This window comes from Neoarius graeffei, chromosome 13 (assembly GCF_027579695.1).
Source record: "Neoarius graeffei isolate fNeoGra1 chromosome 13, fNeoGra1.pri, whole genome shotgun sequence".
Taxonomy (NCBI): Eukaryota; Metazoa; Chordata; class Actinopteri; order Siluriformes; family Ariidae; genus Neoarius; species Neoarius graeffei.
This window is the reverse complement of record NC_083581.1, coordinates 32584931-32729109: the sequence shown is the minus strand read 5'-3', so window position 1 is coordinate 32729109 and position 144179 is coordinate 32584931. Positions and strand designations below refer to the sequence as shown.

General features: G+C 41.4%; 4 protein-coding genes across 14 annotated transcripts; 2 read left to right on the top strand and 2 right to left on the bottom strand.

Moving 5' to 3' along the window:
* Positions 1-22944: 22944 nt before the first annotated feature.
* nfe2 (nuclear factor, erythroid 2) lies at positions 22945-29153 on the top strand. Of its 6 annotated transcripts, none has more exons than XM_060937562.1 (5): positions 22945-23183; positions 26236-26314; positions 26520-26672; positions 27256-28440; positions 28525-29153. In XM_060937562.1, the coding sequence occupies exons 2-4, from the start codon at positions 26267-26269 to the stop codon at positions 28438-28440; spliced, it is 1386 nt and encodes a 461-aa protein (XP_060793545.1). In that variant the 5' UTR covers positions 22945-23183; positions 26236-26266; the 3' UTR covers positions 28525-29153. The 6 variants fall into 6 exon arrangements, with proteins under 6 accessions (XP_060793545.1, XP_060793542.1, XP_060793540.1 ...); XM_060937559.1 differs by adding an exon at positions 25047-25103 and having other exon boundaries at positions 27256-29153; XM_060937557.1 differs by having other exon boundaries at positions 27256-29153.
* Positions 28683-35917, bottom strand: LOC132896610 (heterogeneous nuclear ribonucleoproteins A1 homolog). 3 transcript variants are annotated; one of them, XR_009656109.1, is made up of 12 exons: positions 35808-35917; positions 35205-35324; positions 31953-32099; positions 31642-31852; positions 31460-31552; positions 31292-31378; positions 30970-31035; positions 30436-30630; positions 30173-30328; positions 30021-30099; positions 28852-28920; positions 28683-28760 (listed from the first exon to the last, which is right to left on the bottom strand). XR_009656109.1 is itself a non-coding variant. In XM_060937563.1 (11 exons), the coding sequence occupies exons 1-10, from the start codon at positions 35817-35819 to the stop codon at positions 30032-30034; spliced, it is 1155 nt and encodes a 384-aa protein (XP_060793546.1). In that variant the 5' UTR covers positions 35820-35917; the 3' UTR covers positions 29598-29887; positions 30021-30031. The 3 variants fall into 3 exon arrangements, 2 of the variants coding, with proteins under 2 accessions (XP_060793546.1, XP_060793547.1); XM_060937563.1 differs by lacking the exons at positions 28683-28760; positions 28852-28920 and adding an exon at positions 29598-29887; XM_060937564.1 differs by lacking the exons at positions 28683-28760; positions 28852-28920 and adding an exon at positions 29598-29887 and having other exon boundaries at positions 30439-30630.
* A 10906-nt stretch (positions 35918-46823) lies between these two features.
* Positions 46824-52887, bottom strand: LOC132896607 (heterogeneous nuclear ribonucleoprotein A1-like). 4 transcript variants are annotated; one of them, XR_009656107.1, is made up of 12 exons: positions 52795-52887; positions 51768-51887; positions 49724-49870; positions 49416-49626; positions 49199-49291; positions 49033-49113; positions 48789-48848; positions 48492-48662; positions 48272-48415; positions 48103-48187; positions 46985-47934; positions 46824-46904 (listed from the first exon to the last, which is right to left on the bottom strand). XR_009656107.1 is itself a non-coding variant. In XM_060937556.1 (11 exons), the coding sequence occupies exons 1-10, from the start codon at positions 52804-52806 to the stop codon at positions 48096-48098; spliced, it is 1131 nt and encodes a 376-aa protein (XP_060793539.1). In that variant the 5' UTR covers positions 52807-52887; the 3' UTR covers positions 46824-47934; positions 48084-48095. The 4 variants fall into 4 exon arrangements, 3 of the variants coding, with proteins under 3 accessions (XP_060793539.1, XP_060793537.1, XP_060793538.1); XM_060937556.1 differs by having other exon boundaries at positions 46824-47934; positions 48084-48187; XM_060937554.1 differs by having other exon boundaries at positions 46824-47934.
* A 565-nt stretch (positions 52888-53452) lies between these two features.
* cbx5 (chromobox homolog 5 (HP1 alpha homolog, Drosophila)) lies at positions 53453-73294 on the top strand. Its single transcript, XM_060937553.1, has 6 exons — positions 53453-53561; positions 55168-55245; positions 58195-58403; positions 58542-58761; positions 58948-59048; positions 70753-73294. Exons 3-6 carry the CDS (start codon positions 58264-58266, stop codon positions 70892-70894), a joined length of 603 nt encoding a protein of 200 aa, XP_060793536.1. The 5' UTR covers positions 53453-53561; positions 55168-55245; positions 58195-58263; the 3' UTR covers positions 70895-73294.
* Positions 73295-144179: the final 70885 nt, after the last annotated feature.

The window sequence follows — 144179 nt, the reverse complement described above, 5'->3', positions numbered from 1 at the left end:
AGAGTTCTGTGCAAGCCATTTGAGTTCTTCCACACCGATCTTGGCAAACCTTGATGGACATCAAGGATGTGCACAGGGGCGTTGAAAAAGTTTAGGCTTCTATAGTTCCAGTGAAGGGAAATCTTAATGCTACAGCATTCTAGACAACTGTTTGGGGAAGAACCACATACGGTCAGGTGTCCATATACTTTTGGCCACATAGTGTACCATATTATGTTACACTCACTGGCCACTTTATCAGGAATACCCATCCACCTGCTGTCAGTTGTATGCAGTTCTCTAATCAGCCAATCCCTTGATTTTATGCACAATGCATACAATTATGCAGATACAAATCAAGAGCCTCAGTTAATGTTCACTTCAAACATCAGAATGGGAAAAATTGTGGTCTCTTTTTTATTTTTTACTTTCACTGTGGCATGGGTGTTGGTTTGAGCTAGATGGACTGGTTTGAGTATTTCAGAAACTGCTGATCTCCTGGGGTTTTTACACACAACATTCTAGAGTTTACACGGAATGGTGCGAAAAACAAAAAACACCAAGTGAGCAACAGTTCTGTGGATGGAAACAAACGCCTTGTTGATAAGAGAGGTCAGAGGAAAATGGACAGATTGGTTCAAGCTGCCAGGAAGGATATAGTAACTCATCGCAACTCTTTACAACCGTGGTGAGCAGAAAAGCATCTCAGCATGCAACAGCAGAAAACCACACTGGGTTCCACTCCTGCAGCCAAGAACAGGAATCTTCGAATCAACAACAAGTTCCTATTAAAGTGGCCGGTGAGTGTATATTATATAAGTGACAACAGCAAATAACATTCATAGATAGATAGATACAGGGTTCTAACTAGACCAAAATATCAGCGCAGTGGCCCCAGTCATAATGGCCGGGAGTTTAGGGGCCGCCTACGGTCCCCGAAAGCTCATGGGTTCTACATGATTGGAGATGCATTCTAGTACATTTCCTGGCATTTGCAGGCCTCCCTGAAAGTAACTCTTTTTTGGTAATATTAATGAGATTTTTTTTTTTTTTTTGCCAAACGTTGTTGTGATTGTTTTTGATGGAGTATTTATTATTATTAATATTCAACTATATTAGTGACATATTTCTGGAATAAGAATAAAACAGCCAGTTGATGTTTACCAAGTGTCAGCTTTATTTTCAGCTTCAGCCATTCAGTTACAATACATGACTATCAAGATGTAACTCGTATTATACTGTGTATGTACTGTATGTCCAAATATAGAACATTCATATGGCAGCGTTCCGTTGCCGCCGCATGGGGATAACAAGAGAAAATTAAGCAAAAGACCATATTTACAAGATTGACAAGTTTTTTTATTAGTGAAGCAGCAACTTTTACAGGTGTATCGGCAATATTGTGGGCGTGAGGAAACAGTGCATATCGGCCCAATATGCTGAAAAGGCCTAGTTAGAACCCTGAGATAGATAGATAGATAGATAGATAGATAGATAGATAGATAGATAGATAGATAGATAGATAGATATAACACATGGCATTACAGATACCAAATATTAACAAGACACACCCACACATCTCCAAGTCAATCCATAACACTGAATGTAACTAGAAATGGATAAAAAGTATGACGTCATCTCATTATCTCTAGCCGCTTTATCCTTCTACAGGGTCGCAGGCAAGCTGGAGCCTATCCCAGCTGACTATGGGCAAAAGGCGGGGTACACCCTGGACAAGTCGCCAGGTCATCACAGGGCTGACACATAGACACAGACAACCATTCACACTCACATTCACACCTACGGTCAATTTAGAGTCACCAGTTAACCTAACCTGCATGTCTTTGGACTGTGGGGAAAACCGGAGCACCCGGAGGAAACCCACGCGGACAACATGCAAACTCCGCACAGAAAGGCCCTCGCCAGCCACAGGGCTCGAACCCGGACCTTCTTGCTGTGAGGCGACAGCGCTAACCACTACACCACCGTGCCGCCGAAGCATGACGTGTCTTCAGTAACTCTATATCACACCACCACAATGCTGATTAATTTACAATAATTGGGCGTTGTGTTTTATTTCTTACGTTTTATATTAATATAAATAGCAACACCAATACGCATAACGGAATTACAACAAATAAACATAAATGTAAATGTAACTGAATGTTCATTGTAGGCCACAATCTTGAAATAGCTCTTTAACCAGCTAAACTCATCTCTTGTGTCTATGAGTCAATGAAACACTTTTCTAATTTTGGATCATCATTAAGCGATTTGTGTTGTTGTTGTTGTTGTTTTTTTTAACAATGACTCACAGGCCTCAATGGCAGGGGTTCTGTCCAGATTACACACAATCCCATGAGTTTTTCTCCTGTTTTAATGTAACACATCCTCCTACAGGCAGCCATCATAATCGGGCTGGTCACCTCTTCTGGGAAGCACCACTGTGAAAACCAATCTCCAAAGGGATTTTCCCTGCATGCATTTCACATCTATTTACTACTCCAGCTCCACTGACATCAGAGGTCTTTCACGCCATGCTCAGCCCTTTTGGTTACAAACACTACACTCAAGCTCTGTTTCCAGACCTGTGGTGGGTTATTTGTCATATTAAGCAATCCCTGTTGAATTAGTCTCAGGCTCGCTTTTTCCACATTTAAAAGAATCATACAGTAAAGGGGTTGAAGGAGCTGCATTTCCTATGCTATATCGCTCTCTTTAACTTTGTGTTAAATAGGTCTTTGTGTAGATATTCTTCATCAAAACCTACTGGCAGCAGTCGAGTGGCTCCAGAATGTTTCGCAATATAACATTGGGTTTTCACAAGTTTACCGCAAAGCGCCTTTCGAAATAATCCTTTGTGTTGTAGAGAAAATAATATGACTTGCCATGATGTGTATAGTGAAAAGACAAACTATTCCTCATTAAAGATCCAAAGGTCAAAAGCCAAAATGGTTGATTGTTGTTTTGTTGTTGCGACTTGGTGTCTCGATGCACGTTTATTCAAAATGGTGACCTCTGGAATAAACAGACCTCAGGTTGGAATAAATTGCATTTGTGACTCAGAGATTTCTAATTGTACCTTGGTTCGTAAATGTCAAAAATAAGAAATAAAACACTTTGGGAAGTGCCGTTATAGGAAAATGATCAACAATGGTGTAGTGAGATGTGATACAAGATAAAGTGAAGTTACTACTGTATTACTACCCCAAAGGTGATTTCTCCCCCCCATAACAGAAATTTTATACCAGAGCAATTTTCCAACATTAACATTTTTTAGTCTCATCTCATCTCATCTCATTATCTCTAGCCGCTTTATCCTGTTCTACAGGGTCGCAGGCAAGCTGGAGCCTATCCCAGCTGACTACGGGCGAAAGGCGGGGTACACCCTGGACAAGTCGCCAGGTCATCACAGGGCCGACACATAGACACAGACAACCATTCACACTCACATTCACACCTACGCTCAATTTAGAGTCACCAGTTAACCTAACCTGCATGTCTTTGGACTGTGGGGGAAACCGGAGCACCCGGAGGAAACCCACGCGGACACGGGGAGAACATGCAAACTCCGCACAGAAAGGCCCTCGCCGGCCACGGGGCTCGAACCCGGACCTTCTTGCTGTGAGGCGACAGCGCTAACCACTACACCACCGTGCCGCCCACATTTTTTAGTAATTAAACAATTACATGTTTTATCTCTTTAGCATTACGTTTAATGTTGTCAAACATCAACAAGTTAGTTCCTGTTAATGCTTACGTTATAGCAGTTATAAACTATTGCTCCATCATCAGCCTGTCTTTTCTTCCCTCTCTTGAAGACCACAAACCCGTCCATCCTGAAGATTTTCCCATACCCTACTGCTTTACCTCTCTTCTTCTTCTTCTTAGGGCTCGCTACAGTGAATAATGTCCCTCCATCTCCTCCTGTCCTCTGTATCTTTTTCTGGAGCACCATCTGTCCTCAAGCCCTCCTTCACCACATCTGTAAATCTCATCTTTGCTCTTCCTCTTTTCCTTCTACCTGCCAACTCCATCTCCAGCATTCCTTTCCCAATAAACCCCGGATCTCTCCTCTGTACATGTCCAAACCATCTCAGTCTCGCTTCTCTCACTTTGTCTCCAAGCCGTCCTGCATGTGCTGTCCCTCTAATATTCTCATTTCTAATCCTGTCCAACTTTGTCACTCCTAATGAAAATCTCAGTATCTTCAGCTCCGCTACCTCCAGTTCAGCCTCCTCTCTTTTTGTCAGTGCCACTGTCTCCAAACCGTACAACATCGCTGCTCTTACTACTGTCTTGTACACGTTCCCTTTCACTTTTCACTCTTGCTGGTGATCTTCTGTCACAAATCCCTCCTGACATCCTCCTCTCCTCCATCCATTCCAACTCTATTGCTTTAGCTTTGACTGCTACAAAGCCATGACACTGGAGACTCCTTTCTCCAATGCTACGTAAAGATCTCACAGAAAAACGCACCATATCAACAACCACCATTTCTAACCCATTTATGTGGATTGTCCCTGTGAGTTTTTACTACAGAAACGATATTAGATCGAGCACATTAATAATAAACCTGTGATTTACGTTGGAAATGGAACTACTTCTGGTAACACCTTCTGATCAATGCGATTCAAGAATTAAACAGTGCTGTGGTGTGGTGTAGTGCAGTGTTTCTCAGCCACTGGGAATTTTTTTCCAAGTTGAAGATAATTTTTTACTCATAGTAGGGTACAATTGCTGGGTTGCATCCGACGTCACATCTGCCTAATTAAGCTATAGTCACACTACAGCTCGCGATGCTTTGCGATGGGTTATCAATGAAAATGAGGCATTTTGGTGGCGATGCATGGCGATATACATGTAAGCTAAAAGCTGTGGTCACACAGTAGGTGAACACTGTCACTCCTGAGCCTAGTGCAGCTCGAGCAGCCACACATGCTCATTGAACGCGTTGTGTGCACGCTTGGGACCCAGTCATTATGGGAAACACCTGCTCCTGATTTGAGTACAATCAGCATGCACAGATACCGAAGCATTATCACTGTCGTGTTTGTTTCTAGCCATGTTTATAACACTGTTTAAATACTACTTTCTGTTTTTCTTTGGTAAATACCACGCCTGCTAATAAACACTCTTCCTACACTTAGAGCCATCTACCACCGTCTATCTTATAGCATCCTGATCCCCAGATCTTTAACCCACCAGCCACATATAAAAAGTTATACGCCTCCATGCTCTTCCAGGTTTTCATCTGCATGTCTGTGTAGAATGATGTCTGCAGCACCGGATAGTTTGAGATGTCGGGGAACTCAACGGATGGACAATTTTCCGACTCGTAGGAAAAATCCTTCATTGATAACGTGTAAGGATCTAATCCCATTGAGTGGTTTTAATAACTTGCTCATTTACTGGACACAAAAATGGCAATAAGTTCTTGTGTTAATGGACCAGACTCCACTTTTGGATCATTAATCCCTTTGGCCCTGCATGCATGGTTTTATGTTGGCTTCTGGCACATCCGTACAGTTTTAAATACAAAACCTACAATTAAAAACAGTTATTGCATTTATTTAATTCCTGGGCTCCCATCTGTAACAGGAAGTGATGCCACATCCCATTAATACATGTTACAATAGATTGTTACATTCTAATAGAATACAGTGGTGCTTGAAAGTTTGTGAACCCTTTAGAATTTTCTATATTTCTGCATAAATATGACCTAAAACATCATCAGATTTTCACACGAGTCCTAAAAGTAGATAAAGAGAATCCAGTTAAACAAATGAGACAAAAATATTATACTTGGTCATTTATTTATTGAGGAAAATGATCCAATATTACATATCTGTGAGTGGCAAAAGTATGTGAACCTTTGCTTTCAGTATCTGGTGTGACCCCCTTGTGCAGCAATAACTGCAACTAAACGTTTCCAGTAACTGTTGATCAGTCCTGCACACCAGCTTGGAGGAATTTTATCCCATTCCTCCATACAGAACAGCTTCAACTCTGGGATGTTGGTGGGTTTCCTCACATGAACTGCTCGCTTCAGGTCCTTCCACAACATTTCCATTGGATTTAGGACTTTGACTTGGCCATTCCAAAACATTAACTTTATTCTTCTTTAACCATTCTTTGGTAGAACGACTTGTGTGCTTAGGGTCGTTGTCTTGCTGCATGACTCACCTTCTCTTGAGATTCAGTTCATGGACAGATGTCCTGACATTTTCCTTTAGAATTCGCTGGTATAATTCAGAATTCATTGTTCCATCAATGATGGCAAGCCGTCCTAGCCCAGATGCAGCAAAACAGGCCCAAACCATGATATTACCACCACCATGTTTCACAGATGGGATAAGGTTCTTATGCTGGAATGCAGTGTTTTCCTTTCTCCAAACATAACACTTATCATTTAAACCAGAAAGTTCTATTTTGGTCTCATCCATCTACAAAACATTTTTCCAATAGCCTTGTGGCTTGTCCACATGATCTTTAGCAAACTGCAGACAAGCAGCAATGTTCTTTTTGGAGAGCAGTGGCTTTCTCCTTGCAACCCTGCCATGCACACCATTGTTGTTCAGTGTTCTCCTGATGGTGGGCTCGTGAACATGAACATTAGCCAATGTGGGAGAGGCCTTCAGTTGCTTAGAAGTTACCCTGGAGTCCTTTGTGACCTCGCCGACTATTACACGCCTTGCTCTTGGAGTGATCTTTGTTGGTCGACCACTCCTGGGGAGGGTAACAATGGTCTTGAATTTCCTCCATTTGTACACAATCTGTCTGACTGTGGATTGGTGGAGTTCAAACTCTTTAGAGATGGTTTTGTAATTTTTTCCAGCCTGATGAGCATCAACAACACTTTTTCTGAGGTCCTCAGAAATCTCCTTTGTTTGTGTCATGATACACTTCCACAAACATGTGTTGTGAAGATCAGACTTTGATAGATCCCTGTTCTTTGAATAAAACAGGGTGCCCACTCACACCTGATTGTCATCCCATTGATTGAAAACAACTGACTCTAATTTCACCTTCAAATTCACTGCTAATCCTAGAGGTTCACATACTTTTGCCACTCACGGATATGTAATATTGGATCATTTTCCTCACTAAATAAATGACCAAGTGTAATATTTTTGTCTCATTTGTTTAACTGGGTTCTCTTTATCTACTTTTAGGACTTGTGTGAAAATCTGATGATGTTTTAGGTCATATTTATGCAGAAATATAGAAAATTCTAAAGGGTTCACAAACTTTCAAGCACCACTGTAGATGAGGCAAAATAATCAGGGATCTTTTTTAATGGGCCCCGACTCGTTACAAGTATGAATAGGTGGGCCTCGAAGCAGAAACGGCTGAGAACCTCGTGTAGTGTAATGTTCAGTATCACTTCATGGCATGACCTATATGATGTTCATGAGTAATTAGTGACGCAGTGACACACTTCTGTTTCTGCAGCACAAAAGATTCAGAATGAAACAGTCACAGCAAGTTAAAGTGCACGCTGTCAGTTTCAGTTTGAAGTCACATATTGTTACTTATTAATGTTTTGTTCGAACGTTAAGGTGTTTTGTATGTTCAGCTTTATAATGTAGAAAAGAATAAAACAAAGTATTTAGATTCCAAAACATGTTTCTTTAAGATACTGGCTTTAGGTTGTTGCATGTGAGTCTGTCAATGTGGTGGCATTTAATGAATGATGTCTAAAATCTTGATGAATCAGTTGCATAATTTATGTAATATTAAGGCTATTCTGACCAATGGATGGCACAGGGGGTGCAGTGGTTAACACTGCCACCTCAAAGCAAGAACGTTCTGGGTTCAAACATTGCAGTTGAGTGAGGCCTTTCTGTGTGGAGGTTGCATGTCCTCCTCGGGCCTCTGTGGGTTTCCTCTGGTTGCTCTGGTTTCCTCCCAAATTCCAAAAATGCGTGAATTTGGTCAGCTGGCTACTCGAAATTTCCCATAGGTGTGAATGTGAGTGTAAATGGTTGTTGATCTCTGTGTTAACCCTGAAATAGATTGGCGACCTGCCCAGTGTGTATCTTGCCTGAGCTCAGCTGGGATTGACTCCAGCTTCCCTCGCAACCCTGATGGAGAAGCAGTATAGATACTGGATGGATGGATGGATCATATGACCAATAAAGAAGACGAAGAACTTTATTCATCACACGTACACTTGTGAAATTCCTCTCTGCATCTAACCCATCGGAAGCAGTGAACACACACATGAGCAGCAAGCACACACACATACCCAGAGCAGTGGGCAGCTATGCTACAGCGCCCGGGGAGCAGTTGGGGTGGGTGGGTGCCTTGCTCAAGGGCAACTCAGCCCAAGGCCGCCCCATGTTAACTTAACCTGCATGCCTTTGGACTGTCGAGGAAACCAGAGCACCCAGAGGAAACCCACGCAGACACGGGGTGAACATGCAAACTCCACACAGAAAGGCCCTCTCGGCCACTGGGCTTGAACCCAGAACCTTCTTGCTGTGAGGTGACAGTGCTAATCACTACACCACTGTGCCACCTAAAAAGAATAGATTTTTACATATGGCATGACTTTTAAAGTTAATTTTATGTTATAATATTCTTCTTCTAATAATGCATCTCATATAGTTTGCTTATACTTTTGGTCTAGGTTTTGTATTTCTGGGCCTGTACAGTGGGGCAAAAAAGTATTTAGTCAGTCACCAATTGTGCAAGTTCTCCCCCTTAAAAAGATGAGAGAGGCCTGTAATTTTCATCATAGGTATACCTCAACTATGAGAGACAAAATGAGAAAAAAAATCCAGAAAATCACATTGTCTGATTTTTAAAGAATTTATTTGCAAATTATGGTGGAAAATAAGTATTTGGTCAATAACAAAAGTTCATCTCAATACTTTGTTATATACCCTTTGTTGGTAATGACAGAGGTCAAACGTTTTCTGTAAGTCTTCACAAGGTTTTCACACACTGTTGCTGGTATTTTGGCCCATTCCTCCATGAAGATCTCCTCTAGAGCAGTGATGTTTTGGGGCTGTCGCTGGGCAACACGGACTTTCAACTCCCTCCAAAGATTTTCTATGGGGTTGAGATCTGGAGACTGGCTAGGCCACTCCAGGACCTTGAAATGCTTCTTACGAAGCCACTCCTTCGTTGCCCGGGTGGTGTGTTTGGGATCACTGTCATGCTGAAAGACGCAGCCACATTTCATCTTCAATGCCCTTGCTGATGGAAGGAGGTTTTCACTCAAAATCTCACGATGCATGGCCCCATTCATTCTTTCCTGTACACGGATCAGTCGTCCTGGTTCCTTTGCAGAAAAACAGCCCCAAAGCATGATGTTTCCACCCCCATGCTTCACAGTAGGTATGGTGTTCTTTGGATGCAACTCAGCATTCTTTCTCCTCCAAACACGACAAGTTGAGTTTTTACCAAAAAGTTCTATTTTGGTTTCATCTGACCATATGACATTCTCCCAATCCTCTTCTGGATCATCCAAATGCTCTCTAGCAAACTTCAGACAGGCCTGGACATGTACTGGCTTAAGCAGGGGGACACGTCTGGCACTGCAGGATTTGAGTCCCTGATGGCGTAGTATGTTACTGATGGTAGCCTTTGTTACTTTAGTCCCAGCTCTCTGCAGGTCATTCACTAGGTCCCCCCATGTGGTTCTGGGATTTTTGCTCACCGTTCTTGTGATCATTTTGACCCCACGGGGTGAGATCTTGCGTGGAACCCCAGATCGAGGGAGATTATCAGTGGTCTTGTATGTCTTCCATTTTCTAATAATTGCTCCCACAGTTGATTTCTTCACACCAAGCTGCTTACCTATTGCTGATTCAGTCTTCCCAGCCTGGTGCAGGTCTACAATTTTGTTTCTGGTGTCCTTTGACAACTCTTTGGTCTTGGCCATAGTGGAGTTTGGAGTGTGACTGTTTGAGGTTGTGGACAGGTGTCTTTTATACTGATAACGAGTTCAAACAGGTGCCATTAATCCAGGTAATGAGTGGAGGACAGAGGAGCCTCTTAAAGAAGAAGTTACAGGTCTGTGAGAGCCAGAAATCTTGCTTGTTTGTAGGTGACCAAATACTTATTTTACCAAGGAATTTACCAATTAATTCATTAAAAATCCTACAATGTGATTTCCTGGATTCTTTCCCCCCATTCTGTCTCTCATAGTTGAAGTGTACCTATGATGAAAATTACAGGCCTCTCTCATCTTTTTAAGTGGGAGAACTTGCACAATTGGTGGCTGACTAAATACTTTTTTGCCCCACTTTATATGTGATTAACAACAACAACAACCAAAAATACAAATGGATTTGCTACTGGATTTGTTTTTACCATTTAAACAAAGTACATGATTTGTTGATTTAAAAAAAAAGAAATCTATTAATTTTATGTGATGGACTGTTTTCATTACTATGCACTAACTTGTTGATTATATTGTTGATGATGTAACTGAAACCATCCACCTTTGTTCACTTTATTGTAAACTCACAAACTGTAATGTTAATTCTTTGTTTAAATCTTCTTTTTTTTTTTACGAAACTCTCTTGGTTAACAAACAAACAAACAAACAAACAAACAAACAAACAAACAAACAAACAAACAAAAAAAACGGCAGCAGATACCACTGGACTTCTCAGAAACCTGCAGTTAAGTGGAATACATTTTCAGAAGAATGTTTCTTTTTGTAAAAATGTTGAACCTGCTAAGCCAAAGGAGGAACCTGTACCCACAGACTTATTGCATACAGTAACGATGTCTCAATAAGACCCAAGACAAAATGAACTGATAGTCAAAGACCTTTCGAAATGGCTCATCTTTATCTCTTCATGCACACCACTGCGTGTCCAGTGAGACTTCTTCATACTTTGGTGACGAATAAAAGTTGTGATGGTGAAGGAACTTGGCCTGTTTATGTATCTGTGCGTGTGGTAGCAAAGGCAGAGAAGACAGAGGAAAGGGGGATGTTGGTTGGCGGAAGCTCTGTCGAGTGCTGATAAGAGCTTTACTAGGTGTTCAAGCTAACTGCTGTGGTTTCTGGCTTGAGAAGGGGGAGAGAAGAACTGCCCATAATATCACTCGGCCATGACGTCCATCCAGGCACACACTGTTGCACAATGATGTACACAACTGTACTCACGCTGTACACAATGGTGTACAGCATGTACTCAAACCCAAAGATGGAAAGCAACATTGTAAAACTACTATTCCTGTGCTTACAGCTGTTTTTTTTTAAGTATCTGTCATTTACTTGGGCTTTTCTTTCACCTAATAATTTTCTTTTAAAAGAAAAAAAAAAACCTTTTAATTTTCTATGTCAGGTGACCTCATCTAATGGACCATAGCCTTGAACCAACGAGGTTTCTCTAAAAGATCCTTTGCTATGTCTTATACAATCACATGCATCTATGAAAGTTATTTAGCTGAAGGCAGCTCATCAGACCAGAGGCTAGCTACAGGGTTAGTGAGATCTGACAGTCCGAAAGCAGTGAGTTTCATATGGCTTAAAGGAGATACGCAGAACCTTTATTTTTAAATACATTTCTGAGTGGATAGTATCTCCATCCTTGACTCTTGTATGCTGCATAAATGGGAATAAAAAAATATATATTTTTGAGAGTTAAAATCGACCGCAAAGTTGGCATTCGAGCTGCCCCGCTGAGCCAGCCAGGCCTGATTGCGTGACGTCACATCGGTAACCGGTTTTAAGGCCGAGGCCTTTGACAGCTATAGACCAAAGTCATATAAATAAAAATTTATGGTGAAAGTATACCGACTTGCTCAACTAAGACTGATTTGACTTCATTGATTGTGAGTTGGCTCTCATTAAAACAGGATAGGCATTATAACTTGTGCAACATACATGTACATGCATGCATTTTCACTGATAAAACGTAAAAGGCTAATTAAATAATCAGATGAACTGAGACAATCACATTCTGAAGCAAATTGAATAATCTTATACCAGTAACTTAAACACACAATACAAGTTACATGTATTAATCTAAATGCAGGTAAACAACGGGTGTTGTTGTTTTTGTTGTTTTGTATCCAAATGAGAGTTGCATCTTACCCGTCTGCATTCTCGCTTCTTGAAGGCCGATCTTGTGGCTGATTGTTTTGAAACAATCTGACTTTCTGTTGTTCGTTCAGTTCTCCGTTCATTCGCTTCTTCCATGTAAGGGTGAGATATTGCTGCTGAGGCAAGCATATCCAGTGGAGGAATCAAACGGCTGCTCCACTCATTCTCTATTTTCTCCATACTGAGTACTCCGCCATTACTGCTCGGCTCAGGCAATTACTAAAACCCGGGATGGGACGGGACGTCACCGGTTTTAGCAACAACCACGGGGAGGTCACTGCCCAAGCGATAATATGTCACGTCCCGTTCCATCCCGGGTTTTAGCAACAACCCTTGGCTCACACTCCAGGAGAACTGGTGCAACTGAACTTACTTTCCTTTTCTTGTAGTTTTCTTTTCCTTTAATTGTTGGTACTGCACCCTCTTTCAATACGGGCTTATAGCCAATGCTCCTCAACAGATCAGAGGTCTCGTACGAGTCTTCAGTAAAATGTGCAGAGCAAAGGAGAGACCACTTTGTAGGCATCCAATGTGCCTGTGAACTTCTCGCAAAACACATCCAAATCTTTGCAGTTTGAACATTCTTGGCCCATGAATGCAACGTAAATCCACCTTCTGTCATGTTGCTGCACCGGCCAGCAACACATCTATGTGGCATGGCGATAAATTAGCTCAAAATGGAGGATCAGAGTTGCAGTCAGCTCTGTGTTTTAGTACAGCGGAAATGGCGATGAGACATCACAGATGTCAAGGTCATTCACTCAGACCACTACCTATATGAATCATTTTAATCATAAAATTACGATATTAGACTTAGTGTTAACGCTTAAAACTATTCCTATGCCATTCTTGAGATCTCAAGGCATTTATAAACAGAAGTGAGGCCATGGTTCTGCGTATCTGCTTTAACTGTTCAGAGGCCATAATGAGCAAAACAAAAAAAGCCCAACAAATTCAAATTGTCTTATTTTACCATTATAAATAAATCATAATGATTAAGTATTAAGGGAGACACGGTGGTGCAGTGGTTCTGGGTTCAAACCTTGCAGCCAACCAGGGCCTTTCTGTGTAGAGTTTGCATGTTCTCCTCATGCCTGTGTGGGTTTCCTCCCACAGTCCAAAGACATGCAGATTAGGTCAATTGGCTACTTTAAATTACCCATAGGTGTGAATGTGAGTGTGATGGATGTACGTCTCTGTGTTAGCCCAATGACAGACGGGCAACTCTCACCCAAAGTCAGCTGGAATTGGCTTCAGGTGACCCTGATGGATATGCAATATAGATAATGGATGGATGGTTAAGGATTAAAGCTCTTTGTTCACATTCAGGCCAAGTTTACATTAGACCGTATCTGTCTCATTTTCTTCGCGGATGCACTGTCCGTTTACATTAAAACGCCTGGAAACGCCGGGAAACGGGAATCCGCCAGGGTCCACGTATTCAATCCAGATCGGTGCTGTGTAAACATTGAGATACGCGGATACGCTGTGCTGAGCTCTAGCTGGCGTCGTCATTGGACAACGTCACTGTGACATCCACCTTCCTGATTCGTTGGCGTTGGTCATGTGACGCGACTGCTGAAAAACGGCGCGGACTTCCGCCTTGTATCACCTTTCATTAAAGAGTATAAAAATATGAAAATACTGCAAATACTGATGCAAATACTGCCCATTGTGTAGTTATGATTGTCTTTAGGCTTGCCATCCTTCCACTTGCAAGTGGTAAGTGACGCGCATGCCCAAAATGCACTGAGATCACACACACAGCGGCTCAGTCCCAAATCACTGCTCGTGCGCTCCACTCGCGCGCTCTGTGAGCTGCGCAGGGCCGGAGTGCGCACCCTCCAGAGGGCACTCGCTGTTCAGGGCGGAGTGATTTGGAGCGCAGGATGCCTGCGGAGCCGAGCATATCCGTGTATTGGCGTTGCTGTGTGCACGCAAATCGTGTATTGGCATTGCTGTGTGCACGCTAATCATTTTAAAAACGTTAATCTGATGATCCGCTGATACGGTCTAATGTAAACCCCACCTCAGTCATGTTAGGCCCTGTCCACACGGCAACGGATTCAGGTGACTCCGATGCAATTGTTTATCGTTTCGGCCTGGTGTCCACACGGCACCGGCGTTTTGGGTGCCCCAAAACGCAATCGTTTGAGAACGGGTTCCAGAGTGGAAAGATCTGGCAACGTTGCCGTTGCGAAGTCGTCTGGATGAGTTGAACGGATTTGTTTACGATGATGTCACAACCACATGACTGTGAGTGCTTCACGCCGGGTAGAAGTGTAACGAACTCGATGCGAGTTGTCAACAAATCCTATAACTTGGTTCATGAAACGCGCTTACAAAATATTTTCACTGTGAATATTTATTGTGTAATGGTGCAAAGTGAGAGAGAGAGAGAGAGAGAGAGAGAGAGAGAGAATAGCCCTTAGGGCAGAGTCAATCCCGCCAGCAAAAATAGGGGAAAAAAGGAGTGATCTCACCTCTTCAGATGTTGGTTTAAGTCCTACAATATATTCCTTAAAAAGGGCGTAGAAGAACAAATTAATCCATCAACGTGTAGCATTCAATTTATTCCGGACCATTAAAGACGCCGCCTTCCACGTAGAATCATACGTCATCCTCGCCGCCATATTGGATGGGTCAAAGCGGAGAATAAAGATGCCTCATTCATGTGCTGCGTTTAACTGTACCAACAGGTTTACCGTCCAAACGAGATCACATGGGATTACCTTTCACAGGTGAGACTGGAAAAATACTTTTCATTGTATTTGGTCATTATAATGTAATTTTACGAACAGATTTTTCTGACTTTGTGGCTAATATGAAGTCTCGTGCATAATAGTTTATGCGCATGCGTCCTTACTACTTCTATTGTTCTGGTGTCTCCGAAGGGACCGTCTTACAGCGCCCCTAGAGGTGTGGCATGTGTATTGCATCGTTTTCAGCAAGCGTTGCGTTGCCATATGGACCTGATATTTTACTGATCGTTGCCCATTTGGACGCGATATTTTTTTAAATAACATCTCGTTGCCGTTGTCGTGTGGATGTAGCCTTAGTTTCTTATCTGGACTTTTGTAAGCAAGGAATTTTATGTAACAAGACATCCACTAATTTTAGCTGAATACCCCTGCACTGGACTTCACAAAATTCTAGCCATGTTGTCCATCCATCCATTATCTGTAGCTGCTTATCCTGTCCTACAGGGTCACAGGCAAGCTGGAGCCTATCCCAGCTGACTATGGGCAAGAGGTGGGGTACACCCTGGACAAGTCGCCAGGTCATCACAGGGCTGACACATAGAGACAAACAACCATTCACACCTATGGTCAATTTAGAGCCACCAATTAGCCTAACCTGCATGCCGCTGGACTGTGGGGGAAACCGGAGCACCCGGAGGAAACCCACGTGGACAGAGAGCATGCAAACTACACACAGAAAGGCCCTCGTCGGCTGCTGGGCTTGAACCCAGGACCTTCTTGCTGTGAGGCAACAGTGCTAACCACTACACCACCGTGCCGCCCAGCCATGTTGTCAGTTTGCTAATAAGGTAAAGGAACATAGTCGATCTTGCATTGATTTGTGCAGCTTTCTAGATGCTCGAGGGCATTCGTGATGCACCTAGCAGTAAAAGTTGGGAATTGGGAATTAACCAAGTGCGAATAGAAGTTAGGGTGCCTCACAGCAAGAATGTCCTGGGTTTGAGCCCTGTGGCCAATGGGGGCCTTTCTGAGTGGAGTTTGCGTGTTCTCCCCATATCTACATGGTGCTCCGGTTTCAACCACAGTCCAAAGACATGCGGTTAGGTTAACTGGCTACTCTAAATTGTCCATTGATCAAGCTTGGAGAGGGATGTACTCTCCAAATGGCATCAGTGGTGCCCTTGCTGGCTATGGGATGAAGAAGAATGCTGCTTTATGAACATTTTCAGTACAAGAAGGACAGTGGACAGGACGGTTAATGACAGGGTTGCCAAATTGGGCTAGATTAAAGACAAGATCTAATTTCACAGCAAATAATCAGAATTTAATCGAATACCTTTCTGTAAGCCAAGGTCAAGCATAAGAGCAGAGTGAATGAGTCCATGATTTACAAAACAGCTTCTATTGTAAAATACATTGCAACGTTTGGGAGAGGAAAGGGGGATTTTGCGGAAAAGGATAATATGTGGATAACATCCACACATTCGAAATGTGTGCACACCATAGTGATCTTGTTTCCCAAGCAAAGGCTTAGATTGAGAAATATAAAAGTGTGTCCCCTTTCCGATGCCCAGTTTTTAGTTTCAGGTCCTTTGTGTGGTTTTTGCGATGTAGTCAGGCTTAAACCTGGCAAACGCACCTGAACAAAGGTGCTATTAATTTTTTTTTTTTAAATACTCCAAATAAGCTGCTGGACTTTCTGCTGGATTTACTGTATGTTGTCAATTGCTGTATAACTGCATATTATGGAGTTACTCAAAAAATTCACTGGATAGTAACCTCGAGCATAAGTCAAGTGTGATTGCTTTTCGACTTAATTTTGTTTGAGGCTATGCTGTTATTATTAATGATGTCTTGCCCCACCAAAAATATGTCGTCATGAGCTGATGTTATTCTTGCTTCCTTGTTGGAAAGGGCACTAATTTACCGTCAGTAACGATAATGTGATTTGAGGAATGATTTATTTTGTGTATCTTTCATGTGCTTTTACTTTCATACTTTCATAAAGCAAATTTATGATTTTATTCTTTCCGATTTTGAACTTGAGAACCTATACTTCATCTGTTACCAGAGTAAATACTGAAATGAGTCATTGCACATGGTTTGGTATTTAGTACAGTAAAGCACCTCTGCTCAAACCTAAACTGTACAAAGGAATGGAATCACCGTAAACACATACAGTACACACAACTCAGGCACACTTTTCCGTTAGTAATAAAGTATCGTAAGAATAAAAAGGCAAGCCATGAAATATGGGAGATTGAATGGTGGTGGAAACGTCTTCGTATTACGCGTATTATCTTACACTCTGAATTATTATTATTGCCTAGGAAATAAATGAAATAAACTTGAACACACATGCACATATTTTCCATTTTTCCCAGCAGAAGGCTAGGATGAACTTTCCCAACATGACCACAAACCAAGGAAACAAATGCTCTCATTGTAATTAGCTCCGAAGGTTTTTTCCATGCATTCGAAAAAGCAGCACGTTCGATCACATCTATTTGTGAAATTCTGTCTCAGGCCGCACATATTTAGGTGCACACAACACCATTACACAACGTACATAAAATGTGGGATTGTTAATACGATTTGCATGGAGGGATGAGGAATAGTTTGGCGGGGTCACTGTGAGGGTGTGTGAATTCCCGTGGTCAGTGTTGGGTCGTGCAATGCAAAGGATAAGAGAAGTAAGCGAAGCATGAGGCCACAGGGGTGCAGCAGGAAATGGTCATTCATGGAGGAGAATATAAACATATGTATGGTATACTATGTAAGTTCTAATATAGTATAATGTAGATGAGTAAAACGAGAGGGAAAAAAAACACAACAAAAACACCACACGAGGCAGGATACCCCGTGACCTAAAGTAAGCCAGAGTGGGTGTTTAGCTTGGAATGAGCTGGATCCCAAACCACTGTGGTTGCTATAATAGCGAGCTGGCTTCATGTGTGTATTTGTAGGTGGGTGAATAGGGTGGGTGGGTGCTAGGAATCGAGCCTCGGGAAGTCCCATCTCTCTGATTACTGGCAGGCACGCTCTCCTGTGAACGATGTCAGCCACCTACATCCATCACTGCGGCGTGTTAAGGCCACAATAAGAGATTTGTAAAAGCTATTTCAGTCTCGGATTTATGGTATCGAATTTACACACTCCCACCAATTCTCGAAGCTTATACATTTTAGAAACCTCATTTTCCAAAATAGGACAGAATTTATTTACAAACAGTGAAACATACAATTTGCCCTTGATTTTTTTTTTAAATTTGTTTTGTCAAATGACTAGTTCTTGTATCTTGATATTGTCCTATGACAGGGTTGGAAAACAACAAACGACTATAAATGTACTCTCATTACTTTACTGAAAGACATGGCTTAGTTATTTTTTAGTATTTCTAAACCTGATTGAATTTTGTAAAATGTTCAGCTGTACTACATTTCTTTTCGATCACTCTGACAGAGGAAAAAAAAGAATAATAATGCATTCAGTTACAGTAGTTTCATGATGAAAGTATAAACTTCAGGTGCCACATGCTTAACAGCAGTGTCTGAGACGGTGGAGACAGATGAGCGGCCCCGGTCCAATTTATCAAGTGTCCATCCATTATCTAGACCACTTATCCATCAGGATCGCAGGGGAAACTGGAGCCGGTCTCAGCTGATTTCGGGTGAGAGGTGGAGTACTTCCTGGGCAAGTCGCTAATCTATCGCAGAGACAAACATCCATTCACACTCACACCTATGGGCAATTTAGAGTCGCCATTTGACCTAATCTGGATGGAAGAAGAAACACATGCAGGAGACAGGGAGAAACTCCTCACAGAAAGGCCCCAGTTCGAACCCAGAACCTTCTTGCTATGAGGCGACAGTGTTAACCATCTTCACCGTCCTGATCGAAATGCTTCAGAGTTAACAGGATGAAAATGATCAGCTAATGGCGTGAGCCAAAATCTGTAGAGATGTCAGAATCACGCAGCTCGACATCCAACTTGTGGAAATGTTTATAGATTAGCTAGCTTAGTCAGGTAGACAAGCTAGCCAGATATATATATATATATATATATATATATATATATATATATATATATATATATATAATCTCATCATCTGTAGCCGCTTTATCCTGTTCTACAGGGTCGCAGGCAAGCTGGAGCCTATCCCAGCTGACTACGGGCGAAAGGCGGGGTACACCCTGGACAAGTCGCCAGGTCATCACAGGGCTGACACATAGACACAGACAACCATTCACACTCACATTCACACCTACGGTCAATTTAGAGTCACCAGTTAACCATGTCTTTGCATGTCTTTGGACTGTGGGGGAAACCGGAGCACCCGGAGGAAACCCACGCGGACACAGGGAGAACATGCAAACTCCGCACAGAAAGGCCCTCGCCGGCCACGGGGCTCGAACCTGGATCTTCTTGCTGTGAGGCAACAGCGCTAACCACTACACCACCGTGCCGAAATATATATATATTTTTTAATTTGTTTTTTGATAGTATGAAAGCTGTGTATTAAACGTACATGTTACATGTCAGTGTTATTTAGCAAAGTGCTGCTCCAGCGTACAGGTAACAGTATGATAGATAGCTAACAACGTAGCTTGGTGCATGAGCTAGCCAGCTAACAAACCTAGCAAGCCACTGAGCATTTAGCTAGCATGCTAAGGCTAGCTTTCTTTATATACAGTATTTTTGATAATGGAGGTGGTGTTGGCTGCAGCACAACTTGAACATCAGAACAGAAAATAATTTGTAGAGTACAAAGATTTACTCTTACTTGAGTAATTTTTCCTCATCGTTACTTTTAAATCTACTGTCTATGAATGATCAGGTTCGGTACATCTTTAGCTCATGGATAACACTAATGTGTTGCTACCACACACACTTTTTTTTTTTGGACAGATCTTGCTACAACAAGTTTCTCTCCACAAATCACATGATCAGCTAAAGTCTACAGTATACACAATTGTTTGCACTGGTTCCTTTCATTCAATACTGTCTTGCCCTGTACATTGTGTGCAATGTATACAAAATATACAGAGGAATGTCAGTAACACCCATTTGACGACTTTCAGAGGATATACAGCTCCTCGTATAGTTACTCAGTGTTTCCAACATAAATATAGTTACTCCTGTAGCTCGAATCATTCATTTATTTTGCATATATGTTCCAGAACATTAAATGTATCGATAAATGAATAAAAACAAAAGTTGTACTCATCAGGAAATTGCTGAGGTGTAAGCGGAATAAAAGACTCAATGCTGTCATGTGCTGTTATAGGAGTATAATCAACTTAGAAGTGGAAGCAACACAACACCTCCTCATCATTGATCATTTTCCTATAATAGCACACCCCTGTGATGTTTTATTCCTCACTTCATGACATGTCCTGTACAACACTCATGACTAATTAGAGAGCGAAACTCTTCTGCTCCTGCAGCATTCAGGACTCAAAATGAAACGATGACATTAAAGTGAGTTAAAGCTGCCAGTTTCGGATTGAACTCATGTACTGCGGTCTAGTAATGTTATTTAACAATTGTTCACCGAAGGTGATGTGAGTAATAACCGAGATGAAGTATTATTCACCGAGCCTGAGGCGGATAATTGTTTTAATATAAACACAAAGGTGATTATTTTTTAAAAATTCTATTAAAAATCTTCAAACTTTATTTCAAACTTCAAAAGCGGCATGTGCAGACTCGTCACTTACGCTGAGTCACATAAAATACTTTGTTTTGAAATCGATAAAATAAATCACAGTTCCACTTTAACTTTGAATAGTTTCAGACCAAACTTCCTAGCATCTTTAGTGCTTTTCGGAACAGCATTTTCTTTCATCATTTGTAATTCTTCCTCGCTTACAGTGACGCAGTGATTGGCCGCCATTTTGCTGAGTCGCCCGAGGTGATTATTGAGAAATAGTCCGAATCTCTCTTCCAACATGCAATTTTCTGTAATCACCTGTGTGTTTATACTAATATTTAAATAATATTGGCTGGCTTTTTTTCATGGTATATCAGATATATTCCATTTAGCTGAATGGAATATATCTGATATACCATGAAAAAAAGCCAACCATTATCTCATCTCATCATCTCTAGCCGCTTTATCCTTCTACAGGGTCGCAGGCAAGCTGGAGCCTATCCCAGCTGACTACGGGCGAAAGGCGGGGTACACCCTGGACAAGTCGCCAGGTCATCACAGGGCTGACACATAGACACAGACAACCATTCACACTCACATTCACACCTACGGTCAATTTAGAGTCACCAGTTAACCTAACCTGCATGTCTTTGGACTGTGGGGGAAACCGGAGCACCCGGAGGAAACCCACGCGGACACGGGAAGAACATGCAAACTCCACACAGAAGGGCCCTCGCTGGCCCCGGGGCTCGAACCCAGGACCTTCTTGCTGTGAGGCGACAGCGCTAACCACTACACCACCGTGCCGCCCGCCAACCATTATTATTATACATACACACTCTTTTCCAGTTTTTCAATGTCCATTGGTATGTTTTTCTCTTGTAAATATGCGTGAAGAATATCTAATGAAGTTTTGGTAGCCTTTCAGGTGTTCGACCTGTCTTTTTCTTTCCCGGCAAACAAGCAGCAGAAAACTCTCTCATTGGATATTCACATCAGCTCCAACATATGATGTCATGTTGTCTTGACAACCATGCAATATCGTAAACCATATTCAATGCTCATTCTCCATCGGGTAGAGTGATGTAATGCAAGTAGGATAAGTGATATGCTAACAATATCGCATGCTATCGAACCAAATGAATGAAACCTGCTAGAAGGGAATAGAACACGTTTTTATTCCATCGAAAAAGTGTCCTGTGTGTATCATAATAATAATTATTATTAACATTCATCTTGCTGAACTAAAATCTCCGATTGTAGATTTTGCCAAGTTACGTACTACTGATGCCCCTTTTTCAAAGAACGTCCTACTCTTCGATAGTATATTTAAGGTCTTAATTATATCAATATTAATATCACGGGCCTGCTGTGAACTTGGACAGAGTTCCTGTTCCGAGCTTAGCAGTCTCTAATGGCAGTGCAATGTTAGCTGAAGGAACAAACCGATTGGCTGCTGCCTCCCTTACCCTATTTAAGTTCCACTTCAGCTACATGAGCAGTCTTTGGCATAAACAGACACCTTTGTGTGTAGCTAATGATTGCGGATGGCAGCACACCTGAATGCTCTTAAGTGGTGTAATACAGCTGTCTCTGTCCACAGTGTTATTGAGAGGTCTGTAACACGATAAGGCAAACGGCTCAGTGGCACTGGTCAAATGAAATTTAGCCTTTTGGGATGAACCAACGCGAATGGCAAATCTCGAATCTCAGTTTGCATCCTAATCTTCCAAGCTGTGATTATTTTATGGCGAAACAATTAGTTCAAGCTTGCGTACTTGGCACTGTGAGAAGAGGCCAAGGACTCAGACGGCCACTAGCTATGTAAAGACATGCTCTCGGTCCCTCCACCTCCACTTTCTTTCCCTTCGTGGCTGCCAGATATAGGAACAATGTGGCCTTTCTTACCTGTCAGAGGTGTACATTCCATCCGTACTAAACCAAGTCAGAAAGCTGCCCCTCCACCCCATCTCTCTCTCCTTCTCCCTTTCCCTCCACTTCCACCTCCACGCCATCTTACCCCTTCTTCACACAGGTCCTCACAGCAGCACCAGATTTAGTTCCAGGTGCTTCAGCATGTGTTCTCTGTTCCCTAACCACATCCCCTCTTGGTGGTGGCTTGGTGGCTTTTCTTCACAGAATTACTTTAGGTAAGCTTCCTTTTTGATCCCCCTCCATCTCCTCTCACCTCACCTCAAAGCACTGTATATCTAAATAGTTGATCATGTATCAATTAATTAATCACCATCATGAGGGTTTCGATGCCCCAGAGTGTTTAGTTTGGGGAGGGAAACGGGAAAGTAGGGTGACAGGGTGTCTAGCGATGGACTCTCGCATTTGTGACATAACTGTTTGTGGTTGTTTTGTGGGAAACATAAATTCAGGAGGTCAAAGTGTGAGAGTTGCACTAAGGACATAGAGAGGGCAAAACTGTGTGGGAGCTTTACAGGAAAGCTGCTTACATCACCCACAGACCCATCCCATTTATGCAAGTAACAGCCAAAGCAGAAGAGAGAGAAAGAGAGTGAGAGTGAAACACACACACAGAAAGATAGAGATAGACAGGCAGACAGACAGACAGACAGAGGTCGCTCATATGTACTGCTGAACTTCAGAGCTATCAGTTATAAAATGAATAGCAAACAATTAACGACTGATTTGTGAAGCTCTGAACTTCGGCTGAACTTCAGGTTCAACATTTTGGCTCGCAGGATAATATGATAGCTCGAGATATTTCACCTGAACTCATGGGTCCAAAGAAATGCTACTACTAAGGTATGTTACATCTCCACTCCGGTTTATATGATGTGCATACAGAAGCCATGTTCTGTAGTGATGTCTGTGTTTTCATGAACTCTTAAACATTTTTTAAACCAACTGCTTTTTAAAAAAGTATTTCAAGCATGTATTATTGCTTTAAATCACCCTGCAAATAGACATGTTCATGCTCACGTTCAAGTTGATGTGCTTATGCCATGCTGTATGTTTTACTTTGTCTGTGGTTTTTGTATTTGATTAATAACGAGACACATTTCTGGAACTAGACTTTGTTTTATGTCGCTTTCTAGAAACAAAACTTAACAGTAAGGCAGTTTTTGACAAAGTGAAAATTATGGGATATGTGCTATGAGCACAGTTAGTGCCTACGACTACTGGAAAATATTTACAATGGAGACATCCATCTTATAAACTATATAATTTATTCAAAATGTGTACGATTAAATAAAGTTGATGTTGATAGAGTATGAGTGACACTTTGTTACTACCGAACTCCCTCGTCTGTGCTTGTTGTTGAGACTTTTAGACATTTATTAGCAGTTTGTAGAGTTCAGTATGAGCTCGTGTGTGTGTGTGTGTGTGTGTGTGAGAGAGAGAGAGAGATCAGGATATCTTATGTGATGTTGAAACAGGCTCTGTGACAGATGTACCACCAAACTCTGGCGAAGCTGTCAAAGGAAACGCTACAGACAAAGTGCTAAATGCAGGATGTAACACTTTCAGTATTACTATATTCAGCATAAGGGGGGGAGAAAGGTCTTTGCTGCATTTTGATCTCACACCATCAGATGTGACCCGTAACAGTTCTACAGTTACAGTATTACATCCTGTGTAACGTTACAAATTCTGACTCAATGTCTGACAAAAAACAATGCAAAGATCTTCTGGACTCGGAGATATAATATGATGAAAATTTCCCGTCAGCGTGCTTTTTAATAATTTTCCTGCAACTCTGTGGTTAGGCCCCATGCTCAGGCCCCGTGCTCGTGTTTCTCTATAGCAGCCTGGTTCCCAAAAGATTGTCTTATCAGGTTTTGACATTACGCCTCAAAAGCTCAGCTGATAGGACGAATACAGCCCAACGGAACTCTGCACGCTTTGACATTTAGAGAAATTTCCTACATTTGCATATAGTGTGTCTTTCTATTTGTCTCACGTCCCCTGTTGAGACAACATATTGACTATTTGTCCCTTATGGTTTTTCCTTAGAAAATGTTTCAAACGCTTTTTAAATACTCTTCAAAATTGCTGCACATGATCAGAGTCAGAAAACATACAGAGGGAAACTACTTTTCCTTTAATTCACTAAATTTGAGCCGAATCCTCTTTGCAAAAATTCTGAAGCGACCATTAAAGACTAATAAAAGCCAAACTAACTGAACAGACCTTCCATATGGAATCAATTCAAGCAGCAGGTTAAATTAAACAATTTATAAAGAATGACCAGCGTACGTATATATTAAAAACAAAACTGCTCATATCTATTTCATGATGTGTTCCATGGAATCAGATGATTTTTTTTTTTTTAAACTAAATGCTAGTAAGATATAGTGAGGAAAATCCCCATTACTGTTTCCCAGCACAGAGAAACGGTCATAAAACAGTTAACGGCAGCACGTAATCCACCGAGACACTGAGGGAAAAAAGGGTTAATCTACAACCCTAAAGGTTTTTTGGGATTAGTTCTGAGGAGGAAATGTTAAACGTTTGAAACAGAACCATTTAAGAAGTGAAGAAACCTTAATTACTGAAGTAAAACGTAAGCTTAAGTGCTCTTATTGCAAGGCACAGTCTGTATAAAGTTATTCATTGTTGTTTTTGCTGCACATTTTAAGCCTTTTTTTATTTCTGTTTGCACAGTTCAAGAACTTGCAATTAAGAACTTCACTGCAAGAATTACACACTGTCGGACTTCGTGTATGTGACGAATAAAGAACTTGCATCTAAAACTGAGAACATCGTGTGTTTTAAGGAGTTCAAGAAAATATCAAGTCTGCTCGTATTCTGAAAAAGGTTCAATATAAAAGTTGTTCCTCTGAAAGATGTCGAACCCTGCATTCGACTTTGTCCAGATCATTGAAAGGTCTTTTCTTTTACTGTAATAATGTATGAGAAGTGTAATTTATGGGTTGCTTCGTGAAGATCACATAGAACATATGCAGCACTGTAAACATTATATTTGTAATTACTCAATTTCCTAGAAAAAGTAACTAAAATCAACCATGAAAAGTTTTGATGAGCTTCAGTTTCCTTGGATCCTAAAGCTGACTGGGAAAACAGATCACTTTTAGGTATTACTTTGTGACCACTGGACTGAATATCACACTGCATGTACGCAGCAAAGTATAAATAATGTCGCATTCACGTTTTGTTGGACGTGCTACGAATGCTCAGGTACACACACTGCACAAAGAAAGATGTGTGAAAAATAAAACATGGAAATTACTTTAGGTACCGGGTAAATATACTAGTACCAGGCAAAAGTTTGTACACCCCTACTCATTCTGAATGAGGTTTTTCTGTATTTTCTACATTGCAGAACAATACTGAAGACATCAAAATCTATGAAATAACATCTGAAACATGTATGGAATTAGGTGGTAACAAAAAAAAAAAAAAAAAGGTTGGATACTTTAGATTTACCTTTATGACTCTTTACACACTATTGTTCATCATCTTACCCAGCTTCATGAGGTCGTCACCTGAAATGCTTTTCAATTAACAGGTGTCTCGTCAAAAGTTAAATTAGTACAATTTCTTGCCTTCTTAATGCATTTGAGATCAAACGGTAAACATACAGTAAATAGTCCTATTCCATAACCGCAGGAATCCAAATATCAATTAAAGAAAAATGACATTAAAGACACGAAGGGACCTTTAATTAAAATAAATAAATAATACACAGAAAAACTTTTGAATAGGAAAGTGTTCAACCGGTGTTTGACTGGTATTCTAGATTTTAACAATAAACTATGTAGTACATTTATTACATCTTTGTAATACTGTTTTGCACACAATTGACCCGTTATATGCTGGTTATGTATTCCAGAGGACGAGACTGCAGCTGGGGCCTTTCCTGAATGTGTTCAACCATAAATCGTGCTCTTCCTTTTAGTTTCAGTTGTGAGGTGAGTCATTATAATAATTAAAATAATCAGCATGTTAAATCCCACTCACTGTTCAATCTAAAGGATGTAACAGGTCATACAGGCATGAACCGGTGAAATATATTCAGAAAAGGTTTTTTTTTTTTAAATTAACCCGCTAATAAGAATCTTGGTGTGTTGATGTTTAAATGCTGATTTTTTTTTTTTTTTAAATGTCTGTCCTTAGGGACCAGTAAACTCTAAAAGACTTCATGGGGGAGTGTCAATGTCTAGCACTCACAGATTCAGTGCGAGTGGCAGGGTCTGGGCCAATTATTCTCATCAACAATCAGAGATGGACTGGACCTGGCACGAACTAATGGCAATCACAGAACTGCAGGTCAGTCTGAGGCATTGAGTTTCTGTTTGGGGTTTCATTGGTTTGTTAGAAAGGTCAGGGAAAGAAAGAGTCGAGGGACTGTCCACATCTACCAAAATTACCATTTTGTATCAGTTCCTGATTTTTTTTGTTGTTTAAATGAGATTTAAGAAGTATTCTATCTTAATGAAAAATCAAACCCTGTAACATTTAGCTAAAGCTGAATTCCTCCTAAATGCAGCGATTCCGTTAAGATGTGCAACAATAGGCCAATTGAGTGACGCAAGGATAAAGACCGATAGAACGAGGGTGAGTGCAGTAGGGTGCCAGCAGCCCCCTGCACAGCACAATGGCCATCTGTTTCTATCTGAAACCTGAGCAAACCTAAGCGAGCCCTGCATAAGCTACGGGTGGCACATTCATGCAGGTGGGCTGATGTGATCTGTAACCTGCAGGCGACTTCTGAAAAGGCCCAAGCAGTCTAAACTGTTCCTGCTGTATTCCACAACAACTTTGATATACAAACAAACATAAGATGTGATGAAAGTCATGCAAAGCAGGTGAAAATGCCAGAGCAATTAAAATTTTCATTGTTGTGTTGTAGGAATTTGAAGTACCCAATGAGAATCCATTTGAAGCTGGTCCATATATCTCCATGGAGCAAATGGTGCATTATGGAAGTTGTGGGATGAACCTGGCAGAACCGAACCCACCCACCTGTCAGGCAAGCCCTGCTGCTGCTTTTGAAGCTGGGTATGCTGATGCAATATCCCCATACCAACGTTTGAACCCAAACATGGAGATGCACTATGGACATGGTGGGTGCCAGGCTACCAGATTACCACCAAATGCACCACCCTTTCAACAATCACTCATGAGCCTCTTGGATCCCATGAACACCAATCAGGGACAGGGGAAAAACTGCAACGGGCACCCAGACGATCTCGAGTCGGACTCTGGTCTTTCTTTGGGCTCAAGCCCACCACTTACCTCACCCGAGAACGAAGGCCATGGGGCGCTTACATATTTACCCCGAGACGGCTATACGGATGGTGACGTAGACTGCATTGGAAACCCAGGTCACATGAGACCAAACATGAATGCGCCTGTGGATTATTCACACACATTTGGCACCTACTCTGGACATTCATACTTCCCAGTTGCACCAAACCAACAACATGCCCAGCAGCACATGCCTCATTCACACCAGCATATAAGCGTCATGAAACAGCAGCTTCTTCCTGCGACTCTGCATGACTCGCATGCAAGCGCACCAAGAGCAGTCTCCTTCCAGTCACCACACCCCAAAATAAAAGAGGCTGGGGTCTCTGGTCCGCTCACCAGGGACGAACGGAGAGCAGTTGCACTCCAAATCCCTTTTCCGCTTGAAAAGATAGTCAACCTGCCGGTAGATGACTTCAACGAGCTACTAAGCAGGCATGCGCTAAGCGATGCCCAGCTCACACTTGTGCGCGACATCCGCCGCCGTGGCAAGAACAAGGTAGCGGCACAGAACTGCCGGAAGAGGAAGCTAGAAAACATCGTGCACCTGGAGCATGAGCTGGATCAGCTGAGAGCCCGCAGGGAACACCTAGCACAAGAGAGGCTAGAGTTCCAACAAAATCTCGCCATGCTGAAGTGTCGTCTCTCTGAGCTTTACGCTAAAGTATTCTCCCAGTTACGGGATGAGGAAGGACACCCGTATTCTCTGGAGGACTATTCGCTCCAACAAAGCAATGATGGTAACCTTTACCTTCTGCAACGAAACGACTCATTGGATGGGGAATGAGTGAGTGTCTTACAGAATTAAGTATATGGTTAAAAACTGGATGGGCCAAAATCATTAAAATATTCTATTTAAAAAAAAAAAAAGTTTTTACAGGTCACTGATCCAGCCAAGACGATCATCCTCAGGGCCACATCCAAAGACAACACAGCATGCTGGCTACTTTCCTGAACAAAAATAAAAGTGGTTCATCTTTCATGATACCATGTACATAGAATTAAGCATTAACTCACAGGCATCATGCGTCATCACTTAAAAAGCTTTATTTACAAAGTAAAAACATGGATGTAAAGAGAGATCATCTCCACCACATCTCTTTGGTCCTAAAACAAAGAGAAAAGAAAGAAAAAAAACCTTAGCATGTACTGAATTACATCTCAAGCATCACAATGGAGGGAAAAAACAAACAATTACCTTCACAGTGCCTGAAGAAAACAGGCAAAAATCATCCATTCAGGATCAGAAATGCTTTGCATCAAATTCCTAGAAAGCAGACCACAAAATTTGCCAATCAGTACACAAGACAAGAACACTGCATGCATTAAACTGAAGGGACAGAATCGAGTTACACTGTTAAGCAATGTACGTTTGTACCAGTTCATTGGTCTCTGTAGTTACTTTCCTTTTTTTTTTTTTTTAAATTAGGACACTGAATGCAAAGTTCAGAATACTGTACTGCATCTACAATGAATAAAATGAGTTGTGTCCAGTGGTAATTGAGAAGTCTGTTCTTACCTACTGGTGGCAATATAGCCATTCTGTTGCTCTCTCCTAGTCTTTCAGAGACGACCTGTACTCAAACGTTCCCTGATTCTTCTCATGGTGAAGGTCTTCCTACTCCTCTCTCAGCTTGCCTCCACGGCTAGTCATGGCAGTCATACAAACTAACCTGCTTCGTCTTTGCCAGTCTAACCAGCAGGTGGCCGATATTTGTTCTACAGGTAGCTCGGCAGAGATGTTGCATTTCAACACTGCTGCAAAGCATTTCCCTTTTTAAATAGTCTGCAAGTTTCCCTTGCCTGGACTGTGTGTCAGAAGACTTCTGGCATTAAAGCACAAGCACCGCTTGAGATGTATAGCCAGCAAAGTCGACTCCACAACGCTATGCCTGACTATACAGCTCAAGCCCCCAATAATCCCCAGTGACTACAACAATACACTTAAACTGGATGTTGCTTTATTTCTTGATTTTGTTGGTGTTACACATAATTAGGATCCTGGATTAAAAGTAACTCTACACAAAGCTTCATATGGAATGCATCCCATAAAGAAAAAAAAAAAATTTATAAAAAAAACCTGACATCACAAATCGTACATAAAAACCAAAAGTCCCTCTCATGACAGCACTACTGTACATCTCCTCTGAACGGCTGAGCAGATCTAGGGAGTAAACCTGCCGCTGCCCTGTCATTCCACTTGCTCTCCTGTCTCCTCTCCTAAGTACTGAGCCCTGTTGAATATGAACAACAGCGTTAAGCTACACACTGCCTCTTAGGCTTTGACAGATTTTTGTACAGTAGAACACACACTACCTAATGGACATCTCAATATACAGTTACAATTGTGAAAACACCGATACAAACCTTAAAAGGACTTAATAGCGTCGACCACCAGAGCCTCCGCCATAGCCTCCACCTCCTCCTGAGCTACCTCCATAGCCACCTGAGGAACACAAAAAGGTTAATATTGAATTCTGAAGAAATTTTTTTCGTACGAAACTTCATGCGAGACTCACCACCATATGGGCCGCTATTCCTGCCGCCGCCGCCGCCTCCACCAAAGTTTCCTTTCATGGGGCCAAAACTTGACTGCTGGTGGCTGTAGTTTCCAAAATCATTGTAGCTGCCGCCGCTGCTGCTGCCGCCTCCTCCTCCTCCTCCTCCGAAGTTGCCTGCACACAAAACAAGAATTCGCAAAAAAGCAAACGGAACTGAATCAGAACTTCCTAATCACGTTATTAAAAAGAGCCCTGAATAACGACAGCGTTAAGCAGCTCACCACCTCCAAAGTTTCCACTGCTGTTATAGTTATCGTAGCTGTTTCCACCTCCGCCGTATCCGCTGCCACCGCCATATCCACCACTGCCGCCGCTGCCGTAGCCTCCACCGCTGCTACCACCATAGCCTGGTCCTCCACCCCCATATCCTCCACCACGGTTGCCTCCATAGCCAGGACCTCCACCACCATAACCACCTGTGGAACACAGCTTGGTTAGCATTCCAGATCGCCACAAAATATACTGTATATTTCATGATCGATAAAAGCAAAATTATGCTAAGTAACTAATAAAAATATTTATTTTTTCCACAAGGGGAACAGCATTCTGCATGAACCTTTATCAGTTTCAGAGATTATTCAGCTCAACCTGCAAGGTCAATACAATTTCTAGAAAGCTTAAGATTTGACCCCTCTTGTACAAGTCTGGAAATTATTAGAGTTCTGAGCTGCAGCTGACCAACGGCTGCAAAGATGCCCAAACTCGTGTGTGCACACACCAAACTGATCAAGGGAACAAAATGGACAGTCACATACCATCTCCTCCAAATCCATTATTGTAGCCATCTCCACCTCCATATCCTCCACTGCCACCTCTGCCTCCTGATCACACAGTTAAAGCATTAGGACTGGTCTAAATTGGGATTTTAGCTCATTACCAACACAGTACTAATGCACAAATATTGTCATCGGTTTCCCCAACATATCCAAGTAAAGCTGACCGGTTGGTTTGCTCAGGCTATGTATGGTCACGCACGTCACTTTAAAACACAAAGATTAACAAGACCATCACATTTTACCACTGAGCACCAAAATCAGCCAAAAGCTCTGGGTGTAGCTCTGTAGACGTTACATGTACCTCTGAATCCGTCTCTGTATCCATCTCTGCCTCCTCCAAAGTCACTCCCGCCTCCATATCGACCGCCAAAGTTTCCACCTCCACGCCCTATATATACAGCCACACAAGACACAGTTTCCTTAATTCAAATAAATGACTTACAAGAAGCAGCCAGAGACCAAATCTTACCCCTCATGTTCATCGATGAATTCTGCATCTCTTGTTTAGACAGCGCCTTTCTCACTTCTGAATTATGGCCGTTTATCGTGTGGTACTTTTGAACTAGCAAGAAAAAAACAGCAGCATATCAAGTCAAAGTCTCAGCAGCTGCTCAGATTTGCAACAAACCAGCATTTACATGAGACACTTACTAACGATACGATCCACAGCATCATGATCATCAAAAGTAACAAACGCAAAGCCTCTTTTGTTGCCAGTCTTATGATCGACCATTATTTCAATCGCTTCGATCTTCCCAAATTCCTGGAAATATTCCCGTAGATGGCCCTCTTCTGTATCTTCCTTAATGCCACCCACAAAGATCTTTTTCACTGTAGTGTGTGCAAAAGGTCTGTTGGAATCCTGGAGCACAAAAGCATTTAGAGAAATGGATCAGATCCTAATATAAACAAACACACACTGGTTTTAGCTATACAAGGAAAAAAAAAAAAAAAGTCAGCACCTCTCTAGACACGGCACGTTTGGGCTCGACGAGACGGCCGTCCACTTTGTGAGGACGTGCCTTCATGGCAGCGTCGACTTCATCCACACAGGAGTATGTGACGAAACCAAAGCCCCTGGAGCGCTTGGAGTTCGGGTCTCTCATAACCTTGACAGGAGAAACACACAATGAACACACAGACTCTCATTGAACTTCACTGAAGCTTAAAGCTAGACGGCCTTTCGATTTCACAAAATCGGTGAAACTTTGTTTCCTCTAAAATTTGGTCACTGGGATGTGTATTTCTATAATATCTCAAAATATCAGACCATTCTGTGGCTGGAAAGTTATTTAATTTGAGTGGACTCCCGAGCAAATAACGTGCATGAAATCCCTTGTTTTGTGCAGTCAAGCAGACAGAGGAAGTCCATGTGCGCATACGCAAGCTTATCTTTTGGGTTTTATGATAGCTTGCATCCAGTGTTCTATTACTGTGTGACAGGAACTGATGTGGGTGGAGCACAGAAGCATGGCAGGAGAGAGTTGATGTTACACCCAAACACACTACTGAGCTTTTCAGCTTTTTTCCCCCCTTTCCTTTCACTCACAAACACACACGCATTATGGTTGGGGAGAGAGCCCCTTTTCTCTGCTCTCTCTCCTTTTATGCTCCATCCCTGTAACAAACAAAATAATTGACAGCAGGTGGAATGATGGCACGGTGGTGTAGTGGTTAGCACGGTCGCCTGACAGCAAGAAGGTTCTGGGTTCGAACCCAGCAGCCGGCAAGGGCCTTTCTGTGTGGAGTTTGCATGTTCTCCCCGTGTCTGCATGGGTGGGTTTCCCCCACAATCCAAAGACATGCAGGTTAGATTAATACAAGAGCGAGGCACCTGACTCCCAGCTGCTCCCCGAGCGCTGTTAGCATGGCTGCCCACTGCTCTGGGTATGTGTGCGCGCTCATTGCTCCCGTGTGTGTTTTCACTGTTTCAGATGGGTTAAATGCAGAGAGGAAATTTCACAAGTGTGTGATGAATAAAGCTGTGCTTTCTTTCTTTTCTTACCTTCCCCGACCTCCATTCACAGACTGCTGCTTGGCCACGCTGCCACCTACAGGTTTACCTTGACAGTTCCATCATTCTGTCACTAAAACAGCTGATCACACCAAGGTGCTTGCTGACCACCGATACTTATTAGTTTGGTCCTGCATTTTCTTTCTTCGTATATAAAAACATAACTGCTTTTCTTCTCACTTTCCGTTACTGTAGTCGGTCTTTCAAGTCCTCCATTGGTTTCAAATTTGTATCCCACAATGCCTTGTGCGAACGAGGAAAGCCCAATACGTGATGGAGGAGGTAGTATTTTGAATTGAGTCATGATGAAGCAAGAAAAAATGGCAGCGAATTTAGGATCACGTGGCCCTAAATTCATTAATTGTTCTTTTTATTAAAAAAATAACACAATTGGAAGTCTAAGATTTGAATTCAGTAGCTTTTGGTCCACTAAACAAATATTTGAGTGTCGGGGAAAGTTATTTTTATGACCTACACTTAAAATCTAGCCTGGCAAGCCAGACTAAATGTGAATATTTAGTCTGGCCTCGATCCGTAGACATTTCCAAAGGGGGTAGGAGGAACAAACCGCTGTCTTTCAAACTGTCTCTGTGCGTATAGGCCAACACTCTGACCAATCAGCGCAACGGTGACTGTGACATAGTCAGAGCGACAGAAAGCAGTGGGGGAGGCCTTGAAATAATTAATTTTTCAAAATGCGTATTAATTAATAAACAGGTTCTAGATATTAAGAAGTTTGGAGATAATGACCACAAGTTTGGAGTCTGTACCACATACACTTTTTTTTTTCCAAGTGTTTTTCAAGGGTTTGCTTAAACTGTTTTTGAGAGTTTTTATTTAGTGGCGTTTGGTGAAATAATTTCCTTTAATTTAAAATAACGGGAAAATAAACAATCAAAAAGTAATGTTTCAAAGCTGTTTATTAATTCTTCGTACTGCACAAACTAGCCCCATCCTTTTGGCTATGAGCGGAGCCAGCTGGTAGATCAGACTTTTACCATAGCCGGTCGGCAAAACAGCGAAAACGTCCTTCTTGAAAAGGAATGAGCGGAGAGCCTCTTCCTGCTCATGTTTCAACGAAAACTCCAAGTCTAAAGTGGTGTTTACATTAGACCGTATCCGTCTCGGATGCACTGTCCGTGCACATTAAAACGCTGGGAAACGACTCCACAGGCGGAACAACTTGAATCCGCCAGGGCCCACGTATTCAACCCAGTTCGTATCTGATCCGGTGCTGTGTAAACATTGAGGAACGAGGAAACGCAGTGCTGAGCTCTAGCGGACATCGTCATTGGACAACGTCACTGACATCCACCTTCCTGATTCGCTGGCGTTGGGATCACACACACAGCGGCTCAGTCCCGAATCACTGCTCGTGCGCCCTGTGAGCTGCGCAGGGCCGGAGTGCGCACCCTCCAGAGGGCACTCGCTGTTCAGGGCGGAGTGATTTGGAGCGCAGGAGGAAGCGCTGAGCCGCACTGAGGTTTATTTACACATTTCAACTTATTTACCTCCTTCAGGCGCTTAAACTCAGTGAGAACATGAACATCACAGCCAGGTGTGTTTATCTGCTGGAGAAGGTGTTCGCTTGCCATCCTTCCACTTGCAAGTGGTGAGTGACTTGCGCATGCCCGATATGCACTGGGATCATGTAACGTGCCGTCTAATTAGTCATGTGATTAGCGTATCCGTGTATTGGCGCTGCTGTGTGCACGCGAATCGTTTTAAAAACGTTAATCTGATGATCCGCTGATACGGTCTAATATAAACACCACCTAATTCTTCTAAAACTGATTCCAAAGCGGAGTCAAACGCGCGCTGTTCACTAGCCTGTAGCCATCTTTCCTGCTGTGCTTTCTCCAGCGTGGCGCAGCTTTGTCGTCACTCCTGCAAAAGCCCGCCCAAAGAATCCAAACAAAAAACCTTGCGTTGTGATTGGCGGGCACGATTTGATGCCCGGGGTGTTTTTGTTTATATGGTGCGAGGCTAGACCGACTCGCTAGGCAAAAATATTTTTGGCCGCTAGGCGGGTGGGTCTAGTTTACTAGGCTACTTAAAATCTAAAAGGCAGTCTAGCTTTAAAAGAAACATGATCACAAGTGCAAAGTGTAAACAACAAATAATTATTTAAAAAATTAAAAAATAATGCACATTAGTTCAAAACAAACAAACAAACAAAAAAAACCACGTGGAGACTCACCACACAGTCGGTTAACGTGCCCCATTGCTCAAAGTAAGAGCGCAGACTGTCGTCTGTAGTCTCGAAGCTCAGGCCTCCGATGAACAACTTCCGGAGTTGCTCCGGTTCTCGTGGCTGTTCCTGAAAAGCACATCCGGAGTTAAATTTTTCATTTTAACGAACCTATAACATTAGTAAATCGCTGATAAAGTCAGTCAGGTTTCAAGTGTCTCTTTAAGGTGCGTGCAGACACAGAGGTGGAAAAAAAAAAAAAAAAGCCCACCCAACATGGTCGCCATGATGGCTAACACATGCTAACAAAAGACCACACCAAAAACACAAATACAGCCAGAAATACTCCACAGCTAAAGTTTCACTATATATAAGAGTTAAATACAATAAAGTTACATTTTAAATAAAAGTTAAATTTCCCTTTTCTGTCTTTATGTACGCACTAATAAACAAACACAAAATGGCCGCGGTGTAGGCCGCTAGCGAGCACTAAGCTAAACAGAAAACACCGCATAACCAAACCGCAGGATTAAAATAACACCCGTATACAGTCATATTAAACATAAATTTACCTATATAAAAGTATTAACTCGATACATATATTTTTTTTACCTCTTTCGGCATACTGCGTTTCTTCCCTGACTGCTTGGCGCCACACACACAAGCCGCCGAAAACGTAAAAAAAAAAAAGGAAAAGAAACTATTACTTCCTGCGACCGTTCTTCAAATCAGACACACAGGACCCACCCACTGTCGTCTGCGATTGGCTCTCGATTGTGCTCATGCAACATTTGATTGGTTGATATTCCCATCAGAGGTTCAGGATCAGAAGGGTCTATGTAATGCAACCAAACGCAACACCGCCCCCAAATCCGTTTGTAACAGTGCAGTCAGAGGGCTTATCTGATAGACAATTGGTTTATTTCAAACTCATTTTTGTAGTTTAATTCGCCCCCAAATAATGTTGCATTATGATGGTAATATCTAATAAGATAAGTGGGCGGCGCGATCACAGTAAGAAGGTTCTGGTTTCGAACCCAGCCTTTGTGGGTGGAGTCTGCATGGGTTTCCTCCAGTTACCCCACAGTTATAGAGGTTTTCGACCCACGTGACCGTTGCCAGGTCAACAAGTAGATGGCGCCATTTTGGCGGTCACAACAATGGTGACTCCCGCTAGCCCAACATGTCAGAGATTTGTCAAAAAATATGTATTTTCCCTTTTCACAGCATGCATTGTTTGAATGGTTGCCATGACAACATATGCAAAGATTTCCAACAACATTTTGTGGCAAAAAATTCCATAACAGTCTACTTCAACGTGATACCAAATAAAAGTAAATTCATTGTAGTTAGAAAAATAGTGTCCAGGTTGAGAGAGAGTTACATTAAAAATATAGAAAAATGCATAATAATTAATATGTCTAGTATCGAATTCTAGTTTTGTCCATTGCATATTCACATCTAAAAAGTACAACCCACCCAACAACATGGCTCTGCCTCGCCTGAGGGCACCGTGTATGTTAAACCTAGACTACACGTAAGCCGCCCAAACACTAGTAAGAAGCCCGGTGCCAGGTAGCCCCATTGATGAGGCCGAGCGGTCCCCGTCTCACGTACCACGGATGTATAAAGATAAAACCATCATAGCCTGACTAGTGGGGCTAGGTGCCAGGTAGCCTGAACACCGCCTAACAGGGCTTACGTGTAGGCTAGGTGCTAGGCTACATGTATAATTTGACATTTATCTCGTATACGATATCTTTAAACTTTTGGAAAAGTTACCTGAGACAAAATGTTCGCCACACAAACGCGTGTGTTCGGTGGGCTGCCAATTCTCTCGCCTGATCGCCGCGATCCACTTTCGTGACGCTGTCGATCGGCCGGGAACCTATGGAACGTTAATCCAGGTTTATCCCCTCTTCTGTTGTGGCAGCTAACTGCACAACACCTATCAGGCATTCTACGATAAAAGTAAGTGATGAAGAAGATGGATATTACAAGCGTTGTTTGCTGATAAGCGTGGCTTTGTTTGACCTCCAAAATGCCTGCGTAATCAGTATCACTTGACCCTATGACGTCAGGTCGAAAACCTCTATAGCCAGGTCCGGATATTCAGAATTCTGTAACCCTGTAGGCATTTTTGGGGAAAAGTTGTTATACAGCATTTTTAGAAAATTCAATGTCTTCTAAATACAAATCCACCATATAACATTGAAATCAGGTCCCCAGTTTTTTGTAATTCTTGGTTAAAAATAGATGTCGTCTTCCCAGGCTGGAAATTAATGGCAGATAGGCTAAAATTTTTAAACTTTTATATATCACCATAAAACTTTACCAGTTTCTTGCTTACATTAGTACAAACACTTTTTGTATTGCAAGTTGTCTGAAATGTTATGTTTACATATGCAAATGAGGCCTGACATACTGGAATATTAGGCGCATAATCCAAAACTGATGAAGATCAAGTGAAACTTAAAAACTAGTGTATAATTTTGTTGATACAAACCATAAACATGTCCTATGTTGGGCGGCACGGTGGTGTAGTGGTGTAGTGCACTGTCGCCTCACAGCAAGAAGGTCCGGGTTCGAGCCCCGTGGCCGGCGAGGGCCTTTCTGTGTGGAGTTTGCATGTTCTCCCCGTGTCTGCGTGGGTTTCCTCCGGGTGCTCCGGTTTCCCCCACAGTCCAAAGACATGCAGGTTAGGTTAACTGGTGACTCTAAATTGACCGTAGGTGTGAATGTGAGTGTGAATGGTTGTCTGTGTCTATGTGTCAGCCCTGTGATGACTTGGTGACTTGTCCAGGGTGTACCCCGCCTTTCGCCCGTAGTCAGCTGGGATAGGCTCCAGCTTGCCTGCGACCCTGTAGAAGGATAAAGCGGCTAGAGATAATGAGATGTCCTATGTTGTTTTGTTAAATTTGAACATTGTTTTTTTCATGATTTAATTAAGAAATATTAAATTGGGGTGAGCCTGATCAATTTAAAAGTGGGACGAATTAAACAAATACATTTCCTTGCGATCAATGGACTTCTGTTAAATGGCATTTTTTGAGTATATGCTTGCAAAACTGACCATCCCCAGGACATCTGGTGTCTTAATGTCATTCCAATCAAACATTATTCATGAAAATTGTTTTTTGAGCCCTTGAAGTAAATTTTATGGGCTGTCGATTTTTTGTAAGCACATGTTCAGATTGATGTTTTATGCAAACATAATATAACCAAATGAAAAGGGACAATGCAGATGAAGATGCTTTACTTGCAGTCTTGCAGAGGTTTGGTCTTTTCTCTGCCATCCTGTCCCAGACACTGCAGAACATTGCAAACAAAGATGTAGTCACGCTGGAGATTGAAAAAGAGCTGTTGACTGTGCCACAGAATGGGCAAAGTCAATTAGATGTATTTGTAGAGGAGAGGCTATTGCCATCTAAAAGGAGAAGAGTCACTTTCAGGGACAAATTGAAAAAGAACAAATATTTGACTTTTGCTTCTCTGTTTGAAGTTGAACGGTCAGACCCAAAAACTGGGAAGGCAAAAACAATCAAAGCAGACAGAAACATTCTGCAGCAGCTCATTTCTGCATATGATGCAGGGCGGCCAGTCAATCTGAACAGTATTATGGCACATGAACTATTTGTTGTACCCTTATCTTTGGCAGAGGTAAATGGACAACTTCGTTCAGGTTCAAAGGCCGTATTCGCTAAGATCTTAACTGCTGGTGTTGTATGTCCTGATCACCTTGATGACAAAGACCTAGAAGAGGAGCCCATGCTCATAATTGATGGTCAAGCTCTGGTCATTGCCATTGCTAAGCCACAAGGAGCAAAGACATTTGGGGACCTTGCTGATGTCTTTGTAGAGGCTGTAATCGTTTGAGTAGGGTGCGCACATCCAAAAACTCTTTGCAGGTGCCAGACAAAAATGTCAGACAATAAAAGAAAATAGGTCTGCACACTGCTGGATACGCTCCAAAAAATAAACTTTATTTAATTAAAACAAGCAACGTTTCGATCACCCTGGATCTTCATCAGGCATATGGGTAACAGGAAGAGGCTGTGGCCTATATCACATGACCCTGCTCTACACCCGCCCAGGCAAGGCACCCAAAGGTGCCAATCAATTAGACAGACAGGTGTCTTAACCTGTACCAGTCATACAAAAGGCAAAACCAAAAAACATTTGCAAGTTTGAAAGATTAAAAATATGTGAATATAGTACACCAACATATAAAATACATATCACGTGAAAATCAATTACAAAAAAGGTTTTAAATCAAAATACATATTCATTCCCTTAGGTGCAATGGTGTTCAAGGTATATATATAAAAAGCCTCGCGTCTTAAAAGGAGATTATCAACATCACCCCCACGTCTAGGTGTAGCAACATGTTCAATGCCAATATATTGAAGGGTTGCGAGATTGTGCTTAAACGTGTTAAAATGGACAGCTACAGGGTTCTTCTCATCATTCAACCGTATGTTGCTTCTATGCTCTGCGATGCGCGTTTTTAGACACCTTGTTGTTTGGAAAACAACGCGCATCTCCTTTTAAGACGCGAGGCTTTTTATATATATACCTTGAACACCATTGCACCTAAGGGAATGAATATGTATTTTGATTTAAAACCTTTTTTGTAATTGATTTTCACGTGATATGTATTTTATATGTTGGTGTACTATATTCACATATTTTTAATCTTTCAAACTTGCAAATGTTTTTTGGTTTTGCCTTTTGTATGACTGGTACAGGTTAAGACACCTGTCTGTCTAATTGATTGGCACCTTTGGGTGCCTTGCCTGGGCGGGTGTAGAGCAGGGTCATGTGATATAGGCCACAGCCTCTTCCTGTTACCCATATGCCTGATGAAGATCCAGGGTGATCGAAACGTTGCTTGTTTTAATTAAATAAAGTTTATTTTTTGGAGCGTATCCAGCAGTGTGCAGACCTGTTTTCTTTTATTTGTAGAGGCTGTACTCAAAAGCGGAGCAAAATTCCAATGGATTGATGTATTGTTTGATCGCTACCAAACACAATCAAAACTGGAACACGGAAGCGCCGCGGAAGAGGCTTGGTGGCAATCTGAAGACCTGTTGAAAGCACAGATTTGCCTCTTCCTGTAAAGTGGGAAAACTTCATTGCTCATCAGGACAACAAGGCTGACCTTGCTCGATTCCTGTCGCAACAGCTGATTCTGAGAGCACCAGTCAACAAAACCATAGTGACAGCAGGTGGCTTTAGTGATGAAGAGGGTGTCGAAGCGTCCAATGCAACACTGAACACCAACTGCATGGAAGCTAAGCATGAGAAAGCAGACACCAGAATTGTTCTCCACTGCATAACAAGCAAGGCATCAACCATTGTTGTTTCAGCAACAGACACTGACATCTTGATCCTACTGATTGTCCACTTCCACATGATGCCATGCAAAAAGCTCTGGATGAAAGCAGGTACACCAAAGGAAAGAAAATACTTCCCAATTCACGCTATTGTGAAACAACTGAAGATGGAACCACAGGTTCTGAAGCTGCTTCCAGCTTTCCATGCACTGACTGGAAGTGATTCAACTTCATACATTGCAGGGTACACAAAAAAGTCATGTTGGGATGTGTTTGTGCAGCACCATCGTCTCTTAAAGGGACTTGGTGAAGGTCCAGAGCTTAGTGAACACACCATTCAGAATGTAGAACAGTTTGTCTGCAAACTGTATGGTGCAATGGATGCTGACCACATCAATGATGTCAGAGCAAGCATGCTTGTAAGGGGCATGACAATAGAAAGGCTGCCACCAACTAGAGATGCACTGTACTTCCATATTCAGCGTTCTCACTTTCAAGCTTTAGTCTGGAACCAAGCTAACTTGCAGAAGCCACTTCTCCCATCCCCTGAGACCATGGGGTGGAAAATAGAGGAAAACTTGCTTGTTCCTCAGCTCATGTCACTGCCACCAGTTCCAGAGGTTTGTGAGGAGTTCATCTCCTGTGCCTGCTCCACGGGATGCAAGACACGCCGATGTGGATGCAAGCCTAACCCATGTACTGCATCTTGCAAATGCAGAATGTCAAATAGTACTTGCATGAATCAATAGCTTTTGTTATGTCAGTAGGTGACACTACAGTGTCTTCTTTTTGTTTATTGTTGAAAACTATCCAAGGGCTGGATTAGATTGAATAGGCCAATAGGCTATGTTTACATTCAAATGTTCACGTTTATAATATTACTGTTCTTCTCATGCACATAGTTTTCATGGATATAGGTTTTCATTATCAACATGTTTGAAGACCTGTGGATGTATAGTTTAGTTTTATTGAGCAATGGTTAAACTACAGTAAATGCATTATAAAGTTTTGCCAGCCATGTTTATTTTATTTTTATTTATTTTTGCTTTTTTTGTTTTTTTTGCCCCCCCAGCAAAAAAAAAAACATCAGGGTAGTACATAAAGCTACTGCCATCTTGACCATTTGAGTCTCAGTTCATGTACTTATCAATTTGGTGCAAATCCGTCCACCCATTTAAAAGTTATCGCACAAGCAAAAAATCGGCCATATTGACAGTCGGCCATCTTGATAGCGTTGGCCTTCAAAATTTAATCAGTTAATGTACCTATTATAGAGTGTTAACACACAAGATTTGATGCAAATCCGTCAACCCGTTCCAAAGTTATTGCACAAACAAAAAGTCAGCCATCTTGAAAGAGTTGGTCTCCAAAATTTTGTCAGTTCATGTATCTATTACAGAGTATTAGCACACAAGATTTGGTGCAAATCCATCCATCCATTCCAAAGTTATTGAGCAAACACGAAATACACCGGCGGCCATGTTTGTTTTGTCGTTTACGGCTAAACCGTAACTTTTAGAGAATGTTATACAGCAGAAATGGATTCAGCACCCAAAAATCATATAGAAACAACACTTGAATTACTTTTCCTCAAAAATGCCTACGCCTTCTTATTTAAAGCCCTTTTTCAATTTGGGGACCTGACCATTAGATTAAAGTGCATATTCTGGACCAGTGTCTCATCTCATCATCTCTAGCCGCTTTATCCTGTTCTACAGGGTTGCAGGCAAGCTGGAGCCTATCCCAGCTGACTACGGGTGAAAGGCGGGGTACACCCTGGACAAGTCGCCAGGTCATCACAGGGCTGACACATAGACACAGACAACCATTCACACTCACATTCACACCTACGGTCAATTTAGAGTCACCAGTTAACCTAACCTGCATGTCTTTGGACTGTGGGGGAAACCGGAGCACCCGGAGGAAACCCACGCGAACACGGGGAGAACATGCAAACTCCGCACAGAAAGGCCCTCGCTGGCCCCGGGGCTCGAACCCAGACCTTCTTGCTGTGAGGCAACAGCGCTAACCATTACACCACCATGCCGCCCCTGGACCAATGTTTTTTTTTTTATATGAAAGTATGTCCCTTTACACACCCATCCAGAAAGGTAATCTTGCACAAGGCCATCTGTCCACAGCAGAAAAAAATAAAATAAAATAAAATGCATCTGGAAAAATCCCAAGGGAGTCTGGAGCCAGATTTGTGATGTCACCTGCGGAAGCGCCAGCAGGCTGCGCGAGCTTGCATGGTTTCAGTGCACAGCCTGTGTACACCAAGTTTAGCAGCTAGCGATTTTGCATTGAAATATGGAATTGTCACCTGAGCGCAATGTTACTTCACCTTTGGATGAAGAATATAATGAGATGTCAGAATTATTTCTTACCCTGGCAACTTGTGAATTGCCGATTTTCTTGGTCTTTTTCTCGGCTCTGCTTTGGTCCTCGGCTTCCGGGTGCCTCGCACGAAGCGCTCCCATTTCTCTCTCATTGTCCGGTCTTTTGGGAAACGATGAGTGCTAATCCCATCAAGATTGGTGCTGCTACACCCTCCTACGATACATCTGTTAACCATTTTAATAATTACGTGATAACGTTGAAGAAATTTGCAGAAAACCACCAGGTCGTTTTCTCATAAACAAACCAGCGCTGACGTAGGATTCAGAAGGAGGTGTCCTGCACGTGACGTCACGAAAATCAATGTTTGCCGTGAAAGCCAAACGCCAAGTTTTTTCAGAGGCGGACCATCTCACATTCTCATCTCATTATCTCTAGCCGCTTTATCCTTCTACAGGGTCACAGGCAAGCTGGAGCCTATCCCAGCTGACTACGGGCGAAAGGCGGGGTACACCCTGGACAAGTCGCCAGGTCATCACAGGGCTGACACATAGACACAGACAACCATTCACACTCACATTCACACCTACGGTCAATTTAGAGTCACCAGTTAACCTAACCTGCATGTCTTTGGACTGTGGGGGAAACCGGAGCACCCGGAGGAAACCCACGCGGACACGGGGAGAACATGCAAACTCCACACAGAAAGGCCCTCGCCGGCCATGGGGCTCGAACCCGGACCTTCTTGCTGTGAGGCGACAGCGCTAACCACTACACCACCTTGCCGAGAGGCAGACCAAATGGCTTGATTTCAACTGAATTTCTCTGGTATTGCGCAAGGTAAAAAAAAATTGCACAAAATATAAAATGAGAGAGATATTTGATCAAAGTTTAATATAAAATAGAATTACATTGATCTTGCTCCTGAATTTACCCATGATATGCACTTTAACTGGCCTGAAGGTTGGGCTGAAGCACCCTTGAGCAAGGCATCTATCCCCCCCCACGGCTCCCTGGGTGCTGTAGCATAGCTGCCCACTGCTCTGGGCGTGTGTATGCGTGTGTGGATACACTCATTGCTTCAGATGGGTTAAATGCAGAGGAGGAATTTCACTGCTTGAATTTGTGTGTAATTAGAAAAGCACTCGGAGAGCGCAGACCTCCTCCAAGAATCCTTAAAAAAAAAAATCCGGGATCCAGAAGGTGATCCGGATCACCGCCAAAATTTAACAGATTGTTACTTGTGCCCAGTCACACCTCTGGAAAAAATTTCAGAGCAATCCGTTCATTACTTTTTCTGTAATGTTAACAGACAAACCAACAAACAAACCAACTCTACCGAAAACATAAACCTCCTTGGCGGAGGTAATAAATAAAGGTTTTTTTCTTTCAATTAATGGGGGAATCTGTCCCAGCTAACAACTACAGCTATTTTCTCTAAATCAGTCAGTCAAGGAGATCACTCACCAGAAATTATTAAATCATAGATTGTGACAAGACAAGGATTTTTTTTTTTAAGTGTTATCTGCAAAATTGCTGTGTTGCATTAAAGGAACCACTGGTGCTCAAAGATTAGATCTACTGCTATTACTATCAAGTGTTGCTATGTTTAACATTCTACAGAGACACATGCTTAGGTGTAGGAGAGTTTATTGAAACATTCTGAACAATTCCCATTTTCAAACACCCTTAAAGTGCCATTCCACCATTGGATGTATTTTTTTGGCATAAAATACAATATATTTTATGACATGACTAGACAGAGAAATCTTTTAGCTTCAAAATATATCAAACAATTTTTTGACAACGACAAGTATATTAATTTTGCGACCAAAGTCACCTACCCTTTTAATTTCTGTGCGGTAGTGAAACGTGATGTCATCGGCAGGTTCCCCTTCTTGTGTACCACGTCACGTGTGACGTGGCACAGATTATCAGCAATGGAGGATAGAACGCGATTGTCAGCTTCGGAAAAGAGGCGAAGGAAAATAGCAAGTGATGCCCAAAGGAGACGGTCGATGGTGAATATCGGCACAGCAATCGACAAGTGGAAATCGCGTTCTATCCGCCATTGCTGATAATCTGTGCCACGTCACACGTGACGTGGTACACAAGAAGGGGAACCTGCCGATGACATCACGTTTCACTACCACGTGGAAATTAAAAGGGTAGGTGACTTTGGTCGCAAAATTAATATACTTGTCGTTGTCAAAAAAATTATGTTTGATATATCATTTTGAAGCTAAAAGATTTCTCTGTCTAGTCATGTCATAAAATATATTGTATTTTATGCCAAAGAATACATCCAATGGTGGAATGGCACTTTAAAATAAGAGTGCTCAGAGAGCACAAAACTTCCTTTCATGGACTCCATATGCAGCACTGTCGGAAAAGAGCAGAGGGACTCCTCAGAGACTCACTCCACCCAGCTCATTCTCTGCTCAGACACAAACACCGCACGTACCTGAGAGACAGCATCATCACTCAGAACACCGTTCAACAGCTTCTTCCCTGCCAGTCAGACTGATGGCAAAACAAAACTATTGAATAAGTGTAACAATAACCCATTACTACCTCACTTCACTTGTCATGCAATATATTATCTGTGAAACAGGGCTATGTATCATATACCCTCTGATAAATGTGCAATATTTCCATATAACTTCCCCCTCTTTTCATAATCCAGGAACAGTACTCAGGACTAGCCTTTTATTTTATTACTGTTAACATTCGCCCTCGCCTTTTGTTTAGTACTTGTATTTAAAATTTTGTACAATATTACCACCTTTTTGTATAGTGCTTTATGTTTATTAGTGTTATATTTCCTAACGTATTGTTTCTATATATCTTATTATATTTCCTAAACTGTTGACAGAGCCCTGCACAAAAACTCCAATGTGTTTGAACTGTTGGTTTATGCACAAATGGCAAATAAAAAACTTGACCAATAACCCCTCACCGACAACTACACCATTACTCTGGTAAAACATGACTGAATTGAATGAAATTGCAATATGCATATTACTGACAAAGAATCCTGTCAAGTTTCATGAAATTACCCCCCAAATTGTGAGAGGAGTCGATTTCAGGAGGTGAGCACCCTTCCTCGGACGGACATTGCCATGACATAATCCTCCTTCAGGCCTATTGACTAGCAGGGATAATAATTTGTGAAGGAAGTTGACTTCAGAAAGCAAGCACACCTTGATGAAATTGCCAGTTAGTTAATAATTAAGGGCATAACTCTGATAAAAATTGCCCAAATTAAACAAATTTCTATATGCGCATAACTGGTCATATAACAAAGCCTTTTACCAAGTTTGGTGAAATTCCTCCACAAATTGTGAGAGGAGTTGATTTCAGAAGAACATACAGCCTCGTGAAATTGTCAGTTATTTCATCAAGGGTCAAAACTCTGGTAAAATTTTCACAAATGAAATAAAATTTCAGTATGTGTATTACAGTCATATAACAAGGCCTTTTGCCAAGCTTCAAGAAATTCGTCCAAAAATTGAGACGAGTTGACTTCAGAAGGAAAAACTCGTGAAAATTGTCAAATTATAATTGTTAATCAAGGGCTGTAACTCTGGTAAAATGCAACCAAGTTGAATGAAGTTACAATAAGCGCATTACTGACAAAGAATCCTGCCAAGTTTCATAAAATTCCTCCAAAAGCTGTGAGAGAGGTTGATTTCAGAAGGTGAGCACCTTTCCCGGGATGGACATCGCCACGACATAATCCCCCTTTGGGCCAGCAAGGGATTAAAAACCTCAAATGGCAAAGCATGTGTGATGATATAAGCTCTTTGGAATGGTCACTACATCTGGAGTCCAATTTGTTCCAAGCAAACAGACCAAGAGAATCATTTATACCCGGGGCTCTGTTTGCTTTTATGCAATCTACAGTACAATGCAAATTACCAAAAAAAAAAAAAAAACCCACACAAGTCACACGTTACAAAAGAATAAAAACTTTATTTAAAAGGAGTAAAAACAATTTCTTAAAAAACACCCCCACCTCAACAGGCCTTTGGTCCTACAACAGATAAGACAGGTGAACATTTTTTTTTTTAAAGAGCATTTCAAGCATCAACAGAGCAAAAATAAGTGTATTACCTTCAGACTGCCTGCAGAAAGACAGGCAAATATCTCAATTCTGAATCACAAGTCTCCATTCATATTCCTAAAACAAAAAGAGGCAAAGACCAAAAGCAGACAGTTAGCAGAAGTAAAGCCTTACACGTACTCGCTTCTTGGTTATATATTAAAATAAATCAAGAAACCAGGCTACATTAAGTGTATTACTCATTCCAGGTCAAACAAACTACATTGTCATAAGTACAGAAAAGTGACCGCAAAGTTCAGAATACAGTCATGTACTGCATCTACAATGAATAAAATGAGTTGTGTCCAGTGGTAATTGAGAAGTCTGTTCTTACCTACTGGTGGCAATATAGCCATTCTGTTGCTCTCTCCTAGTCTCTCAGAGACGACCTGTACTCAAACGCTCCCTGATTCTTCTCATGGTGAAGGTCTTCCTACTCCTTTCTCAGCTTGCCTCCATGGCTAGTCATGGCAGTCATACAAACTAACCTGCTTCGTCTTTGCCAGTCTAACTAGCAGGTGGCCGATATTTGTTCTACAGATGGTTTCCGAGAACATTACCCTTAATTTCTGCATTACTTTTCACTGTCTGGGCGAGACAAAAATCCAACCATGATACCCAGTGATGCCCCCCAATAATCCCCAGTGACCAAAAGAACAGCTTTTTTTTTAAAAACTGGAAGTCACTTTATTTCAATTTGATTTCTTGAAATTACACAATTAGAATAGCGGAATAAAGTACTTCTACAAAACCTCATGGAATGAATCCCAATACAGAAAATAAAAGTACATTTAAAAAACAAAAACAAAAAACCTAGACATCACAACCATGCAGAAAAAGTCCTGTTTGTGACAGCACTACTGTACATCTCCTCTGAACGGCTGAGCAGATCTAGGGAGTAAACCTGCCGCTGCCCTGTCAGCCCTCTCGCTCTCCTGTCTCCTCTCCTAAGTACTGAGCCCTGTTGAATACGAACAACATCATTAAGCTACACACTGCCTCTTAAACCTCCACAGATTTTTGTAATATCAAACAAGGTTTAGTGCGCTTTAAGACTAACTAATTAGGACTACAACGGGGGAGGGTTTGATTCCTCCCTAAGATACAAACCTTAAAAAGGACTTAATACCGTCTGCCTCCAGAGTTTCCACCATATCCTCCACCAGAACCTCCGCCATAGCCCCCACTGCCTCCTGAGCTACCACCATATCCACCTGAGGGAAAACAAGATTAGGTTTAAGGTTGAAATCGCTGGGAAATTAATTAATTTCACGGATGCAGTGGAGTACAACACGCACCACCATATGGGCCGCTATTCCTACTGCTGCCTCCAAAGTTTCCTTTCATGGGGCCAAAACTTGACTGCTGGTTGTTGTAGTTTCCAAAGTCGCTGTAGTTGCTGTTACCACCACCACCACCACCACCTCCTCCTCCAAAGTTACCTATGCACAGGACAAGAATTTATAACCAGGGAAAAAGAGGCCTTCCAAATACCACCAAGACTAAATGAAAACTCACCACCAAAGCTTCCACTGCCATGGTTATAGTTGTCATAACCACTGCCGCCACCACTGCTGCCACCGTATCCTCCTCCACCATATCCTCCACCACCACCATTTCCATAACCTTGTCCACCTCCACCATATCCTCCACCACGGTTGCCTCCGTAGCCACCACTGCCATAGCCACCTGCGTCACAGTTAGGTCACATTATACAGGTCGTCAACAAGTTGGCCTTTTAGTCCTTTCCTTTACATTCAAAACATAAAAGGCTTAAACGAGTGAAGTGGTCCAGTGAAGAAAAAGGTCACATACCATCACCTCCGAAGCCATTGTTGTAGCCATCTCCACCTCCATATCCTTCACCTCTACCCCCTAATTACAAACAGTAAACAGCATTTTAAATAGCTTGCATCATACACTAGTTCCTCCACACACTACACCAAGTCACATTTGGCCCCAGGGTGACAACCAAAGATGCACATTTGCATCCAGGCAGCTATAAACCCACCCACATTTTGTGATTGACCCCAAGAGAACACAAAGTTGTGATGGCTACCTCTGAACCCATCTCTGAATCCATCTCTGCCGCCTCCGAAGTCATTGCCACCATAACGCCCAAAGTTTCCACCTCCACGTCCTACACACACAAAATTTTTTTTTACTTAACGCAAAAAGAACATGGCTCATGTGCTTACAAGACATGGCGCACAGCAACATCTTACCCCTCATGTTCATTGATGAATTCTGCATCTCTTGTTTAGACACCGCTTTCCTCACTTCTGAATTATGGCCATTTATTGTGTGGTACTTTTGAACTAGAACGCACATGGAAACAAAAATGCACATTAATCCAGTCCTCACTTTGCAGTCTCTCAACAAACTAGTGTTTTTTGATTTTATTAAAAAAAAAAAAAAAAAAACCCACAAACAAACACTTACTGACAATACGATCCACAGCATCATGATCATCAAAAGTAACAAATGCAAAGCCTCTTTTGTTGCCAGTCTTACGATCGGTCATTATTTCAATCGCTTCGATCGCCCCGAATTCCTGGAAATATTCCCGTAGATGGCCCTCTTCTGTATCTTCCTTAATGCCACCCACAAAGATCTTTTTTACTGTAGTGTGTGCAAAAGGTTTGTTGGAATCCTGGGATGCAAGAGTAGTAGACATTTAGAAATGGGGAAAATCAAGCCACTATCCCAGTGCTTTCACAGTTAGGAAATTAGTGAACATTAGCACTCACCTCTCGAGACACGGCACGTTTGGGCTCTACAAGACGACCGTCGACTTTGTGAGGACGCGCCTTCATGGCGGCATCGACTTCATCTACACAGGAGTATGTTACAAAACCAAAGCCCCTGGAGCGCTTGGAGTTTGGGTCTCTCATAACCTTGCGGGGGGGGGGAAGAAAAAAAAAATCTGAGCTGTATGGAATATTTCATGCATCACATACAATAATGATCATCCCCATTAAATAAAATACAAGTTGTTTTGTTTTACGCAAATGATTCGATAAGTTAATTTGACATAATTTACACAAAAGTAAACGTATGAAGTTGAGACCGATTTGACAGAAAGGTTATTGGCAAATCACTGACGCATTTCCTTCCAAATAACGTATTGTTCACTCTCCACGAATATTAGTTTCCCCCCCCCCCCCCACGTGGTGCTAGTTTCGCACACCTTTCTGAATCGTGCACTGTTCTAACTTCTGCACCTTACCCTACAACTCGATTTGGTCAAGGCCATTTCAATCAAGTAATGTGCACCATGTTTTGTGCTGGTCCTGCATTTTATTAAGTGTCGCAAGTCATCCATTTGAATCATGAGCCATGTTCTGGAGTGCTTGGTCAACACCAATGATCAGCAGCACGAGAAGCGTGTGCCTATACTCTGAGTTGGCCTAGTGGTTAGCATGTCTGCCTCTTGACCAGAAAATCAAGAGTTCTACTTGTGATTGGATCATACCAAAGACCATCATAAAAATGGTACCTACTGCCATCTAATGAGACCCCACAATACAGATGCGAGCAGGGAGACCAGACCCCACACTGTCACCCAAGCTATGTAATAGGTGAGAGCCCAGGGCCGATAGAAACAGAAATCGATGATGCCTTGTGACAAGGAAAGCCTTTGTTTGTCACACATACACTCAAGCACACTGAAATTTAACCATCTGAAGCAAATGAATTCAGGATACTGACTTAAGAACAAATGGGATAATTTTTTCGCAGTCCGGTTTCCATCAAATTCCACGCGCTGGCTGGCGAGCAGGTCCGTATCCTACAGTATGGACCCCGGATACGGACCTCTGGCAACTCGCTCATTCACAACAACAAACATGGTAGCATTTGTCATCAACATTTTTTTTTTAAAATAAGATTTATTTATAAAAGATTATCAAAAATCAAATTTTTGCCAGCATTTCTCAGGAGAATAGCATTAATTTTACATCATGGATAGTGATAAATGACAGTCTTCACAGCGAAAGCAAGTTTTACTACCCTGAGGAAGAACAAATAAAACACTTCAGGAGAAAGCTGAAAACCTCTAACTTGCTAACACTGAGCAAAAACATTGCTGAATCCTGAATGACTCCTATTTGTCTAAATAGGGGACTACATAAGCAGCAAAATGTAGTTATTTTTCCTGCCATGGAAGTGCACTTGTATACTGAGGAGAAAGTGAATGAGGATTCAAAACGGCGGCTCGACTCTGTTTTCCCTTTCGGGCGCTCTCGTTTTCTGTTAGAATTTGGTAAAGTAAAAAATATATTATTTACCAGCTTAAGGTTGGTCCGTATGGTGAAATACCGTGACCTCGGCCTTGAATACTGACCTCAGCCCAGAAGGCCTCGCTCAGTACTTTCAAGACCTCGGTCACGGTATTTCACCATATGGATCTCCCAGCTGGTAAATAACCTATATTGTATGAATGATAAGCGGTATAGAAAACATCCATGGAAATCCAGCAGCCTGATATGAAATGTCAATGAGGTTATACAATACTGAGAATCTCAAAAGAGGTGTGAATCCTGATAAGATGAAAACTTGTCATTGTTAAGAGATCAGCTTTTTTTGTTTGTCAATAAATAAAAAGTATTTTGTACAACTCCTTGATCAAGTTTCCACAACAACTGGAGCTTTAAACTAATATATATATATATATATATATATATATATATATATATATATATATATATATATATATAAAGTCATGATCAGAAAAAAAAAATTACAATATATAAAATGCACCCTGATTTGAAACAAAACCACGTGGAGACTCACCACACAGTCGGTTAACGTGCCCCATTGCTCAAAGTAAGAGCGCAGACTGTCGTCTGTGGTCTCGAAGCTCAGGCCTCCGATGAACAACTTCCGGAGCTGCTCTGGTTCTCGTATTTGGCCCTGGGAAGAAAAAAAAAACACGTTAAGTTATTTTTGGCGACAACAACAACTGTAAATCCTTCAACAGCCGGTATTTGAGGCCAAGTTTTCCGTGCAGTGTGAAGATCAACCGGTGAAACACCGCCACTTCCGCCATGTTGAACACCAGGAACCATAACAGCTAGCTAAATAACTATACAGTAACTAGCAGAAAATAATATAATAAACAGAACACCAGAGCATTTACAGTGTAAACTGCGCACTTTTCTCCTACAGCTTACAACCAAACGGTCTGCAATTATATCAAATATCCATTTTGCTCGGCTAATCTGCTAACAAGGAAACCAAGATGGCAGCCAGCACGTGTCCACGCATGTAAAGAGCATCACGCACAACACCAGTCTAATGTGATTAAAGTTATTACAATAATGCTAAACAAAACCGCAAGCCTAATACTCCCTTTAGCATAAGCCTCATCTTGTAATTATCCTCACCTCTTTCGACATGGCTGTTTAAACAGACACGCTACTGCACAAAATCGGTGAAAACAAACAAAATCACACCACGACTGAACATTTAAATAAAATATCTAGGCTCCGCCTTCGGCAGCCTCTGATTGGCTCGCGATTCGCGCTTCGACTTCTTTTGCATATGATTGGTCTAGATCACCATCATTCAAAAAAATAAACAGGGCCATGGCCGGTCTGTGCAACCAATCTTTCAAACGCATCTTCGAAGACTAATCTGCCTCACAAGAAAACCAAGATGGCGGCCCGGCTAGCATCTGGCTATATGTGTAAAGCACATCATACACAATTTAATTCATCACTACTGTACTTAAATTCAAACTCATCATGATAAAACCTATACGAAACTACAAGTATTTTATACTTCTTTAGCATAAACTTCAACTTGTGGTTAAACTCACCTCCTTCGACATGGCGGAGCTCACAACACACCACTAGATGAAATCGTAGAAAAACGCACAGCACTATACATTAAATGAAGTACCTAGGCTCCGCCTTCGGCAGCCTGTGATTGGTTCATGATTCGCGCTCAAAAGCGACGCAAAATTTATTGAGTATATGATTGGTCTATATTAACGTCATTTAAAGACAAAAGCCTGGGTGAACGTATGCAACCAAACTTGCTCTTTTCAACGTGTAAAGCGATCTGCAGCGGCTCTGTCCTGAATAAAGATTAAGAACTGAAATTAAGGCCCATGATGTAGTACTTTGTCAGTATGCTTGCTCTAAGTGTCTATAATAATAATAATGACTTAAATATGGTTGCTATAATATAAAAACATAATCCCTATGGAGCCCAAGATGAATCCTGTTAATCACTGTAAACGTGTGTCTTTAAATATCTGATTAGACTGTAGATTAGATGTGTTTAATGTGTACGATCTGGTACAGGAATGCAAATAAAATAAAAACGGTTGCATCCCAAACTGCTCCCTGGAGGAAATTTAGGGCACTACATAAATAGTAAGAAGCCGTTATTTTGAGTCCTACATAGTGCACTTCTCTAGGGAACGGGTTGGGATTTGGTATTCAGCCCGCGTGCCTTGTGCCCCATTGTGTGTTTTTGGCGCGCTGTGGCCGGTGCTGTGTGTATGTCGGTGTGAGTGTGTGTACGCGCATGTGTGCGTGAAGGGCTGTTGCTTGTGAGAGCATCTAAGAAGATCTCTGTGTGAGTTCATTTTCTTTTAAAAAGCAGAAAAAAAACCCCGCATTTTGCATGCAATTTCCGTGACATGGTGTTGTTTAGAGCTGGTTTTAGGCCGTGCATGTGTCGTAATGCATCTGTGCGTTTCGAAGCCACTGCTTAAGATTGTTATCTCCTTAGAGGCCTTTGTTTTATAAAAGACTACAGTTAGAAAGACCAGTCAGTGTTGAGGATGAGCTGTGACCTGATTAGTGCATTCAGTTTGATACATTAGCTGTGAGCTTTCGAAGAAGATTTCACATGAACGAGACCTGCTTTTAGCTTCGATATTAGCCAGGACGCTAACAAACAAACAAACAAGCTAGCTAAATCACGACGCCTCTAAGACTTCGTTTTAGTTATTTTAATAAGTATATCCTGTATTTGTTGATGATAATATCATCATTTCTGAGTTAAGCTCTATTTACTTGTTAGTAAGATATTCGTTGGACCGCTTGCTAATGCTAGCTGCTAGTTAGGACAGAATTAGCAGACTAGCATACGGTATCTTAGCGCGTTTCTGAGACGAGCGTCTTTTACATATTTAGCTTGTAATAACAAACAATGCATTACTGCGGTGTGAGTAATGACACTCAGTACCTACGACACTACCTAAATAAATACACACGTCTTCATTAATACGCTGACTAGCCGAGGTTGCTATCTGTTGAAATGATGGCGGTTTTATTTCTCTCAGGGTGAATCGCTAGCATGGGCCGGGATTAGCCAAGGAGCTAGAGTGCTGCGTGTTATATTAGCCGGCTGGGCAATTTTACAACACAGGTGCTTTCATAATGAGCATATTTGCAGCTTTGTTCTAACCAGACAGACCTAAAAATAATAATAATAATAATAATAATAATAATAATAAAAAAGTCTCACCAGTTAGTTCGTATTTTTTTTTTTTTGTGAACGACAGTCGGTGTCAAAGCTAGCTCGGTACATTAGCTCTTCGCGGCCCGGGTGACTTGTCTGCTGGAAAAGTCGTGTTTTCTTTCAGTGAAAAATAAGCAAAAGGGTAAATAATTAGATTTTATTGCCTGCTCGAACACTGCTACCTTTTCAAATTAGTTTCAGTTGATTAGCTCTGAGCTGGTGGATGTAATTTGTGAACCCGTTTCAGTGTAACTCACATGTTTAATTGTAAGAGAGACATTTCTGCTAGTTTCTTATTAACGATTTTTAGCAGAGTGTTAGTTTTGCTCCTGACTAAGTTTGCTCTAAATTCGTTGCAGCTGTTAGGATATTACTTGTCCAGATGTTAGTTTGAAATCCAGTTGTACTGTTAGGATGTTGCTTGTCCAGATGTTTGAAATCCAGTTGTATTATTATTAGGTAAGGGATAAACCTAAAACATTACACAGCATTCCTCAGAAACAAAGCTGTTAAAGGAGCAGAAGGTGATGAAATGTCTGCAGTTCAACAAATAGTGTGAAGTCGAATTAGTGTGAGCGATTTGGAGGGAAAACAGAAGCCCACGGCTGCAAACACATGAGAGAGACTATTAAAAGCAAAACTAACAGTGTAGTGCTCTAAAGCGAGCTCATTAACATGTCCAAATTGTCTTATAAATGCAACTTTTCCTTTTCAGGGTTGACGTTTGTACCGCAGGTTGAAACAGCAGGAAGAACATCAGACCCAGTTGTCTTGCTTTGAAATAGGACCATAGGTAAGTACTGAAGGATGTGATGCACTTCTGCATTAAACAGCAGAGCGCAAACCTTAAAGGACATAGGCAGTGGTCGGAGGTGAAACGTAGAATGTCAACTTTATTGTCTAGAACAGGGGTGTCAAACCTGATCCATAAAGGGCCTTGTGGCTGCAGGTTTTCATTCCAGCCATGCAGCAGCACACCTGACTTGGCTCATTCAATCAACTGAACTGTCTTCACACAGTCAAATACTTGCAGCCACACCCACCCTTGATTAAAGGGTGGGTGTGTCAGTTGATTGAATAAGCCAAATCAGGGTGCTGCTGCATGGCTGGAATGAAAACCTGCAGCCACACGGCCCTTTATGGATCAGGTTTGACACCCCTGGTCTAGAAGGACGACCCAAAAAGCGAATTCAATCTTCTTAGTGTCTAATTTGCGCCATAAAATTGAATAAAATGGTTAAAATATACCATTTTGCCCAATTTCCAAAGTTTTGTTTACATAATAATAATATGTTCAATTTATATAGCGCCTTTCTCAAAACCCAAGGTCGCTTTACAATAATAGTCAGGAAAAAGGGGGGGAAAAAGGCCACCAAATAGAGGTCAGGATATCATTCTAGTGGTGTAGCGGCCACAGTCCCATCAAAAGGCGCACGAAAACAAGTCCCACATCTCCAGCACAGCCGCCGTGAGGCCGCCAGGAACATCTCACTTATGCACACTTTCACTGCCAGGGGACCACCGTCGTCGTGACATCATTTAAGCCAAACAGACTGGGAGCAGCTGTGTGTTTACTTGTGAACCGAACACACGTGTACGGACTTCGGTCGTGAGAGGTTGTGTAAAATGTCTGAAAGTGATAGTGATTTTGAAGTGTGTGCGCGTATGAACCTCTTCTCCTTTTTCGGGAAAAGCCAATCCACTTGCTCCGCCTCTTCTCTTCTCCTTTTTCGGAAAAAGCCAATCCTTTTGCTCCGCCTCTTCTCCTCTTCCGAAAAAAGGTAAAAACTTCTTTCTGAACCGGTCCCGTTACAGTTCACTGCACAACAATAAGGCATGGTTTTTCTTTGGAAATTCCTGAACGCATGTCTGCACTCAAGCCGAATGGCAATGCAAGTAAACTGAAGTGGACTCAACTCAAGCGTTTTGTTTGTCTTGAATGACGTTACGTGCTGAGTGGTCACCGCCGCGATCCTGATCAGTATAATATGGATTTATCACAAAAACCCATGCAGGTATTTATTATTTTGAAACCCACCAGCCAACTGATCTGGCACATTTTAATTGTGCGACAGTAATGATGTAAATACCAGGGTGACAGACTAGTGTCCGAAAGCTTCTTTTTTTTCCCCCTTTTTTTTTTTTTTTACCAGTGTGCTCACTATATAGTCCTCTATATAGTAATTCCCTATATAGGGAGTAATGAACAAGTGAGCAATTTTGGACACGGTTTGATTTCCGCTGTACGTTTTACTTCCGTCCTACGATGTCTCGCACAGGTCTTGACAAATCTCGTTTACGGCCATTGCTTTGACATATGGACTGATATATTACATAGCATATTTCAAACACTCATAACTTGCTATAGCAATCAGAAATGCATTCCTATATTTAATAAAATGAGAAATAGAATTTTCATAATAAAAAAATTTGCCTTCGGTTCTCCTTAAATACAAACGGTTTGTATCGTGGCTGAGTGAGTGTCGCTTTCCCATCACCTCCCAGCATCTGCCCATGGAAGAAACTTTCTCTGGGAGGACGGTGGTGACTTTATAGGCACAAAATCCTATTCTAAAGTAATTTTGAAACAAAACCAGGTGTATTTGGCATTGGATGTTGAAATATTTCTCTCTTGGTGAGTAAACCACTGAGCAGGCACGAGTTGATTAATTGCAGTGCGCATACACACACCCAAATGTAAGTGTTTACGAGTGTGTTTAGTGAAAAATAAAAGGATTAAGCTCTTGAAACAACACAGGTATTTTACCGAGGTATTAGATTTTTCACTGAGTCTTAAATGTCTTTCTGCACCCTTACTGAGAGCACTGAGAAGGGTGTTCGAGTCTTTTGTTATACACAGTACGATGTAGGGCGACAAGAAAGTGTACAGGAAACCATTTGAGATTTTGCCCTGAGTGGATGTTGGTTTTATTTAAAACATGGGGAAGAAATGAAATTATGCTAAATGTTGATAAGAAAATGTTGCCGTGTGTGTACACTGTTAATGTTTTTTAGATAAGTTTTTTTTTTTTTTTTAAATAATAGGGACTTTATTCATGGGGGAATGTTAAGTGTTAAACATACAGAATTATAAAGATTATCAAGTCATCTATGACCACTAGTTAGTTTGTAATTATAAAAAGGTGTTATTGTATCTTAGGAAAGCATATTGTGACATCATTTATCATGGTATTGATATTTTATCATATCTTGGGTTGTATAAATTGTTGAGCTTTTAAATCTATAAGAAATAAGATGTTTTGAGAAGAGCGGGTAAGGAGGTCCTCGTACTACTGAAGGATTTTGTGCTGGTAGAGGAGCCATTCCACTCAGAGACGTTAATCAGAAAAGTGACCCGATTAGTGTGTTTGATCACTTCGTATTAACTAAATTCAGCCGATCTACACGCTAATAGTTAATAACTGATGAGAAACCGAATGGCCTTGTCCGGGAATAATGTTACTAAAACGAGGTCATGGAATGAAGAATATGGTTTTATCAGCATGTTTTAGCATTTGCACACTATCAGTGGTTTCTTGTAAGTGAAAATGATTCACAGCTGCTTAAACAGGAATTAACAGAGCCGTTGTGTGAATAGAGTTCAAATCTGTGAATTAAAGTAAAGGCTGTCATTATCTAACTCCACTCAGTCCACCGAATACTTGCACTAAGAGTGTATTTAAGTGTTTTGCATTTCTGTGCTTGTTTCTTAATACGCTTTTTTTTTTTTTTTTTTGCACAGGGATCCTTTCCCTCCCTCACTCAGTGTCTCGGTTACTTGTGGGTGGAAAAGAAGGCGTTTGAAGCAGTCATGGGAAAGAAGAATCAGAACCGTGAAGATGACGAGTCTGCGTCCACAGACGAAGAGGAATACGTGGTGGAGAAGGTCTTGGACAGGAGGGTCGTCAAGGGCCGAGTGGAGTACTATCTTAAATGGAAGGGTTTTTCAGAGTAAGTGTCGTCTGATTTCATTTCTACTTCGCTTTTTTTTCTGTTGTAGATACCGTGCTGGCATGTCCACATTGTTTCTCACTTGTTTTCAGACACACGAGCCAACATATTTTGCTCTTGCTGATTTGTCATTCCTAGCAAACACAACACGTGGGAGCCGGAGAAAAATCTCGACTGTCCAGATCTCATCTCCGAATTTATGAAGACGTACAAAAAGGGCGGCAGCGGTACGAGCACTCCAAGCAGTGGGACCAAACCATCCAGCGCGACTCCAGCTCGCGCCAAAGACACTGGCAGCAAGAGGAGAAACTCGGACGAAGAAGAGGAAGGCGGCAGCAAACAGAAGCGGAAAAAAGAGGTGACTGCTCTTGGCTCATGTTTGGGTTGCAGATTGTGGAATGGTATTTCAAGGACAGCAGTCATGGAAGGAAAAGTACAGCACTGAAGCGCAATTCAACAGACCTGTCTCTCAAAATGAAATTCATGATCTTGTCTTAAGAAAATATTAATCTTTGTCCTGATGAATGTTGTCTGCTCTGTTCAGGATGAGATCCTCGTTGCTAGAGGCTTCGAGAGAGGTCTGGAGCCAGAGAAGATTATTGGTGCGACTGACTCTTGTGGGGACCTTATGTTCTTAATGAAGTGGTGAGTGCTACAGTTTCATGAAGAACGCGTGTCGCACCTAATTTCGCTTATACAGTGGCACCTCGGGTTACGAACTTAATTTGTTCTTTGACTCCGTTCGCGAACCGAATTAATTTTTCCCATTGAAATTAATGTAAATCCAATTAATCCGTTCACCGGCCCCAGAAACATAGTTTTTTTGGTAACTTTTCATGGGTTTATGTGTGGAAAAAATACAGAAAGGAATTAAAGATGACCTTAATTATAGAAAAATACAGTAATGCTAAAATAAAACATAATTGTACAGTACACTTTACCTTTGTGGTTGATAGTACTGCTTGGCGAGATCAGAAACACGAACACCACATTCATGTTTAACTATTATTTCCTTCTTCGTTTCAACAGTGATGCATTTAGGCTTCTTAACAGCACTATCACGAACACTTTTCACGTTCTTGGGAGCCATAATGAGGGTTAATTTAATGCAAAAAGCAACCTTGAGTACAACTGATGCTGCCGCACGCCTCACGTGCGTTCGTGCATCGAAGCATCGTTCGCTAATCGAAGCAAAATTTGTTCAGAAATGGTGTCCGTAGCCCGATTTGTTCGTGAATAGGGACGTTCGTGACCCGAGGTTTGACTGTAATTTTTAGTTTAACGTCACAACCCTTTCCCGCTGAGCTTAATGTTTTATATAAATCATTAATGAGGCGGGGAAAGACTAAAAAAAAATTCACAGTGGTCATATGGGGTGCATGCTGCTCTTAAAAAAAAAAATCCCTCCGTTACCCTGAAGCAGTTCAGTTAAAACAGGGTTTAGAATACTGTTTACTTAAACTCCGATATTCTTTTAATTTATCCGTTGAATTTAATAACAGTGAAATGCCGTGCACTCCGAACTTCCTTTGGATTTTTCAGATTTTGGTTCAGCGCCAATAAATACATACGATATTTGCTATGTGCTTGTGTTGCTCTCATCATGTGTACATATACAGTTCCAGTCAAAAGTTTGTACACCCCGACACACTTATAGGGTTTTCTGTATTCTGACTACTTTTTACATTGTAGAACAATACTGAAGACATCAAAACTATGAAATGGTGTGTGTTGAAGTATGTGATTTAAAAAAAAAAAAAAAGTTCCATATCTTAGATTCTTCAGTCGCCACCGTTTACTTGATGACACTTTGTACACTATTGGCATTATCTTAACCAGCTTCACAAGGAAGTCACCTGGAATGCCTTTCAAGTAACAGGTGTGCCTCGTCAAAAGTTAATTAGTGGATCATGGTTTTCCCCAAAGCGTTTTAGCGTATTGGGCCCGATACGCTTGCTCTGCCTGCCAATATGCTTAATCACCTTAGTTAAAATTCGATACGCTTAGATTTATACCGATACGTTAAATTTCCTACCCACAAGTAACTAGATACATAGGAGAGCAAATAACAGATCCATTTACATACTGATTGATATTTGTGTTAAACAAGTGGCCTTTTTTTTCCAGTGTTTGTTGATTCTGTCAAAGTAATAAGTCAGCGTGGTATGATGATGTAAACAAACTGTAATCTGTTGGCTATTAGGGCTGTGCCGATAGACGATGCCATCGTCCATCGACGATGGTGGTCGTCCATCACGATGGAGAGCCACCATCGTGATACCACGCCCCCTCCTGTCATAAACATGCATATACGGTATCATCTGGGCCTATTTAACCTAAAAAGTTAGTTTTTTGTTAGTTTAGTTAGTTTTGTTTAATATATAAATATAACATCTCATCTCATTATCTCTAGCCGCTTTATCCTTCTACAGGGTCGCAGGCAAGCTGGAGCCTATCCCAGCTGACTACGGGCGAAAGGCGGGGTACACCCTGGACAAGTCGCCAGGTCATCACAGGGCTGACACATAGACACAGACAACCATTCACACTCACATTCACACCTACGGTCAATTTAGAGTCACCAGTTAACCTAACCTGCATGTCTTTGGACTGTGGGGGAAACCGGAGCACCCGGAGGAAACCCACGCGGACACGGGGAGAACATGCAAACTCCACACAGAAAGGCCCTCGCCGGCCCCGGGGCTCAAACCCAGGACCTTCTTGCTGTGAGGCGACAGCGCTAACCACTACACCACCATGCCGCCCTAAATATAACATATAATTGTATATAAATATATAAATCATTATAAAGTAATATCCTATTACCGCTTGTTCACGTAGGCTATGGTGCAGGGACGTGCTAGTGAACATAACATGTGGTTACACAAATACAGTATACTACTAATAAATTTTGACTTCATTTTTTAGCCTACACTATACTTTTAATGTAAAATTTGTCATGTTGTTCAAACAAATAGCCACTATTAACGACTTCAGTCGGGAAATATTGCACTTTATCAAACGGCAGTGAAGCGCAGACTTCGGCAGAAGTCAAATGACTTTAATCTGGTAAATAGGCCTACTTTCAGACACAAAATGGTCCACTCTAAGCCATAATGTCAAACCAAATGGAAGAATGAAGGTGATTCTGATAAATGTAAAGACAGTAAAAAAAAAATTAAATCATGATTTTAAAAGCTGGTGCAATAATTCAAACACTAATAAATTGGAAAAATTAGCGCGTTCAAGTGCGCACTAAAGGCCGAAACGCATCTTCAATTGATATGGTGTAAATAAACAATGAGTAATAGCTTAAGTGTAGTTTCTTCTCATAGTTTGAATACTAGTCTTTCATTGTTAGAGCTGATTAATATCTTGCCGTGATCAGTGAGTGCTCGGGGAGGTTCATTTCCACCTGCGCTTTGCGCAGCTCATTTCTCCGAAGCCAGCTGTGCGCAAACGCAGTGTTGACTGCTCGGCAAACTCCAAACGCTCGGTCTGTACTGGCCCTCTGTTGCGCAAGCGAGTTGGTTATGGCTAGGTTCAAATTGTTCCCAAAACAACTTAACCACGGCCATTTCAATTGCCTGATGGCTGTGACAATATTCGCCCCGTTGTTATGCAGGCGATCTTTTTCTCCTCTATTTTCCATTCGGCAAGTGTCTCGCACAATGCGTCTTCTAAATTGTCCGCTGAATGTGTCTCTGGCATGAAACTCGTCTGCAGGCATTTGGACTGCATTGCCCACTCTCGGTCCACATAATGTACGGTAACTGTCATAGGGCATCATGTTGCAGCTGGACCACATATCCGTTATCAAGGCCAAATATTCCACATCACTTAGCGCTTTTTTTCTTTACGTGCCAAAGCCTCAGATGAGTATTTAATACTTTTAATAATAATAATAATAATAATAATTTAATAATGTGGTATTAAACCCCCTGTCCCCCGTCCACGATATGATCGTCCATCACGATGTTTGCACTGTAAACATCGTCGATGCCAATTAAGGGGACATCGCACAGCCCTATTGGCTATGTCAAGATCACATGTTCAAACCATCCAATAAAAATATCGAAAGAAAACGTCAGACATTCCGGAATTTTCCGAATCATTATCAGCGATCTCATTGGCTGCCGATGTCGTCCCTCACCAGACAGACAAAGCCGACTGATTTTAATCACAAAAGTTTGACCTCGTCTATTATTCATGAATGTGTTTATAAGTACATAATCTTTCTGCAAACTTGATTCATACATTTAAGTTTTCTTTTCCTTTAAACATGTTTTAATCTTAATCTAGTCCATTTAATAAAGTGCCAAAATTTAAACTTTATAATATGCAGTTGGCTTACTTTTCTTTTCAGTGTATCTTAGTTCTACATATATTACGGTAATTGCATCAGAAACATTCTAAATGATTACAGTTATAGTAAAACAGCAACTTATTTTAAGGTGGCAGGTCTTAGGTTCAGAGCCCTTTGTGATCAACAGGAGGTCATGATGATCGATTCTCTTCATTGGATTGCATAAGATGGAGCAAACCACTGTTCATATTTTCATGCACATTTTTGTTACAACACTACTTGATCAGAGATAATTACATAGATAATCCCTGTAGATTTTCAAAGTAATCTATAACAAAACAGTTTAACTTGCATGTTGAACTGTAGCCCTCCTATTATGTTACGGGTCAAATTGACCCGTTTAAAAGTTTGAATATCTAGGAAAAATGGTTATTTTTTCACTATGGAACTACTTCTGCTTGCCTTAATTAGTGTAATCAACATATAATATGAAAATGGTTCATCTCACATATTTGCAACCACCCCCTGCATGTTTATATCACATAGATACTGTTCGGGTCAGTTTGACCCAGCAGTCAAACTGGAGGTAAAAGGGTGTCAGAAACGTCAGACTGTTTCTTTCTTTGCAACTGTGAGCCATGTTTCACCCCAATCTCTCTCACACACACACACACACACAGGTGCAGGTGTTATGACTTTTGACGGGAACCATTTATGTTCTCGCGGGAAAACTCCACCCACATTCAGTGGACACTCAACAGGGGAGGGGCAAAACATATAAAAGATTCTCTGCATGGGAGTCCTACCAACATTACACTCTGTCAGGCAGACCTTTACAAAATGAGCAGCAGAAGCAAAAGGATGACAGTCCAGGAGGCTCTGGAAGTAATCATTGATCATGACAGTGAAATAGAGGAGGATGTGTCTGAAGATGAAGACTATCTTGAGGTAAATTCTGATTCTAATGATTCTGATTTTGAACCAGATGAGGGAATTGTTATTCCTATTCCTCTAAGCATGACATTCATGTCAAAAAATGGTGAAATACAGTGGTCTTCATCCCCAAATATGCGTCAGGCAAAACTGTCTGCAGAAAAAATAATAAAGACAGTGCCAGGGCCCACTAGGATGGCAGTGACTCGTGTGACTGACATCAAGTCAGCTTTTGAGCTGGTCATGCCAGATTCAATACAGAAAATCATTCTGGAAATGAATAATCTAGAAGGGAGGCGAGTTTTTGGGGAGAAGTGGAAGGAGCTGGACAAAACACATTTAGATGCGTATTTGGGGCTCCTCATCCTGGCTGGGGTCTATAAGTCAAAGGATGAATCGACAGCCAGTCTGTGGGATGCAGAGACAGGCAGGGCTATATTTCAAGCCACAATGTCTCTGGAGACTTTTCACATTTTCTCCAGAGTAATCTGATTTGATAATCGAGAAACAAGGGCTGGTAGACGGGAGAGAGACAAGCTGGCAGCTATTAGGACAGTGTGGGACAAGTGGGTAGAGCAACTTCCACTACTCTATAACCCAGGCCCTAATATCACAGTGGATGAAAGGCTGGCGGCAAATATTGATAGAATAATTAGTAATGTAGTTAGTAATGAAATATTAACAATGCTTGTTGGGATTTTTTTGGTTTCAGACATCTTTTGGATAATTAAACATGCACCGGGTCAAACTGACCCGGGAACAGCATTGCTGTTCCTGACAAATGAACATAAAAGGAAGGTGAAATTTTTAAATGTGTATACATTAATACTGTTTAGGTCAGAAATCATTGAAACACTGGTAAAACCTATCCTATAATCATGTATCTAAAACGTCTCACAGACCCTGAAAATGCACCTGAGAGCATCTATTTTCAAAACATTTTCCAGGGGAGCATGCCCCCGGACCCCCCTAGTTTCACTTCTCGCCATTGGTGCTCAGTTGTCTATTATCATGCCAGAATTTAGGGCTTTCATTTTTTTCTGGGGAAACACTGTGGATGAGTTTCTTGCCTTCTTAATGTGTTTGAGATCAAACAGTAAATAATAAACATGCAGTAAATAGCCCTATTCCACAACTGTAGTAATCCATATGATGTCAAGAGCCGCTCAACTGAGTAAAGAGAAACAACATCCATCATTACTGTAAGAGACGAAGTGGGATGTATGTGTGATTTTTTAAAAATAATTAATTATGAAAGAAAACACTGGATTAGAATTAGTTGTGTCCAAACTTTTGACTGGTACTGTAAATATATTCAAATGTGGAAAAATCCTTTAATAACTAAGGATGGGTGTTTCATGCAATTTACTACGGAGTTAAAATGCTATTATTTGAATTGTATAAAAATATTTGGTCTCCTGTCCACCCACAAACATGAAGAATTATGTCTGGACTGTCGGTTAAACTTTTAAACCTATCTACTGCAGTCTGTGCTGCGCAGTATAGACCCTTTGCACTGACGTCACCCGAAACCGGAAGTAAACAAACCCTGCGCCATATTGGAAGACCAACAAACTCGTGATTAGGGGGAAATAACGGCAGCGCGCGGTATGTGAACCCACGAGGCACTTGATTCATCAAAAACCTACAATGGTAAACTTTTGTGCTGTGTTAAGGCCTCTGCATGCTCTTTCGACAAGGCTTTCGCAGATAGCTTTTCGCAGACAGTTGTAATTTATCGTTGAGCGGGGAGTAATAGGCGTGCGCGATGTTATTCACCGCCACAACGCAAGGGGGCGCGAAGTCGCTAGGAGTAGTTGGTGGGTGTGGTTAGTGGAGTGTTTATCCTCCGGTTACTTATAATGACTAGAACTTTTTTTTTATAATGACTAGAACTGGAGTCGTATAGATGTACGTACTTCCTCAATCAACCGCTCTTCGTGCTGCTCCATCTTCGCTCGTGTTTTTAAAAATGCCGGTCGTGAAAACAAAACAAACCGGGAAAGTAGGGAAGCAGAAGTGCGTGTACAGCGGATGTAGAGTGGACCAATCAGAGCCCTCTTGTCTGCGGCGCTGTCTGCGAGGCTTCTGCGGTGGTCACAATTTTTGGGAGGTGCGCGCAGAGCGTCTGCGAAGGTGGGGGGGCTACGCAGACGCTATCTGCGACACCGTCTGCGAGGACTGGGTTGTCAGCATAAATTGGCCTTTAGGGTGTTCTAACAAAGCTGATGGGAAAGGTGAAAAGAAGTCTTTCTTCAGAATACCAGCTGTGATTGAGACACAAGGGGAGCAAACCAAGGAGCTTTCTGCCAGGAGACAGAGAGTATTTAGCTGCTTTATGCAGAGCTGATCTGAATACTTCAAATCTACAGCAGTACAGAATATGTTCAGACCATTTTGTTACTGGTAAGTCACTAGGCTAGAGTGTTGTAGAACATTTTTTTTAAATGTTTACTGAATAAAAACATCCTTAATTTTATCACATTTGTTATATATTTCATTTCTTTCTTTTGTTTTAATTTTCCTCCCTCCATCCCTCTTTGGATTTTAAATATAGTTTTTCCCCATGTCCAAATAATTCAAAGATATATATATATAAATAAAAACAGATAAGTAGTAAATTAAAAATAAATTATGAAATAAAAAAAATCCATAACAGCATGAATACAGATTGCAATAGTTTATAATGTCTGGGTAGCAAACAGATGGCAGAATTGGTGTCAGGTCCTCCTTATGTTTCCATTCTCCCTTGCCCTGAGTCTTATCATATGGGTCAAACCCATCAATCACAGCCAATTTCTCCACATACCGTGCCCTTTCTGCAGCTGGTAATGTACTCCCATAACCCGAATTATCAGCCATCGTGTCACTTCACTCATCGTGTCACTTCACAACAGCTGTAATATCACTTCACTCTCGCTCGTAGTTTGTTTTGTATTGTGAGGTATGTATGTATGTACTTGGTCTTCCAATATGGCACCCTAACAAAATCACGTGGTACGGTGACGTCACGCGGCAGCCCTCTATACCAGATGGTATTAAGTACAGTTTAAACTCTATAGCTGGTGCACACCTCCCACTTTTATTATTATTATTATTATTATTATTATTATAAATTTCACATTCCTTACAAGGCAGCAAGCGTAACTAGTTAATTATCTCGTACTGTACTGCCCCACAGCTGGTTTTCTGCATACAGGTGACGAGCAACAAACCCAGATAAGCTGTTTCCTTGCTCACTGAGACACCACTATGCCAGATAGGACAAAAAGCATCTCAGCTTGTGCAAACTTCAAGATAAAATCTTTGTTTGAACTGAAAGGATTTCACGTTGGGCTAAAAATATCATAGGATTACATGTTTGCTGTGATGCACTGATGAAGGTTCTGTGTCTTTTTGACTTAAAACTAGAGACGCAAAACTGTATCCAGAAAACTGAGCTGCCTGTTGAATGGCTTTGAGACTTGACGCAAATTATGGGATTCAGGGGTGTGTGTGTGTATACACAATATCAGTTCAGTAGGGGTCTGTTTTTTTTTTTGTGTGTGTGTTAACTCCTAAAGCTAGACTGCCTTTTAGATTTATTCAAGTGTAGGTCATAAAAAGAATTTTCCCTGATTTCCAATTATTTTTATTTAGTGGACCGAAAGCTACTGAGTTCAAATCACAGACTTCCAATTTTATTAGGTTTTTAAACATTTAAAAAAATTTTTTAATAGAACAGTTAACGAATTTAGGGTCACATGGCCCTAAATTCTCTATTTTTTTCCCCCGCTTCACCATAACCCAATTCAAGATACTACGTCATGCATCACATGGTGGGCTTTCGCCGTTCGCTCAAGGCATTGTGGGGATACAAATTTGAAACGGGAGAGAAAAATGGAGGACGCGAATGAAATGTGAAGGGCCGACTACAGTAACGGAAAGCGAGAAGAAAAGACGTTATGTTGCGAAGGAAAGGAAACGCAGGACCAAACTAATAAATATCGGCGGTCAGCGAGCACCTCGGTGTGATCAGCTGTTCATTTAGCGACAGAATGATGGAACTGTCAGTGCGCGGTCAAGATAAACCTGTAGATGGCAGTAATGCAACACTGTGGATCCCAGCTGCTGTAAAACCCTAAAGAAGAAGATGATGATGATAAACCTGTGCACACGGACTTCCTCTGTCTGCTTGACTGCATGTAGCGAGTGATTTCATGCACATTATTTGCTCGGGAATCTCCTCAAATTAAATAACTTCCCAGCCACAGAATGGCCTGTTTTTCTGAGATATTACAGAAATAAACATGTATATTACAATGACCAAATTTCAGAGGGAACTAAATTTCATCAATCTTTATGAAATCGAAAGGCTGTCTAGCTTTAACGGTGAACATTGTGATGAAGCAAATAACAATAGAAACAGCAATACTGTAGAATAATCAACTTCTTTAATTAAACTGAAAGACATGTTGCAGCAAACCAAACTCAACAAACACACACAGCAGAGCAACTTAACAATTTTTGAGTGCAAACTTACAAATTTTGCTGTATTTTAATTTTGCGTGTTAAACAAGACTTAAAGCTGCACGTGCCTTTTTTTTCTCCGCTAAAGTTACTCAGTGCGCGCATGAGTCCATGGCGAAAACAATGCAGCTGAACTAAAGCACATGCATGTTCTAGCGCGTCTTGTTCATTATTAATATGACTTACTAGGCATATATATTGTGACAGTAAATCACGATACAAATTTGATAATTAGAATCAATGAAGTAAAAAAAAAATTTTAAATCAGGTTGTGTAATTTTCCTTAGCTGTAATTGCATTATTTAGACAGTAGAGGGCTCGGTAACAATGGCAAGAATGCATGTGACTTCAATCTAGGCAGAAGTAACACAGCTCTAATGCTGTGAAAATGCACCAAAAAAAATCTAAAATGGGAGTGGTGTGATTAACTGTACAAATAGATTTAACGAGAAAGCAGAAAGCTTTTTACAGACTGCTAAAGAGAAGCAACTGAAGGTAGTACAAATGTTGATATAATTTTAAGGAAAAGTGTTTGTTCTTAACGTTTTTTAAATTTTTAATAAAAGGAATATTTTACTTCAGCCTTTACTAATGTGAGTAAGTAATTGTTGTTAGTTATTAAGAAAATATTGTAATTTGAATTGAATCATGAATTTGGTGAGGCATTACATGCCACATATTTACTATCCTATATGCACTACATCCGAAGCTGCTGTGCTCTGTTTATTCCCTCTGTTTATCTGGATAGTTATAAAAGTAAAGTGCACATGACACGTATACATTCAGCATAGCCAACTCCTGCCCCTCCCACCCTGGGATATTCCCCCCCGTACCAGAAATACCCTCTTTTGCCATTGTTTGTGCACACTGAAATTGTCCTGCTGACTGCACCCCAGGTCTCCATGCCTGACAATAGTGCCTGATCCAATGCTCTTGTGGCTGGATGGGTAAATCCCCGAAGCCACACTTGAAAATCTAGTGGAAAGATGTTCAAAAAGTACATATGAGCTGGGTGCGATTTGCTGGGGGGGATCATCCCCCCCCTCTGGTTTTTAATTATCTCTGCTGAAAAAAAATCCTCGGGGACAACCCCGTCAATAAAACAAACAAACCAAAAAAAAAGTTGACATGACAGGCATGGGGCGGTACGGTGGTGTAGTGGTTAGCGCTGTCTCCTCACAGCAAGAAGGTCCGGGTTCGAGCCCCGGAGCCGGCGAGGGCCTTTCTGTGTGGAGTTTGCATGTTCTCCCCGTGTCCGCGTGGGTTTCCTCCGGGTGTTCCGGTTTCCCCCACAGTCCAAAGACATGCAGGTTAGGTTAACTGGTGACTCTAAATTGACCGTAGGTGTGAATGTGAGTGTGAATGGTTGTCTGTGTCTATGTGTCAGCCCTGTGATGACCTGGCGACTTGTCCAGGGTGTACCCCGCCTTTCGCCCATAGTCAGCTGGGATAGGCTCCAGCTTGCCTGCGACCCTGTAGAAGGATAAAGCGGCTAGAGATGATGAGATGAGATGACAGGCATGTTGTGACACAGTTTTCTATGGTCTACATTGCACTCACTTTCAAAATGACCCGAAGTGGCAGCTTTGATGTTCACGAACGTCCCCAGCAAATAGATACATTGTAGATAATAACAATATCCAGAGTGTGAACGTGGATTTAGCGCCATGAATCACATCCTTACTGATGAGCGCAACAGAATGAATGTGTATCCACACTGACAGCCTTCTTTTCCTCGCTGTCAGTGGGCCAGACGTGCGTTCCTTCCCTGCTGAGAAATTCGCAGAAATGTGGATTAAAGAAGGGCGAAACGCGGCGGATAGCGCACCGACGGGAAAGCAGAAAAGGCCACATGAACTGCGCCATCAGAGCAAACTGTTCATTTAGTATTCATGTATTTTAGTGATTTTCGAGTCACTGTCCATTTAATCCGGAGGGAGAGAAACATCACAGCAACGCGACAAGCAATACGAACTTTGTTGTGTGTTAGTGTTCGTGTATTTAGTCAGAGAGATAGGAAGATGAATTTACTATCTCTGATTTAGTGTTCGTTTTCATTTAGTGTTATTCATTTGATATCGGATGTTATTGAGCTAGGGCGGCACGGTGGTGTAGTGGTTAGCGCTGTCGCCTCACAGCAAGAAGGTCCTGGGTTCAAGCCCCGGGGCCGGCGAGGGCCTTTCTGTGCGGAGTTTGCATGTTCTCCCCGTGTCCGCGTGGGAATGTGAGTGTGAATGGTTGTCTGTGTCTATGTGTCAGCCCTGTGAGGACCTGGCGACTTGTCCAGGGTGTACCCCGCCTTTCACCCGTAGTCAGCTGGGATAGGCTCCAGCTTGCCTGCGACCCTGTAGAAGGATAAAGCGGCTAGAGATAATGAGATGTTATTGAGCTGTTAGCCTATTGTTACCTTAATTTTGTGACGTTTCATGATTTAAAAAAAAACCCAAACCATCCCCCCTTCTGGTTTTTTGACAAATCGCACCCTGCATATGAGTATGGTGTGTGTGTGTATAAAATGGTGTTTCTAGTAGGTATGCAGATGGAAGAAAGGAGCTGGATTTGCACATTTGAGTCTCAAATAAACCCGCTCTGTCTCCACAGGAAAGACTCGGATGAGGCGGACCTTGTGCTTGCAAAGGAGGCCAATCACAAGTGTCCTCAAATCGTCATTGCTTTCTACGAGGAGCGTCTCACTTGGCACGAGGATGGAGATAAGAAGGAGAAGGGTGCTGCAGCTGTGTAAGGGTACAGTCCCCTCCTAGAGACAGACACGAGTGCTCTCACAATCCGTCCTTTGTTCTGGACCATTTTAAAACCACCACTGGCCTCCTGGCATTAGAGGTCACTTCCCACCTTCTTTAGTCTCCTTTCATCTCCCATATAAACGGCAACTCTTTATCAAACAATGTCTCAAGTATTGAGGGATGAGCGAGTAATTGAGAACTATGCCAAGAGCTTGGGGAATGGAGGTGTTAGACTGATGGAATCCCATGGATAGTGTTTTTACCCTGCAGAGATTCACCCTCTTTTTTTCATGTTTTAAGTATTTGTGTTCCAATGAGTTTTTTTTTTTTTTTTTCCCCCCTTGTGTGTGTTGACTTGATAGTTTAGATTCCATACAGCAGTTGGTGAAATGTATTGAGACAGCTGATATTTTTTTAATGTTTTATCAGAGATTGTTGTTATGTATCTACAGTGCTGGATTAGTCACACCAGTTCTCGCCCCTTCCTGAAATTAGATAAACTTTCTGGTGTATTTCTCCCATCAATGATGATTCATTCATTCTCTCTCTCTCTCTCTGTCTGTCTGTCTGAAAGAAATGTTTATGATCTAGACCTGATGCATTTCATCAGTTGTTTTCACAAAGCAAATTTCTTCCCAAATAGTTTGACAGAAATCTGAACATACCCAGGTTTTAAACTATGTACTTCTCAAAACTGCTTGTGCTCAAACCAACGTATGGGGACAGACAATCATCACTTTTGTCAGTGTCTCTGTTCTGCTTTGACCTTGTGAGGGCATGGATCACTGACGTTCATCCCCAAGTGCTCCACCTTGTGGCCATTTACTTTTGTCGGGGCCACCAGTTTTAACCGCAAAGGGCCGTTGTGGCTACAGACTTGAATTCCAGCTACACCTACCAGTCACTTAAAGACCAAGTGAAATCGGCTGAACGCAGCCTGTGTTTGGAGTCAGTACCTGTAGCCACACCTACAGGCTTTTGTGGATAAAATTGAACGAGCTTTAATGTACGTAGGATGTGAACATGTTACTCTGTGCCACTTCTGTCCTCGCCAAGGTTCTTTTCGCAAGTTTTAAACAGGAAGTGGATCAAAGCTGAACCTGTCCTTAACGGGGTTATGAGCTCAGGTGTGTAATTCTGTTTGTAGAGCCACTGGACAAAAATTTAACCCAATAAACTTCCTGACTTTCATTAACATGGCAGAGCTACTGATTCTGATTTAAAAAAAAAAAAAGTCAGACCGTACGTCATGGCGAATGTAGTCAGATGGAAAGAACTGGCGCTTGTTTTTAGATTCTTTGGCTTCAAAGCAGGCGGTAGCCCCTTTAAAACTCGTTTTAAAGGTTATGGTTAGCAAGCAAAGGTTATATGTTGGGAACAGACTCCATCAAATGTGCCATGGACTGCTATAATTTTAGATACTGTAATGACCGTGTGTATGTGTGTGGTTCAAATCCCAATTTGAGAAGTCGGTGTCGTCCCCCCCTTCCCCCCTCAGATTTCTGGAGGGAAATGGCTATTGCCTACCTGTCTGTCTGTCTCTCTCAAATGTACGGCTTGACTTTTTATTCTCTTTATCTCGTTATGGACGTACTCTCCCATTTCTGATCATTTCATCACATAGTCATGTGTGTTCAGAATAAGATTTTGATGTCTTTTACTTCTAGATTTTTTTTTTTTAAATGTCTTGTATCAAATTGTAGTAAACCTAGTTTTCCACACGAATTTGATAGTTTTTCATTTTAAAGCCACAATACTGACATGTTTTGATTTGATAGTTTTAAAGACAGGTTTTAAAGCGATCCATGTTTGCATTGATGCATGAGGATTTTGGTTCATAAATTTAAGAATACAAGATTAACTTTTCCAGCAGATGGTGCTATTCAGCTACACTCTTGTACAGACCAAATCTCAATGCAACCCATAGTGTTCTATCAAACTGTGCTGGTGTTGAATTGATTACTTGTATTGGTGTAAAGAACTGTACATTTTCCTATTAAAAACTGAGATCACTGAGCAGCGCACAAAAAAAAAGGAAAAAAAACCCCACCCCACCCACGCAATGCTTGGTATGTACATGCAAGGACCAAAAAATAAGTTTTAAGGTTTTATTTTTTTTTGTGAAATTCCATGGCTATTTCTTTGAAATGTTTTATACTCTCTTTACACACACCCAGGCAGTAGCTATACACCATGACTTAGTCGTATAACGTTTGACATTTGGTCTTTAATATATTCCTCATGGTAGTTACTAGTGATATCTTTGGAGAGTGTTTTATAAATTAGCCCACACACTGCTTACATGTGAAATCTTTCTCACAGCTGTTTGTAAGTGTAGAATGGTGCTGCGGACATTCAGTTAAAACTGTCAAATCAAAATAAAGAAATTATAAATAAGACCGATTGCTGTGACAACAGATTTGACATTCAGAAAGACAGAGCTGTTTTCATCTTTACTTTCAAGAACAAAAGCATCCATAGTCATCAGCAGGCATTTATTAAAAATTATTTATTCATTTGGTTATCGAAACATTTATTTCAGCTTTTAAAAAAAAAAAGGTTTTATATTTATTTAAAAAGTTTATTTAGGGCATGTCACCACACAGTGAAGCAAGAGTTCGTTTTGAGACGGGGATTTTGAAATAAGTGTGACCCCGCCCCCTAAAAAAAAGAGACCACACTCATCGTTTTTCAAATTTTACCATAAATACGTTCCTTTAAACCTATAAAGTATGTCATCAAAATATTCATTATCTCATCTCATTATCTCTAGCCGCTTTATCCTGTTCTACAGGGTCGCAGGCAAGCTGGAGCCTATCCCAGCTGGCTACGGGCGAAAGGCGGGGTACACCCTGGACAAGTCGCCAGGTCATCACAGGGCTGACACATAGACACAGACAACCATTCACACTCACATTCACACCTACGGTCAATTTAGAGTCACCAGTTAACCTAACCTGCATGTCTTTGGACTGTGGGGGAAACCGGAGCACCCGGAGGAAACCCACGCGGACACAGGGAGAACATGCAAACTCCGCACAGAAAGGCCCTCGCCGGCCCCGGGGCTCGAACCCGGACCTTCTTGCTGTGAGGCGACAGCACTAACCACTACACCACCGTGCCGCCCTCATCAAAATATTATTCTAAATATTAAAAACAACCTACAAAGATGGCTTTCCAGGCCAAATACATGTGTGGTATGCATTAATTACACACCACGTAGTTTCCAGCTCCTTTTCTCTAAACTTAGTTTTTCACTAATTTTTCTGGATTTAACAAATGACCCCTCATTTTAAATAATTAACTTTAGATTTAGAATATCCATTAGAACAGCCTTTTATTTTGACCAACTGGACTCGTAAATTTTTGTTTTGAGTTTTCCGTTTTTGGGTTTCTGGTACAACTTATATTTATATATTTTACAGCTTTTCACAAAGGTTGAAGCTTGTGGGTATAGGAGTCTAATATGAGTTGATTAATACAGAATATTGCTGAATTTGTTTTAAATCAGAGCCAAAAACAATATGAACTTAAAAAAAAAAAAAGTCAAAAATTAACTCTGAAATACAGGTTTCAAATGAGACCGGCGTTGGAGCTGTTCTCATAAGGAACAACTCTCTCAGACTAATGTGTTGGGAGGCCTGTTGCTCTTCTCACCTCTGCACAGCTCAGAGCACTAAAGACAAGCAATCTTTCAGTCCCCCCCATTTTCCCTCCAGCTCTTATGCATAAATGGTTGCTTTCCTGCCTACCTCAGTGGCAGTGGAATTTTCCAAAGTGAGGGGGGGAGGGCGAGAGAGAAAAGCTGGATCGCTCCAAATGGAATGCAAAGGTCACCAGTAAATTTGCAGCTGTGGGGAGCGGAGGGAGTGTGAGGCAGCATGCTTTATGGAGAGCTGGGCCTCTTCGGACGCACCGACATCTCCACCTGGAGGAGAAGCTCTCCGACGGACTGGATCTACAGAGAGAGAAAAATAAGGGTGGAGAGCCAACCGATTTGGAGTTTGGAAAGAAAAACAGACTGTGTGTGTGTGTTTATAGGGACCAAATGTTTCCACTTGATCAGGAACCAAGAATCTATTAGGAAGAGCTGGAAATACAAATTTTAGGTTACATTACAGGCATTTAGCAAACACTCTTATCCAGAGCGACGCTTAACTATTTTTACCTGACTTGCATGTCTTTGAAGTGGGAGGAAACCCATCAGACATGAGGTTCAAACCCAGAACCTTCTTCCTGTGAGGTGACGGTGCTAACCACTGCACCACCTAGATGTAGGGATATAAACATTTACCTATACCACATGGAAAAGATTTTATGCGTATCATTAGGTTTTTTTTTTAATTAAGAAATCATCTGGGCAGCTGGAATTTTACTAACACGGCGAGATGAAAAGTGAGACTACCCGAGTGTGTACGTGTTTATTTCCTACAAACTTAATAGCCACACAGAACATATTAAACAAGATGGAGTCTTTGGATTTTAGTATGTTTATTCTCGAATTATTTTGAGCTCCTTTGCAAATCTGCCCAGCTAAAATGGGAGTGCGGATTAGTGGGTGTTTATGAGAGTTTCGTCAAGCGCCAGCACAACTCAAAGCAAGGATGCACAAGGAACCAGTTTATCTCTGCAACCTTTCGACCAAATGAGCTCCGCTGGGGTTTGCTGGGCTTCAGTGCCACTACGCATTAGCCAAATGGATGAGCGTCAAGGGGCTGGCAAGCAGCTGTGGTGGGGGCTCAAGCCCAGGGAAAAGGCTGCTGCAGAGGGTCGCATTAACACTGCAGCTCTTTTATTTCTCCACATAGTGCTTGGGTTCCAGTACCTCACTGCTTACTGATGTGAAAAAAAAGGGCTGTTTCCTCCCAGATCCCTTGAATGTCATATATTATCTGCTTTTTGTCCTTGAACGCAACTGTTCCATGAGCAGAATATGCGCTCTTTGCAGAGTGCTACGATGCAGTGTACTCGGTCTCTTGCTAGTACAAGGTCGTCCATCCATGCTGCTTCTTCTGGACAGTATTGCCGACAACGTCAGTCCTGCTTGCTTCCTGACCCATCCGTGCACAATGGTGCAGCACCGCTGCAGTTTGGGTGCCAGCCTTGTTCCAAAGTGCAGCAAAGCATTGAGACAAAAGCCGTCGTGCTCGCACAAGCCCCTCCCTGCCAGCCTTTCTTCTCCTCCTGCGGCCGAAGGAGCAGGAGAGTTATGGCGGTCATAAAAGGCAGATAATGCATTGTTAACTAATTCTGTCTGCTCGAAGCTGATGTATCAAGCACTCTAAATCTCTACGGCTCCAATAAAATGCAAATGCTAATGCTTGCCGTGCATGAGCCGATACGGTTCGGGGTGCAAATGCTGTGAGAGGGACATCGTAGATGGGTTCAAGCACTGGTAACGCAGCCTGTTTGATAGGCTGAGCCGGGATCGAATGCATTGGAAGGCACTGTAGCTTAAATAATACAGTGTATATGTGAGCACTGCTTTATTGGTATTACATATCCACGGTTCAGTGTGTCAAAGCTGCAAGAAGGACTTCGCAGAGTGGCCGAAACACTCGTAGCACAAATCTTTTTTGACATAGCCTGAACTATGACCGAATGAGTAGGCAGGCTCTGTCTGTAGATTAAATAATTGTGTGTGTTGCTTCAGTGGCGTTACCTCCTACCCATACCCATGGTACGGGGAGTAAATGATGCAAGAGTGTCATCATAGCAGAGGTAACAAAGCCTGAGGTGGGACCGAACGCATCGGAAGGCGCTATTGCTTAAGTCAGGAGTCTTCAATCTAATCGGCAAGGAGCTGGTGTGGCTGCAGGTTTTTATTCCAGCCAGATTGGAGGAACACCGTATAGTTGATTGGACACCAAGATGAGCTGATTAAACAAGTGGAATCGGGTATGGCTCCTGCTTGGTAAGAATGAAAACCTGCAGCCGCAACAATACCACCAATCTGTGGATAAGACTGAAAGTTTAAGAGGCTGTCCACACGGCAACGGATTCAGGTGAATCTGATAAAATTGTTTATCGTTTCGGCCTGGCGTCCACACGGCACCGGCGTTTTGGGTGCCCCAAAACTATATTTTTTGAGAACGGGTTCCAGAGTGGAAAAATCTGGCAACGGCGCCGTTGCGAAGTCGTCTGGATGAGTAGAACGGATTTGTTTACGATGACGTCACAACCACATGACTAGAACAAGCAGCACTCTCGCTGTTTTGTATGAACCACTGCATTGCATTCACTTTTGTATACAGCTTTTCTTTTAAATAAACAAGTAACCGAACCATTTCTTGAATTTCTTTTTTTTATTGGCTAAGACTGCTTTTCAAAATGTTCACACAATATAAAAAGTTATATAAATTATATAAAAATGCTTTTCAAAAATGTTCACACACAATAAGAAAATTAAGTTATATAAAACTATGCACACTAATAAAACTAATTTGTACACACAGAAGGCACGATTTCCTTGCGTAGTCGCAGCCATCTTCTTCTTGTTGTTGTGTGTTTGTTCCTGACAGTGCTTCATGCCGGGTAGAGGAAGGGGTTTATGCGCATGCGTCCTACTTCTTCTATTGTTCTGGTGTCTCCGATGGGACGGTCTTACAGCGCATGTAGAGGTGTGGCATGTGTATTGCATCGTTTTCAGCAAGCGTTGCGTTGCCACATGTACCTGATATTTTACTGATCCGTTGCCCATGTGGACGCAATATTTTTTTTTAATAAAATCTCGTTGCCGTTGTCGTGTGGATATAGCCTAAATAATACAGCATGTGTGTGAGCACGGTTTCAGTGTATTACATACCCATGATTCTCATTCAGGGTGTAAATACTGGAATAGGGCACCACAGAGGAGGCCAAGCACTGGGTAACACAAAACCGGTTTGGTAGGCTGAGCCTGGACTGAATGCGTAGGAAAGCTCCATCGCTTAAATAATACCGTGTGTGAGTGTCAACTGCTTCAGTGGTGTTACATAGCCAAGGTTCTGAGTCCACACACACCTCATGCTGCCTCGACGGACAATGGAATGATGGGGGGAATAAATGTCAGTGTGTAATGCCCTGCCCACTGATTCATGGGCTGTTTCAGACGAGCTCAGGGCAAATCATTGCACTGCTTTCTATGTATTATTTACAACATTTCGCACAAGGGGCTCCGATGTAGAAATATTAATCGCGTTTGCCTCCGGGTCAGTGTAATTATCAAAATGTTGAGTGCTAAATTGCGAACATTCATCTTAACGGTTTTAGGTAAGCTTTACAGGAAGTGATAGGGCGTCATCTGTGTGTGTGTGTGTGTATATATATATATATATATATATATATATATATATATATATATATAGTAAGATACATATTGATTTCTTATTCAGTCCTGTTTCATGTGTATTTTCTAATATTGAATTGGTTTGATTGATTCAGGTTCAGAGTGGAGTTAAAAAAAAGAAGCACATGGTTTTATCTGTCCAATTTTGTATCTGACAAGGTGAGTGGCTACTTTCATGGAACACTTGTAAGTTGCTGAGACATCGACTGTCAATTCAGATCTATATTTTAATTAACACTCAATCCTGCACCATCACTTAATGATGATTTGTGCTAATTTAAGTTCCAGGCTCTAGAAGCGAAATTAATCTGTAGATGGGAAACTATATAGAGCGTGATAACTGGAATTGTGTCCAAAGTGTTAAAGAGGCATGTGAAGATTTGACCTGTAAGCACAATTCTCTTGCTTCTAGTGCATAGACATGATATGGCTCATTATAGTAAATTGCATTAAAGCTAAATGGACTGAGATAGACTTGAGATCACTGCCAGCATGTGATGGTTTGTATTGGAGAATCCAGAAATATAAGCAGGAAATCACAGAAGTGGAAACAATTCACATTTTTAGGCGGAGGTTAAATGATCGATAGCAGGTTATGGATTTGACCAGTTCCTTTGTGCCGTTTGGTAATGTCTCTCTCTCTATCTTACTGTTTTCTGTTTCTCAACCCCAAGCAAAAAACTGCTGCGTATTCCTGTGTTGGTTTGGTCAGCACGGGTTCCTAAATTTATGGTGTCGACTTTTTGGCGCCCATTCCTGTGTTAAAAATCTTCTCGAATTTCCCGACTCGTGGCTGAGAAGTGCATTAATTCTGCTCATAGCAGACACTTCCGGTCTCAGGTCAGAGCCTCATGGGGCTTGAGACATGGCTTAGGACAGCCTTGAGTTTCTAAGGAAAACAAACAGTCCTTTAAAAATGAATTTTGTATTGGCTTACTCTTGAAAAATTCCCCTTCTCCCTGCTTTTTCCATGGTGTTAGGCTACTATATATTTTTTATGCTAACTGCCTGCGTGGGCACCCGCCAAAGCACATTTGTCACGTGTGAAAATATGTTTAGCTAATAGAAGTTTCTGATTCTTTTGATTTTCAGGCAGGGCCGATGGCACATCTGTCTAATGGAAAACCCGTCAACCCATCACATGTGTCTCGTAAAAGTGTCAGAAAATGACGAATATTACTTTCAGGCAGAGATGCACCATGAATGGGGGATTATTCTATCGAGTGTCCGTGAAATCCCTTGGCTTATCGATGCAGGCATGAGCTGTGATTGAAGTTTCCGTACTCCAAAATATTTTAGCCTCGCATATGCAACACGTGGGAAAGGGCCCATTATGGATGCATGGAAAGTTTCCAGTTTTTTTTTTTTTTTAATCTTCAAAATGTTTCATTTCAAAGCACGCCTTTGCAAAACAATATGGCATTAAACCGGTTAGTAATAAATATAATGTGATTTACCCACAGACATTGTTAAATGGTGTGGATATATTAGGATATCATATGGTGCTGATGTGTGCCAAGCCTACAGGATCAGAGGCCGAGCCACACAGTAACAGCACATGATATGCCTCATGGTTACGATCATCTTCATCATCCTCAGACTTCATCAAAGCTGTCATGCTCTCAGTGGGGTGAAATACAGGCAGGGCAGCCTCGCAGGAATCCTGAAACGTGAGAGAATTTGGAAAGGAAACAGATGGCAGTTTCCAGCAGACACATACATACCCGTTTAAGTCTGCGGTTCTATTTCTTTCCTTTTTTTCCTGTTTCTCACTTCGCTCATCGCTCTCTCTCCTCCTCTCTTTCGATCTGATCACTATTTTGTCTCCATTCCCACTCTCGAGCGCTCATCCTTCCTTTCCCTTGCTTCCCATTTTCCCCCCTGAAACTCCCTCCTCTAATATTTGGGCTCTGATCGAAGTGTTCCGTAGCATTTTCCAGACGTTTAAATCTGTCCACATGTAGCACAGTGATGGGAGTTAAAATAGCTGCATAGCTAATTCCCTAAACCATCCTTGCTTTTTTTTTTTTTTTTTTGCTTGATAGTCCAAGACTAGCACAAGGAACCCTATGTAAAAAGTAGCCAACAACTGCATCCTTTCACTTCTGATCTTCTGACCAATAACCAAATTTCCATAATACATCTGAAAGTGGATACACATTTTTAATGCATAGTTTGTGGTTTGGGATGAACAGAAAGCCTATTTTTCTCTGCAACTCATTTCAGGCTGACATAACGTTTTGGTTGCACATCAGTTGACTCAAGTCAACCATTTGGGCAGCTCCTAATAATGAAGGCCTTAGTGTGGTGAACTACATCATATTGTGAGAATGTCTGCTCTGATTTAGACCAAAAATTGCACTTTGGGAGTGCTTGCAAAACATTTTTTTTTAAAAACAGTATAATCCAGGAGCTCACTATGGCTGCTTTTAAAAGTCACAGCAAACTATGTGAAAATGCATGGCAGATGTGTTGCCGTGGTGACGGCAAGGTTGCCAGAGGCCATAGCATAAAGACTTAGAACTCATCTGGTTCCTATAGCCGGCGCCTGCTGTGGTGTCTCTGAAAGTTGCCCTGTTACACTGATCTCAGACCTGTAGTGTCAGTTTCTCCTGTAAAGGTTAATAGACATGAGTAGGAGAGAGCTTGTCTTGGATCAGCATCAAGGTCCAGCTGCAGCCAGACTTGGACGAAAAGGATAAAGGAGAGGTAGGAAATGATTGTGCTACCACCCGGGTCCACTTACTACCTCTGCCAAACCTCAGCTTCTGAAATTTCCAGCACCTGCTGTGCATGGCTTCTCTAATGTAAATCCAGGCTTGGAGCAGAACCTCACAGCATGCATACGTTACCTGGGATCAGACCCGTCTCACTCATGGCAATCACGCTGGACACCGAACTAATTAGGAACCTTAACATTTTCTTAATAAAGCTTCTTCGACAAGATAGATGGGAAAAATCATCATCGTTGCGTATTTGTCAGCGAGCAGGTTTTAAAAACAAGATTTTTTAAAACATTTTTGTTTTGTCGTCGCAGTCATTGACGAAATCATCAATCACAGTCCGAATGATTCATGATGATATGATGTGAAAACTAGAGCAGAGCTTATTCAAGTACTTTCTTAACCTTAGATATGAGTAACACTGCCAGATAGCAGGAATTCACGCCAACTACAACTGTCTGTTTTTACAATCTGCCATTGAGAAATGGATCCTGCTTGTTTAGGAGGTGGGGCACGACATAACCAGTTCTCCTGCCTATACTGCTTCCTGCTGGTGCACACTGGAAAAGCAGCTTTCTTTCAACAACAGTGACAGAAATTGTTCAAAGCATTTTAGATGTTAATACTGTATTTCATTCATTCACCTTCAGGAACTGCTTTATCCTGGTGGATCCACAGGCTAAACCGACCACAGAAGTCATTCTGTAGCTCTGTAAAGTGGTTGAAAGTACTGTATGTCTTATCACTACGCATAATTTTTCCCTTCACAGGACCACCAGATATTATTTGGGTAGTGGATGTTCTCAGGACAGCAGTGACATTGACACCGAAGTGATATCACTGCTGATTTGAGATCATCATCATGCAGTTCCAAACTGACACTAATAAAGGGGCGAGTACAATGAACAGGACTTGGGCCCCCCCAGCTATATACAATCTCTAAGTGGATCTCTACAGGGTGTGTCTAATAATGCATACAGGAAGTGTTCACAGTGTTCAAAACCTCATGCGCCTTATACTAGTGTAACTGCTGTACTGAGAATTATCCACCGCCCAAATAATATTAGTGGTGGTCCTGGGGTGGTCCCTTTCCATTAATAGTCAGTAGAGAGGAGGACCACCATTACAGAAAGACTGTCGATATGAATAATGTATGTTTAACAATACATTAGAACACTTTTGCATGTTCTCCTTACAGTATGTCCGTGTGGGTTTAGTCTAGGTTCTCCTGTTCATTATTATTATTATTATTATTATTATTATTATTATTATTATTATAACTCACAGAAAATCATATATACAGAATAGTTTTGCTTTACTGTCAGAGGTTTACTGTGTCTAATATGAATCTAATAGTTATGTTATTATCACTATTTTTACTACAGCATTGACATTTTATTACAAATTCAAATTCAGTGTTTTTTCTTTATTTTTATTCATTAAAAGTCACTTCATGCCTTAATGATGGATGTCGTTTGTTTTTAATTACTTGAGTGGTTTCTTGACATAATACTGTATGGATTGTGGAATAGGGCTATTTATTTATTTAGTATTTTTTTTTATTATTTATTGATTACTGTTTGATCTCAAACGCATTAAAAAGGTCAGAAATTGCACTAATTAACTTTTAACGAGGCACACATGTTAAGTGAAAAGCATTCCAGGTGACTCCCTCATGAAGCTGGGTAAGATGATGCCAATAGTGTACAAAGTGTCATCAAGGTAAACACTGGCTGCTCTGACGAATCTAAAATATGAAACATATACAGTATATATTTTTTAAAAACACTTTTTGTTTACCACATAATTCCATCTGGAACAGTCCAGATGCCATTTCATAGTTTTGATGTCTTCAGTATTGTTCTAGAAAATAGTCACAATACAGAAAAAAAAAAAAAAAAAATCTCAGGCAGAATGAATATGGGGTGTACAAACTTTTGAATGCTAGTGTGTAATATTATACAGAATTACAGAAAATATGAAATTATCTCATCTCATTATCTCTAGCCGCTTTATCCTTCTACAGGGTCGCAGGCAAGCTGGAGCCTATCCCAGCTGACTACAGGCGAAAGGCGGGGTACACCCTGGACAAGTCGCCAGGTCATCACAGGGCTGACACATAGACACAGACAACCATTCACACTCACATTCACACCTACGGTCAATTTAGAGTCACCAGTTAACCTAACCTGCATGTCTTTGGACTGTGGGGGAAACCGGAGCACCCGGAGGAAACCCACGCGGACACGGGGAGAACATGCAAACTCCGCACAGAAAGGCCCTCGCCGGCCCCGGGGCTCGAACCCAGGACCTTCTTGCTGTGAGGCAACAGCGCTAACCACTACACCACCGTGCCGCCCCAATATGAAATTATATTCATATTAATTTTGTTCAATATAATAGAACATAATATAATGTGCTATAGTGGCCTATAGGCCTGTGTCATGTAATAATTCCAGTAATATTGTTATTATTATTATTATTGCGCTTAATAACATTTTGTTAAGTGACGTCATTATGATGAACATTATAATATGTAAAAAAATGTAATTGATGTAAAGCTGCTCGTGCCTTCACTCCTCACGCGCCTGGAAAAGGCAGCAGCGCGCGCGGTTTCACACCGACTCACGAGCTCCCGGTGAAGAGGTGCGAGGCGCGCTGGGCCCGACGGTTTCACTTCACACTTTTATTTGGGATGATTTTTTTATTATTTTAATTTTTTTTTTACCCAAACGCCTTTTTATTGTTTCGAAAATGAGCTCTCTGGGAGCGCGAGCTTCTCTCAACTGTTATTAATAAACTCCACTCGGCTTGGATTATCATGCAGGCTGTAGGTATAAAAGAAATTAAACGGGGCTATATAGGCAAATAATTCACTATGATATTTATTATAGGAGTAATAAACGTCCATCGCTAACAGTTGATTAGATTAAAATAAAATTAAAATGTAGACACGGCTGTTGCACTGTGCGGCCACCAGATGGCGCTCTGAGAGAAATCACATGTCATACGTTTTTAAAAAAAAAAATGTTGGCGTGTTTTAAATGGCATCACATTCCCACTTTAATCGTGGAAAAGCCCACATTCCAGGTTTGAATTATTCCTAAATTATCCCTTTTTTAAATCTCGGATTTGAAAGAAGCAAGAGACAAATTATAGAGGCCATAAAAACCCGCAATTACACCCCCCCTCTCTCTCACACACACCACACACACAGAGCAAGCATTTCCTCTCATCCTTCAACTCATCGGTCTGGAACTTGAGTAGCTGTCGTAACGTGCTACATGAGATTTTATGATCATCCGCTCCGACACCAAATCAACACCCCATCATTTAACAATGAATCACACTTTTCAGATTCCACTAGAACTGTAGGCTACTACACCTTATTTAGGCTATTACACCAGCAACCTGCCTGAAACTCGACACAACATTATTATTATTATTACATTTTCAATACAACATCTACATCACATTTTTAGTATAAATAAATACATTTCGGATACTATATACATATATAAATGCACTTTTATACAGTATGTGAAAGCTATAAAATGTGTCATATCGTATAATGGCCACCAGATGGCGCTCCAGTGCTCCAGATTTTCTACATAAAGCATGGGCGCAGTAAATCATATTCCCCCCCCCACACACACGTCATTTCGTTTTTTTATTTTAATTTAAAATTTTTTACATAATTAATTGGAATTATTATATTTTGATATGAAGAAGTAGAAAACAGTAGCCTAACAACCCAGCAATAAATAAACAGACCTACGTACAGCTCAGGACCCTTAAGCGGAACTGACGACATAAATCTGGGTCTTGGGCTGCGTCCCAAGTAAACAGTTAAAGTAGTTTCCCAGGAAAAGTTCAAATTATATACTTTAAATTAAATTCAATATTATTAAAATATACAATTATATATATATATATATATATATATATATATATATATATATATATATATATATATATAGTGTGTGTGTATATATATAGTATATATATAGTGTGTGTATATATATATATATATAGTGTGTGTGTGTGTATATATATATATATATATATATATATATATATATATATATATATATATATATATATATATAATACAGTGGATTATTATTATTATTATTATTATTATTATTATTATTATTATTATTCTCGCCCAGGTGACAACAGCTATTAAAATATTACTAAATAAATGATGAGGCATTTAAAAAAAACCTTAAATCATAAATCTCAAACAGATCAGTGATTTCAGGAAGTAAATATTCATTTGGAATTCAGTCTTTGTTATTCTTGGTAGCGTAAAGCAGTATGTTTTAAATCCTTAATGGAAAAAAAAATTAACATTAATTAAAAAAATATAATCCTCCCAGACCTGTTAAGTTTTATTTATGTAGCCAAAGCACTGTCATTTTTTAGTAATAATTATTCTGTATTGTCTCTTCACAGGTGAACTAGTGAAGCTGACTTGAGCTGCTAATTCCATCTCATCTCTGTACTTTATGGAAATTGATATCACAATCTTTCGGGCCAAACAAGGTTATATTTGTGCTGTAAAATGTTCCGCACTGTGTTTCTCTGGCAGTTCAGCTCATGAAAGATGTTCAAAGGTGGAACTTGTTTGATGTTTTATATCCTTGGATGCTGGATCAGGTATCTCCTTCTGACTCAGAGCTTAATCTTGGGAAGCACTTTATTTCTGCATTGGCTTATACAGCCATAACATGGGCATTCTGGCAAAGTGGAGCTCCAGGCTCATATTACCGAACCTCTGAAGCTGTATAGAAAGCTATGTTTTCTGTGGATCTAGCCCAAATGTTCTCTGAGTGTAATCCTCCAACATATCCTGCTGTTATTCAGACAGGAGAGAGATTTCGGATGAAACTAGTCTGGCTTGTGTCATACTTTCTTAGATTTGAGACCCCACAGATGAGGCCTAATGTTTTCTTGTGTGCTAAAGAGGAGCTTTAGCCAAGAAAATGGCCTTGTGGTCAAGTCTCAGTAGAGCTGCTCTGATCTTTATGGCGTTGTTATTGTTTGTGTACTGGTGGGTAATGCAGGAGATTCAACGACGAATGGTACATTTTTTTTCTTCATATATAAATAGCCCAAGTTGTTTTGCATTTCCATACTCCATATTTAATATGTCTGAAACCTTTTAAGAAACGAATTCACAGCTGCACGTGTCGATACCTCTGTATGATCAAAAATAAGTGTGATCATTAATCACAGATGTTTTGTTAATTCTAAAATGAAAATGTATTCTGGACCATATGCACGTGTCCTAATGCCTCTATTAGATGATTCATGAGTCTAACAGTTACCTCTACTATATTACAGCTATAAGTATCAAGGTCCAAGGTAGCATGTTGGAAACTGGGTAACTATATATGTGTAACATTTGAGCTCTTGACATCAATTTTTTGTTGATTGCTACTGTTTGTTCGCATCAAAAATGTGCAAGATAGGAAATTGCTACTTTTTAGGTTCCTCAAGAGTTCTTTGGCCAGTTATGCAGTCTGAGCTTCTCCTTAGAAGTTCCTCTTATAAGAAAATACTTTGTTTTAGGGTTTGTTAGAAATACAAACTAGAATCAAGTGAATCAACTTCTGGAAATGTTTCTCAGCTTTTGTAAATGTAGCTTTAGAGTTTTTTTTTCTTTGTAGCTTTCTTTAAATATATAATAATAATCTCATCTCATTATCTCTAGCCGCTTTATCCTTCTACAGGGTCTCAGGCAAGCTGGAGCCTATCCCAGCTGACTACGGGTGAAAGGCGGGGTACACCCTGGACAAGTCGCCAGGTCATCACAGGGCTGACACATAGACACAGACAATCATTCACACCTACGCTCAATTTAGAGTCACCAGTTAACCTAACCTGCATGTCTTTGGACTGTGGGGGAAACTGGAGCACCCAGAGGAAACCCACGCAGACACGGGGAGAACATGCAAACTCCACACAGAAAGGCCCTCGCCGGCCACGGGGCTCGAACCCGGACCTTCTTGCTGTGAGGCGACAGTGCTAACCACTACACCACTGTGCCACCCTAATAATAATAATAATCATCCATTATCCATAACCACTTATTCTGTGCAGGATCCCGGGCAAACTGGAGCCTATCCCAGCTGACTATGGGCGAGAGGCGGAGTACACCCTGGACAAGTCACCAGGTCATTGCAGGGCTATTATTATCTCATCTCATTATCTGTAGCCGCTTTATCCTGTTCTACAGGGTCGCAGGCAAGCTGGAGCCTATCCCAGCTGACTATGGGCGAGAGGCGGGGTACACCCTGGACAAGTCCCCAGGTCATTGCAGAGCTATTATTATTATTATTATTATTATTATTATTATTGTCTCATTGTAAAGTCTGCTGAAAAAAGCTCTGCGTTGTTTGTATCAGAGAGTCTTGAAAATGATCACGCCCCAAACCACAAAAAATGGCTGAACCAATGATGCAACAATTATTTATATAATATAATGAATGGCATATTGACACAGAGGCTACTAATTACACATATTTATTTTGTGAAATAGGAGCCATGGCTTACTGCAATTATTATTATTATTATAGATGTTGTATAATAATAATAATAATAATAATTAGGGCGGCACGGTGGTGTAGTGGTTAGCGCTGTCACCTCACAGCAAGAAGGTCCGGGTTCGAGCCCCGTGGCCGGTGAGGGCCTTTCTGTGTGGAGTTTGCATGTTCTCTCCGTGTCCGCGTGGGTTTCCTCCGGGTGCTCCGGTTTCCCCCACAGTCCAAAGACATGCAGGTTAGGTTAACTGGTGACTCTAAATTGACCGTAGGTATGAATGTGAGTGTGAATGGTTGTCTGTGTCTATGTGTCAGCCCTGTGATGACCTGGTGACTTGTCCAGGGTGTACCCCGCCTTTCGCCCGTAGTCAGCTGGGATAGGCTCCAGCTTGCCTGCGACCCTGTAGAACAGGATGAAGCGGCTAGAGATAATGAGATGAGATAAGATGAGATGAGGCTTGTTATGCCCTGTTTAGGAACTCTCTGGCCTTACCAGGATTCATCCTAAATTATGGTCGTGTGGTGTTCTGACAAGCTTTCATAAACTCAGTGTATGATTAGAAGAGTATGTGTTTTATGGATTGATGAGAAAGCAGACATTTGCTGCTTAAATTCATTAGTAGCATTTTTTAAAAAAACCCGATGTAGTTGCAGTAATATTGCGTATAATATGTAAGAGATATTTGAATACGTTTATGTGTATAGTGTTTAAGGTTCTAGGTTGTAAGTGCATGTCCTAGAGATTGCCAGATATCCAGTGGAGCAAGATCCTTAACCCTAAACCTCAAAACCTTGTGCTTGGATTGTATTTTGCCTCCTTGTACATTGCTATGGATGACAGAATATTGCTCTTGATCATGTGCAAAGTTCTGTAATACGACATTTGGCCACTAGAGGGAGCTTGATCTCAATGGATTCTTCTTTGCGCCATGGAGTCCTCAGGTCATGTGTTTGACTTGAATTTTACTGCACATTTTATGCACTATAGCAGATGCAACTCTGTTTTTGCTGCTCTTCTCTTCAAGGTCCAAATATTTTTGTTTAAAGTCACAGTTAAGCTCAGACCCAGACAGTCCCTTCGACTTAAATCTGGATTTTGGTGCTATTTTGGTTTTGCTTCCTCGACTGGCGCAAGTATCCTTGTTCTTAGTATTGGATTAGCTGATCCTTTCGATGGCCCTTAAATAAATCACAGTTATGGGACAAAAATGTGTTTTTGAGAATGAGAGTGAAAAAGCAATGAGCCCTGGAGGATTTATGATCAGAGATGTGAAGCCTTGATGTTTCACTGATGCGGGCTGTGGCCATGGCTCAGGCCCGAGGGCTCTGACACAGCAGGGTAAGATAAGCCTTCTGTGGATCTGTTTGGAGCTGGCCAGGCCTTTCCCCTCTGAAAGTCCAGCTTTTGAAGTCCATTTGAGTCCTCTCTTTCTCAGCCTGACATGCATGCTCAAAAGCCGTCTCGCTTGTTCATCTTTCCAGAGCTTGGGCTCAGGCTGTGGTGATGAAATATAGTGCGGAGACCTGTTACATGTTAGTTTAAGAGATAGTGCAGGTGTAAATTACGCAGGAGACGCAAGCTGGTCTTATTTATGAGAGCCCTGTCATGTGTTTAGGTGTTGGAGCGAGGTGGTGTAAATCAGAGCATGCTGGATGTGTGTGTGTATGTACATGGAATTGGCTGTGTTTGGCTGAATGTTATTCCGTAAAGAAAGTTTACGATTGGCTGTGGGAAAGAAAAAAAATCTAAGCACACAAGGCCACCAGCATCGACAGGCCCAATGTATTTGACCTGCTCACATTGTCACCATTGGTGCGTTGGTTATTTTAATGTAGTCATTTGCCTGAAATATATGCCTCGCAAAGCCTTCTTACTACTGTATTAAATATACACATTATTGTCACATTAAAATGTTATTGCCGCTTTATAGCGTTCTGGGCTAAATCATAACACGTTGTAATTCAGCCTTGCGGTCCTGCAAGCTGATCCAGTGCAGCCTGCAGTATTATGAGGAATGTTCCATGAATACTTGATGATAAAATAAAAAAAATAAAGTATTCCTGATGCTGAAGAATGTAGAGAGTGTTCCCCTGGCCTCGACCAAGCAGCACCTGCCGAGAAGCCTTTGAATAGAACAGCTCGAGTGATGAATGGACGTGAGACGGCGAATAGGATGTCCGAACACATTGTAAATGGGTCATTGAAACAGTAAACCCTGCTGGAGCACTTTGCCTGGTCCAGAGGGGACCGGCGCTGTGAACAGTGTTGATTTTATACCTGTGGGTGTTTACGAGCCTCCCTCTATTCTTTCTCCGAGTGCTTAGGAAGTCGATCTGGGAGGGAGAAAGTCTTTTGGTGTGTGCTTGGATATGTTACGATATGACTTATTCTCGTTCTGCACTATGATTGATTCATGGAGCTTGTTGGATAGCAAGCTAAAGTGGCCGATCATGGATTGCAATGTCTCGTACGTATGTCTGTTTGGCTTACAAACTCTAAGATTTATGTAGAACAATTCATTCTTTGATATGCTTTTGTAGTTCCCAAGAAAATACTTTAAAGTCCTGGGAATATCTTTATATGCTAATTTTATGAGGAACTCCTGTACATATGCTCATTCTGCAATTATCCAATCAGCCAATCAGTGCAATGCATGAAATCATGCAGATACAGGTCAAGGACTTCATCAGACTGGGAAAAAAATGTGAGACACCTCGACCATGCTTGTAGATGCCAGACAGGCTGGTTTAAGATTTCAGAAACTGATGATCTCCTGGGATTTTCACCCACAAGAATAATACAAGAATAAAAACCATCTGGTGAGCAGCAGTTCTGTGGGAGGAAACGCCTTGTTGATCAGAAAGGTCAGAGGAGAATGGTCGGCTACAGTAACTCAAATCACGACTCTTTACAACCATGGTGAGCAGAACAGCATCGCAGAACGCACAACACATCAAACCTTCAGGTGGATGAGCTACAGAAGCAGAAGACCACATCAGGTTCCACTCTTGTCAGCCAAGCTATGCGAAAACATTTGAAGATTGGAAAAATATCGCTTGGTTTGATGAACCTTGTGTTGTTATGTGACGGTCAAAATTTGGTGTCAGGAGCATAAACCCATGGATCGGACCCCAGATCTAGGAGCTGTGAGGCGGCTACATTACCCACTATGCCATCATGCCATCAGAGCTTCCTGTACAAGTCCTCTGTGGCAGTGGCCTTCCCAGTCATGAGATCTGAATCCAATATGACAAATTGGACAAATGACAGATCTGTCATAATTAGGCAGAGGTGGACAGTAACGAAGTACATTTACTTGAGTACTGTACTTAAGTACACTTTTTGAGTATCTGTACTTTACTGAAGTATTATTTCTTTTGGAAAGTTATGACTTTAACTTCACTACATTTGAAAGACAAATATTTTACTTTTTACTCCACTACATTTCTATCCAGGTCCTCATTACTACGAAGCAGCTTTGAAAGTGGATGTTTTTTTCTTTTCTTTTCTAAAACGTGATTGTTTTGTTTTTCCGCAGGTGACACTGAGACAGCCTATCAGTAATCACTAGGGTCACGTCACGTCCATAGACTATAAAATCAAGTTCAGTGATTTCTGCGCAGCGTTATTTGAACACGATCAGTTGATGGCAGAATGGAAGGAGGCGGTTCTTCTGGGGAACGCACACACTCATGGCTTTACCTAGAACCCATGTTTCAGTTTTCTGAAAGGATTAAAGATTTGTTTTGTTTTAAATGTTTGCCTTGTTTGCCGAAAACGAACCACATCACGGCCTACAAAAACTCGACATCCAACCTGCGGAAGCATATCGAGGTATATAAATGTTTTATTCCAAGAGAAAGCTTGTAATGAAGTTGTCTGTGCTTTTAGAGCTAGCGATAACGTTGCAATAGCTATGCAGTCTGGTTAGTCAAATGACTTTCTATGGATTTGCCCACCAAGTTGCCCTAGCCTTGTCCACAGCTAACATTAACACATTAGTTAACTTGGACACTGTTATGGCCCTTTTCCACTACCCTTTTTCAGCTCACTTCAGCTCGCTTCAGCTCACTTCAGCCCGACACGGCTCGCGTTTTGACTACCTCAGAACAGCACGACTCAGCTCGCTTCAGCCCTGCTTAGCACCCAAAACTCGCACGGTTTTGGAGTGGGGCTGAAGCGAGCCAAACCGAGCTGAGTGAGGCTAGGGGCGTGAGCAGACACTCCCCTGTGCACTGATTGGTGAGGAGGAGTGTCCTCACATGCCCACACACGCCCCGCGAGCACGCTGGGATCTGTAAACACCGTAAACCCGGAAGAAGGAGAATTACGAATTATGAGAATTTCTGAAGCCTTATGCGCCTCGCCTCATCTATACGCTCTTGCCAGTATCTGTTGGCATTGTCGGTGACAACAAGCCACAGCATCAAGACCAGCAACACTAACGACTCCATGTCCTCCATGTTTATTGTTTACTATCCGGGTCGTGAGACTACCGCTTAAAAGATCACTGATGTCACTGTTTGCGCCGCTTAATGACATCACGTGACGTCCACCCACTTTCACTAACTCCACCCAATGTGTCCACCCACTTCCAGCCAGCACGGTTCAGCGCGGTTGTAGTTGAAATGCAACTCCAACAGCCCCACTCAGCTCGACTCAGCCCAACTCAGCACGGCACGGCTCAGCCCAACTCAGCCGTGTTGGTAGTGGAAAAGCGGCATTAGTTAGCATGCAAAAACAGAGTTACGCTAACATGAATAATGCTAACTTATCTGAAGTCCTTTCAGAAATATATTTTAGCATGAGCTTGCCAGATAAACAGAATGTAGAAATCTTTCTTTTCTAGTAGCGTTAGCTACCCAATATGATTTGGAGTTTGAAAAGAGTTTGCTAGCATGTCAGGTGGAGCTTCACTGACTAGCTAGCTTAACGTTAAACCACCATGATGCACAGCATGCGTTCATTTTGTGAATTCACATTTCTGTCTTTGGTAACGGCATTAGGTTTTGTAAGCGTTGTGGCAATAATACAACGATGCGTTGATAGAAAATGTACTTTTAATCCTTAAGTATTTTTAAAAGCAAGTACTTCAGTACTTTAACTTAAGTAAAAATTTGACTGGACAACTTTCTCTTGTATCGGAGTCACATTTGACCAGCAGGATCTGTACTTTGACTTAAGTAATGAAGTTGGGTACTTTGTCCACCTCTGTAATTAGGCCATGTGGTGGAATCTATTAACATGGACCAGAATCTCAAACGAATGAATCCAACATCATGTGGAATTCATGCCAAAAAAGAATAAGGCTGTTCTGAGAGCAAACTGGGTCCTACACATTACATCACATTACATTACAGGCATTTAGCAGATGCTTTTATCCACAGCGACGTACAGTACAACATACCCAGAGCAACATACTGGGGAGCAGTTGGCGGTTATGTGCCTTGTTCAAGGGCACTTCAGCCATTCCTGCTAGTCCAGGGAATCGAACTGGCAACCTTTTGGTCCCAAAGCTGCTTCTTACACAGTACTGTATTAGTATGGTGTTCCTATTAAAGTGGCCAGTGGGTGACCGTTTACTCTCATTAAAATGTCAGTATTATCCCTTAAATAAAGGTCACATCGACTTTTACATATGTGGTTTCTACAACCCTGATTCCAAAAAAGTTGGGACAAAGTACAAATTGTAAATAAAAACGGAATGCAATGATGTGGAAGTTTCAAAATTCCATATTTTATTCAGAATAGAACATAGATGACATATCAAATGTTTAAACTGAGAAAATGTATCATTTAAAGAGAAAAATTAGGTGATTTTAAATTTCATGACAACAACACATCTCAAAAAAAAAAACCCCACAACGCTGTTGAATTCTTGAATCTGATTGTTCTGAAGGTGATTGTTTATAAGAGCAGCTCTGAATGTAGTGTTGGCTGTTATTCAAACGGCAGGTTTGTACTGAGGCGTTTGTTCTGTACATAATTCATCCATAGATCTATTATCTATAGCGCTGATCTGTTGGAAGTTGGAACCAATCCCAACTGGCTTCAGGCGAGAGGCGGGGTTTACACTGGGCAGGTCACCAATCTCTATACATAATCTAAGGCTAATAATAAAAAACAGATTAAAAATATACATATAATCAGTGATGTGATTTTGTTCATGTTTATGATTATGTTTATTTAGTGTTAATGGAAAGAGACTCCAGTGTCAGGGCTTTGTATCAGTGAGTAAGTTTTCCCAACAAAATTTGCGATTTTCAGTTTCTCTGTAACATGACAAGCTACGTTTGTTTTTTGTTTTGGTTTTTTTTTGTCTTATTGCCTACAAGAGATAAACAAGAAGACAGAGTCATCTACAGTGGTGCTTGAAAGTTTATGAACCCTTTAGAATTTTCTATGTTTCTGCATAAATATGACCTAAAACATCATCAGATTTTCAAACAAGTCCTAAAAGTAGGTAAAGAGAATCCAGTTAAACAAAGGAGACAAAAATATTATACTTGGTCATTTATTTATTGAGGAAAATGATCCAATATTACATATCTGCGAGTGGCAAAAGTATGTGAACCTTTGCTTTCAGTATCTGGTGTGACCCTGTTGTGCAACAATAACTGCAACTAAACATTTGCGGTAACTGTTGATCAGTCCTGCACACCGGCTTGGAGGAATTTTAGCCCATTCCTCCGTACAGAACAGCTTCAACTCTGGGATGTTGGTTGGTTTCCTCACATGAACTGCTCGCTTCAGGTCCTTCCACAACATTTCCATTGGATTAAGGTCAGGACTTTGACTCGGCCATTCCAAAACTTTAACTTTATTCTTCTTTAACCATTCTTTGGTACAACCCCAATTCCAAAAAAGTTGGGACAAAGTACAAATTGTAAATTAAAATGGAATGCAATGATGTGGAAGTTTCAAAATTTCATATTTTATTCAGAATAGAACATAGATGACATATCAAATGTTTAAACTGAGAAAATGTATCATCTAAAGAGAAAAATTAGGTGATTTCAAATTTCATGACAACAACATACCTCAAAAAAGTTGGGACAAGGCCATGTTTACCACTGTGAGACATCCCCTTTTCTCTTTACAACAGTCTGTAAACGTCTGGGGACTGAGGAGACAAGTTGCTCAAGTTTAGGGATAGGAATGTTAACCCATTCTTGTCTAATGTAGGATTCTAGTTGCTCAACTGTCTTGGGTCTTTTTTGTCATATCTTCCGTTTTATGATGCGCCAAATGTTTTCTATGGGTGAAAGATCTGGACTGCAGGCTGGCCAGTTCAGTAACCGGACCCTTCTTCTACGCAGCCATGATGCTGTAATTGATGCAGTATGTGGTTTGGCATTGTCATGTTGGAAAATGCAAGGTCTTCCCTGAAAGAGACGTCGTCTGGATGGGAGCATATGTTGCTCTAGAACCTGGATATACCTTTCAGCATTGATGGTGTCTTTCCAGATGTGTAAGCTGCCCATGCCGCACGCACTAATGCAACCCCATACCATCAGAGATGCAGGCTTCTGAACTGAGCGCTGATAACAACTTGGGTCGTCCTTCTCCTCTTTAGTCCGAATGACACGGCGTCCCTGATTTCCATAAAGAACTTCAAATTTGGATTCGTCTGACCACAGAACAGTTTTCCACTTTGCCACAGTCCATTTTAAATGAGCCTTGGCCCAGAGAAGACGTCTGCGCTTCTGGATCATGTTTAGATACGGCTTCTTCTTTGAACTATAGAGTTTTAGCTGGCAACAGCGGATGGCATGGTGAATTATGTTCACAGATAATGTTCTCTGGAAATATTCCTGAGCCCATTTTATGATTTCCAATACAGAAGCATGCCTGTATGTGATGCAGTGCCGTCTAAGGGCCCGAAGATCACGGGCACCCAGTATGGTTTTCTGGCCTTGACCCTTACGCACAGAGATTCTTCCAGATTCTCTGAATCTTTTGATGATATTATGCACTGTAGATGATGATATGTTCAAACTCTTTGCAATTTTACACTGTCGAACTCCTTTCTGATATTGCTCCACTATTTGTCGGCGCAGAATTAGGGGGATTGGTGATCCTCTTCCCATCTTTACTTCTGAGAGCCGCTGCCACTCCAAGATGCTCTTTTTATACCCAGTCATGTTAATGACCTATTGCCAATTGACCTAATGAGTTGCAATTTGGTCCTCTAGCTGTTCCTTTTTTGTACCTTTAACTTTTCCAGCCTCTTATTGCCCCTGTCCCAACTTTTTTAAGATGTGTTGCTGTCATGAAATTTCAAATGAGCCAATATTTGGCATGAAATTTCAAAATGTCTCACTTTCGACATTTGATATGTTGTCTATGTTCTATTGTGAATACAATATCAGTTTTTGAGATTTGTAAATTATTGCGTTCCGTTTTTATTTACAATTTGTACTTCGTCCCAACTTTTTTTGGAATCGGGGTTGTAAGCCATGTTACACATTAGGCTTCTCATGCAGTGCATTTTTTAAAAAAAATCAGGCTCCAGCTTGCCTGCGACCCTGTAGTACAGGATAAAGCGGCTAGAGATAATGAGATGAGATGGGATGTTATTTTGCTGCATAGTTTTTCCACTATGATTTTCTCACATGAATAATTCTTTCTTATATCTGGCTATACATTATTCCAGGCTTGTAGTACTCGAGTCCGACTTGTGCCCTAATTTTAAGGACTCGTGACTTGACTTGGACTTGAGCACTGATGACTTGGACTTGGACGTGTGCATTAACTGCATTCGGACTCATAAATTGGAGACGAGGACTCTGATTTTTTCTTTATTTTTTGTAACATGTCATAATAATTTGTAATAATTGTAATAATAATTAATATTTAATAAGATATTTATATCTACATTCATTTTTATACTAATTTCATGCAAGAGAATGCACATCCACCTGTTCATACGTCTTGTTCAGGAACAAACTAACGTTAACGGCGCTAAAATGCCTGGAGAGAAGCTCCTAGGATTGTCTGCTTTGCTTATACAGACTTCTCGTGCAGTGGGAAAAAAATGCACTGCGATGTGTTCCATATGTAGAAGAACTATCGAGGAGACGACGGGGACAACCTCGAACTTCAATCATCATTTGGTGAGACCACATCCAGAGAAGGAACCGACTAGTGGCCTAGTGGTAGTGTGTCCGCCTCTCGATCGGGAGATCGTGAGTTCTATTCATGGTCGGGTCATACCAAAGACCATCATAAAAATGGTACCTACTATTATCTGGCAAGGCATGCTGCAATACAGATGCGAGTGGGGAGTTAAACTCTCGTAGTTACCAGAGGACTAGCCCCCCACTGTAACCCTAGCTATGTAATAGGCGAGAGGCCGAGGGCTGCGGAAACGGAGATCGGTGCCGCCCGATGCGCCACATGGTGCGGGAAGGACTTTAACTAACTTAACTTAACACCCAGAGAAGGAAGTGACACGCTATGGCCATTGCTCTGTTGATAGCGGGGCTTGCTGAGCGATGAACTAGCTAGTGTTAACCCTCTCTCATGTTATTTGCCCTGTTGATAGTGGGTGGGGCTTGTTGAGCGATGAACAAGTTTTTTATCTGTAGCCTAGTAAATAAAACGGGGCAGTCGAGCAGGAACATTAGTCCAACACAGTAGCAGAGACGCTTTCACATAAAGGCAGCAACAGCCACCGTCAAATAGTGCGGTTGGAGTCTTGTTCTCGGACTTGACTCGAAATTTTCTTTAATGACTTGGACTTGAACACTGGGGACTCGAGACTGGACTCGGACTCAGACTCGAGGTTTAGTGACTCCAAAACATGGGATTATGTATTACTCACATACTGTCATGTGTTTACTTCAGGGTACAACATATTGAAATGCACACTGCCATGTTTTTACAGTAGTGAAATAGCCTAATACACAGGCTAATATCAGTAACATATCCAGCTAGCTAGTTAACCACCAGCATTTCAACCTGAGTGTCATTCTGATATCTGCATCTTGATTTGTTTATCATTTATTTATCATTATCATCAGTTAGTTCTAGTCCACTAATTTGAGAATGTAATCTTCTACTTCCTAGTTCGAAACCATTACTACGATCGTGTTCATCATTGGTCATGGAAAATTATACTTTTTTTAAAGGAATATAACTTTTGACTTCAAATAGGAAAGCTCTTTAGTTGAAGAAGGAAAGGAAAAAGGAAGATGCCAATTTTACCAGAATCACAAATCATTGTGAGTTGGCTTGCTAGCTAGCTAGGTAGCCAAAGTGCGATAAAGTGAGTGCAGTTTCTTTGGGACCTATTTCTATCTATTAGCAGAGCAAAAACAAACAGAACATTTGACCATATTGTGTCCAAAATATGACTTACTCAATATTAACTGCAGATTTATAGAAATGATAAAATGCTACCTACGGTTCGAGTGCTGCGTGAATCACAGATGTGCCGATATTCAGTCGAGCTGCGCTGTTGCTTGTGTGATGTTGCTTAAATGATTAGCATTAGCGCGATTTCCGAGCTAGCTTAGCATACACGCTCTGCGGCTGTTATTTTCCAGGTAGCTCAACATCTGCTAATAATTTGCATGTTGAACACAACAGGTTCAGAGCTGTTGAGCCTGTAATGTGTTGTACATGATGCTCCTTGAATCAAAGTTCTGTTTGAAATGAACAAAATGTGAATTTAAACATAATTACACAGAAGACACATTTTACGGTCATATGTAGTCAGCTGTGCTCCTTTAATAATGTTTAATTAAATAAAACATTCCTTCGGTCCTGCTGTAGTTGGTACCGAGTGTCTGGGTCCTTGCACACAAGCTGATTTATGTCACCCTGTGTGTGTGTGTGTGTGTGTGTGTGTGTGTGTGTGTGTGTGTTAGTAAGCCCCCCACCACACACACACACACACACACACACACACACACACACACACACACACACACACACACCTCTTCATTCCGTAGCTTTCTATTTTCTTTCTTTTTTCCCCCATTTTTCCCGATCTTGGTATTCTCTGCCTACTCTTGTCTCTCGGATGTTCTTCTTCAACAAGCGCTCTCTTTGTCACACTGCTCTCTGCTCTGGGCTATAAAGCATTTGAGGGGGGCAAGGATGTAAATAACAGCCCTGTCTCTCTTTTTTTGGACGAGTTCCTGGGGCCCTGCACACCAGACTCAACAAAGCCCGAGCCAGAGAGAGAAAAGAGAAAAGGTTACGTATGAAAGAGGACAGAATAAGGCAGAGAGCAGAAAAAAAAGGAGAGAAAGTCTCGACGTTGCTCATATTAGATCCTTTCAGAGACTTGAGGCCTGAGCAACTGGTTTTGCTGAGCAGCATCAGTGTTTTTGTTGCTTTTGTTTATTCCTGTCTGTGTGTACCATCGTTAGCTTCGCTGTTTGCGTCCAAGAGGGCATTGACCCTCGGCCTCTTTTCGCTCTTAAATAGCTGTCCAGACGTGTTTTGCCAACCTCCCCCTCCACCTACACTCTTCCTCTTCCCTCCTTCTCCTGGTGTCTGCTTTATTGCACTTGATTCTAAGAGCGCTCATTCCTGAGATGGCTTGGAGAGCAGCTGTGGCTGAATTGCCCGCCATAAAGCATGTGCGGTCCAGTCGAGGGTCTGGCACTGATGGTGATGATGATGGTGGTGGTGGGGGGGATAAATCCTCTCACATGATCACCTTTACAGCAAACCTAACCCACTTTCTCACTAATTAACAAATGGAAACTTTCACATGTTGCACCTTTATCCGCTGTGGCGCTTCGGGATGTTGAACTTTGTTTAGATCTTAACGGATGTGTAAAGATTTTTAAAACATTTGTACCATTGTTTTGCTTCATAAATTCTTTATAAAATGATGTTCCACCTTACTGACCAGAGGGAATTTAGCCAAGATGCATAGTGTGCTTTTTCGAAGAACAACACTAACAAGAGGTCAGTAACATGACTACAGGTCAGCTTCTGGAGCACTGGTCTGTGAAGCAAAGCCTGGGGGCTGTGATTATTATTATTATTATTATTATTATTATTATTATTATTATTATTATCTTATCTCATCTCATCTCATCTCATCTCATCTCATCTCATCTCATCTCATTATCTCTAGCCGCTTTATTATTATTATTATTATTATTATTATTATTATTATTATTATTATTATTATTAATAAAATGCTGGTGGTGTAGTGGTTCGCACTGTCACCTCACAGCAAGAAGGTTCTGGGTTCAAGCGCCGTGGCCGACAGGGGCCTTTCTGTGTGGATTTTGCATGTTCTCTCCGTGTCTGCGTGGGTTTTCTCCGGGTGCTCCAATTTCCCCTACAGTCCAAAGACATGCAGGTTAGGTTAACCTTCATCCTACCAAGTGGGGTCCATCTGGACCCCGCACCTATATGTTTGTTTGCCATTTTAAAAATATGTGACATACTGCCTCACCGTTTTATGAATTTGTCAGAATTTATGTCTTAATTAAAACACTAAAGCACCGGAAGATCAGCTTTTTGCATTGTGAAGGTATAATTAATTTGTTACTGGGGTCCAACCGGACCCCAGAGTAAAGTTTATCTGTCTTTCATTTTATAATTGAATAGCACACTGAAAGTTAACTTCTTTTATTTCTTTTATGTTCCATAATGAAACTACCAAGGCATTCCTTCTTGGGGTCCGTGTGGACCCCACTGCTGCAATAAGCACAGGCTGCAAAACAAAAGCCCTAAATTATTTTACAATTACTTTTTTGTTTTAAATTCTGTAAGAAAAGACCTAAGTTGTAATCCAGAATGTTTTACAGCTGCATGAGCTGCAAAAATCATGTATATAATGCCAATTTTTTTTGTGGCGCTATAATTTGCTACATGTATGCTAGTTATTGCAATATTATTGCAATGTTATTGCATTTATAATACACCATTGATATTCAGCCATAGTGGATTTTGTTCTTCAATAAAGTTATGTCTGTTTGCTGCATTGAATTGGTTCTTACTGCATTGATTTCAAGGTATTCCCTCCTGGGGTCCATACGGACCCCGCCTGGTAGTTTGTGTATGTAAAATTGGCTGGTAGGATGAAGGTTAAGTGTGTTCTTTATGCCTTGGGCCCTTTAGTGTATTGCTGTTATTAATACAAGATGTTCTGAACAAAACTTATCTGGTGATTTTGTCTTTATAAGCTTTAATTTTAAAGAAAAGTATTGGGGTCCAAATGGACCCCACATGGTAAGATTAAGGTGTAAAATAGCATGGTAGGATGAGGATTAACTGGTGACTCTAAATTGACCGTAGGTGTGAATGGTTGTCTTTCTCTATGTGTCAGCCCTGTGATGACCTGGCGACTTGTCCAGGGTGTACCCCGCCTTTTGCCCGTAGTCAGCTGGGATAGGCTCCAGCTTGCCTGCGACCCTGCACAGGATAAGTGGTGACGGATAATGGATGGATGGTGTTACGGTGTTAAAATTTTTTTAAAAACAAGTTCTTAGTTATAAACATATTAGACTGCTCATTTGAAATGAATGGGTTTAATCCAAACTCTAAAACAGTAAGTATATTTTATAAAGTCAGCATGGACCTGTCCTTTTGGTGGAACGTTCAAGATTAAAAGATCTATGGGTGCAATAAATCACAAAAATATTATTGTACACATTTAAACAATGAGTTTAATATTTCATTATTTGGATTAGGTTCATAGAGAATTTATATGGCTACAAAAAGTTTTGAGAACCCTTGATTTGGAACATAATCAATGCACTGTGTAGGTATGTGTATGTGTAAGCATGATCCCAAGGACCTATAATTATTATCCAGTTTACTTTCCACTTCTCCCAGTAGTCCCCACCTTTTCTTTCCGTAGCTGTAAAATGTTCCACCGAGTTCCATTTGGTGTCGGTTACTGACCACTACTTTTACGGGTGGTTGATTGGGGTGGGGTGGGGTTGGGTGTTCCTTGATGTTTTGGAAATTGACACCACCTCTGTGTGAAAAGGAGTTAGATGGTCTGGGTGAGTGGACAAGATCAAAATAGCTAGGTGTGGTCAGTCATTCTTGGGGCAGACTGCCTCCAACATGGGTGGTCAGTGACATTTGTGAGGCCGCAGTGCAGCTAAGCAACTGCAGGGGGCAGTATTTGTCAGAGGAGAACTTTGACAGCTCCATGACACGTCCCACAACACATACACAAATGAGTGTGCGAGTGGCATGGAACGATGATGCAAGACTAGGTGTGGAGTGTGAGGTCTCTACGAGATCAGAAGGCGGAGAGGGCGCACTGCCTTGCAGGGACAGCCGACTCCATGACAGATGAACCCGGTGACAGTGGGATGCAACACCCTGCAATTGCGGCAGCTCATGTGATCCGTCAACGTTCTCCACTGCTGCTGCCTGCACATGCAAACCACACTGACCTGTGCCAGCATGTATGCAGAACAAGAACTTTTACGCAAAGGTGCACACCACATTCACACAGGAATTAGCTGTAGGACAAACCTAATTGAAGCTTGCTTGCCTCACACAAAGAGGGTGTACAAGGAATGTGACAAACACCATTATATTGGAAATACCAGCCAAGAGCTTTCCAAATATTTGCCAGAATCCTTCATTTGTTTTTGACTTTCAAAGCTATTATGAAAATGGGTGACCCTACAGTATATCATCTGCTCCAAGTGTCACATATGTCGTTCTCTGATTGGTCACTAGGTGGCGCCTTGCCCTCAACATGCAACCTTGAAGTTCAGTTCCAGGCCAATGTGAACAGGCCTGATGTATCATGGCCCAATGAAAAGGAGGAAATGAGAAAGGGCCATAAATGTGTTTGGTGCGTGCAGGGCCTAATGGAGTCTGCCTTTGCCAGTACATTAGCAGCAGAATGGAGGCACGCAGACGAGAACCTTCACCACGCATCACAAGAGAAAGGAAATGGAGATGGGAGGGAAATACCCAAGTTGGTGCACTTTAATTGCAGGGTGATGAATTTATTCTCACTTAAACCAGATTTTTTTTCCCCTACAGTGTATTTATTGGCCTTTCATAATATGATGCATAGTGCCTACAATAGCGTACATGGAAGAAAAAGAGTATAAAGAAAGAAGAAATAAGTCTTCCAGTAATAAACGGAACAGTAGGAAAGAATAACTATAATGTAAGACGGTGAAATAAACAAACAAACTTGTGAAAAATAATGCAACAATGATAAAACTGTTCATTCTGACAGTGGCATGTTTATTGAGCTTTTATTGAAAATAATGGAGGAGATCTACTTTCAAGGCAAGCGAATCCAACAGAGTTCGGTGATTTTTTTTTTCCTGGTCAAATATTCCTCATCAGTAAATGACCAGGGTTTAGTAGGAAAATTGACAATTTGCCTTAATGTAGATCGAAACCCCTGTAACTGTAAAATAAATTCCATTGACGCTTCCACTTCAAGAGAGAATTGTTTTATGAATATTATTTAAATATGTACAATAATATTTTGCCTGTATATATTCGTTTATTCTCTCCACATTCACTGGATATGAGCAATCGCGTGCTCTGATTGGCTACTCTACTACTAGGATATCAGCTCATATACCGTGAGTAGAGACAAACAAAATGACAGTGCGTGTTGCTGAACCAACCTAGGACGAAATAAAAACTCTACTTGAAAACAATCCCCCCCCAAAAAAAGCAACAAAATATGGAATAAAAGTATTTGATGGTAAGAACGTCTCTTTTTTTATTTTTCAATAATTATTATTACAGCATTTTTCACAAGTCGCTACTGTCATTTCGCTGGATTGTTTACATTCTAAGCAGAAATGATTTTGTCGGACGTTTTGTATAAAGCTTTTATTTCTCGAATTTGCAAAAAATAAAAATAAAAATGCTCTGTTTTGCAAAATCCAGTGAATGTGGATAGAATAAAGTAGCTATTCCACTCAATCTTGTCGTACATGGATTATAGCCAACTATCAGCTCATGTACGACTTAATTTCATGGAATAACTGTTAGCTATATACATAGGCACTTATTTTTGAGTTTTTGAGTTTTTTGAGTTTTAGTGAGTTTGAGTTTCGTGTTTTAGTAAACGTATTCAATTCAACTGAGCAATCAAGACGCCTCATAACTATAAGAATTTTTACAGGTGAGCGATATGACAAAAATATTATCTCGCAATACTTGAAGACATTCTCCGATACACAAGGTGTATCATGATATAAACTGCTAAAAAAACCAAAAAGTGTACGGTGCTTTAAAAAATAAACTCAATGAAATTTTCATTTAATGTATACAAAAAAAGCATAATTCTGTCAAAATGAGCATCACACTTGTCATGATACCGCGGAAAAGTGTATTGTGATATAATTTTGCACTATATCAATATTGTTTTACCGTCATACAGTATATCGCCCAGCCCTAAAGGTGGGTTGTGATTTCACAGCTTTAATACCACCATGGATGTGCAGCACTGGTCTGTGTAGTTTAGAAAGACTTTTATAACTAATCAGTTTCAAATAATCAGATTTTTGAATGTGATAATTTAAATATGGAGAGGCCAACAATTAATATCACCATTAAACCACTGCAACAAAGTAGTTATATGTCATAGAAGAACTAACATGAATGATCCTTTTCTTTAATAATAATAATAATAATAATAATAATAATAATAATCCCATACTAGGAGCTACGTATAAATCTGATATCTAATAATCCTCCTTTATTATATCAGCATTCACTGGATATGAGCAATCGCATGCTCTGATTGGCTAGTCTACTATTAGGCTATCAGCACATATACTGTGAGTAGAGAAAAACAAAATGGCGGAGCGTGTTGCTGAACCAACCATGAAATAAAAAACTCTACTCGAAAACAAAACCTCAAAAAATAAAAAATAAAAAAACACCAAAATATTGAATAAAAGTATTTGACGGTAAGAACGTATGTTTTTTATTTTTAAAGAATTATTATTATTATTATTATTATTACTACATTTTTCACAAATTGTTACTGTCATTCATTACATTCTTCATCTTTAAGCATTAAGGGGCGGCACGGTGGTGTAGTGGTTAGCGCTGTCGCCTCACAGCAAGAAGGTCCGGGTTCGAGCCCCGTGGCCGGTGAGGGCCTTTCTGTGCGGAGTTTGCATGTTCTCCCCGTGTCCGCGTGGGTTTCCTCCGGGTGCTCCGGTTTCCCCCACAGTCCAAAGACATGCAGGTTAGGTTAACTGGTGACTCTAAATTGACCGTAGGTGTGAATGTGAGTGTGAATGGTTGTCTGTGTCTATGTGTCAGCCCTGTGATGACCTGGTGACTTGTCCAGGGTGTACCCCGCCTTTCGCCCGTAGTCAGCTGGGATAGGCTCCAGCTTGCCTGCGACCCTGTAGAACAGGATAAAGCGGCTACAGATAATGAGATGAGATGAGATGGTGGTGTAGTGGTTAGCACTGTCATCTCACAGCAAGAAGGTTCTGGGTTTGAGCCCATACCTCACCTTGCTCATAGTCAGCTGGCATAGGCTCCAGCTTGCCCGTGACCCTGCATAGGATAAGCGGTTATGGATGGATGGATGATTCAAAAGCTCAAAGAAGTTTGAAAATTACATCACTGAAATGCCCAAGGAAGAAGTAAATACATGTCTAAAGCTATTCTATGCCTCAGCAAGACGGCACTTTCTGCAAACAACCAACACTAAAGTCAATTTGTGCAGCCATCAATAGGTTTTTAAGAAGTCTGCCTAAACAGAAATGATTTTGTCGGACTTTTTGTATAAAGTTTTTATTTATCGAATTTGCAAAAAAAAAATGCTCTGTTTCTCAAAATCCAGTGAATATGGATAGAATAAAACAGTTATTCCACTCGGGCGGCACGGTGGTGTAGTGGTTAGCGCTGTCGCCTCACAGCAAGAAGGTCCGGGTTTGAGCCCCGTGGCCGGCGAGGGCCTTTCTGTGTGGAGTTTGCATGTTCTCCCCGTGCCCGCGTGGGTTTCCTCCGGGTGCTCCGGTTTCCCCCACAGTCCAAAGACATGCAGGTTAGGTTAACTGGTAACTCTAAATTGAGCATAGGTGTGAATGTGAGTGTGAATGGTTGTCTGTGTCTATGTGTCAGCCCTGTGATGACCTGGCGACTTGTCCAGGGTGTACCCCGCCTTTCGCCTGTAGTCAGCTGGGATAGGCTCCAGCTTGCCTGCGACCCTGTAGAACAGGATAAAGCAGCTAGAGATAATGAGATGAGATGAGTTATTCCACTCAATCTTGTCCTACATGGCTTATAGCCAACTTGGTGCTACGCGCCTCATCGGCTATCAGCTCATGTATGACTCGATTTTGTGGAATAACTGTTAAATATGTGGTGATGGTAGTGTCATGGTGACTTCATCTCTATACAGAGCAGATGCAGCGTTCATACCAGTTCATAACCTCCTGAAACTGTGTCACGTGACAGCCCTACTAAGGTCACACCTCTGACACTGTGTCACAGCAAGAATCAAGAATTCAAGTCTCTTATCCACACATTCCAGGCCTCAAAGGGCTCAGAACCAGATTACCTACATTATCTCAGGTCATGCTGCATCACTGTCCCAGCTCTTCTAACAATAACTGGGATAATGCTTTGTTTTTTTCCTTTGCACTTCCTTTCCTACAGTGTGTTCTTCGTATTGCTTCTGAAGAGCAAGTAAACATTCATCTAACCCAAGATCTAGTTTTGTTAAAACACTGTATTCTCAGTTTCTACACATGGCTGAAAATGATTCAGGAATTTCCAGAACTGGATTCAAAGAGATCCCTTTTGCAGATTACTGATTGGTCCAGCTTTTGACTTGGCCAGGGTTATGTTCGCCAGTTAAATATTTATCCCATATTTAAATATTAGTTTTGCTATACGAGTCCTCAAACATATTGTTGTGATTTCCAAGCTTTTATTTTTGCCAGACATTGACTGTGCTCTCGGCCATGTGCGCTTTTTCCGCCTTCTTCCTCCATTTATAGGCCAAAAGAATGCGACTGATTTATGATCTATGCTTGTGCTGAACCCACATATTCTGCGTATGTGCACACACACACACACACACACACACACACACACACACACACACACACACACACACACACACACTGCTATTACTGAAGATTCCACAGGGTCGAGGCCATGTAATGTAATTGCGCTTTCATTTAGAGCCTTACAGCCTGGTGTTCTTGTAATATTCATTTATACACACGTGTGTTTGGAAATGCCAACCCCTAGGAAGGCTGTCAGTACATGCTAACACATACAGACACATGCATGCATTCATGCACAGCCAAGAGCAGCAGCTTGTTGTTTCCATGTTGCCTCTGTGCTTTGGCTTGTGGGGCTGTCGGCGACGCTGATCGATGCGCCTTTATTGCTTCCCCTGGATTATCAGTTGAGTTCAACGGGAGGGGAAGGTGATTTATCAGCACAGGAGAGAGAGAGAGAGAGAGAGAGAGAGAGAGAGCAGGCAAGCCAGGGAGAAAGAAAGTGAGGGAGAGAGTGAAGCAGAAAGGGAGATCTGAGATAAAAGGAAGAGAGGAAGAGAGAGAAGAGAGAGAGAGAGAGAGAGAGATGGACCAGCTACAAACAAATTAAGTGGGAGCGATATGAGGAAGATGGTATGCAGATGTAGCAAAAAAAAGTGCCAAATGTATGCAGAAGGGAAACGAAAAGCCTGAAGTGTGTGTGGGTGTGTGCATGTGTGTGTGTGTGTGTGAAAAGATTCAACACATCTTTATTGTAGACAAATTACTGCTACTGATCCCCACGACGCCGCTTCCTAATTAAAACAGATCGAGACAGAAATGGAGAGGAGGTGGGGAAGACAAAGAGTGGCAGCACAACCCAGGTATGACCCAGACTCTTTGTGGCATGCCCAGCATACCAAAGCGTACTGTGTGTTTCCTATTATGGCCCGTCTTTTTAACAATACTGTACATGTACATAGCTCAGAGTTAATAACCTGAATGACTGAGCTGCAGAGAGAGAATGAGAGAGAGAGAGAGAGAGGCACAGCAACAAGACAATGGACACTGAGATGGAGGGCGAGAGACAGACGGCGAGAGAGCCACAGAGACAGCAGCACACCTGTTTCATCTCCACTCCATCCATCAGATGGCCCATCGCTGCTGCACACTCTCCCCTGACTCCTCTCGGCGTATGTGTTCCCAATTTACCACAGGTGCTTTGACGCCAGCCTTGACCCGCTCGACACACACAGTGCCAGCCTGAGAGGTTAGGCCTGCAATATGTTAGTGTGTTCTGGCATGACTTGAACGCAGGTTTGTTTGCTCTGGCTCGGTCTTGTGACTTTGCTGCCTTGATGTTGTCATTATTGGCTCAGCAAATCTCCTTGTATCTGGCGCTCTTCTGAATACCTCCATTGTCTATTGTCATGTTTGATTGGGTAGAAGAGGTGGCGTGCAGTTCACGAAGCCTAAAAATATTAACCTGAATACATATACAACAATAGAACAAATAAATGCATTGGATAAATGTGACACAGCAGCTAGTCAGGGAGCACAGTGTCAAACTTATAGTCAGTGGAAGGAAGGGTTTTTGTTCGACGCACCACATTCATACCAAATACCATTTGCCATATTACATCTTCCATCCATCCTTTATCCGTATATATCCTTTGGAGGGTCACAGGCAAGCTGGAGCCTATCCCAGCTGACTATGGGTGAGAGGTGGGGTACACCCTGGACAAGTCGCCAAATCATCGCAGGGCTGACACATAGACACAGACAACCATTCACACTCACATTCACACCTACGGTCAATTTAGAGACACCAATTAGCCTAATCTCATGTCTTTGGACTGTGTGGGAAACCAGAGCACCCGGAGGAAACCCACGCAGACACGGGGAGAACATGCAAACTCCACACAGAAAGGCCCCTGTCAGCCGCTGGGCTCAAACCCAGAACCTTCTTGCTGTGAGGCCACAGTGCTAACCACTACACCACCATGCCACCCTGCTCCCAAGCCGGCATGATTCAAATGATGCACCAGAGATGTTATAAGTGAGGAGACAAACCACTTAAAAAAATCAAGAACAGAAATCTACAACCCCAATTCCAAAAAAGTTGGGACAAAGTACAAATTGTAAATAAAAATGGAATGCAATGATGTGGAAGTTTCAAAATTCCATATTTTATTCAGAATAGAATATAGTTGACATATCAAATGTTTAAACTGAGAAAATGTATCATTTAAAGAGAAAAATTAGGTGATTTTAAATTTCATGACAACAACACATCTCAAAAAAGTTGGGACAAGGCCATGTTTACCACTGTGAGACATCCCCTTTTCTCTTTACAACAGTCTGTAAACATCTGGGGACTGAGGAGACAAGTTGCTCAAGTTTAGGGACAGGAATGTTAACCCATTCTTGTCTAATGTAGGATTCTAGTTGCTCAACTGTTTTAGGTCTTTTTTGTCGTATCTTCCGTTTTATGATGCACCAAATGTTTTCTATGGGTGAAAGATCTGGACTGCAGGCTGGCCAGTTCAGTACCCGGACCCTTCTTCTACGCAGCCATGATGCTGTAATTGATGCAGTATGTGGTTTGGCATTGTCATGTTGGAAAATGCAAGGTCTTCCCTGAAAGAAACGTTGTCTAGATGGGAGCATATGTTGCTCTAGAACCTGGATATACCTTTCAGCATTGATGGTGTCTTTCCAGATGCGTAAGCTGCCCATGCCACATGCACTAATGCAACCCCATATCATCAGAGATGCAGGCTTCTGAACTGAGTGCTGATAACAACTTGGGTCGTCCTTCTCCTCTTTAGTCCGAATGACACGGCGTCCCTGATTTCCATAAAGAACTTCAAATTTTGATTCGTCTGACCACAGAACAGTTTTCCACTTTGCCACAATCCATTTTAAATGAGCCTTGGCCAAGTATGTGGCCAAGTTCTGTATGTGATGCAGTGTCGTCTAAGGGCCCGAAGATCACAGGCACCCAGTATGGTTTTCCGGCCTTGACCCTTATGCACAGAGATTCTTCCAGATTCTCTGAATCTTTTGATGATATTATGCACTGTAGATGATAATATGTTCAAACTCTTTGTAATTTTACACTGTCGAACTCCTTTCTGATATTGCTCCACTATTTGTCGGCGCAGAATTAGGGGGATTGGTGATCCTCTTCCCATCTTTACTTCTGAGAGCCGCTGCCACTCCAAGATGCTCTTTTTATACCCAGTCATGTTAATGACCTATTGCCAATTGACCTAATGAGTTGCAATTTGGTCCTCCAGCTGTTCCTTTTTTGTACCTTTAACTTTTCCAGCCTCTTATTGCCCCTGTCCCAACTTTTTTGAGATGTGTTGCTGTCATGAAATTTCAAATGAGCCAATATTTGGCATGAAATTTCAAAATGTCTCACTTTCGACATTTGATATGTTGTCTGTGTTCTATTGTGAATACAATATCAGTTTTTGAGATTTGTAAATTATTGCATTCCGTTTTTATTTACAATTTGTACTTTGTCCCAACTTTTTTGGAATCAGGGTTGTATGCAAAAGCTCAGTAATGCCAAAGATGGTGGTTGTATGCACATATCCCACCTTCTCCCCAAAAAGCCAATAATCAACCAAACAGGAAAACATTTTAAATGGGAACTGAAGTCATTAATAAACTTGCTTTATTTCTTAATTAACGTGTTATTCAATTACGTTTTCAGTTTTAGTAACCTTATATCGTGACTTGTATTGGCAACTAATTGCAATTAAATATTATACTTATCGGCCTATTCGGTTTTTAGCCATGTTGAATTTAGTTCGTTTGGTCCACGGCAGGCGTCGCTTATCTGTGCGATCTTCACAAGACTTGTGCGAGACTTTGAAATGTGAAGTGTCAGCCAGGTGTCAGTGCTGCCATTTTGAAAACTGTTTTCCAAATGAAATATTGCACAAAAACGAGTTTAAATGACGATTACTGCCGACTTTTTTCAAACTTTCCTGATTGCTATCAAAACAAACAAAACTTCCGGCTTGATTACGTCAGCATTCGAAAGAGGGCGCGCGCGTCTTTTGACAACGTTGGCAGATGTCGGTCACTTTGATTTCCGCTGTACGTTTCTCAACGAATCTCGTTTACAGCCATTGCTTTGACATATGGACTGATATATTACATAGCATATTTCAAACACTCATAACTTGCTATAGCAGTGACAAAATAGCTGTCAGAAATGCATTCCTATATTTACTAAAATGAGATAAATAGAATTTTGATAATAAAAAATTTGCCTTCAGTTCCCCTTTAAGCTAATTGTGTTTTTGCACTGACCCAGGCGTGTTGTAGGAGTATAACGAACTTGTAGCAACCTTGTGTATGCATAGTAGAAGTATAACCTTTGAGAAAAAAAGCTTTTAAAACCTTATTCTGAAGCAAAGCCACTAAACTTTTGAAGTAGGTCTTATCAGATTTGACTGGTGATTCTATACATGCACTTTTTTTGTCCCAGTGGACATTGAAAGTGCAGTTATATTCATTTACTGTACATCGGGCCCTGATCTAGTTAGCTTGAAATAACTACCCGGACATGTTTCCAAGATGGCTGCCAAATGCCGAGACTTGCCTATTGCTGGGTTTCGGTCACTTGACTTTTCTTAGCGATTTTACCGGAAGTGAAATAGCTGGTGGTCTAAATGGCTGCCGGTATGCAAACAACTAGTGATAACTTATCAGAGTACGCTCGTAATCTAGAAGCCACTACTTGCTTTAGATATATTCAGAAGATTGCTATGTGCAATGGAATCAACCCCTACAATTTGGGAAAGAAGGATTTGTCATACAATCTCGAAAACTACCCTTCAGTCAAGTTCCCCGACATCTCAAACTATCTGGTGTTGCAGACGTCCTTCTACACCACAAAACAGATGAAAGCGTGGAAGAGTACGGAGGTGTACAACATTTTTGTATGTGGCTGGGTAAAGGACCTCGATATCAAGTCGCTGCCGAATGAATCCTGTATTGCTTTTGCCCGTGTAAGTATGTTTTTTTTAAAGCTTTTCGTTCACGTCTTTACAACGAAGCGCTGCAAGTTGAAGTGTAAACAAACAAGAGTTCACTTGATTCTCACTTGTGTTGGCTCTTATCCCTCAGGTAAATCATTCACAAAGATCATCAGAAACCCCTTTAAAGACCTGGATCTTAGTTAAACAAGATGGAGAAGTGATCATGGCGCATTGTAACTGTACGGCTGGGAAAGAATTTTGTCGTGACCTTCATGCATATGGACTTTGTGAGGAGTAAACAAAGAAACAGCTGGGGACTTTAGCGCTTCGTGATTAAAAAAAGTACCATAAAATAACGACACATAGCAAGAAAACTACTTGTAAAACAATAAGGACATAGCTGAGAGGGATACAAACCTTTCACCAAGTGATCACTGCAAACTCAAGCATACTTCGACTCAACTCCCTTCGATTTCAGCGAGAGGTTCAAAAGCCACCTTTTTTGACGTCTTTTTGTGAAATCCTGTGTTCATTCACCCTTTTTTATTAGTTCATGGGAAACCCTGAAGAAACTTTTATCAGTTTCACGGTTTGATTGATTCAAACAACCTAAAACAACGCAAGCGTAAGGCATTTTTCATGCGAGCAATGCACCTTCTTCATACAAACGCTTTGTCAACTGAGCTTTAGTAGACCACCAGCTAAAGTTTTGAATAACTAATGAGGCGGATGTGATGTCACGTGAAACCCAGCAATAAGGACTTTGGATGTGATTATCAGTTGAAAAAAATAAATTTATATCTACGGTACTGTGCAAAAGTCTTAGACCCCCTATTTTTTTCCATACAAACTTTTTTTTACAGATTTTTATTTTATGATTTATACATTATCGAGTCAAAACATTACAAAACATTTTAGAGTTCTGAACGTTCGTTTGTTTTCCAGCACAAAATTAAATGTTACAAAAAAAAAAGTTTGTATCTGAGCAGCATGTTACATAAGAGACCACTTTTCAGATTAAAAAAGAAAACATAATGAAGGCTACTGGGTTTTGGTGCAAAATTACGAAGCGAGTGTGAGAGTCAAAGTGTCCAGAAGAACTGTGGCTGGTTCTGTAAGATGCTCAGTAAAACCTACAGCTCATTTCCGCATAAACTGCACTCATTGTACAGTGGTGCTTGAAAGTTTGTGAACCCTTTAGAATTTTCTATATTTCTGCATAAATATGACCTAAAACATCATCAGATTTTCACACAAGTCCTAAAAGTAGATAAAGAGAACCCAGTTAAAGAAATGAGACAAAAATATTGTACTTGGTCATTTATTTATTGACGGAAATGATCCAATATTACATATCTGTGAGTGGCAAAAGTATGTGAACCTCTAGGATTAGCAGTTAATTTGAAGGTGAAATTAGAGTCAGGTGTTTTCAATCAATGTGATGACAATCAGGTGTGAGTGGGCACCCTGTTTTATTTAAAGAACAGGGATCTATCAAAGTCTGATCTTCACAACACGTGTTTGTGGAAGTGTATCATGGCACGAACAAAGGAGATTTCTGAGGACCTCAGAAAAAGCGTTGTTGATGCTCATCAGGCTGGAAAAGGTTACAAAACCATCTCTAAAGAGTTTGGACTCCAACAATCCACAGTCAGACAGATTGTGTACAAATGGAGGAAATTCAAGACCATTGTTACCCTCCCCAGGAGTGGTCGACCAACAAAGATCACTCCAAGAGCAAGGCGTGTAATAGTCGGCGAGGTCACAAAGGACCCCAGGGTAACTTCTAAGCAACTGAAGGCCTCTCTCACATTGGCTAATGTTAATGTTCATGAGTCCACCATCAGGAGAACACTGAACAACAATGGTGTGCATGGCAGGGTTGGAAGGAGAAAGCCACGGCTCTCCAAAAAGAACATTGCTGCTCATCTGCAGTTTGTTAAAGATCACATGGACAAGCCAGAAGGCTATTGGAAAAATGTTTTGTGGACAGATGAGACCAAAATAGAACTTTTTGGTTTAAATGAGAAGCGTTACGTTTGGAGAAAGGAAAACACTGCATTCCAGCATAAGAACCTTATCCCATCTGTGAAACATGGTGGTGGTAGTATCATGGTTTGGGCCTGTTTTGCTGCATCTGGGCCAGGACGGCTTGCTGTCATTGATGGAACAATGAATTCTGAATTATACCAGCGAATTCTAAAGGAAAATGTCAGGACATCTGTCCATGAACTGAATCTCAAGAGAAGGTGGATCATGCAGCAAGACAACAACCCTAAGCACACAAGTCATTCTACCAAAGAATGGTTAAAGAAGAATAAAGTGAATGTTTTGGAATGGCCAAGTCAAAGTCCTGACCTTAATCCAATCGAAATGTTGTGGAAGGACCTGAAGCGAGCAGTTCATGTGAGGAAACCAAACAACATCCCAGAGTTGAAGCTGTTCTGTATGGAGGAATGGGCTAAAATTCCTCCAAGCCGGTGTGCAGGACTGATCAACAGTTACCGCAAACGTTTAGTTGCAGTTATTGCTGCACAAGGGGGTCACACCAGATACTGAAAGCAAAGGTTCACATACTTTTGCCACTCACAGATATGCAATATTGGCTAATTTTCCTCAATAAATAAATGACCAAGTATAATATTTTTGTCTCATTTGTTTAACTGGGTTCTCTTTATCTACTTTTAGGACTTGTGTGAAAATCTGATGATGTTTTAGGTCATATTTATGCAGAAATATAGAAAATTCTAAAGGGTTCAAAAACTTTCAAGTACCACTGTACCTGGGACTACTATTTTAGCGGCTGACAAGGGCCTTTCTGTGTGGAGTCTGCATGTTCTCCCCGTGTCTGTGTGGGTTTCCTCTGGGTGCTCTGGTTTCTCCCACAGTCCAAAGATATGCAGGTTAGGCTAATTGGTGGCTCTAAATTGACTGTAGGTGTGAATGTGAGTGTGAATGGTTGTTTGTCTCTATTGCCGCTTTTCCACTACAAACGCGGCTGAGCCGTGCCGTGCCGAGTCGAGCTGAGTCGAGCTGAGCGGGGCTGTTGGAGTTGCATTTCGACTACAACCGCGCTGAACCGTGCTGGCTGGAAGTGGGTGGACACATTGGGTGGAGTTAGCGAAAGTGGGTGGACGTCACGTGATGTCGTTAAGCAGCGCAAACAGTGACATCAGTGACAGTGGCGGAACAAGTCAGAGCCGGGCCGGGGGCGGGGCAAATGACCGGGCCCTTTATTAAAGCTTATCATAACATCATTTTAGGCTACAAAATGTCCGCAACTGCGGTGTTTACCAATTTCAACACTACCGGGTGCAACTATGTTATTTAGTACATCAAGTCCTTCAAACGAACATGTAACTCAGAAACAAAAAACATTAGGATACTGTACATGGCTCATAATAAAACATCAATAGCCTATACTGCGCACATTATTTGAAGGGCATACGAATGAGCGCTCAGAGGTTGCAACGGTGACAGGAAGAGTCAGAAATAAAAGGAGGGCGGTGCAAACCTCACTGAATGCACTGTGTTTACCAATTTCAACACTACGGGGTGCAACTATGTTATTTTGTACATTAAGTCCTTCAAACGAACATGTAACTCAGAAACAAAAAAACATTAGGTGACATACTGTACATGGCTCATAATAAAACATCAATAGCCTACTGCGCGCATTATTTGAAGGGCATACGACGAGCCTTGCGCTCCGCGAACTTGTCCACGATGCTCTGTATGTCACTGATTCAGTGAGCTTTTAAGCGGTAGTCTCACGACCCGAATAGTAAACAATAAACATGGAGGACATGGAGTCGTTAGTGTTGCTGGTCTTGGTGCTGTGGCTTGTTGTCACCGACAACGCGGACAGATACTGGCAAGAGCGTATAGATGAGGCGAGGCGCATAAGGCTTCAGAAATTCTCGTAATTCGTAATTATTCTCCTTCCGGGTTTGCGGTGTTTACAGATCCCAGCGCGCTCGCGGGGCGTGTGTGGGCGTGTGAGGACACTCCTCCTCACCAATCAGTGCACAGTCTGCTCACGCCCCCAACCTCAGTCGGCATGGCTTGGCTCGCTTCAGCCCCACTCCAAAACGGTGCGAGTTTTAGGGGCTAAGCAGGGCTGAAACGAGCTGAGTCGTGCTGGTTTTTGGTAGTCGAAACGCGAGCCGTGTCGGGCTGAAGCGAGCTGAAGTGAGCTGAAAAAGGGTAGTGGAAAAGGGCCATATGTGTCAGGCCCGTGATGATCTGGCGACTTGTCCAGGGTGTACCCCGCCTCTCGCCCATAGTCAGCTGGGATAGGCTCCAGCTTGCCTGCGACCCTACACAGGATAAGTGGTTATGGATGTACACAGTCATATTATGTGAGGAATAAAACACTTGGGTGATGTGGTGCGAGTACAGTGATTTCACAACACTAGTAGTTTCTTATTTTTTATACTGAATCATACATCTACAGTTACATTTACTGTTTTGGAATGTTCTGTTTTAGTTTTCATAATGCTATAGTGGCAATAAACAGTCATTCCCTCACCAGCCTCTCTTATTATCCCCCGCCCAAACGAAGTTTGGTGGGGGATATAGAAATGGGTTCCGTCCGTCTGTCCGTCCATTCGGTCATGTTTTCATTTCCGGGCCATATCTTTAAAACCCCTGAAGATATCTTCATGAACCTTTGTGTACATATCAAGCAACATGTGAACTGGTGCCTTTTGCTATTTTGGATTTTTGAAAAAAAGTATTTTTCAAATTTTTACATCAAAAATAGATTTTCACTTAGTTTCTAAGAGCAATGTTCGTTTCCAGAGCATATATCAAAAACTATTCATGATACGGATTTGAAACGTGGTATACATGTTAACAAGGTGATGTAGATGTGCCTTTTCAGACTAAGAAATTTGAAAAATTTTAATTTTTCACGTTTCCTTGGAAACAATTTCAGACTTTGTCTCTCAGGTTAGTCTTAGGGGTAGTTTTGTTTCCAGAGCAGAACTTTAAAGGATATGGGACATGGATTTTTTTCTGGGCATAATTATGTATAAAGGACATAAGAAATGCCATCTAAATCACTGCAGGGCGTCAAAAATGTGAAAATCATCACATTATTCAAGTTTTTTTATACATCAGCGTAAAACAAGGATTCGTTAATGAGCTAGGTGGTCACGTGACCCGTGACATAACAAAAACTTTCCAAGGAGCCAGCGCTTGGGAATCTAATGTAAACAGGTTACCGAAATGGACACCATCGACAGTGATATTCCCGATGTTTCACAGAGATGTGAAGTTAGACCCTATCAATTCGAACCGATAGCTGGAAATTCACATGAACATGGATCTTGTATTTACTCTGACGGGTCAGATGATTCTGAGAGTGAGGGTTCATTCAGCCCTCATGAAACTGAAAGCGGTCGGCTGGATAACACTTCCTGGTAAGTTAAAAACAATTCTGCTCAAAGGCTAATGATCTGTTGAAAGAAGTATTATTTTTGTATCATACATTGAAAGTTCATCATAGATCTAGCTAAAGTCCGTTGCAAGCTATTTTTTTTTGCTGATATTTTTCGAGATTGATTGAGATACAATGCTTCCAGAGTCCGAGATGAAAACATTCAAAATGGCGAAACGAGTCAGAATTATGATAATCAATAATTGATACACCCAAAATTATAATACTAATCCTTACCTCGGCTTTCAGTCGCTTAGCGAATGCACCTCGGCATTTTTCCGCATGAGGCCCATGGTAAAACCACACTTCCAGGAGGGGCTGCCGTCTGCCTCCCAAGCCGGCCGAGAGTGCTCCTCGTCGGGCACGGCCAGGCGGGCGAATGCCCTGGTTCGTCCGCCCTGTCTAAAAAATAATGGTACAACTCCGAGTGAAGGTAAATTTGGCTTGGCAATTAATTTCGTTCAGTACCTGAGTATTAAAGTTGAAAGAATCCTCTGTGAAATGATCCGAACACAGTTTGTGGGAAACGGTAGGTGCAAAGTTTTTGCTACGGCAGTAGTGAGCCCACACTTTCCTCAGCTTCGGGTCCTTGGGGAATGTAAAAAAACTTACTCCAGGGCATTTTTCATTGGAATTATTGCAACCATAAGCAGCACAATACACCATGATGTCCAATGTACTTTAAAGACTATAAAAACAATTTTCTTGTCATCCACTTCTCCATTCATCTACCCGCTTGTGCTGTGCCCAAAAGTTTTTGTGACGTATGATCACGTGACAGCGACTCTTCCGGTTGTAGAAAATGCATATCAGAAGTCGAGCAGAAATGCCATATAATCATCACGAATATAACGATTTTGCTGAATTTAATAGATGATTTTGTATTTGTTGATGCAATTAATTCATATTTTTAATGGAAAGAAACTAATATAGCGTGCATTTATGTTTCATGTCCCATATCCTTTAAAACTATGAGTGGTATGTTCTTGAAAGTTGGTATATGTGTTGATTAAGTAATGTATCTGTGCCTTTTGAGACTAAGAAATGTGAGAAATTTTCATTTTTAGCTCACCTGGACCAAAGGTCCAGTGGGCTTATGCCATGGGCTGCTGAGGTCAGTGTAAAGAGGTAGGGTTGGTTTCCTGCAGCAGAGCTTGAAAAATGTGACAAATAATATCTTGAAACTTGGTATATCGTTGGTATATAGGGTGGGGGATATACAGTGGTGCTTGAAAGTTTGTGAACCCTTTAGAATTTTCTATATTTGTGTATAAATATGACCTAAAACATCATCAGATTTTCACACAAGTCCTAAAAGTAGATAAAGAGAACCCAGTTAAACAAATGAGACAAAAATATTATACTTGGTCATTTATTTATTGAGAAAAATGATCCAATATTACATATCTGTGAGTGGCAAAAGTATGTAAACCTCTAGGATTAGCAGTTAATTTGAAGGTGAAATTAGAGTCAGGTGTTTTCAATCAATGGGATGACAATCAGGTGTGAGTGAGCACCCTGTTTTATTTAAAGAACAGGGATCTATCAAAGTCTGATCTTCACAACACATGTTTGTGGAAGTGTATCATGGCACGAACAAAGGACATTTCTGAAGACTTCAGAAAAAGCATTGTTGATGCTTATCAGGCTGGAAAAGGTTACAAAACCATCTCTAAAGAGTTTGGACTCCACCGATCCACAGTCAGACTGTGTACAAATGGAGGAAATTCAAGACCATTGTTCCCCTCCCCAGGAGTGGTCGACCAACAAAGATCACTCCAAGAGCAAGGCGTGTAATAGTCAGCAAGGCCACAAATGACCCCAGGGTAATTTCTAAGCAACTGATGGCCTCTCTCACATTGGTTAATGTTAATGTTCATGAGTCCACCATCAGGAGAACACTGAACAACAATGGTGTGCATGACAGGGTTGCAAGGAGAAAGCCACTGCTCTCCAAAAAGAACATTGCTGCTCATCTGCAGTTTACTAAAGATCAAGTGGACAAGCCACAAGGCTATTGGAAAAATGTTTTGTGGATGGATGAGACCAAAATAGAACTTTTTGGTTTAAATGAGAAGCGTTATGTTTGGAGAAAGGAAAACACTGCATTCCAGCATAAGAACCTTATCCCATCTGTGAAACATGGTGGTGGTAGTATGTCTTGGGGACTGGAGGATAATTTCATGTTCTTGACCAGATTTTGTAGGTCATTAAAATTAATAGGATGAAATGACTCCAGAAGAGTACAATGTAGAGAGGGGCTACTGCCTATTTAGCAGACTTAATTCACCCCCATATACTGGCACGGTCTCTCAGGTCTGACAGTCAAAACCTTCTGTCTGTCCCACGTACTCATCTAAAAACCCGTGGTGACCGTGCGTTTGAGACAGTTGCTCCTAAATTGTGGAATGGCCTACCTATTCATCTCAGGTTTGCTGTCTCTGTAGACTGTTTTAAAAAGCAGCTAAAGACACACTTTTTTAAACTAGCTTTTGGTTAACATTGTATACCTATCGCTTCATTATCTGTGACTATGTCTCATTGTGTTATTATGTTACTGTATTTTAGCCTTTTAATTTTTCTGTTACTATGAAGCACTTTGTGACTGTTTTGTTTGGGAAAAGTGCTATATAAATAAATTTTACTTGACTTTACTTTACTTAGTATCATGGTTTGGGCCTGTTTTGCTGCATCTGGGCCAGGACAGCTTGCCATCATTGATGGAACAATGAATTCTGAATTATATCAGTGAATTCTAAAGGAAAATGTCAGGAGATCTGTCCATGAACTGAATCTCAAGAGAAGGTGGATCATGTAGCAAGACAACGACCCTAAGCACACAAGTCGTTCTACAACCCCGATTCCAAAAAAGTTGGGGCAAAGTACAAATTGTAAATAAAAACGGAATGCAATAATTTACAAATCTCAAAAACTGATATTGTATTCACAATAGAACATAGACAACATATCAAATGTTGAAAGTGAGACATTTTGAAATTTCATGCCAAATATTGGCTCATTTGAAATTTCATGACAGCAACACATCTCAAAAAAGTTGGGACAGGGGCAATAAGAGGCTGGAAAAGTTAAAGGTACAAAAAAGGAACAGCTGGAGGACCAAATTGCATTTCATTAGGTCAATTGGCAATAGGTCATTAACATGACTGGGTATAAAAAGAGCATCTTGGAGTGGCAGCGGCTCTCAGAAGTAAAGATGGGAAGAGGATCACCAATCCCCCTAATTCTGCACCGACAAATAGTGGAGCAATATCAGAAAGGAGTTCGACAGTGTAAAATTGCAAAGAGTTTGAACATATCATCATCTACAGTGCATAATATCATCAAAAGATTCAGAAAATCTGTAAGAATCTCTATGCGTAAGGGTCAAGGCCGGAAAACCATACTGGGTGCCCGTGATCTTCGGGCCCTTAGACGGCACTGCATCACATACAGGCATGCTTCTGTATTGGAAATCACAAAATGGGCTCAGGAATATTTCCAGAGAACATTATCTGTGAACACAATTCACCGTGCCATCCGCCGTTGCCAGCTAAAACTCTATAGTTCAAAGAAGCAGCCGTATCTAAACATGATCCAGAAGCGCAGACGTCTTCTCTGGGCCAAGGCTCATTTAAAATGGATTGTGGCAAAGTGGAAAACTGTTCTGTGGTCAGACGAATCAAAATTTGAAGTTCTTTATGGAAATCAGGGACGCCGTGTCATTCGGACTAAAGAGGAGAAGGACGACCCAAGTTGTTATCAGCGCTCAGTTCAGAAGCCTGCATCTCTGATGGTATGGGGTTGCATTAGTGCATGTGGCATGGGCAGCTTACACATCTGGAAAGACACCATCAATGCTGAAAGGTATATCCAGGTTCTAGAGCAACATATGCTCCCATCCAGACGACGTCTCTTTCAGGGAAGACCTTGCATTTTCCAACATGACCATGCCAAACCACATACTGCATCAATTACAGCATCATGGCTGCGTAGAAGAAGAGTCCGAGTACTGAACTGGCCAGCCTGCAGTCCAGATCTTTCACTCATAGAAAACATTTGGCGCATCATAAAACGGAAGATACAACAAAAAAGACCTAAGACAGTTGAGCAACTAGAATCCTACATTAGACAAGAATGGGTTAACATTCCTATCCCTAAACTTGAGCAACTTGTCTCCTCAGTCCCCAGACATTTACAGACTGTTGTAAAGAGAAAAGGGGATGTCTCACAGTGGTAAACATGGCCTTGTCCCAACTTTTTTGAGGTGTGTTGTTGTCATGAAATTTGAAATCACCTAATTTTTCTCTTTAGATGATGCATTTTCTCAGTTTAAACATTTGATATGTCATCTATGTTCTATTCTGAATAAAATATGGAATTTTGAAACTTCCACATCATTGCATTCCATTTTTATTTACAATTTGTACTTTGTCCCAACTTTTTTGGAATCAGGGTTGTACCAAAGAATGGTTAAAGAAGAATAAAGTTAAAGTTTTGGAATGGCCGAGTCAAAGTCCTGACCTTAATCCAATGGAAATGTTGTGGAAGGACCTGAAGCGAGCAGTTCATGTGAGGAAACCAACCAACATCCCAGAGTTGAAGCTGTTCTGTATGGAGGAATGGGCTAAAATTCTTCCAAGCCGGTGTGCAGGACTGATCAACAGTTACCGCAAACGTTTAGTTGCAGTTATTGTTGCACAACAGGGTCACACCAGATACTGAAAGCAAAGGTTCACATACTTTTGCCACTCGCAGATATGCAATATTGGATCATTTTCCTCAATAAATAAATGACCAAGTATAATATTTTTGTCTCCTTTGTTTAACTGGATTCTCTTTACCTACTTTTAGGACTTGTTTGAAAATCTGATGATGTTTTAGGTCATATTTATGCAGAAATATAGAAAATTCTAAAGGGTTCATAAACTTTCAAGCACCACTGTAGATGACTCTGTCTTCTTGTTTATCTCTTGTAGGCAATAAGACAAAAAAACCCACAAAACAAAAAACAAACGTAGCTTGTCATGTTACAGAGAAACTGAAAATCGCAAATTTTGTTGGGAAAACTTACTCACTGATACAAAGCCCTGACACTGGAGTCTCTTTCCATTAACACTAAATAAACATAATCATAAACATGAACAAAATCACATCACTGATTATATGTATATTTTTAATCTGTTTTTTATTATTAGCCTTAGATTATGTATAGAGATTGGTGACCTGCCCAGTGTAAACCCCGCCTCTCGCCTGAAGCCAGTTGGGATTGGTTCCAACTTCCAACAGATCAGCGCTATAGATAATAGATCTATGGATGAATTATGTACAGAACAAACGCCTCAGTACAAACCTGCCATTTGAATAACAGCCAACACTACATTCAGAGCTGCTCTTATAAACAATCACCTTCAGAACAATCAGATTCAAGAATTCAACAGCGTTGTGTTTTTTTTCCCTTAATTGTGACGCATATCTGGCACATAAATAAATAAATACATTCATACTCATAAATAAAAGGCTGTACAAACAAACCATTTCAGCGAATAAAAGAATATTAAAAATTTCTACACATGGATTAAACACATATTTCTGTAATTAGTAATAATGGCGACCGTGTTGCTAGTCATGGCATGCTACAGTGCTAAATGTGGGATGCTTAAAAATGTGCACTTTGCTGAAATGCTGCAAGCTACCTGCATCGCAAAGTAAGCGATTATACCTCATATAATGTGCAAATACGCTGTTATGGAAAGCTAATTCATCTTCTTGGTCTTTTAATTCAACTCCCTGCAGAAGATTTTGGTTTTATAATAATGTTACTTCTTCCTAATAACAAAATTACCCGAAAAAAACAAACATGCTAATGGTTTTAGCTTATTATGTTATCATGTAAACTTTTGCAGTTTAGTATTTTTTTTTATATGACTTCATAAGAGCACCGTTTAGTTTAGTCGGTTATGAATACAACTAATCCAGTTTGGTGCCAAGCCCCTGTTTGCTAACCATTAGCTCAGCGCGACCTGCAGTGAAGGACTCCACACACGTGTCTACCGAAAGTATCTGCACGTCTGACTCCTTAAATGTCTCACATAGCCGTTTACCTTCGCCGCTCCCTGCATTACTTTGTCTTCATATCCTGTGTAATCTTTTGCTGCCTCTCTCTGGAGATTTGTGCCTGTGTCTGTCCCTGAGATTGTCTTTGCCTTCACCTTTCTTTATGCCACTTTGCTTTTTTCTTTCCGTGCCCCCTGTCTTCCCTCCATGCACACCTCCTCTCCACCCCCAGCTCTCTGATGATGGATGGACAGCTTGTGTATTTCCAATCTGCCATCTCTCTTGATGCGGTTAGGGGCTTGGATGCTGCTGCAGGCGGGAGAGCGAGAAGAGGGATGAAGGGAGGGGTGGGGAGAGGAGAGGAACGAGGCGAGGACGGGGTGATGCAGAGGACATGGTATCTGGAAAACAAGCAAATGAAAAAGAATGCGACAACAGTGGCGGTGTTGCGACGGGTACAGAGCACGTGCTGGAGAATCAAACATGTACATGTACACACGTGCTGCTGCTCGTACCATCTTGAAAGTCATATTTTCAGGTGTTTTTCTCAAGGTTTAGGAGTGTAGCTATTAGAAGTAGTCAAAGTCCTTCCCGCACCATTCATTAGATTAGATTAGATTAGATTAGATTAGATTAGATTAGATTAGATTAGATTAGATTAGATTAGATTAGATTAGATTAGATTAGATAAAACTTTATTGATCCCTTTCGGAGGGTTCCCTCAGGGAAATTAAGATTCCAGCAGCATCATTACAAATAAACAGAGAAAAGAAATAGAGAAAACTTCTAGATAAATTAAAATAAATTAAGTATTTACATATACAAATATAAAAGAATAAGATATGGGGAAGAGAGGAAGGGGGGCGGCAGGAGAGATATTGCACTTTATATTGCGCATTGTCCGGTATTGCTTATTGTTAGGCTAGGCTACTGCTCCTTCCCGTCCTCTGCCCTCCTATTACCCCTCCTTCCCCCCAGAGAGAAGTTGTACAGTCTGATGGCGTGAGGGACAAAGGAGTTTTTGAGTCTGTTCGTCCTGCACTTGGGAAGGAGCATTCTGTCACTGAACAGGCTCCTCTGGTTGCTGATGACGGTGTGCAGAGGGTGACTGGCATCGTCCATGATGTTCAATAGTTTGTCCATAAACCTCTTCTCTGCCACATCACCAGAGAGTCCAGTTTCATGCCGACCACAGAGCCGGCCCGCCTGATCAGTTTGTCCAGCCTGGATGTGTCCTTCTTGGATGTGCTGCCCCCCCAGCACACCATGGTATAAAACAGGACACTGGTGACCACAGACTGATAGATCATCCACAGGAGTTTCCTGCAGATGTTAAAGGACTGCAGCCTCTTAAGGAAGTATAGCCTGCTCTGTCCCTTCCTTTACAAGTGATTGGTGTTGCAAGTCCAGTCCAGCTTGCTGTCCAGCCACAGCCCGAGGTACTTGTAGGAATCCACAGCCTCCACCTCGACTTCCTCGATCAGAACTGGTCGTGACCTTTGTCTGGACCTTCCAAAGTCAATGACTAGCTCCTTGGTCTTTGAGGTGTTGAGCTGCAGATCGTTCCTGTTGCACCACACAGCAAAGTCCCTCACCAGGCTCCTATACTCCTCCTCTCTGTCATCACTGATACACCCAACGATGGCTATGTCATCGGCAAACTTCTGAATGTGACACAGCTCCGAGTTGTAGCAGAAGTCCGCGGTGTACAGGGTGAAGAGAAGAGGGGCTAGCACCATGCCCTGGGGTGCTCTGGTGCTGCTAATTACAGTGTCAGACGTGATGTCCTTCAGCCTGACGTACTGCGGCCTGTCAGTGAGGTAGCTGGAGATCCAGGTGACCAGGCAGGGGTCCACTCGCATCCTGTTCAGTTTGTCCTGAAGCAATAGGGGCTGGATGGTGTTGAAGGCACTCATTAGATTAGATTAGATAAAACTTTATTGATCCCTTTGGGAGGGTTCCCTCAGGGAAATTAAGATTCCAGCAGCATCATTACAGATAAACAGAGAAAAGAAATAGAGAAAAACTTCTAGATAAATTAAAATAAATGAAGTATTTACATATGAGTGATTCCACGCTTATGGGTACTGAAATGGGGACATGAACTTATTTTTAAAAATTCACCTAAAACCATTTCTTTTTTTACCATCAGGTCACAAAACATGTAATCTTTAATGAATGATATGTTAAAAGATAACTTTAATTTTCTGAGATGTAATAAAAACATATTTATATGCCAAAGTCAAGCCTATGAGTTTCAAAATGCTGTCTGTTACATTACTTCTGTTACGATTGTCCATCTCGCGTCTGTTACAAATTAATTACAATCTAGCTATATACCATGTTAATCTTATTGAAAGAATGTGTATGTTTATTCTACTACACATGTTTATTAATTATATTTGCTAAAACATCACCTTCCTATGTTTCAAAAAGTAATTCTACATTGTTACAATTGAGAATATATATGTCCACAACACTTCTGTTATGTTCTGACTTTGGCATATAAATATGTTTTTATTACATCTCAGAAAATTAAAGTTATCTTTTAACATATCATTCATTAAAGATTACATGTTTTGTGACCTGATGGTAAAAAAAGAAATGGTTTTAGGTGAATTTTTAAAAATAAGTTAATGTCCCCATTTCAGTACCCATAAGCGTGGAATCACTCATATACAAATATAAAAGAATAAGATATGGGGAAGAGAGGAAGGGGGGAGGGGGAAAAGGGGGAGAAGTGGGGTTAGGGTAAGTGTGTGTGTGTGTGTGTGGGGGGGGGGAAGCAGGAAATATATTGCACTTTATATTGCACATTATATTGCACATTATATTGCACATTGTCCGGTATTTCTTATTGTTAGGCTAGGCTAGGCTACTGCTCCTTCCTGTCCTCTGTCCTCCTGTTACCCCTCCCCCCCAGAGAGGAGTTGTACAGTCTGATGGTGTGTGTGTGTGTGGGGGGGGGGGAAGCAGGAAATATATTGCACTTTATATTGCACATTATATTGCACATTATATTGCACATTGTCCGGTATTTCTTATTGTTAGGCTAGGCTAGGCTACTGCTCCTTCCTGTCCTCTGTCCTCCTGTTACCCCTCCCCCCCAGAGAGGAGTTGTACAGTCTGATGGCGTGAGGGACAAAGGAGTTTTTGAGTCTGTTCGTCCTGCACTTGGGAAGGAGCATTCTGTCACTGAACAGGCTCCTCTGGTTGCTGATGACGGTGTGCAGAGGGTGACTGGCATTGTCCATGATGTTCAATAGTTTGTCCATAGACCTCTTCTCTGCCACCGTCACCAGAGAGTCCAGCTTCATGCCGACCACAGAGCCGGCCCGCCTGATCAGTTTGTCCAGCCTGGATGTGTCCTTCTTGGATGTGCTGCCCCCCCCCCAGCACACCATGGTGTAAAACAGGACACTGGCAACCACAGACTGATAGAACATCCACAGGAGTTTCCTGCAGATGTTAAAGGATCGCAGCCTCCTAAGGAAGTATAGCCTGCTCTGTCCCTTCCTGTATAAGTGATTCGTGTTACAAGTCCAGTCCAGCTTGCTGTCCAGCCACAGCCTGAGGTACTTGTAGGAATCCACAGCCTCCACCTCGACTCCCTCGATCAGAACTGGTCGTGACCTTGGTCTGGACCCCCCAAAGTCAATGACCAGCTCCTTGGTCTTCGAGGTGTTGAGCTGCAGATGCAGATGGTTCCTGTTGCACCACACAGCAAAGTCCCTCACCAGGCTCCTATACTCCTCCTCTCTGTCGTCACTGATACACCCTAGTCTGGCTAACACAACTTCAAAGCTCTGCGAGCATTTGGCCTGGCAAAGATATTAAGCCCAACCATTTCCCAAAGCGCGTGGTTGACCCGCCTCCCTGAAATGCCTCAGTTTGCTACTGGTCGAAGCCAGAAAAGGCTGTGACGAAGCTTAAACCAATCACATCACTCTTTCCTCTGACGTATGTGACGCGACGGAAACTGCTTGAGTAACAGGAAGAAGATAAATACTTCCAGGGCTGCTCTTTGCTCCGTTTTCAATGAGAACTTCCTGTTGAATGCTTTCAATACAGCATCTACCGCTGTGTCAAAGGCTTGCCGCTGCTCCATGTTTGTAATGTTTCTAGTGAATGAAGCGCTTCCAGCATAGATTCTGTAAACAATCTATGGCTTCCGGTCGCAGTTCTACTACATCACTGCCTTGAACACGCCTCTACCCAGGGCTGTTGGAGATGCTCAAAGTTGATTGGCTCCCGATTTTTCGGGAGCTTGAAAGAGCTGGATATAGCTTGCCTTGCCAGACTAAGCTCGCAACAGGCCCCCGTGTTGCGTCACACTTAGGATGGGCGGGCCCAGGCTAGATACACCCACCAATGGCTGTGTCATGGCGCGTTTGGCGGCACTGATCTCTGTTTCGTAGCCCTCGGCCTCTTGCCTATATTACATAGCTAGGGTTAGAGTGGGGGTAGGCAGCACGGTGGTGTAGTGGTTAGCACTGTCACCTCACAGCAAGAAGGTCCTGGGTTCTAGCCCAGTGGCTGGCGAGGGCTTTTCTGTGTGGAGTTTGCATGTTCTCCCCGTGTCTGCGTGGGTTTCCTCCGGGTGCTCCGGTTTCCCCCACAGTCCAAAGACATACAGGTTAGGCTAATTGGTGGTTCTAAATTGACTGTAGGTGTGAATGTGAGTGTGAATGGTTGTTTGTCTCTGTGTCAGCCCTGCGATAACCTGGCGACTTGTCCAGGGTGTACCCTGCCTCTTGCCCATAGTCAGCTGGGATAGGCTCCGGCTTGCCTACAACCCTGTAGAACAGGATAAGCGGCTACAGATAATGGATGGATGGAGGGTTACAGTGGGGGGCTAGTCCTCTGGTAACCGCAAGATGCATTTGCATCTATGTTGCTGCGTGCCTTGCCACATGGCGGTAGGCACCATTTTTATGATGGTCTTTGGTATGACCAGACCATGAGTAGAACTGGCGATCTCCCAATCGAGAGGCGGACACGCTAACCACTAGGCCACTCGCCGGTATTAGAAGTAGGCTTCAATACAATTCGGGAATGATTTTGATTCATAGGGCGACGATTCGATATTTGACGATACTACTGAATCTGATACAATATGGTATGATACCAAATGGTACGATACCACATGATGCAAGTAGATGTTGATTAATAACATTTGATGATACGAATGAATCTGATATGATACGACATACCATATGATCAAATTCAATTTTGATTCATAAGTCAAAGATTCGATATTTGATGACACCACTGAATCTGATACAATACAATTTGATATGATACCATGCCAAACAATACACAGAGGATATTACATGGTGGTGTGAAGATATGAAGTTTATCTTTGAGTGGTGAATATATTTCACAAGTGACCAAAGTGAACTCACTTGTTTCACTTCACTCACTCGTGAAATATTTTTCATCACGAGAGGATAAACTTCATAACTTTGCACCACCGTGTAATGTTCTTTATATTATATGAACACATCCACACACAAAAAAATACACAAGTTAATCGAAAGAATTTTAATTTTGAACCGGTCACTGGGAGTGACGTCATTAGAGTGAAATATCTGGAATTATTATCTATACAGGACACTTTTTCCATGGAATAAAAGCATATGTTCTATTACCTTCTTGCGGGTTTCACTAATTTGGTTTGATACCATGCAATATTGTTAGCATATCGCTTATCCTACATGTATTACATCACTCTACCCAACGGAGAATGAGCGCTGAATATGGTTTACGATATTGCATGGTTGTCAAGACAACATGATGTCATACATCAGAGATGTAAGACTTCCATGCTAGCGAGCGACTGGGACAATTTGTAAACAAACATGGCCGCCAGGTTTGCTTTGTTAAATACGGAAGATTTTGAGAGAATTTTGAAAGAGAAAGACCCAAAGGGAATGTGTTTGTATAACAACAACAGCAACAACAACAATAATAATAATAATAATAATAATAATAATAATAATAATAATAATAATATTATTATTATTATTATTATTATTATTATTATTATTATTATTATTGGCTGGCTTTTACTCATTCTTTGACTCGTCTTTGACTTATTCAATATCATGCTAGCTGAATGGAATATATCTGATATACCACTCAACACCAGCCAATATTATTTAAATATGTCACTCAGATCCGTGATGTATTTTGTATGAAAAATGCAAGTTTTTCAATACGAGAAGATAAACTTCACATCTTCAAGCCAACATGTGATTTTCGTTTTATTATATTGACACATTCACAAACAAAAAGTACCCAAATTTATCAAAATAATTCAAATTGAAAAATATATTACTTAACATCCTGGATGTAGTTTGCATGAAAAATATGAGTGGTGTATTTCCCAGTAAAACACTCATGTCTATATAATACAATACCATATGATACAATTTGATTTAAATTCATAAGGCAACAATTCAATATTTGACAATTTAACTGAATCTACAAAGATATGATACGATGTGATGTGATACGACAAATATAAATTTTGATTCATAGGGCAATGATTTGATATTTGTTGATATCACATGATACCATATGATATGGTATGAGATGATGCAACACGATATGATTTTGATTCAAAAGGCAAAGAAAACAATTCAGTATTTGCCAGCACTACTGAATCTGCTATATACAATATGATATGATTTAGATTCATAATCAAACGATGCGATATTTGACAATGCGACTGAAGCTGCTATGATCAATATGTGAACAACTTTATTCAGAGTCTGGGGTGGGGCTAGTGTAAATTTGAATGATGATGATGGTGATAATGGCAAATCACATCAGCTTAAAAATATGAATTATTTGTATACACCAGTTGTTCGTCCTGTTTTTTCTTTGTGATAATAATCAATTATAATCTACAATAATTTATTTATGATTGTTGCATCAATTCCTTTCAGTCGTTGCCTTTTAAATCATTGCACTGATCCAAATGTCAGATGGTTACACCCCGAGTGATCTTGTGCTATTGAATACTCGGTTTTGATTGGTCAGTTTTCTGATGTTGATTAATACGCTATAACAGCAGCTCAGCCAAATCACAGGGTCATTTGTATTAATACACTTGTCCTGACATGTTATCGTTTCACAAGGACTTGCATGGTGGACATTCAGTAAAAATGCACAGAAAAAAAATGTGCAAGATGTTTATTTAGCAATTATGGAAGGAGTCTTCAGTGTCAGAAGTAAAGCGGGAAAGTTTTCAGGATGGAGGGCTGAGAAAGAGAGGAACAACTGTTTATAGCTATTTATAAGTGATGATATTCCACAACATTAAATCTCATCTCATCTCATTATCTCTAGCCGCTTTATCCTTCTACAGGGTCGCAGGCAAGCTGGAGCCTATCCCAGCTGACTACGGGCGAAAGGCGGGGTACACCCTGGACAAGTCGCCAGGTCATCACAGGGCTGACACATAGACACAGACAACCATTCACACTCACATTCACACCTACGGTCAATTTAGAGTCACCAGTTAACCTAACCTGCATGTCTTTGGACTGTGGGGGAAACCGGAGCACCCGGAGGAAACCCACACGGACACGGGGAGAACATGCAAACTCCACACAGAAAGGCCCTCGCCGGCCCCGGGGCTTGAACCTAGGACCTTCTTGCTGTGAGGCGACAGCGCTAACCACTACACCACCGTGCCGCCACAACATTAAATGCAACTGTAAATAAAAAAGTAAAGTAAAAGAATAGTGGGAGGCACGGTGGTGTAGTGGTTAGCACTGTCACCTCACAGTAAGAAGGTTCTGGGTTTGAGCCCAGTGGCTGATGGAGGCCTTTCTGTGCGGAGTTTGCATGTTCGCCCCATGTTTGCATGGGTTTCCTCCAGGTGCTCTGGTTTCCCCCACAGTCCAAAAACATGCAGATTAGGCTAACTGGGCCAAGTTTACATTAGACCGTATCTGTCTCGTTTTCTTCGCGGACGCACTGTCCGTTTACATTAAAACGCCTGGAAACGGGAATCCGCCAGGGTCCACGTATTCAATCCAGATCGTGTCTGGTCCGGTGCTGTGTAAACATTGAGAATACGCGGATACGCTGTGCTGAGCTCTAGCTGGCATCGTCATTGGACAACGTCACTGTGACATCCACCTTCCTGATTCACTGGCGTTGGTCATGTGTCGCGACTGCTAAAAAACGGCGCGGACTTCCGCCTTGTATCACCTTTCATTAAAGGGTATAAAAGTATGAAAATACTGCAAATACTGATGCAAATACTGCCCATTGTGTAGTTATGATTGTCTTTAGGCTTGCCATCCTTCCACTTGCAAGCGGTAAGTGATGCGCATGCCCGATATGCACTAGGATCACACACACAGCGGCTCAGTCCCAAATCACTGCTCGTGCACTTCACTCGCGCGCTCTGTGAGCTGTGCAGGGCCGGAGTGCGCACCCTCCAGAGGGCACTCGCTGTTCAGGGCAGAGTGATTTGGAGCACAGGATGCCTGCGGAGCCGAGCGTATCTGTGTATTGGTGTTGCTGTGTGCACGCGAATCGTGTATTGGCGTTGCTGTGTGCACGCTAATCGTTTTAAAAACGTTAATCTGATGATCCGCTGATACGGTCTAATGTAAACCCCACCTAAATTGACTGTGAGTGTGAATGGTTGTTTGTGTGTCAGCATCGGGACTTGTCCAGGGTGTACCCCGCCTCTCGTCCATAGTCAGCTGGGATAGGCTCCAGCTTGCCTGCGACCCTGCACAAGATAAGCGGAAATAAATAAGCAAATGTTTGCAAGTTGCTGTAGTGTAAGAGGAATAAAATACTTCAGGATGTGATGTGATTGGAAAATACTCAACTTCATGAATTTTTTTTCCCGTACGTTATCATTGCAAGCTCAGAGTATTTTGATAATATTTCACACGAGTAGTTTTTCATGTTTCAAATTGATTATAACATTATCCAATTATGCTGTGATGTTAATTTAATGGAGTGTTTATTTATTTATTTATTTAGTTGCGCCTCCTCTGTTCCTGATCAGTGCCAGTTTCTGATCACAGCCCTGCTTTTGGCTGGATGTTATTGGTTGGAGAACTGATCTTAACCCTGGAGTGAATGTAATTATTACCAGTAGAGGGCACCACTTTGATCTGAGTCTCTGGTTTGACCCGAGCAAATGAGTGTCCACGAGGCCCAATGAGGTCTTAACTGACTGAGTCGCATGTGCTTAGTAGCGTATTTTGCGACAGAACGATATTTATCTTGTGAAAAATTACGTGTCCTTGGTGTCTTTATGTTTGTCCCTGTAAATCTTGTTTTTCAAATACAACATGAATATTGTTATTTTTCAGGACTGTAGTGCCTACGTGAATGTTTTGCTACATTCCTTTGATTTGTCAGGTGAGAAGATCATGTGTGATGCTACATGTACAACACTGACCTCATCAGTGGGTTGACCCTTGGAAGGGCCACTGAAAGGTCAACCTGCTTGACCTCTAGGACCATATCTTCACTGATGAACACTTTTGAAGAGACAGACAAGAACTTTCACACACACGTCACACGAGTGGGTATGTGTGTGCATGCGTACGTGCGCGCGCGCGTGTGTGTGTGTGTGTGTGAGAGACATGATCAATATCAAGTACAGACATCAATTGACACATGGGAATAATCTTTCCTTCACAGCTCCAGGCAAGACAGCTTTTTTAATTTGGCCAGTAGGATACGACTCAGAGTTATATTCATTTTGCAGGCTGCAGTCCATTGTTTTGGTCTTTTCCCTCTTTCTTTGGTGAAGACCCCTTCATTGATTGTAATTAAATTTGCTCTTGTCTCTTGCTTTTTTCCTGCTCTCTCTTCTTCCCATCTGTGTGGTGCGACTGGCTCTTTCTCATTCTGTGTCGGTGTCATCCCTCACTGTCACTCTTTCGCTCCGAGGCATCGACCTCTGCCTCGAGCCCCGGTTCAGCAGCAGGTCACTCGAGGGAGGGGGTCGCCTGTTATTGGGGGGTGCCAGCTTCCTTCCCTTGCTACGGATATGCTGCTGCCATGGCAACTGCACAAGACTGCCGAGTGGCCCTGACTTTTTGTGTGAAGAACCTGAACCCAAATACTGATCCATATTTTGTTTTGGATCAGGCCGCAGATCGGTTAAGATCAGACTGCTGCTCCATTTTCTCTATCAAGCCCGTCTTTTTTTCTGATTAGATTTCAGATCTCACTTTTAGACTGTACAGGGTTGGAGTCTTTTTTTTTAAAGACATTACAGTAAAACAAGTATCAGGTGCAGCATTGCAGGTCAGACTCTAAACTAAGATCAGACAACCGATGTTTTTCTTTCGCCCTCAAATACATCGATTTCTTTCAATCGTACTTCATATCCAGCCTCAGTTGAAAGCTAGATTAATTTGAGACATCACAGATGCAGTCGTCCCATTTCCCAGATGAAATTTTCCTCACAGATCAGACCAAGCATCACTTTTTATTTCAATCACTTCGTTACTCGAAGCCCTTATACCAGTTGGCTACGTTTGAGTCATATCACTGTTGCCGAACAACATGGAAGCTGAAATAAAAAAAAAAAGCAAAATCTGCATCTTAATTAAGTACTGCCGTAACCAGTTCTTCAAAACTGAACTGGTGCCCAAATATTGACACTTGGTGGTGTAATAATTCAAGATAAATCCTGAAAGGAAATCCAACAACAATTTGCTAGGCCTGTAGCTGGCTTTGTTCTATATTATGTTGTGTTTATACAAGGGACGTTTTCATATATCAAAATATGATGAATGGTTAACAGTGACACTGGAAAACTGGGGGAGAAAAAGGTCGAATGAAGGAGAGAAAGAGAGAGAGAAAGCGCTGCGAGCTCTTCTGCCATTTTCTCCACATGTTTTGGTATTGAACAGACTTGCCGAGCACCTCAGGCCACCACAATCAAACCAGGTGGTGTTTCTAACAAAAAAAAAAAAGCAGCTTGCTATTAATTATGTCTTACAGAACACACTTTGTTTCTCTGTTTTTTTCTTTCTCTCTCTCTCTTTATCTTCTTCTATCTTTCCAAACAGGTATGATGGATTGGGTTATCAGTGTTCTACAGAAGCATGAGCGCCTGTCAGGTGCCTTTTGATGTTTGACAGCTTGGATCTCTTTCACCATGCTTTGAGGATCCAATCTAAATCCAGATGAATCAACGTGGCAGACTACATGCAGCACAGGATACCATTAAACACACTCTACTTACGATTAAATGTAGCCCTTCTTCCTTTGATTAAAAAGTAAAGATTCACTTTCACCATTTTTATAGCACACAATCCACCACACAGAGAGAGAGAGAGAGAGAGAGAGAGATCATGCATATGTATAAAAAGTATTGCTCTCTTTTTCTCCAGTCCATAAAGTAGCATAGTGATTCCCTATCCTTATGAAACCATGCAATCTTCATATCAGGATATCACATTTCCTCCCAGCTACTTTGTGTATTTATCCTCGTAAGACACTCATATGAAGGCAGCTGGGTATTACTTTTCCCCGCAAACTTCTTCCTGTTTGGAGACATTGATCAATTCCTATAGTTGTCACTTGCTAATCAACAGAAATAGTGCAGCAATTATAAGGCACACAATTATAGTTTGGGTCTCCAGAGGTTATCCAAGCACTCAGGCTTTTCCACTCTTCCAAATAATGAGCTGTCAGGAATTTCACTTGCTGTGTCACCAAGACCCAGTAGGTGGAGCTGTGTACACAAAACACAAAAGAGCTTCATCCAGAACCATTGTTTTAAAGTAGTACCCAAACAGATCAGACCCATTAGATTTAGTGTGGTAGGATGCAGTTTAGGATGGAGCCATAGAAGAAGGTGGCAGAATGACGGGAAGCTGAAGGGATGATTGATAGCATAGCAGGTGCCAAGAAAAAAAAATAGGCCTTTCTTTCATTTGGTGCACCCAGTTCTGTTCCATGTAGCACAGTTTGTTTTTCCCCCCATTTTGAATTTTTAATGTAGTTTCTAGATAGCTATTATTGTTCGAGAAACAGGTGTCCCATTTCTAGTTGTGACTAATGAGGCCTGTTGCTTGTGGAATAATTTCTGTTGCCATTTTAGAGTAAATAGTTCAATAATTCTCATGTTGCTCACTTAAGAAGGTCCTTTTCAGATGTGAGAAAGAAACGTTTTGCGGTGAATCATTTGTTTGTCTGAAAATTAGGTCTTGATTATTTTTTTTTATCATCAAGCGTAGTGTTTTTAGGTTTATAGAAGTGAAAAATAATAATAATAACAATAATATAGAGCAAAATAGAATATAATAATGCAAGAGAGTATAATTGTTGTGGTCAGATAGCCTTGCCTTTATAAGAATCCTTGATCAGTGTAGATGATGATCACTGATAATTTAGTAAACTAAAATTTAGGGTGGCACAGTGGTGTCGTGGGTCGCATTCCCATCTCACAGCTCCGAGGTCCCTGGTTCGAGCCTGAGCTGAGGTTACGATCTGTGTGGAATTTCCTGTGTGGGTTTCCTTCAGGTTCTCTAGTTTCCTCCCACCTTCAAAATAATTGCCAGTAACACTAAAATGCCTCTGTGGTGCTGTGTGTGCAAAGATGCTTCATTCTCAGGCTCTACCACAGCCCTCGATGATTTGAAGTTAATAAAATCGAATATTAATTTCAAGTACCATACAATTAGAGATATAATTGATGTCACGTCAAAGGTGTGTTGTTATTTTTATGGTCACATGTCTGTCTTAAGCTCAGAGATCTCATTTAATCTGAACAGCATTAACTTCAGCTCAAATTGTTCATTTAGAGGAAGCTATGCAAGTAAAAAGTGATTTGTTTGACATGATTCATTAATTTTTTTAATGAACGAATTATCTGATGTACTATAATATGTAAAATTCACAATATAAGTTTCCAGTGTAGATTCAGATGCAGGGTTCTGACGAGCACACAGTAGTTTCCTGCTCTGTTAATGATCATCTGTGATTAAGCTCCTCCTGTATGGCGAGGTGGTCTTAAACAAACAATTTCCTTCGTTTTAATCAGGGAAGTGGGAGTGCTGCGTGCAGAAATTAAAGAGTGTGTCTAAGATAATGAGGAGCACTTAACGCCCTGCTACTGTTCTCCATGTCCTTCAAAGCGAGGTGACTTTAAGTGCCTCGGAGCTGTTCCTGATTAGCTGTCCACTGCGAGACCTAGTAACTGTTAACACCATTGAGAGTGAGGGTGAACATGGCTGACAAAATAAAGCCAGCCTTTTTCACTCAACTGCTCAAGGCTGGGGGAGACCTCGACACCAGAAAGCAGAAACTCACCCAAAAGGAGCCTGTAACAAGCAACAGGAAGTCATTAGCACAATACAAATGTTACTCTGGTTAGGGTCGTGGATCAAAGGCCTGGAACACTCCATGGCACACTGATCTGAAAAGTCTTTCAGAGTTCAGGGATGGAGCTGTCTCCGAAGCTAATGCTGTTTTAGGATCAGGGGTTGCATTTTTCTCTTTTGAGTTCGCCAGTGCAATAAACTTTCGGTTTGCAGGGGAAAAAAAAAAGTACTCCATTGGCGCGAAGCTGCAACTCTGAGGCGGTTAGTAAATGCATTTCCAATGAGGCTTTGCAGCTTGGCAGGCTGTCTGTTGCCAGGAGCTTGTATTAAATGAAGCTTTTTGTTAACTGCAGCCTGCGTCTTCTCGCACTGGATCTGTCTGTCTCTCTTTCATCCTCTCATGCCTTATATTGTCATAATCTTTCTGTATTTGATTTTTTCCCCCCTCTCTCTGGTTGTCTTTTTTTAATGCATTTTTCCCACAGTCCTACCAGTGCAGAGTTTAGTAAAGCTGCATTAGAAAACAAAGTCAGATGTGGGAAGTTCTTACTTGATATTCCCATCTTCAGATCACAAAGCGTTCCAGTGCTCAGAGCTCAGAAGGATGATGTATAAACAATGAAAATGCCTTGCCTCAGCCAAAAACCAGATTTATCTCCCCATCTGTGTAGACTGCAAACTGGAGCGAATAACAATTACACCACATTCAGTTTAAATTGATATGCACAGTTGAAAGGTCTATACATTATTAGAGAATCACAAAGCAATATTGTTTTATGTTGAACGGCTACGCTTGCTAACTAAGCATATGCTCGGTTTTGTCTCAGCAAGCATAGCAGGTTATATGCTCAGTAACACTGACTCAACTGCGCATTTTAATACCTTAAAAAAGAAGAGCATTTACTATCAGAGGCATAACTCTGACTGTACACTCAGCGGCAACTTTATTAGGAACACCCATCCACATGCTGTTTTACGCAGTTCTCTAATCAGCCGATCCCTTGACAGCAGCACAATGCATCAAATCATGCAGATACAAATCAAGAGCTTCGGCTAACGTTCACTTCAAACATCAGAATGGGAAAAATTGTGATCTCTTTTTTTTTTTTTTAATTTTCACTGTGTCATGGGTGTTGGTGCTACCCAGATGGACTGGTTTGAGTGTTTCGGAACCTGCTGATCTCCTGGGGTTTTCACATACAACCCCAATTCCAAAAAAGTTGGGACAAAGTACAAATTGTAAATAAAAACGGAATGCAATAATTTACAAATCTCAAAAACTGATATTGTATTCACAATAGAACATAGACAACATATCAAATGTCAAAAGTGAGACATTTTGAAATTTCATGCCAAATATTGGCTCATTTGAAATTTCATGACAGCAACACATCTCAAAAAAGTTGGGACAGGGGCAATAAGAGGCTGGAAAAGTTAAAGGTACAAAAAAGGAACAGCTGGAGGACCAAATTGCAACTCATTAGGTCAATTGGCAATAGGTCATTAACATGACTGGGTATAAAAAGAGCATCTTGGAGTGGCAGCGGCTCTCAGAAGTAAAGATGGGAAGAGGATCACCAATCCCCCTAATTCTGCACCGACAAATAGTGGAGCAATATCAGAAAGGAGTTTGACAGTGTAAAATTGCAAAGAGTTTGAACATATCATCATCTACAGTGCATAATATCATCAAAAGATTCAGAGAATCTGGAAGAATCTCTGTGCGTAAGGGTCAAGGCCGGAAAACCATACTGGGTGCCCGTGATCTTCGGGCCCTTAGACGGCACTGCATTGCATACAGGCATGCTTCTGTATTGGAAATCACAAAATGGGCTCAGGGATATTTCCAGAGAACATTATCTGTGAACACAATTCACCGTGCCATCCGCCGTTGTCAGCTAAAACTCTATAGTTCAAAGAAGAGGCCGTATCTAAACATGATCCAGAAGCACAGACGTCTTCTCTGGGCCAAGGCTCATTTAAAATGGACTGTGGCAAAGTGGAAAACTGTTCTGTGGTCAGACGAATCAAAATTTGAAGTTCTTTATGGAAATCAGGGACGCCGTGTCATTCGGACTAAAGAGGAGAAGGACGACCCAAGTCGTTATCAGCACTCAGTTCAGAAGCCTGCATCTCTGATGGTACAGGGTTGCATTAGTGTGTGTGGCATGGGCAGCTTACACATCTGGAAAGACACCATCAATGCTGAAAGGTATATTCAGGTTCTAGAGTAACATATGCTCCCATCCAGACGACATCTCTTTCAGGGAAGAACTTGCATTTTCCAACATGACAATGCCAAACCACATACTGCATCAATTACAGCATCATGGCTGCGTAGAAGAAGGGTCCGGGTACTGAACTGGCCAGGCTGCAGTCCAGATCTTTCACCCATAGAAAACATTTGGCGCATCATAAAACGGAAGATACGACAAAAAAGACCTAAAACAATTGAGCAACTAGAATCCTACATTAGACAAGAATGGGTTAACATTCCTATCCCTAAACTTGAGCAACTTGTCTCCTCAGTCCCCAGACGTTTACAGACTGTTGTAAAGAGAAAAGGGGATGTCTCACAGTGGTAAACATGGCCTTGTCCCAACTTTTTTGAGATGTGTTGTTGTCATGAAATTTAAAATCACCTAATTTTTCTCTTTAAATGATGCATTTTCTCAGTTTAAACATTTGATGTGTCATCTATGTTCTATTCTGAATAAAATATGGAATTTTGAAACTTCCACATCATTGCATTCCGTTTTTATTTACAATTTGTACTTTGTCCCAACTTTTTTGGAATCGGGGTTGTACAACAGTCTCTAGAGGTACACAGAATGGTGCGAAAAACAAAAAACACAGAGTGAGCGACAGTTCTGTGGGTGGACACGAATGCCTTCTTGTTAAGAGAGGTCAGAGGAAAATGTTCAGATTGGTTCGAGCTGCTAGGAAGGATATAGTAACTCATATAATCACTCTTTACAACCGTGGTGAGCATAAAAGTGTCTCAGCCTGCAACAGCAGAAGAGCACATTGGGTTCTGCTCCTGTAGTCAAGAACAGGAATCTTAAAATCAAGAACAAGTTCCTATTAAAGCGGCTGGTGAGTGTATGTAAAGTCTGTGTTGTGGAAATTCTAAAGCTTGGTGGTTAAGTAGGTGAAATCCAACAGCATCCTATTAATTTCTGCTACTGTACAAAAAGCCATGCCTCCTAGATCTACTCTCACCAGCAGCGTTCAATTACATGGGTGATAGTGTTATTACTTAAGTCAAAGTAATCAAAGATCCCACTGGTCAAATGTTACTCCGATACAAGTGAAAGTTGTACAGTCGATTTTTTTTAACATAAGTTAAAGTACTGAAGTACTTGCTTTTAAAAATACTTAAGTATTAAAAGTACATTTTCTGTCAATGCATCATTGTATTAGTGCCACAACGCTTACAAAACCTATTGCTGTTACCAAAGACAGAAATGTGAATTCACAAAATGAACGCATGCTGTGCCATCATGGTGGTTTAATGTTAAAGTGCATATTCTGGACCAATTTTGTTTTTTTATATGAAAGTATGTCCCTTTACACACTCATCCAGAAGGGTAATTTTGCACAAGGCCATCTGTCTACAGCAGAAAAAAATAAAATAACAAAACGCGTCTGGAAAAATCCCAGGGGAGTCTGGAGCCAGATTCGTGACGTTCCCTGCGGAAGCGCCAGCAGGCTGCACAAGCTTGCACAGTTTCAGTGCACAGCCTGTGTAGACCAAGCGCTCCCATTTCTCTCTCATTGTCCGGTATTTGGAAAACGATGAGTACTAATCCCATCAAGACTGGTGTTGCCACACCCTCCTACGATACATCTGTTAACCATTTTAATAATTACGTGATAACGTTGAAGAAATTTGCAGAAAACCACCAGGTTGTTTTCTCATATACAAACCAGCGCTGACGTAGGATTCAGAAGGAGGTGTCCCGCACGCGACGTCACTAAAATCAATGTTTGCCGGGAAATCCAAATGCCAAGTTTTTTCAGAGGCGGACCAATTCGCCTCAAATGGCTCGATTTCAACTGAATTTTTCTGGTATTGCGCAAGGTAAAAAAATTGCACAAAATGCAAAATGTGACAGATATTTGACAAAAGTTTAATATAAAATAGGAGACTTACATTGATCTTGCTCCTGAATTTACCTGTGATATGCACTTTAAGCTAGCTAGTCAGTGAAGCTCCACCTGACATGCTAGCAAACTCTTTTCAAACTCAAAATCATATTGGGTAGCTAACGCTACTAGAAAAGAGACATTTCTACATTGTTTATTTGGCAAGATCATGCGAAAATATATTTCTGAAAGGACTTCAGATAAGTTAACGTTATTCATGTTAGCATAACTCTGTTTTTACATGCTAACTAACAGTGTCCAAGTTAACTAGCTATGTGTAAATGTTAGCCGTGGACAAGGCTACGGCAACTTGGCGGGAAAATCCATAGGAAGTCATTTGACTAACCAGACTGCATCGCTATTGCAACATTATCGCAAGCTCTAAAAGCACAAGACAACTTCGTTACGAGCTTTCTCTTGGAATAAAACATTTATATACCTCGATATGCTTCCGAAGGTTGGACGTCGAGTTTTTGTAGGCCGTGATGTGGTTCGTTTTCAGCAAACAAAACAAACATTTAAAACAAAACAAATCTTTAATCCTTTCAGACAACTGATACATGGGTTCTAGGTATGGCCATGAGTGTGCGCGTTCCCCAGAAGAACCGCCTCCTTCCATTCTGCCATCAACTGATTGTGTTCAAATAACGTTGCGGAGAAATCACTGAACTTGATTTTATACAGTCTATGGACGTGACGTGACCCTAGTGATTACTGATAGGCTGTCTCAGTGTCACCTGTGGAAAAAAATCAATCACGTTTTAGAAAAGAAAAAAAAAACATTCACTTTCATAGCGAGTAACGAGTACCTGGATAGAAATGTAGTGGAGTGAAAAGTACAATATTTGCCTTTCAAATGTAGTGAAGTTAAAGTCATAAGTTTCCACAAAAAAAAACTCAAGTAAAGTACAGATACTCAAAAAGTGTACTTAAGTACAGTACTCAAGTAAATGTACTTTGTTGCTGTCCACCTCTGCTGACTTGTGGCTTTGCCCGTTCAGCTGCTTAATAGCCGAGTTATAACACTATAAACGCATCAAACTCAGTATATTCTGAGTTGTGAAAATGGTCGAGTGCCTTCTCTGTTGTGTTTTAGTTTGTAATATGGGTCTTTCATCAGCTGTTTATCAGCATTGTTAGCTGCATGAGAGTTAGCTAGCATTGCATACTGTACATTTTTACAGAGGTGGATCATCCATTACTGGAGCTCATTCTCATTCTCATTATCTCTAGCCGCTTTATCCTTCTACAGGGTCGCAGGCAAGCTGGAGCCTATCCCAGCTGACTACGGGCGAAAGGCGGGGTACACCCTGGACAAGTCGCCAGGTCATCACAGGGCTGACACATAGACACAGACAACCATTCACACCTACGGTCAATTTAGAGTCACCAGTTAACCTAACCTGCATGTCTTTGGACTGTGGGGGAAACCAGAGCACCCGGAGGAAACCCACGCGGACACGGGGAGAACATGCAAACTCCACACAGAAAGGCCCTCGCCGGCCCTGGGGCTTGAACCCAGGACCTTCTTGCTGTGAGGCGACAGCGCTAACCACTACACCACCGTGCCGCCCCCTACTGGAGCTCCGTCTCTAAAAACGTATCTTCTTGATTTGTTATGTAAAGCTGGCTATTCAAACAGCTTAACTGTTTAATCAAAGGCACATTGCTAATTCTGCGTCTAAAGTTTCCTTTCCCTTTCCCCTTCCCTTTTTCAATTATAAACTTCTCATTCTTGGAAATTGCTGTGTTTATTCATTCAAGTTTCACTACATTTCTTGTTATGATGTTTTTCGGAAGCACAGCATGTTTTGTCCTCACCGTAAAACTATCTGGATGCACTTAATGCCATATATATTTTTTTCCCCCTGAACAGATTGAGATAGGAATGGAGTTAAGGGGCATTGGCGAGTGTCTATGAATACAAAGACAAATCTGTTTTCCAAGCTTGTTTTATCAGCTACTTAATACTTGTGCTGATGACAGTTGTTTTTAGCTCATTTGTAGTAGTGAAAATGATTTTTTGTTTTTAAATCACTATTGCACCTGTGACTACAGTGTTCGCAAATCTTGGAAATATAGCACTGTGTGGCGTTCTGTTGCAGTTTTCTTCGTAAGAAATAGTAAATTCCCACCTTCCAAGTTGAATGGAATGCAGCACAACAAATCACCATCATGAGAGCTGTTTCAGAATTAATAGTGTGTCAAAATAGTGCACTAAAGTTACCTTCATAGAGTTAATGTATAGTGTGCTAGTATGGGACATAGTTCCTTTTAGTTGGCTGCTTCACCCAAAGCCAAAGATAAATCAGACCTCGAAGCTCTTCAATTGTTCGTCCTGTTGCAAGTTAGTTTTTACTGTTAACACTGGACTTGTTTGGAAAATGGCATCCTCTAGAGAACTCCTTATATTTTTTAAAATGACATCCTCTAGAGAACTCCTTGTATTTTCTGGGCACATTTCATGCGAAAAAACAGCCAGTGTACAAACAGTTTCTGATTCATATTTGGAACTGTATCACACCATGCTCCAATGTCCATTACAAATGTCTCTTTGTGTTTGTGCACTATGTCAATCATGCAAAATTGTCCATTCTACACCCTGATGTCATGTCATGCCATGTCCTGTCACAGGACGTGCCCTAATATGAAATAAACCAAGTGCACACTAACTTATCACTCCCTTTCACCTCAGCTAGAGGTTCAGAGGTGGTTAGATCAGCAAAACAAATAAGTCGATGCCGAGGATCAGGAGTCCTCTCTGGAGAGCCATCCATCTGGGCAGTGTCTGGCAGCTCTGTCAATGAGTGAGAGAGCAGTAATACACTGGCATTTGGAGAGAAAGTCGACGTGTGTGTGTATGAGTCGAATAGCTGCTAATGGAAACTGAGCTAGACCTGCTAATGATTTCCTCATCACTATTAATGAAAGTTGAGGAGGGAAAGGCTGGCTGTTTCTCATACTAACTGCAGAGGGAGAACACAATTTGTACATTTTCAAAGACGCACACAGAACGATTCCATGTGTGGCAGAAATGCCTGAGCCATTACAACGATCCGATCTTCTTCTCGGATTGGATCAGGTCCCAGTTCCTCCACAGCCCAATGCTGAGGACATCAATTAAGGAGAGTAATATTATTTAAAATGCTACTCACGCTGCTTTCTTTTTGATGAAAATTCATCGCTGACTGTCTTTATGACAGGATGAGGATGTTGTAAGTGTAGGATTATTATCTCAGGGTCATACTGAGGAAGTAGAACGATTACTCAGTTTGCCGTGATACAGAACTGTACAAGTTTTATTTGTGTGTGTGTGTGTGTGTGTGTGTGTGTGTGTGTGTGTGTGTGTGTGTGTAAAGACCCCGGGTTCACATCTGTAACCAAGTACCAGAATTAATTCCAGATCCGGGTATGTGTATTTGTGTATCTATGAATATCTATAGTACGTCCGTCGTTTGATACATCAAAGCACAGAAGTTGCTGTTGTCTCTCAGTGCTTTGGCCACACTTCAGTCCTCAGTCTTGCTGGTGTTGTGTTGATCCCCAGGGTTCTGGCACCGATTGGTGAATAATCTGCCTGCTAGCTTGCCTGTGTTCCCATCGATTCTGTCTCAGTTCCCAGTTATTCCAATTAGTTTCACTGCTGCCTGTTAGTAGCCCGGCTGTCAGGGGAGAGAGAGCAGATCTGGCCTGTCCTCTCACAGTGCTTTGTTTACACTACTAATTGCTGCTCTTGTTTCCTTTCATTAGCAAGAGCTGCCTATTACACTAAG

Coding starts and splice junctions, on each gene's coding strand:
- cbx5 (XM_060937553.1), top strand. CDS start 58,264: ATGGGAAAGAAGAATCAGAACCGTGAAGATGACGAGTCTGCGTCCACA. Junction 58,404..58,541: donor AAATGGAAGGGTTTTTCAGA/GTAAGTGTCGTC, acceptor TGTCATTCCTAG/CAAACACAACACGTGGGAGC. Junction 58,762..58,947: donor AACAGAAGCGGAAAAAAGAG/GTGACTGCTCTT, acceptor TGCTCTGTTCAG/GATGAGATCCTCGTTGCTAG.
- LOC132896610 (XM_060937563.1), bottom strand. Junction 32,100..35,204: donor GCACGTTAACCGACTGTGTG/GTGAGTCTCCAC, acceptor TCTCCTGTCAAG/GTTATGAGAGACCCGAACTC. Junction 31,379..31,459: donor TTCATCGATGAACATGAGGG/GTAAGATTTGGT, acceptor CTGTATATATAG/GGCGTGGAGGTGGAAACTTT.
- nfe2 (XM_060937562.1), top strand. CDS start 26,267: ATGTGTTCAACCATAAATCGTGCTCTTCCTTTTAGTTTCAGTTGTGAG. Junction 26,315..26,519: donor CTTTTAGTTTCAGTTGTGAG/GTGAGTCATTAT, acceptor GTCTGTCCTTAG/GGACCAGTAAACTCTAAAAG. Junction 26,673..27,255: donor TGGCAATCACAGAACTGCAG/GTCAGTCTGAGG, acceptor GTTGTGTTGTAG/GAATTTGAAGTACCCAATGA.
- LOC132896607 (XM_060937554.1), bottom strand. Junction 49,871..51,767: donor GCACGTTAACCGACTGTGTG/GTGAGTCTCCAC, acceptor CCCCCCCGCAAG/GTTATGAGAGACCCAAACTC. Junction 47,935..48,102: donor GGAAACTCTGGAGGCAGACG/GTATTAAGTCCT, acceptor CGTATTCAACAG/GGCTCAGTACTTAGGAGAGG.